Source organism: Cynocephalus volans, chromosome 2, assembly GCF_027409185.1.
Source record: "Cynocephalus volans isolate mCynVol1 chromosome 2, mCynVol1.pri, whole genome shotgun sequence".
In the NCBI taxonomy this organism is placed as follows: Eukaryota; Metazoa; Chordata; class Mammalia; order Dermoptera; family Cynocephalidae; genus Cynocephalus; species Cynocephalus volans.
The window spans coordinates 116,488,226-116,597,006 of NC_084461.1; the positions used below are offsets into that span (position 1 = coordinate 116,488,226).

Genomic DNA, 108,781 nt, shown 5'->3' on the forward strand with positions numbered 1-108,781 from the left:
GCCCACAGGACTGCCTTCATCTGGGGAGAGACACATGCAGAACCCCCCAAGAGTACAAAACCCAAGATACTCAAATAGAATAAGGAAGAAATTTCCCAGGCACCACCAACCCATCCCCTCGTCCAGGGGAAGCAAGGTCCCAGGAGGAACCTCTGCCTGTAGGAAAGAAGAAAGAGAAAATCTTCCCAGGGTCATCCATTCAAATCGAAGAGCACCAGTATATCCCACTGCATCACTGTACCCATCAGGGTCAGGAGGAGCTAGCCAGGGTGCCAACAGGCTCACCCAAGTTCACTCACCATAACCAAAGAGTGACAGGGCTCTAAGGCACTATGCCCAAGAATTCAAGAACTTGCCTACATCCTGGTGAACCAATGTAGTGTTGCCAACCTCAGCAAGGAATTAGTAAGTTCCCCAGGGACTAGGCCACAGAGGTACTCTCAAACAATTCCAACACTGAATTCAGCCAAAGCACCTACATGGAGACTACACTGCTGCGTCTACCTGCAATCAATACTAAAACACCCCACTCAATGGCCATTATAAAACACATCTACAACAGGAACTCCCTCTCCTCAAAGCCCACTCCAGAATACCATGAAAAGCAACTGCTGTACCAGATGACTAGACACCAACATAGAGATACTAGAAATATGAAAAAAAAAAACAAGGAAATATGACACCACCAAATGGAATATAATAATTCTCAAGTACCAGACCCTATAGAGCAGGAAGTCCTTGAAATGACTGAAAAGGAATTTCAAGCAACAATCTGAAGGAAACTCAGTGAAATAAAAGAAGACTTAGATGACACAAAGAAATGAAAAAAAGTATCCAAGAGCTGAAGGAGGAGATGTACAAGGAGATTAATGCCTTAAAAAAAGAATGTAGCAGAGCTTGTGCAGCTGAAAGGTTCATTCAACTTAATAAAAAGCACAACTGAAAGCTTAAGCATCAGGTTAGAACAACAAGAAGAAAGAATTTATGAACTTGAAGATAGTCTTCTTGAAATAACTCTGGTTGACAAAAAAAAGGAAAAAAGAATTTTAAGAAATGAAGAAAATCTAAGAGAGCTAGCAGACAACCTGAAGCACACAAACATCTAAATCATGGGTGTTCCAGAAGGGGAGGAAAAAGGAAAAGACATTGAAAATATAGTCAATGAAATAACAGCAGAAAACATCCCAGGTATAGGGAGAGAGATGGACCTTCAGATCCAAGAGATCCCCAAACAGATTCAATCCAAAAAGGTCCTCCCCAAGACACACTATAGTCAAACTGGCAAATTTCAAAGACAACAAGGGAATCTTAAAACCAGCAAGAGAAGAGTCAGGTCACCTATAAGGGAGCCCCCATCAGACTAACAGCATACTTCTCATCAGAAACCCTAAAGGCCAAAAGAGAATGAGATGATATATTCAAAATACCAAAAGAAAAATATTGCCAGCCAAGAATACTATATCCAGCAAGGCTATCCACTAGAAATGAGGGAGAAATAGTATATTTCCCAGACAAACAAAAATGGCGTGGTTTACTATCACATGACCAGCCCAACAAGAAATCCTCAAGGGAGTACTGCATCAGCAATCTTAAAGAAAATAATCACTACCATGAATACACAGGGAAGAACAAAACCCGCTAGAACAAAAATGCATCCAAACAAAAATCAATAAAATGCCAGGAGAAAGTCAACACCTTTCAGTAATAACCATTAATGTAAATGGATTAAATTCCCCACTCAAAAGACACAAACAGATGGATTGGATTAAAAAGGTAGGCCCATTGGGGCCCACCTGGGGACCCAAGGCATGGAGAAATGGACTGGACCCTCCCTCCCACAACCAGGCACACTGTGCCAGCACCTCAGGGCCCACCCAGTGACCTGATGCATGGAGCCAGGGAGCAGACCTGCCTCCATCAACCAGGCACACCAGGCCAGTGCCTCAGGGCGCACCCAGGGTCCCCAGGTATGGAGCTGAGGACCAGACACACCCCACAACCAGGCACACCGCCAGCACCGAGGAGCATGCCAAAAACATCACCTCCATGTGAGTGGCCCACCACAGCCACCACAATAACCATGGTTGCCGCCAAAGCAGCTAGACAGTATATGTGCTGCCGAAGCGAGCACCAAAGCAGCTAGACAGCACAACCACCACACAGCTAGTCCACTAACCACTGGAGTGCATTGACACAAGGAGAGTCACCAGCAGAGATAAAGCAAAGAAGAGGATGTCTCTCTCCACAAAGCCCATTTCAGAGTGACAGAAGAAGCATCTTCTCTATGATAATATTGGGGGACCTGATCACACCTCTCAGCATTGGACAGATCATCTAGGCAACACATCAATGGAGTAACCATTATTCTTTCAGAAGGAGAGAAGAAATCTAGGGTAATTAGAGGGGGGAAGGGGGAGTGAGAGGGGGATAGGAAGAGATTGGACAAGAGACATAAACAATAAATTACAATTTGTAACAATATATATGCTAGTAGTATTGATTTGATCAACATATCTCAATGTTGAACCCCCAAAATATGTATAATCAATTTTGGTTCAATAAATAAAATAAATTTTTTTAAAAGGTAGTCCCAACTATATGCTGTCTTCAAGAGATTCACCTCACCTGTAAAGACATAGACAGACTGAGAATGAAAGGATAGAAAAAGATAAATCATGCAAATGGAAAACAAAAAGAAGCAGGAGTAGCTATTTTTATATCAGATAAAATAGACTTTAAGCCCCAAACCATATAAAGAAACAAAGGGATCTATCCATCAAGACATAACAATCATAAATGTATGCACATCCAACATCAGAGCACCCAGATATATAAAACAAACACTATCAGACCTAAAGAAAAAGATAGACTCAAATACCATAACAGTTGGGGACATGAACACCACTCTGTCAACACTGGACAGATCACCTAGTTAGAAAATCAACAGAGAAACACAAAATTTAAACTGCATGTTAGACCAATTGGACTTACAGACATCTACAGAACATTTCATCCAACAACCACAGCATATACATTCTTCTCATCAGCAAATGGAACATCTCCAAGGTAGACTACATGTTAGGTCATAAATCAAGTCTCAACAAATATCGAAAATTTGAAATTATTTCAAGTATCTTTCCAGACCACAATGAATTAAAAGTAGAAATCAATAGCAAACAAAACTCTGGAAACCATACAAACACATGGAAATTAACAACATTCTTCTGAATGACATATGGGTCCAAGAAGAAATTAAACAGGAAAACAAAAAATTCCTTTAAACTAATGAAAATAAAGACACATCATACCAAAACCTGTGGGACAGTGCATAAGCAGTACTAAGAGGGAAGTTTATAGCAATAAATGCTTACACCAGAAAAATAGAAAGATTGCAAATAAACAACCTAATACTACATCTCAAAGAACTAGAAAAACAAGAACGATACAATCCCAAAGTTAGTAGATGGAAGGAAATAGTTAAGATCAAAGCAGAACTAAATGAAATAGAAACCAAACAAATGATACAAAAGATTAATGGGAAAAAATTTGGCTTTTGAGAAGAAAGTAAATAGACAAACCATTAGCTAGACTAACTAGAGAAAAAGAGAAGATACAAATAACAAAAATTAGAAATAAAAAAGGAGACCAATAGCACAAAAATACAAAGAAACATTAGAGACTATCATAAACACCTAACTATATGCCAAACAATTTGAAAACCTGGAGGAAATGGACAAATTTCTGTGCACATACAAGCTATCAAGATTGAAGCAAGAAAACATAAAACCTGAATGGACCAATAACAAACAATGAGATTGAAGCAGTAATCAGCATTCTCCCAACAAAGAAAAGCCCAGGACCAGATGGCTTCACTGCTGAATTCTACCAAACCTTTAAAAAGGAATTAAAACTAATTCTCTTCAAACTATTCCAAAAAAAATGAAACAGAGGCCATTCTCCCAAACTCATTCTATGAGGCAAACATACCCTGATACCGAAATCAGACAAAGATATAACAAAAAAAGAAAACTATAGGCCAATATCTTTGATGAATTTAGACACAAAAATCCTCAGTAAAATATTAGCAAATAGAATACAGCAAACCATCAAAAAAATTATACACTATGATCAGGTGAAATTCATCCCAGGAATGCAAGGATGTTTCAACATATGCAAGTCAATAAATGTGATACACCACATCAACAAAATCAAAGACAAAAACCATGTGATTATTTCAATAGACGCTGAAAAAAGCATTTGACAAAAGTCAACAGCCCTTCATGATAAAGACTAGGCAAATCAGGTATAGAAGGAAAGTACCTCAACACAATAAAAGCCATATATGACAAATCTGCTGCCGATATCATACTGAATGAGGAAAAGTTTAAAGATTTTCTCTTAAGAATGAGAAGAAGACAAGGATGCCCACTCTCACCACTCCTACTTAACATAGTATTGGAAGTACCAGCCAGAGCAATCAGGCAAGAGAAAGACATAAAGGACACCTAGATTGGAAAACAAGAAGTAAAATTGCTCCCATTTGTAGATGACATGATCCTATATAGGAAGAAGCCTAAAGATTAAACAAAAAATAAATAAATAAATAAACCTCTTAGAGTTGATAAAAAATTTCAGTAAAGTTGCAGGATACAAAATCAACATGCAAAAATCAGTAGCATTTTTATACTCCAGCAAAGAACTAGCAGAAAAAGAAATAAAGAAAGCTAGCCCATTTACAATAGTCACTAGAAAAAATAAAATACCTAGGAATGAAGTTAACTAAGGATGTGAAAGAGCTCTATGAGAACTACAAATCACTATTGAAAAGAGGACACAAAACGGTGGAAAGACATTCCATGCTCTTGAATTGGAAGAACATTGTGAAAATGTCCATACTCTCCAAAGTGATCCACAGATTCGATGCAATCTCCATCAAAATAACAATGACATTCTTCACCGAAATAGAACAAACAATCCTAATATTCATATGGAACAGCAAAACACCTCAAATAGCCAAAGTAATTCTGAGCAAAAAAATATAAATCCAGAAGCATAACACTACCTGATTTCAAGTTATACTACAAAGCTACAGTCATCAAAACAGCATGGTACTGGCATAAAAACAGATACACAGACCAATGGAACAGAATGGAGAACCCAGAAATCAACCCATATACCTACAGCCAACTGATCTTTGACAAAGGCACCAAGAACATACTTTGGGGGAAGGACTGCCTCTTTGATACATGGTGCTGGGAAAATTGGGCATCCATATGCAGAAGAATGAAACTATACCTATACCTCTCTCCATATACCAAAATCAATTCAAAATGGATTAAAGACTTAAATATATGTCCTGAAACTATAAAACTCCTAAAAGAAAACACAGAGGAAACACTTCAGGAGGTAGGACTGGGTATAAACTTTATGAATACGACCCCCAAAACACAGGCAACAAATGGGAAAATAAACAAATGGGATTATATCAAACTAAAAAGCTTCTGCACAGGAAAAGAAACAATTAACAGAGTAAAAAGACAACTTACAGAGTGGAAGAAAATATTTACAAACTATGCATCTGGCAAAGGATTAATATCCAGAATATACAAAGAACTCAAAAAACTTAATACTAAAAAAAAAATTACCCTATTAAAAAATGTGCAAAGGAGCTGAATGGGCATTTCTCAAAGGAAGATATACAAATGGCTAACAGACACATGAAAAAAAAATGCTTAATATCACTCAGCATCCAGGAAATGCAAATCAAAACCACACTGAAATATCATCTCACTCCAGTTAGACTGGCTATTATCAAAAAGACTGAGAATAACAAAGCTGGTGAGGATGCAAGAAAGGGGCACCTTCCTACATTGTTGGTGGGACTGTAAATTTGTGCAGCCATTATGGAAAATAGTATGCAGGTTTCTCAAACAACTACAGGTAGAACTGCTACATGACCCAGCAATCTCACTATTGTGTGTATACCCAAAGGAATGGAAATTCTCATTTTGAATGTACATCTGTACTCCCATGTTTATTGCAGCTCTATTTACAGTAGCCAAGATTTGGAACAAACCTAAATGTCCATCATTGGATGACTGGATAAGGAAAACGTGGTATATTCATAGAATGGAATACTACTCTGCCACAAAAAAGAATGAAATACTGCCATTCATAGCAACATGGATGAACTTAGAGAAAATTATGTTAAGTGAAATAAGCCAGACAGAGAGAAATACAGCATGTCCTTACTTATCAGCAGGAGCTAAAAAAATAAATACACAAATAAATAAAAAAAGAAAGATACAGCAATCACAATAATATGTTGAAATTTCAAGAGAAAAGAACAGAACTGAGGTCACCAGAGACGGGAAAGGGGGAGGGGAAGGGGGAAAGGGAGGAATTGGTAAAGGGCTATGAAAATCAGTTACACTGTATAAATGAAGAATATACTAACGATCCTGATTTGAACAGCACATATTGCACACAGGTACTGATACTCAATGTCATACCTCACAGATATGTACAATCAACTATGTTCCAATAAAAATAAATTATTTAAAAAAAAAACACAAGTGAATAGAAAAAGAAATCGTGATTTATACATACAATGAACTACTACTCAGCTATAAAAGGAAATAAAATTTTGATATAACTAAAACATGGATGAATCACAAAATAACATTGTTGAGTGAAAGAATCAACAACTAGTTATAGACAACAAATAGTTACATATTGTATGATTTCAATTAGTGAAGTTTCTTGAAAATGTAAACTAATTGGTGGTAACAGAAAACAGACCAGTGGTTTTCTAGGAGTGGTTGGTGGGTGGAAGGACTGGAGAGGGAAGAGAGGGACGGACTAGAACAGACATGAGGAAACTTTTATGTTCACAAGCTTGATGTGGTGATAGTTTAACAGTATATTCATATGTCCAACTTATCAAATTTTATATTTTAAATATATACAGTTTATTACATGTTGATTACATCTCAATTGAGATGTTAAATAAATACGAAAAAGTGGGGGAAAAATTACCATTAATTTCTCAGCGGGAGTAATGCAAGACAGAAAACAATGGAAGGATACATTAAATATTAAATATGCTATGAGGGAAAAAAAAATCCACCTAGTATTCTACATCCAGAAAAATTATTTTTAAAAAGGAAACCAGAAATAAAGATATTTTTGGATTAAAAAAAAAAAACAGCTGAGAGAATTCATCATGAGTAGATCTGCACTGCTGGAAATGTTAAAGGAAATTTTTAAGGCTGAAGGGAAATGAGACTTAATGGTAATTCAGCTCTAAACAAAGGGACAAAGACTACCAGTAAATATAACAAGTAAATATAACTAAATTTTCTTGTTTCTTAAATTATTTAAAAGACAATTGACTGTTTAAAGCAAAAATGATTGCTATTTATTATGGAGTTTATAACATAAGTAGAAGTAAATGCATAACAACACTAGCACAAAGGAAGGGATGGGGTAAATGGAAGTATATTATTGTAAGGTTCTTAAATTATATAGAAGCAGTATTTATCCTTTTCTTGTCTTTATTTTCCTTTTTTATTATCTTCATTTTTCTCGCTACAAACACAATACAAGTATATTTATATGAAATGAATACACTATAGAAATATATGACCTATAAAATATAAATGTCCCCAAATAGCATCCCTAGAAATAAAAACTGTCAACAGTCTGCAACATATTTCTGTGATTTATCTATAGGTAGCAGGAAAACATATTTAAAGTATTTATCTTGATGAAAAAGATGTTTCTCACCCCATGTCTAAGAACATTTAATTCATTTTGTGTTGCTATAACATAATACCACAGACCAGGTAATTTACAAAGAAAAAAATTTATTTCTCACAGTTCCAGAGGTTGGGAAGTTCAATATCAAGGTGCCAGCATCTGGTGAGGACCTTCTTGCTTCTTCCCATGGCAGAAAACAAGTGAGTAAGAGAGGGTAAAAGTGAGGGAAGGGGGCCAAACTTATCCTTTATAAGGATGCCACTCCCGTGACAATGAACCCACTCCCACAGTAACAGCATTGATCCATTCATGAGAGTAGAGCCCTCATGACCTAATCACCTCCTTAAAGTCCCACCTCTCAACACTCTTGCATTGAGGATTAAGTTTCCAGCACACGAACACATTCAAACCATAGCATCAAGATTATAAAATATTTATCCATATTTTCTGCCAGTCCTTTTTTCTAATTAGTTATGACTTAACACTTTTAAAAGCTATTAAAATCTCTGTACATATATAAATTTATCTTATTCTGCTCCATCTAACTGGATCTCCCTACTAGTCATGACAGTTTTTCACCTGATTCTCTTGGATATTATGGAGGGATAATCATAATAACATCTGCAAATAATAATCATTTTGACTCTTTCTATTACTTATTACTTATTTACTTTACTAATCCCTTATTTCTTCTTTTCACTTTACTATCCTAGTTAGGACCTCCAGAGAAATACTGAGCAGTAGCAGTAAAAGAGACATTGTTTGGATTCTTACATCAATGAAGTTCTCTAGACTAAGTCCAAAACTGGCTTTTGGTTTCTGATATATGTTCTTTAAATTGTTAAGAACATTTCCATGATTTTCCACATTTTTTCATATGAATGACTATTGAATTTTATCAAATGCCTTTTGAGATGATCATAAGTTTCCTTTCCTCCTTTTAATCTAATACATGAGGGCACTTCAAAAAGTTCATGGAATGATTTGTATCATCTTTTAATTCTATTTTTCCACAAACTTTTTGAAGTACCCTCATATGTTAAGCTTGTAATTCTAGAAAAAAATTTCCAAGTTGGTAACAGTGTTTTAATATACTATGATCCCTGTACAGGCCAGCCACAAAAAGCAAACAACAACAACAAAAAACCCACTACGGAAGTCAATTTGCTATATTCACAAATTACATGGGTGTGCCATTTTCTTAAAGGGTCTAAACTGGTATTAGGATAATAGATCCTCACAAGGATTGTGGGAGCTCTCCATTTCTCTCTGGCTCTGGAACACCATGGTTGTCTGAGGGAAAATGCTTGTACTCCTTTTCTGGGCCAGCAATGCTTCATGCTTGAATGCCTGATGTCACAGCTCTTTGTGGTCAGCTTGTATGAATCCTAGATACAGCTACTTCTCAGGGCCTGCTGGTCCCAGAGTGCTGGGCAGGGCTTTTCCAATACTCAGTGCACCTCATGCCCAGACCCGCCATTTTCTCTTCCTCTTCCCTGAGATGAGACAGATTCTTGTTTAACGTTCAGCAGCACCAGTTCTCATTATACATTCTCTTGGAGGAATCCTGGTTTCTTATGTGAGAGAGGCATGGTGCCCACTGTTCCTTAAGCAAGTCTACCTTCCTATTAATATGGTGATCTAACAGGCAGCAAACAATCTCATCAGGCATCCTCTTGTCACATGAAAAAGGGAGGGGGGCTCAAGTCACATGAATGCCCTTGCCTTTGTGTGTGGGTATGAGAATTGCAGGGTGTGTGGATTTCAGCCCCATCCCCACTGAGGGCTCTGCCTCCTGCTCCCCACTGCTGAGGCTGGGTCTCCACAACTATGGACCTAGCCTGGGGAGGGGAAGTGGAAAAGGATTTTGAAGATTCTTGGAAGCCAAGAAAATAGCCACCCAGGACATGAAATTGACTCATGGGCCCTGCTCCAGTCCATTCTCCCAGTGAGCCTCCAGCAGGCCTGGTTCTCGATCTTCCTGCTCTAATCCCCATGGCCCCCTGCACCTGGATTCCCAGACCTCTGGGCCAGCTGGCACCTACTGGACTCTGGCTGCATGGCTCTGCCCCACTCTCCCAGCAACACAGGCGGCCAGGCTCACACCAGGTGGCCACAGCTGGGGTGTCCTTGTCCAGGCCTGGAGGTGAAGTCATCCGGAACAGTCTCCACCAGCCTGTGACTCAGTCACCACTGGGCAGTGCTGGGCCCAACTGGGCAGGGCATTTCACCAAGACCAGTCTATAACTAAAGGAGCTGGCACTGCAGGGGAGTGGACCAACCATTAGAGACAGAAATGCTGGAGACAGGCCTATGCTGGCTGGACTCCTGAGGAAGTCTTCACTGCCTCTGACACTCTGCATCACGACCCCATGACCTCTCAGGAGCAGGTGATAGAGGCCTAATCTATACTAGTGAGAAAATCACACATGACAGGGGCAATGAGGCCCATCCTGAGAAGAAGCCTGGAATTTAAATCTTTGAAGTTATTTCCAAATGAGGCTATACATTAAGGATGTGTGTTATGAACACTTAATTATGCAAAACTCAGGCCTAAAACAGTGCCTGACACCTAGGAGGCTCTAAAAAGTATCTATTGAAAGAAATTAACAGAGCATAAGCAACATATGTCATAGTTCTTGAAACACTGTTTTCACGTTTCTTCCATTTTTATTTACTGGGAGCCTAGAAATATGGAAGTGGCCTGGACCTCTCCAGCCCTCTGATTAGCCCTGCATGTCAGCTCTAGTGGTCAGGAGGAGGAGGAGGGTCCTCAGGCCCAAGACCACACTGTCCTGGCCAGGCCACCACTGAGTGTGTCTGTGGATGTGTGGGCTTCAGAGGGCTAAAGCTGCGCCAGAGTCAGGGCCTAGCTGACAGATGAGTGTGTCTGAGGGGCCCAGTAACTGGATTTCTGGGATACCTTCCACACTTGTTTCCTCTTTGTCAGCCCTGCCCTGCTGGTAGAGCCTTAGCTGCACCTCATAGCATTGTCTCTCCCGAGGGCTGAGAAGGGAAGGGTCCTGCACCCTTGCTTTTGTTTGTCGGGGCCAAGAGCATCCAGGGTGTAGAATGAACACATGGTCCAGTTGCTCCCTAATCCCTGTGCTGCTCTGCCTGGAGGAGCTCCTCTGTACAAGGAGGCACCTTCTCCTCACAGGGACCTGCATGGCTGGTTGGTGGAAGCCTCCAGTGTCAGGGGGAAGTTGGAAACCTGAGAACTCCCTGGGTCGGGCCTCTATTTGGGGGCTCCAGGTAGAGTTGAGGCATTTGTTGCTGGGGCGGCTGGTGATCTTGGGCAGGCTGCCTGCACCCTCTGGCCTGAATGAGAAGTGGGGTCTCTTTGAGGCTGGCGCGAAGCTGTGGTGACTTCATAAGCTCTTATACAACACTCCCTCCCACGGGCTTCACCGTCACCACTGACGGCTTGTTCTGTCCCTTCCCTGCCTGGGCTAGGCTGAGCCGCCTCTGGCTTTCCCACCCATCTGCTGCCTCCCCCCACCCCATGTGAGATGCCACTCCTCCCAACATCCTTCTACTCCCAAGCCCCAGGGCCAGGCCTCCCTGGGCCCAGCTGGGTAAACCTGCCCCCGCCCTGCGCCTGGCAGCCCCTTTGTTGGGTCCCAGAGCAGACTGGTTTTCTCTGTGAAAACAGAGACAGAGCAGGTCTGACAGGGGTGCTGTCAGGTACTGCTGAGACACATCTAGTCCCTGGTGCAAGAGGTGTGGCACAAAGGCACCAACACAGGGGCTAAACCCAGATCTACCGCTTGAAACCGTTGAGCTTGGAGTGGTCACTCACTCTCCCCGAGGCTCAGTTTCCTGAAGAGAATTGGTTCTGCTTTTGCGTCTGCCCTGGAATCTGGCTTAGGGCCAGTAACTAGCCCCAGTTAGCAGAATCAGCTTTGTCCCTGTTTGAGCCCTCAGAGCCTAGATCTTTCCAGAGCCTCCAGCCTCTCAGCCCCAGAGAGATGTGGCAACTGGGGGAGTCCTACCACCCCCAAGTCTAGCTGACCAGGTCTAGGCTAGACATGCAGCAGGCAATCAATAAGTGTTTGTTGAGGGATTGAATGGCAAAAACTGGAGCTGGTAAACTCACTTTGTCACAGACACGCCCTCCCCTGTGTGTTCTTCTGAACCAAAAACAGCTCATTGTTGCCTCCTTGACTGAGTCCTGTTCTCCCAGGAGCCCCCAACCCACCTCATAGGCTATATACCACCCCAGACCTTCCTTTTGGATTTTGCCTGGTGCCCATGACCTGGCTGCTTCCACCCCTTCCAGAGCCCCCAGCACCTGCCTAGGGCCTGACTTGGCTCCCTATCATAACTCCCAGTTCTAGCCCTCCAGAAGGCCCCGACAGCCCCTGTCCATCCAGCTCTGCTGGAATTCCACAGATAGCTGTCCTCTCCCCTAGAAGGATCTAGTCTCTGAGGGCTCAAACAGGGACAAAGCTGATTCTGAGGTCTGCTCTCCAAGAGGCCTGCTGGCCAAGGTCAGGAGCCTGTGAATCTGTATGGTGGAGAGGACATGGAGTTTTGGAGCTGGGCCAGACAAACCACATGGAAATGGGGGCTTCTCAATTTCTCTTCTCTGGCTGCTTTCTCAGACCCAGAGTGGTCACTACTGTGGACTGGGCATTCCCAGAAGAAGGAACTTCCCATCAAGGATCCAGATCCCCTTGGAATCCAGGCTATTGGCTGGAGGAAGGGGCTGGTCCTTGAAAGAGGGATGCATTGACCCCAAGGAGCTGTGCCTGAATGGGGCAGATTCCACCCAGAGACCTGTGGCCACTGGGCCAGGGTGGAGCAAATCAGTGTCTGAGCTCTCTGGCCAACCACCCATTGCTTCACAGGAAGGTATCCTCAAGTATGCCCCACCAGCTTCACTCCACCCCCCACACAAGGCTGTGTCCCACTCTGGGCAGTCTCCTGAGTTGTCCCCTAGGCTGACCTCACCCTCAGCCTGAGGTTGTCCCTGTCCCGCCCATTCCCTCTCCCTCCCCCTCCCCCTCCCCCTCCCCCTCCCTCTCCCCCTCCCTCTCCCCCTCCCCCTAGGCTCAGGCTCAAGGGCCTCTCCCAAGGTGTCTGCTCCTGCTGGAGCCTGCCAGCCCTGGCTGCCCATCAAGGAAAGAGCACTATGGTTTCTCCTGACCTTGGACAGACCTGGCCACACACAGAGGGCCTGGGCATTGTGCCCTGAGCCACTTGGGGCTCCCCTGAAGGACAGGGCCACTGGGTGTGGCCTCCAAGGCAAGAGGAGCAGAAGTCTTCACCCTCCTAAGCCCCCTTATGCCCTCCCTTCCTCCCTCTGGGTCATTCCCAAGGGGTGAGCCAAGATGATAATTCTCATGACAGTGATAATGTTAATAGCAAATGTTTTTGAACATCTTCTGTGTTCCAGATTCTCTGCTGGGTGCTGGGGAAACATAAATAAATATGAAAGACACAATTACGAATGGTTCGACCCCAGCCCTGGGCAGGCACAGGCCTTGGCATATGGAGAACACTCACTATATATTTGTTGAATGAATAAAGAATCCATGAAATGAGCAGTCTGGTTATATCCAGCAACACAGATACCTGGTAGAGTGTGCAGCAAACGTGAAGGCCCCCAGGACAGATGTGAGGTATGACCTAACTGCCCATCTCTAGCTTGAAGAGGGCTTCCAGACCCTGTGGCTTCCCATGGCTTGGTACCCCAACACAATAAGAGCTCACCAACACAGCAATCCTCCAGGACCAAGCCCATTAAAGGGGAAAAGGAAATCCTGGGGACTTCCTGGAGGAAGATTTGGGGAAGAGTTGGAGAAGCCATTGGACTTGCTGCTTTTCTGTCCAGAACCCAGGGAACCTCAGGAACGGGCCCACAATGTGGTCCCTAAGAAGGGCTACCCCCAGCCTCCAGGAGCACAGCCTGGCCTAGGTCTCTCTCCTGTGGAAGGGTGCTCTCACAGGTGGGTCTTGATACTCTCTCAAGTCAGGGATGTCATCAAGAGCCCATGTGCAGGGGTGACTGGCATGGACCTAGACATCCTGCATCACTCCAAGCTGCCCAGACACTGCAGAGTGAAATGGGAAAGTGTATGTACCAGGTTCTAGAAGGGCCATTCTCCTCTCCACCACCATCTCCAGCCTGGTGAGAGGAGCCTTTCAAGATGGATTACAATGCACAGAGGCTGAGGAGCTGGGAAGATTATATTCAAGAGGACCACTTCACACTCTCCCCAGACAGAAGTAAACAGGCAAAGAGGGGATCTCAGGATGGGGGGGGGGTTGGTAGTCCCTGGGGATGTGTAAATTGGGAGATGCAAGCAATGTCTGAGGAGGAGTTTCAGGAATCCACTATGGGATGCATTGAGTGGGAATTTCCACAGACTCCTGAGGACCCCTCTACCCCCAGCAGAGCTCTGCACTGTTTACATCCACTGTGGCTCTTAGAGTCCAGATGAGGGGTCTCTGGCCACAGACCATCTCTGCACAGCTGCTCCTGTGCCAGAAAGCCTGGAGAAACGAAGCTCCTTGCAGAGGAAGGGAGGGGGCTGTGCAGACAAGGAGATGGCCTGGGAGAAGCTATCAGCAAGAGAAGGCCTGAGTGTCCTGGGGAAGCAAGAACACCTGGAAAGACAAAGCATCTTGCTTCTAAACTTGAGTCAGGGATCACCTCCTTCAGGCAGCCTTCCTGGCTTCCCCAAACTAATTTGGGTACCTGCCCGTTCCACCCCCATCCTTGGCGCTGCCTGCTGTTGTCCCGGGTCTGTATCTCTGGCCCAGGCCTGCTCAGGCCCGGGGTTCTGAGATCAGTGCTCTCTGTTCAGAGGGCTCCTCACACGGAGCGTTGGAGCCGCAGGTTTGCCTGCCAGGATCTTGAGGAGGTCTCTGAGCGAAGCGCGGCCCCATCCCCCATCAGGATCGTCCGCCCCCCCCCCCCCCCCCCCCCCCGGGCTGGGGCGCCGCCCCACAGAAGCGACTTCAAAGGGCCTGTGCCTGAGCTTCTGAGGCCAGGCTCAGGTCCATGGCCCGCAGATCAGAAACCCGGACAGGATCGGGGACGTCGGGGCCGTCCCAACCCGGGGGTCTCTGAGAACTGGGTGGGGGTGCCGGGCAGCAGGCTGCCGGGGCTGCCGGGCGGGTCCTCAGAGCCCCCCGAAGTGGGAGGGCCGGGCCGGCGGCAGGGCCAATCCCGGAGCGCAGGGCGCGGGGGCGGGGGCCCGGCGGAGGGGGGTCCGGGGCGGGCAGCCGGGGGCGGGGCGCGGCGTCCAGGCGGCGGCGGCGGCGGCGGCTCCTCAGTGTCCGGTCAGGCTCCGGCCCGCGATGCCCCACTCCGTGACCCTGCGCGGGCCTTCGCCCTGGGGCTTCCGCTTGGTGGGGGGCCGAGACTTCAGCGCTCCCCTCACCATCTCACGGGTGAGTCCGGCGGCCGTGGGGCAGCGGGGCGGTCCCGGATCTCAGACCTGGTTCTTGCGGTCCGCACGGGACCCAGATCCCCGACGTGTCCGAGGCGCGAACGCAGAGGGTTGGCCTGGGTGACCCGTAGAGGTGGCTTCCGGGGGGCGCAGAGCCGTTCCCGTCTCCCCCTCCCCTTCCCGCTGGGCCTGCCTGCCTAATCCCATGGAGAATCCTCCTGAGTGTTCACACACTAGCCTCCCCGCTGGCCTCATTTAGGGGGCGTCACTGTGGGCCAGGGAATGACTGCAGACGTGGCCAGGGGTCTGGACAGTTCTACGGAGGACCAGAAACTCTCCTCAGACCCAACCCTGCCTGAAGATTTGAGGCAAAATGACCGACAGCCCCCTTCTCCTATAAAGGGTCCCTGCCGTCAGAACTGGGTGACTGACCCCAGGGAGGTCTGGATCTAAGAAGAGAAAGGTCCATCCACTTCCTGCTCTGGGCTTCGGTCAATCTCTCATCTGCCACCTCAGTCACCCTAAGGGGAAGTGACCAGGGGGAATTTTCTGGGTTCCTTGACCATAAGGTTGTGAGACTCTCCTCCGCGCAAGACAACACAAGGCCGGGGACCAGGGTAGCTTCAGCCCAGTTTCTCAAGTCCAGTTCCCAGAGCCCTGCCCTGCCCCCAGTCTCAGGACAGAGGAGGAAGAAGAGAGGGCACAACTCTGAAGGGTGGCTAGTGTGAGAACAGAGGAGCAGAGTAGGGGACTTAGGCCCTGTGGAGGAGGCCTAGTCAGAGAGACGGAATCCTAGCCAGCCTTGGGGTCCCCTTTTCTGGAAGGAAGCAGAGGGGACTCAGACTCTGCCCTTGAGGGACCCCAGCCTAGTGGACAGAAGAGGAGAGAACCCAGGCCCTGTCCTTGGCCACTCCCAGTCTGGAGGGAAGCATCTGAGAGCCATCCCTTGCCCCCACACAGGCTGCTCTGGTCTTTGGGGGTCTCTGTCAGGAGAACCAAGAACAACTTTCCCCCACCCTACTGCCACCTCTTGCCATGGGGTTTGGGCCAAGCTGGCTGGACTTTCAGAGACTTCTTTCCAGTTCTTGGGAGGGGGTGGGCACCGTATGGAGCATGGAATCATGGAATCCCATTTCTGGGAGTCAGGGTGACGGGCAGGCCCAGCTGTCCTAGGAGGCTTCCCACATCTGCCCTCACAGCCAGGTCTCTGGGGCCAAGTGAGGAGGGCCTTCAACACACCCGGAGACTTTCATCTCCTGCTTCCCTGAGGGATTCCTGCTGGCATGTGTGTGTGTGAGTGTCTGTGTCTGCCTGTGTCCTCTGAGGCTTGCTGGTGGGGGCGCTAGGCCGGCCAGCAGGCCAGGCACCCTGGGCGTGAGGCCGCTGACAGGCTCAGTGGCAGCGGCTGACGGCCGCAGGCGGCAGGGAGCTGAGACATCTGTTGCCCACGCGGCCGCCTGCCCGCAGAGGAAAGGTCTCCACACGTCACAGCGGCAGCAGCAGCGGCCTTGTTTGGAGCTGATCAGGATACAGGCCCCAGGCAGGCAGACAGTCTGGGAGATGGTTTGCCAGGAAGAGCCCCCCTTGTGCCCCAAAGTCACGCGGCAGCAGTTCAGGCCCAAGGAGCCAGGATGGCTGAGCCTGGGTTTGGGTGGGATCTGGGGAGATTTACAGAGCTGGGGAGGCACAGGTCACAGCTTGCCTAGCAGGTACCTCAGGGCAGCTCTACAGGGACTGATGATAGTGGGAGTGTCCTCACCAAGGGGGCTCAAGATCCAGCCCCTCCCATGCTTCCAAGGCCTTCCACCTGAGACGCAGTAGGGAGGGGCAGCCTCATGCAGACAGGGAGGAGGCTGGCTACCTGGCAGGGCTGGGGGCTTGCAATCTCGGCCCATGAAGCATGAAGGGATCCCCAGGAACATTGGCCAGAGCTTCTTCCCCACTGACAAACTGCTGTGATTGCTGGCCTTGGCTGAGCATTCATGACGTGCCAGGCCCTACCCTAATGGGTGTTGGTACCAGCCCCCCAAGCAACCAGTTACTGGAATGAGAACCACTGTATGCCCAGCCTCAGAAACTTTACATGCCCTGATTGTCTCAGGTAGTCTTCACAACAGCCCTTAGAAGTAAGGAGTCCCTCTGACCTCAGTTATAGAGAGGGAAACTGAGACACAGAGAGGTTAAGGTAACATACCCAAAGAAGAAGAGCAAGGACAGGAATCTAGGCCTGTCTAGAGCTTGCTGTGACTGTGCAGGACGATATGGCACTGACTGTGACTGTGGCTCCCAGCGCATCACAGCAACTGGGCTGGGTGGACAGGGGCTGGGAATGCAGCTGTTACAGGTGAGGGGCCTGATTCATGCCCCAGTCTCCCACCTAACCTCACTGCTCCTGTCTCCTTTCTTCCATCTGTTTATCTTACATTCAGCAGCGAGAGGGATCGGCCTAAATTCAACTCTGTCCTATGACCTCCCTGCTTAGAATCCTCCATGGTTCTCAACCACCCAGGAGAAATGCCAGCTTCTCACCTGGGCCTCCAAGGTCCTGCAAGATCTGGTCGCTACCTTTTCTCTGACTCCATCTCTTCCACTGTCCCCTAACTAATGAGTCTCCAGCCTCACAAACCTCCTTCCACTCTCTCTCCCAGATCAGCCATTATACATGGTGGTCTTTGTACCTGGAACACTATCTCTTCCCAGGGACACTCTCTCTCCCTTCACTCCCTTTGTGCAGAAAAGCACAGTGTTTAAGAGCATAAGTTTGGATTTGGAATCACTTGGCCTGGATTGAGATCCTGATTCAGCTATTTATCAATTAAGTGTCCTTCTGTATTCTCTGGTCCTCAGTTTCCTCCTCTAGGAAATGGGCTTGCCTTGAATATTAATGAGACAATATATGTGAAGGCAGCTGGGAGAGTCACAGTTTCCTGGCCCCATGCCCTCTCTGACCAGAACTCCCCTAGCTAAATGGAGCTGGCAGCATCCCAGCCACCCCTGTTTTCAAGAACTTCCTCCGCCCACAGGGGCCTGAATGCACCCCTTGTGCTGGCTGAGTCATCCTGCAGCTAGCCACCCCCTGAGGAAGAAGACTCCTCTCCAGTGAGGGGACTGGGGCAAGGCACCCCCTCCCCCCAAGCCTCTCTTTCTTCATCTGTAAAGTAGGGCTGAGTACAGCCTCTGCCTCACTGGGGGTTGAGAGGTTGCCATGAGCTAGTTACAGGTAAAGCGCTGAGCCCAGGCCCTGGCACAGAGCAGGTATCCATGAAGGGGAGGGGGCCAGCAGAGGAGGGTGGGATGGTGCCAAGTGGGTGTCTCTCCCAGGAGGACAGGTTCGTGCAGGTGTCCTCGCCTTACAAGTGAACATTAATGGTTTTTGGTTGGCTGAGGGTGTCATCCTTCAGAAGAGGAACATTCCTTGAGGCAGTCTATTTCAGGGCAGGTCAGCTTGGGCAGTTCCCACACCAGGCCTCCAGCCAAGGTGCTGCCAGTTCCTCAGCTTTGTCCACTCACTACCGGGGAGCCTGGCTGGGCTTCCAGGAGCTCCCACTCCCACTGATAGGAATAGGGTCACTGGCGGCTCCTGAGCCACAGCTGGGCACTGGCTGGAGAGGCTGGGTAAGAATGAGGGTTCCTCAAGTCTATTTCCAATGGCTGTGTTGGGGCTGAGACGGGGTGAAGGGTGCCCTGTTGCCTGAATTTCCTTGGGTTGCTTACTCAGGCCTCTCTGTCTTTTCCCACCCCCCTCACGTGGCCTTCATCAGATGACCAGCATTGTAAGTCTCCAGATGTGAACACTGCTTGACCCTCTGGGGGTAGCTCAGAGTTCCTGTCCTGCAGGGGAAGTGGAGGTGGAATTGTGACCCTGGAATGCAGGCTGGCAGCTGGGACTGGAGGATCCTGGACTTGCCTGGGGAGGTGATGTTCAGACCTCCCATTTTAATTGTGATGAGGCATCAGCAATGTTGGGAGGCAAAGATGGTAATGGGGGCACACAGAGTACTGAGAGCCCAAAGGAGAGTCTCCCAGAAGAAATGGCCTCTAGACTGAGACCTGAAGAATGAGGAGTAGTAAGCTAGTAAATACAGTTTGGGAGTCAAAGGAAAGAATCTTCCTCTCCAGGCAGAGGCAACAGCATGTGCAAAAGTGTGGAGGTGAAAGTTATGTGGTGCCTGTGAGTAACTGGTCGACATTTAGATGGTCAGGACAGAAGGTGGGAGGGTGGAGGTGAATGTGAGTGTGTAGACAAGAGGTGAGATCAAACAGGTAGGGTTTGAATGTTTGGTCAAGGGGCTGCTATGCAGTCTGGCTGGGTAGAGCATTGTCTATGTAGGGTATTTGTGACATGTCCATGCTCTATGGATCTGCTAGCACATATGTTCCTGTGTGTCTGTGTGTCCCTTGCATGGGCACATATGCAGGCTGCAAGAGTGATATCCCACTTGTCCCAGTCCAAAGGAAGCCCCTCTCACATACTCTTACACCCCCACCAGGCCTCCAGGTGCTGGAGTTGAGGACGCTTAGAGCAGAGGCTGAAGCAAAGCCACTCAGGGACCTCAGCCAGCCTCTTGGCTTCGCCCACCTGCACATCATGCTGGCAGCAAGGCCACACTGGCCAGGTTCTGAGGTTAGAGGAGGGCTAGAGTAGATCCTTCATCAAAGCCACATAATGACTGTACCCAGCCATCTGGCTGCCTGCCCACAGGTCCATGCTGGCAGTAAGGCTGCACTGGCCGCCCTGTGCCCAGGAGACCTGATCCAGGCCATCAATGGTGAGAGCACAGAGCTCATGACTCACCTGGAGGCACAGAACCGCATCAAGGGCTGCCACGATCACCTCACACTCTCCGTGAGCAGGTATGCACAGTGCAGGTGGGGCTGGAATGATGAGGGGAGAGTGCGGGATAGGGCGGCAGTGATGGGCAGCCAGCATCCTGGGTGAGCTGGGCTTCACACAGCCTCCCTGCTTAGCCGCTGGGCACCCCATCCAGGCACAGTCCTAAGGAGTAGTGCTTTCATGGGGGCCTGGCAGGCACTGTAAAGAGCTGGGGGTAGCTTAAGAAGGGAAGAAGCCCCCTTTTAACTCAAGGCTAGAAGTACATTGGGGCACTTATGGCAGATATTTCAGGAAGCTGAAATAAGACCTTGAATAGCCTCCTGAGTATTTCAGTCCTCTCCTCTCCTCTCCCCCAAGTGACCGGCTTGATGACCATTTCAAAGCAGTTTCTTGTCCAACAGTTCGTTTAACCCTCAAACCAACTTAAAAAGGTAAAACCTAACATAGTCTCCACTTTACAGATGAGACCACTGAGGCTCAAAAAGGTTAGAGGGTGCTTAAGGGCACATAGCAAGGGAGGAGGGCGGCAAAATTTGACCTCAGATCTCTCTCACCCCTAAAGACTCCAGTCCCTCTACTTGGCTGCCTACCTCTCTTACCAGCCCCACAGCTGCCCTGCCTCAGTTGTTCCCACCATGTCCCATGCCTCTGCCCTGGTTAAATCTGGATTTGGGGGAAGCTTCCTGCCATGAACTGTGTAATGCTGTGAAGCCCATCATGAAGCCCATAAGATGGGGCTTGGGGTCACCAAGCTCTATCTGCGCCTCATAGATGGTCCTAGGATAAAAGGTCCACCTGGCTGTTCCCCAGCCCTGCTCAGATCCTGGGTTTTTAGTCAGCTCTGACAGGCCACTGGCCTAACCTGGCTGAGTGGGTTCTCCCCGCCTCCCTGCCCTGCCTTGATCCAGAGAATTCAGACATAATTGCTCAGCTCTTCCATATTCACTGCTAACAGGGACTTTCCACAATCCCCTGTGGAAGTGTGTGGGCGAACCCTCCCCAAACCACAGCACAGCTAACCATGCCCTAGAGCTGGCAGGGCAGGAGGGGATCCACTGGCTCGGAGCCATTAAACCTAGTGGGAAGGCTTCTGAGGTAGCTCCCATTTGTGCCTGGCCCATGTCCAGGTCTGGGTTGATGTCAGGACCTCTGGCTGTGCTCTCTGCACTAAGTGGGCCCAGCTGCAAGTCCAGGGCCTTGTACACTCCACTTGGCATATGGTGAGGACACCCCGGCCTAGGAGTTAAGCAGAGCTGGTCCTCATCCAGACTGAGGTCTTAGGTACCAGATGACCTCTGTGAGCCTGGGTTTCCCTTCCCATAAAAAGGGATCACATTCATCCCTCTCTCCCAGACTGAAGAATGGACTGGAGGGGGGAAATGTCAGCACTGCTCTACCCACAAGCAGCATCTGAAGCCTTCCTGCTTGGCTGGGTTCCTGGGCCCTGACTCACCTCCAGCTTTGACTCTGTATGACTGAACAAGGTCAGCCCTGGTAGTAGTAGAGTGGGGGAGGCTCACAGGGGGCCTGAGTCAAGAGATTCCCAGACAGAATTATGTCAGCGGTGGGGGGGGGGGACGAGGTCCCCCCTCCTTCCTTCCTTCCTTCCTACCTTGGCCATTTGTTCCAGACCAGCCAGGGATGGAGCCAGGCCCATCCATGTCCACTGACTTGTTCCACTCTGGGCATTTCAGCCCCCAAATCCCACCTGACCGTGGAGCAGATGAGAGCACATTCTCTACTATCACAGAACTTGGTTCCAGTCCACTCTGCACTTGAGAACGATGCCATCCTCTAGCAAGTGATTTACTCTCTGAGCCCTTAACTTCCTCAACTCCAAAATGGGGACTTTCTTTTGATCTGGGCATTGAGTGATGATGATGTACCAGGCCTGCTCAGTCATAGTGAAAACCTGAGTCCATCTTCTGCCCTCTGGCTCCAGCTCTCACACATGCATACTCTGGGGGATCAAGACATGAGGGCCACCTTGACCTTCTGGGCCAACATTTCTTCTCCTGGACATGTTTCCACCTACAAGGCCTCTGATCCTGCTCCCTATCCTATGCCTGAACCCCAGAGAGATACCCTCTCCCCAACTTTGGGCCCTATGGAGGATCAGCTTGGTAAGCTGGCTGGGGTGAGCTACTCTGTGCTCTCATGCCCAGGGCTCTACCTAGACCAGCTTCCCTGCCTGCCATCTCATATACAGAAGGCTGTAATCACCCCAGACTTCCCCACAGAATGAAAAGTTTAGTAAAGGCCCAGCTTCCTCACTAGGCCTATTTGGTCTAGAGCCCATACTTCCTGGGCATGTTCCATAGGTCCAGGACCTTCCTGGCACCAACTCCAACCCTCAGGCCACTGATGGAGTCCCTGCTGCCCATCATGTTTGGTCCTAGGTGTCCTTATACAGCCCACCCTTTGGCTGTTATTTTATTTAAAGATAGGCATGTGGAGCCACTTGCCCAGCCTGATGTAGAGGCCTGGAATGGGGGTTGACACATGACTAAGCCCTTCAATCTGATTTGATACCTTAGACCACCCCGATGGCTCTGGGTACTTTCTGCCCTCTGGCCCTCAGACCTCAGGCTTGTACTGCTCTTTTGGGCAGAACTTCAGGGAAGTAAAAGTCGAGATAGCCATACGAGGTGTTTCAGGTTTATCCCAGCAGAGTTGTGGGTTGGTGGAGGCCATAGTTAGAGCTGTGAGTTAGGGCAATCATTGGGAGCCTGGCTGAGGGGCTAGAGACAGAGGCCATAGGATGGTGTTGCCCTGGGATAGCAGAGCTTTGATGCCAAGGGCCCCCAAAGGCTATGGAGTAGAGGGGTAGCTTTCAAGGGGCTAAGGAATGGGCAGAGGTGAGAAAGTGCAAAGTGAGTTTGGACTACAGGTATAGACACATTATTAAAACCTTTAGCTGAGAAGGGGAAAGAGGCAGGGTTGAGCTGCTAGGCCAGTGGTAAGACTTCAAGAAGGCCCAGGAGGCCTGTTGGGAAGGGTTGGGGGACATTCTTCCCTTTGGTCTAACCAGCCTCACTTCACACCCACCTGCCAGTCCAGGGCCCATGCTCCCTACTGGCCTGTCTTTTCACAGGCTACTGAGTGGTGCAGGGCTGGGCCCCTGGCCCGTAGCCTGCCTGCCCTGCTTATAGCAGGTTTATGATGTTTTTCTCCCTCCTGAGTGGTGTTTGGCTTTTGGTTTCTATGGTGAAGCAGGAATTTCCTAATGGCCTGTTTCCCATCTGGGCTGGGCAGACATCGGTGATGACTCTGCTGACAGCAGCAGCAAGAGAGGAGGCGCACCCCTCAGAGCCTCCATTCTGCCTCCCCCAAGCCAATGGACGCCTGACCCCAGGCCCCACCAGAGGCTATGGATAGCCAAGGGATGAGTGGATGGGCTCCCAGCTGTGATCAGTTGTGAGGCCTGGCTTGCCCTGCTGTGAGCTGGGCCTCTTTGAGCTGAGCTTCTGTAGGCCACAGGGAGGGTGGATGAGTGGAGAAGCTGCAGGGGTCCTGCTGCAACCTCTCCAGGAACCTGGCTGGAGAGGGATGGGGCCTGGTGAGGAAAGGAGCACACAGCCCTGCTCCAGGCTAGAGTTGTGACTCCTTTCCACACAGTCACCATTGTGGTATAGGGAAAGTGCTGGGATGGTGGCTTTCTCCCTGCAGAGCTCCAGGCCTAGTCCTAGATGGCTCTGGGCCCAGCCCCTCTTGGTGCTGGTTCATGGGCATGGTAGGCAGACATATCTGACCATCCCAATTCCTGCCACAGGCCCGAGGCCAGGAGCTGGCCCATTGCCCCTGATGACAGCAAGGCTCAGGCACACAGGATCCACATCGACCCTGAGGCCCAGGTATGTATATACATCTCCTTACCTGGCTGAATGATAGCCCAGATTCTTATCTCGCCAGGCTTGGTCCACTTGTTCACCTGCACTGGGTGTCCTCACCGTGGCTCTCAGATGCCCAGGACAGAGACTGAAACAGAAGATTTCTCTGGGCCATGCCTATACCCAATCCTGTGTTTCCTGGAATGATGAGCACCTGCTGGGGGCTCTGTCTCTACTCCAGTCAGTCCTGGATTCTGGACAAATGGGCCTATGATAGGCAGGGGCTGGGCTAGGCCTTGGTTCAGGGTTATTATCCACCCAGCTGGAGTTCACTGTGGTGCTTAGTGATGCCAGATGAGGAAGAAGTCACCAGGCTTGGTGGGGGTTTAGGGGGTGGCAACCTCAGGCTGTGGAGTGACCTCAGTCTATGGGACACTCCTCTGTCTCATCCTAACCCTATCAAAGGCTGAAGCTCTCTCCTGGCCATCCTGTGATTGCACCTAGCAGATCTCAGGCTGCAGGCCTGTCTGCTCAGTCACCTTTCTGTGTATGACAGGAGTCATGTCTATGGTCCTGCCTCAAGGACAGTGAGGGGGCCAGGCAGTTCTAAGGCCTAGTTTTGCCATGGGCATGAAGAGTAGCCAAGAGGGCAAGATATCTCTGGGCCACAGAACCAGCTCAGTGTCTCTAGGCCACAGAGTTTGGGCAAGGTGGAGACTGTGCTGGTCTGTGATGGAGCCAGAACTATGGGACCCTGAATGTGGGCCCATGGCTTCCTGAGCCTACTTTCACCCACTCTCTCTACATGGAAGGAAAGGATCAGAGCAGGGAGATGAGGCTTCACTGAATCAGAGAGAAGGATCTGCCCTGGCTCCTCCCTCACCATCTACCCAAGTTCCCATCTTGCTCTAACATTTGTTCCCTACCCTACCTTGGCCTACATCCCTGAGGCCAGATGCTTACCACATGCCAGGGAGTTCCCATTCTGGCAGGGGAGAGGCCCTTAAAAGTTCTGGGATAGGGGCAGCCAGGGGCCAAAGGAGCCCAGAGTAGGCACATGAACCAGCCAAGAGGTGAGAGAGGGCTTCCTGGAGGGGTATCCAAGCCAAGACCTGGAGGCCTAGGAAGAATAAGGCAGGCAAATAGGCGTGGGGAGAGGAAGTGTGCTCAGGAAGCACATACAAAGGCTCAGAGCTGACACTGTGCACCACAGGTTCAGAGAACAGAAGGGTCCAGGGGAAGGGAGAGCGAGGTGAGAGGAGTAGAAGGGCAGAGGCCAAGGATGGGGTGGTGGGGCAGGGCCACAGAGAGACTCTTGGTTTCCTTTGTCGAGCATCTCAGATGTTCTTGCAGGTATTAATGCCACTTCTGTGTCTCAGAAGCTTGCTCTGTTGGCCCCATTGACCTGAGGCCCTAGGGGCGTGGGCAAGAGGAGGCCAGGTTTGACCTGGGCCAGGCAGAAGGGAGCAGCATAGTGCAGGCCCCCAGCTCATGTGTATGCCCAGCTTCCCTCAGAGGTGGCAGTGCCAGGATAGACAGGACGGGGGCCCTGAGCTTTGGAATTTGAAGCTCAGCTGCGTTCAGTCCTCCAGGAGAGGCTCAGGGCCAGTGGGCCTGGGGCACTGGGGGCTGTAGAGCCACTCCCCTGCCCCTACGCTTATCCTCACTGACTCCCTCGAAGTCAGTGAGGCTGCCAGTGGCCTCGAAGACCAGGCTGGAGAGGGAGGGATTTTCCACAAGCAACAGGGTAGCCCCTCAGCTGCTGCCCCCCTTTTGTACTTAAAAGGTCATGGGCTCCATGGGTGGTGACAAAAACACCCCACCCCGCCCCTGCAGGGCCGTGTCCTGGCTAACACAGACACAGGGCCCATTGTCCCTACCTGCTCCCACCCTCTGCCTGCGGGAGGTGCGGGGGTGGGGTAGCGATCCATTGGAGGAGGAGGAAACCACAGCTGGCCATAGGACTAGCACAAGGTGCCTCTGGCATGCATCTCCAAGTGGGATGGGACAGAGCCAACTGGAGCTGCAGGGCCACCTCCCTGTGGGGTCATATGAGACCCCCCTCCTCTCCTGTCTTATGTGGGAACACAGGAGGCACATGGCCCAGCCCGGGGTAGAGGAAGAGTGGTGGTAAGGAAAGGTTTCCTGGAGGGGGTGGCATTTAAGCTGAGAACCAGGTGATGGGTAGAAGCAAGCCAGGTGGAATAGACAGTCCTTACACACTCAGCCTATCCTCCAAACAGAAGAGTGCTGGAACTTAGCCTCTGAGAGATGCCACCTGCTTATCTGGACTCAGCACCTGCCTCCATCCAAGTTGAGTGCCCCAAAATCTTACTTTAGTCATGTGGGGGCTGATGAGCAAGCAGGTAGTTACCCCCATTCTGCTGAAAAACCCACTGAGGCTACAACCATCTCAGCAGCAGAGGGGAGGAGCATATGGTACGAGGTACACAGAGAGGGGAAATCCAGGGATGGGGGCTCAGGAATTCCCATGATACCATGACAGCCGTTCATCCAGTGGGCATTTGCTGTGTGCCAGGCACTATGCTAAGCACCTGGTAAGCAATTGTCTTATTTCATCCCCACAAGGAACTTACGATATAGAGACCATCACATTCCCAGTTCACAGATGAAGAAACTGAGGTTCAGAGAGGTGAAATGACTTGCCCAGTTAGTGAATGACAGAGCTGGAACCTGAACCAAAACTGACATCACCACGTGTGTCCTAACCATGAAGTTCAGACCTAGAGAGGCTACTGAATGGGTGGCCATGGGATAGATCTGATGGCCCTACAGTAGATTCCCACATCCTGCTGGGTTAGCATGAATGAGGGTCTCCTTCCTCCCAGTCCCTGGTCCTCTGACTCTCACTCCCCCTTCCCACTGAAGCCTCCTCCTGGAGGCCCAGCCCCACCTCCACCGACCACAGCCCATCTGGTCTCCATTAGAAGCCAGCCCTGCTTGCCTGCCTGCCCGACAGACACATGTGTGAGAGTGCTCAGGTTTCTCAGGGGCTTTTGTTGGGCCGAGGGGTTCTTCCTGCTGCTGTTGCCTTCATAGGGGCCCACCTGGGCAGCAAGACCATCCCCTTTGTCTGTTGGGGTAGGGGAAATGAGGGGGCCCACTTGACTGCTGGCCTGCCCATTCTCCAAGCTTCCACCTGCAGAAAGCAGGGGCAGTCAGGGCAGGGCCCTGCAGGTATGACTGTGTCCCAGTGCTACAGACTGCCTGAGTCCAAGCCTGGCTCTTTCCCACAAGGGTAGGCATCCTTTTCTCCCCACCCAGTCTCCCTGTTCACGCCTTAGAACAGAGAGGAGATTTGCATGTTGCCTCCCAGCTTGAGGCTGAGACCCATCACATGGCCTGGACTCAGGCCTCACCCTAAAGTCAGGCTGCTCTGGCCGCCAGCCCAGTCTCAGCCTTGGAGCCACCATGGCCATCCCCAATGTGACTAGTGGTGGCTCCAAGTACAGTACAGTCATGCACCACATAACAACGTTTTGGTCAACGACAGACCACATATATGACAGTGGTCCCATAAGATTATAAAGAAGCTGAAAGATTCCTATTGCCTACTGACACTGTAGCCATCATAAGGTCTTTTTTTTTTTTTTTTCTTTTTCTTTTTTCTTTCATCATAAGGTCCTAGCAAAATGAATTACTCATGTGTTTGTGGTGATGCTGGTGTAAACAAACCTACTGCAGAGTGTGTTGAGGAGTGCCTAGCTTACCCATAGGGTGACCCTCCCAAAGGTAGCTCAGACCTTTAAGATAGAAAGCCTAGAATTTGACACATTAGGTCTGACCCCAAGTGATGGTTGTTGTCTACTTTAGAATTCTTGTATTTTTAAATGATTCCCACCCATCCCCATAGCAAATAATAGTTAATAACAGTTAGCTAACATTAACTGGGTGCTTGCTGAGTGCCAGGCACAATCCTTACCTGTAATTTAATTTTCATAACTTTGTGGGGGTGGTATTCTTTTTGGGTGATGGTGGATTATTATAATTCCCATTTAACAGATGAGGAAAGTGAGGCCTGGAGAGACTTAGTAACGTAAATAGAGGGCCCACTCTCATGCAACTTGTAGCCAGTGTAGATAATAGGAAAATTCATTGCTGGTCCCTTTCATAATACATTTTCATACAATGATGAAATCATGTAATGATGCATTTCTCAGAATGTAGCCCCATCATAAAGCTAAGTGTGACCGTGTATGTAAACATGTATATGTGATTAAGTATGTGCAGGTGGACTGGCTGGTGCTTGTGTATGCTTTCAAACTTACTTGTGAGAATGTGTACACCCCTGTTTACATTGCTGTGGGTGTGCTTGTTGTGTGCCTGCAATCTGGGGGCAGCACAGTTCTGGACTCGGCAGGGACAGAGACACCCAGTCCCCACTCAGACCCACACTCTCAGAGATACTTCCATCTCTTCATGGGCTGAGAGGACATGTTCAGGGCACTTCTCCCCAAATGTTTCAGGCATGGGCACATGGCTGGCCATGGGGAAGTGAGGCAAGGAACCTTGAGTCCTGGCCCAGCCTCTGCCCCTCATCTGGTATGCCTACAGAAGGCTACCCATTTCCTGTAGGTCTAGGACACAGGAACTGGGGGCACAGGTGCAAGCCCAGAAGGGGCTAACCTCATGTCAGCAATTGAGGACCCTTCTCTGGCTACAGGACAGGAGTTACCTTTTTGTGTTCCCATGGGCCCACAGTACCCAGCATGGACAATTCTGGCAGAGGGGAAGTCTCTGCACCGGGACCACCTCTGCCAGGAAGCCACACATTCTTCTGTAGCCATGCTGCCCTTAAAAGGCTTTTGGGGATGAGCCTGCCCCAACATGATCCCTTATGAGTGCTGGTGGTCAGAACCACCAGAGTACTCACAAGCCCAGGTTGAGTCACAGGCACTCAGGTTTTTGTGTCTGACTTTCCACAGGCATTTCTCATTTCTGCAGGGGCTGAACCAGGCCTATGGCTCATGTCTTCCCCCATAGACTTCTTTCCTGGCTGGGCACCAGAGCAGAGGTAGCCAGCCAGCATCCACCAAGGAGTGGCATAGCAGGGTGGAGGTGGGGTGGACAAGGAATGGCCAGAGGGTCTCCCAGTGCCTTAGTCCTGTCTCTCATAGGATGGCAGTCCAGTGACCAGCAGGCGATCCTCAGCCACCGGTATTGGGCCAGAAGATGGCAAATCAGGCCTGGGATCTTCGTATGGGCATCCACCTCGCCTTCCAGTCCCTTACAATGGCAGCAGCAATGAGGCCACTCTGCCAGCCCATATGAGCACCCTGCACGTGTCTCCACCCCCCAGGTAGTACAGAGACGTGGCCTTTGAAGCCACACCCAGATCCTGTCTTAATCCCTGATCCCTCAGATCTCACCAAGTCCCATCCTGACCCCCGACACTTGATCCTTGCCTCTCACCTGGTTGCATTCTGACTCATAAAGCCTTACCAATAAGTAATAAATAAATAGCCTCACCAGACCCCAGAGCTGGCAGAGTGAAGGCTGGAACTGCAACCCCGTCCCCTCTCCATCTCTCTCTCCCTCCCAGCGCTGACCCAGCCAGAGGCCTCCCGTGGAGCCGGGACTGCAGAGTTGACCTGGGCTCGGAGGTGTACAGGATGCTACGAGAGCCAGCCGAGCCAGCTGCCGCGGAGCCCAAGCAGTCAGGCTCTTTCCGCTACTTGCAGGGCATGCTAGAGGCCGGTGAGGGCGGTAAGACTCCCTCCACCTTCCTCATCTGCCTCCCTGCTCCCTGCGGTGCGGTGCCTGGAACCGCCCCCGCCCCCGCAACTTGCCACGCCTCTAGCGACCCCATGTCCAGCCTCCCAGCCATCTGCCCCTCCTCGGTCTCCACGGCCCGTTCCCACACCCTCCCTGCGCCCGCGAGTTCTGATTCCCATTCCACCGCTCTGTCGCTGCCCCTCTCCCCACGCCCGCCAAACCCCTCCCTAGTCTTGGTGCCGATGGCTCTGGAAGCGGGGCCCGACACAACACCCTGAAGAAATGGATTTCTGACCTCCGCACGGGGCTCATGCCACCTGCGCTCCGGGTTTCAGGGGAGCGGCCTGGGCCCAGCGGCCCCCGGAACCTCAAACCCACGGCCGGCAAGCTGGGCGCTCCGCTGAGTGGCCTGCAGGGGCTGCCCGAGTGCACGCGCTGTGGCCACGGGATCGTGTGAGTACCCGCCCCGCCCCGCCCACCTCCTAGGGCCCTGGATGGGCCCGCGCATCCATTCGTCACCCGACGACGCTGTCTTTTCCCGTTCCCCCATCAGGGGCACCATCGTCAAGGCCCGCGACAAGCTCTACCACCCCGAGTGCTTCATGTGCAGCGACTGCGGCCTGAACCTCAAGCAGCGCGGTTACTTCTTTCTGGATGAGCGGCTCTACTGCGAGAACCACGCCAAGGCTCGCGTCAAGCCGCCCGAGGGCTACGACGTGGTGGCAGTGTACCCCAACTCCAAGGTGGAACTCGTCTGAGCCGGAACCTCCCGTCCCTGCCCCTGCTTCTTTTAATGTCCCCGCGCGGCCCGTGTAAATATGTGTTTCTGTCTGCCTCTCTAATAAAGGCCCTCTGCTTGGCCTCCAACCTTTCAGTGCCCTGGCCTGCCACCTCTGGCACAGGCCATGGCCCCCAAGTGCTCTAACATCTGTTTAGGTGCCAGGCATGTCCTAGGCACCGGGTGCAACAATGAGCAAGACAGGCACTATGCTGCCCTCAAGGGGGCCACAGCCTAGGTGGATGGCCAACCTGAATCTCAAGGGGCAGCTGTATTAATAGGAAGGTGAGGTCTGGGGTGCTGCAATTTATCAGCAAGGAGTATGGCCTGGGTGGGGTCAGGGAAGGTATCACCTGAGAAATAAGAGATGAGGGAGGCAGGAGGTCCACAGGGTGGGAACCTGTGTGTGCAAAGCTGAGCATAGACAATAAAGGTCCCTTCTGACCATCATCAGCACGAGGGAAGGTGACCCCTAGCAGCCAGGGGAGACATCGCCCAGCAGAAAGTGACTGGGGGAGGGGATCGCAGGGACCACGTGGGCAGTATCCAGTTCCCGGAATCCTCTCATCTGGGTTTCTTTGGGCCGGCACCCTCACTTTATTCTCCTCTGACCCCTTTTCTTGTCCCTTTTTTCTCTCCCTCCACCAGGGGGCGTGCTTAATTTTCCAGCGTGAAAGAGAAGGAAGGTTTTAGAAAGAAAGAACACTTGCCCAGGGCCGCTTTCCCCTCCAAGATGCTCCTTCCTATCTCGAAAGTCAGGAGTAAATTCCACCTCTCCTCAGAGGTCCCACTGTTACTGCCTGGTGGGTCTGCCTTGGGCCTTTCCTGCTTTGGTTGCACACACTGGTACAGACTCAAACTTTTTAAAGATATAAATGGTGTCAGAGTTGGTGAATTGTGGCTGTTCACACCCAAGGATGTCTCTGGACACGTGGATCTACCCCCTAGTGTGCTTTCTCCAGACAAGAAACTCACTTGTTTTATTTAATCCCTGTTTATTTAGTGAGCCCCTAGTATTGTACATTTGTGCTGTTTTCAATTTTGTGCTATCACAAACCACAAAAGACTGTTATCAGTTCACACTGTCACCATCAACACACAACAGCACTCATTCCTTACACTCTTGCCAACACAGGATATTCGCATTATTAATTTGTTTTTAATCTTTGCCAAATTGGTAAGTAAAACATGGTATGTAGTTGTTTCAATTTGCATTTTTCTGATTACCAGTGATGCATTCAGTTATTCAACAAACGTGTATGGTTTGCTTGCCAGGTGCGTGCTGCTAAGGGAACACCAGGGAACACAGTGGTCCTCACTCTAGTTCTCGTGTCAATTACCCTAAACCCTTCACTCATTTTCCTAAGGTTTAGCTTCTTAATAATTGGGAACTTTTCATACTCTTGTAAGAATCTTCGTTACTGGATTCTATTTCTGATCTATTTTCCTCTTCCTATTGTGATATTAAAACAATATCACACTGTTTTAATTAGACTTTAATAGCCAATCTCCCCTCGTCGAGTTCGTGTACAAACATGTCAAGGCTATTGTACATTTCCAATTGTCAGAAATTTAGACTCCCTTATGTCAGGCTTTGGAAAACAAACAAACCTCTTTGAACCGTGACTGGGGTTGCCCTGAAACTCACTAGAAACTCACTTGGCACTAGTAACTCACTTGGGGAGAACTGGCATAGAGTCCTTTCCTCCAGGAGAGGACAGGGATCTGTCCTTACTCTGCATTTATTCAGGCGTTGTGTACCTTTTCTCGAAAATTTCATTTCTTTCTTCTCATAGATCTTGTGTTCCTGGTTAAATTTGTTCTGGGTTTTGCTTCCAAAGGCTCCTTCCGCCGCCCCTTCCTTGTCTGAGACCGGGGCAGTGGACAGGTGCCCCAGAGAAGTGAGGCGCGGAGAGCCGGGCTGGAGTCGCAGGCCCTCGCCAGGAGGGAGGGTACCCCGCCGCGGGCCCCCCAGCCCCTGCGCGCGCGCACACCGCATGCGCGCACTCCCTCACGCTTCCCGCGGCCACACCCGAGTAGGTGGCGCGGCGGAAAAGTCTGCCCTTCGCTCCCCACCGCGTTTCGCCCTCAGATTTGGTCCCTGCCCCACCAGGTCAAAGGCGGGAGCGGAGTGGAAGGCCGACAGCCAGGGAAGCCATTAGGCACAGGAGCGGGTGGAAAAATACCGGGAGCCACAGGCACAGGCCCCCACCCCCTGTCCACACTCATCCACAGAGACTAGGCTCCCCACCCCCAGCCGCTGCTGCAGATCCACCAGCCGCCGGTAACTCGCCTTAATCCCGGGACACGAAGTCATCCCCTACCCCGCAGGGACTGACCACCCAAATTGAGCAGCCCTGGCTCCCTCGGCTCCCGCTCCGAAGACCAACAGCTCCACCCCCGCGGGGCTGCAGCAACCAGGCCAGCCCCCGCCTGCGCATCCTGGTGGGGCGTGGGTAGGAACGCAGCTGAGGGGAGCGGTGCCCAGAGCTGCCAACCTGATTTGTCCTTTCCCGGCTTCAAGGCCCAATCTCTACCCTTCTTCCCCCATGCCCCCTTCCGGCCATCCTGCACATCACTACGTCTAGGGCTCTGCCTGCTAAGCATTTCTAGGGCCCATTTCAGGGCAGCTGAAGGAATCTCTCAGTCTCTTGCTTCAGCCTCTCCAGGGCCCTCAGGATGGAGTCCCTCACTGCTGACCTAGCATTTAATGCCTCTCTGACCTCAGGCTGCTGATTTTGTCTCACTTCCTCTGCTACAGCAGACAGTTCACTATTCTCTGAGCAATCCTGCCTTTTTACCTCATACCTTCTCTCATGCTCAAAATGCCTTCTTTCTTTATCTGGCAAACTTCTACTCATACTTCAAGGCCCAGTTCCACTGTTCCCTCCCTAGAGCAAAGTCTTGGGCCTCCCATCCCCCTTCACTCAGTAGTTCCCATCCACATGCCTTCCACCCCACCCCTTCCATCCCTACCCGGTGCCTTTAGCACAACCTGTTATCTCCTTAGTCAGAGCCTGGCCCAGACCTTCCACTGTCCTGCCCAGACTCCAGGCACTGGGAGGTACAGGGGCCCTTCTGCCAGCACCTACCCTCACAAGCATGTGCACAACAGACACACACACACACACACACACACACACACACACACACACACTCACACACACACACACACACACACACACACACACCGAACCTCCCTGCCTCCCACCGCCTTCCTCTTCACCTTCCACTTCAGGTTTCAGCAAGCATCCTGCCTAAGCCCTCAAGGGGAAGTAAGTCTTTGAGGGGGTGTCTGACTCCTTCCTGCATCTTCAACCTCAACTCATTCATTCAACTAATATTTACTTAGAACCTACTATATGCCAGTCATTGTGATACACACTGGGAAAACATCTTAAACAAACATATAAAATAAGTACAGACTATAGGTAGTGCTATCAAGAAAATAAAAAGGGAATTACAGTAGAGAACAAGGGATCCATTTATATGAGGAATCTGGAAAGATCTCACAGATAAGGCGATATCTGAGCAGAGACTTGAGATGGTGAGGGAGTGTATCAGTTAATGGATGTGTGGGTTATCGTGGATTGTGTTTATGCTCAATCGAGGGCTTTATGGAAGCAGAATTTAAGAGCTTTGAATTAGAATATTTGGCAGAAGAAATAGCTAATGGGATTAATGAGTTGACGGATGAGCAGATTATCACCAGAGTAGCACTAATGGCTTTATAAAGAGCAAGCAAGCACGTTAACACGTCTCACCATGTGATACCCTACATTGCCATGGGACTCTGCAGAGAGTTCCCACCAGGAAGAAGGCCCTCACCAGATTCTCCCCTTGGACCTTGGACTTCCCAGCTCCAAAACTGGAAGAAATAAATTTTATTTCTTTATAAATTATCCACTTTCAGATATTCTGTCATAAGTGGCAGAAAACTGACTAATACAGGGAGCATCTGTGTGGTTATCTAGGGCAATTGCATTCCAGGCAAAGGGAACAGCAAATGCAAAGGCCCTGGCCAGAGCAGAGGGAGAAGGCATGTGCTTGCTGTGTTCCAAGAACATCAGGAAGTAGCTGGAATGGTGTATGTGAGGTGGCTAGTAGCAGAAGATGAGATCAGAGAGATGTGGGGGCAGGAAGGATGACCATGTTGACTGTTGCAAAGCATGGTAAGGACTTTGGCTTCTACTCTGAGATGGAAAACCAGAGGAAGGGCATGACCTGGATTTATGTTTTAACCAGGATCCCCTTGGCTGCTGTATGGAGAATAGACCGTAAGGGGCAAAGGTGAAAGCAGGAAGACAGTTAGCAGGCATGACTGCACTCATCCCTAACTCATTCCCAACTAATCCACTTGCCTCTACCTCTGGAGCTCCAGCCTCAGCCCAGGTCCTCACCATCTCCTGCCTGGCCTCCCTGTCTCCTGTCTCCACAGTTCCCTCTCCAAAGGAAAAGGGAGGCTTTTAAAATACAATTCTATGTCACTCCTGTCTAGTAAAGCCTCCATGTCTACTCACTGCTCTTGGGACAAAGTCTAAACTCAAATTCCAGCTCACAAGGCCCCATGAGGCACAGCCTTTGCTGACCTCTGCTGACAGTCCTGCCTCGTGCTCCATAACTCCAGTTGTGCTGATCTGTAAGTTCAGCTTCATTAAGCTCTCCTCGAGACTCTTGCAGACTTCTTCGACTCTCCAAGGAGATAAAAACAAAAACTGAGTCCTTCCTTCTGGTTCTCTGAGTGACAAGCTTTGTTATTGTCTGCCTTCCTCCCGGAGAACCAAAGAAAGGAGGGCAGGAGGAGCCCAGATGTTGCTTCATGCCAGCCCTCCCTTTTCAGCCAAGGACCCAGCCCCTCCAAGGGGCACACTAGCCTAGCCCTGGGCTCACAGCTCATGAACAGCTGAGTTGGGGGGTAGGGGTGTTGTGACCTGCACCATGATGCCCAGAAGCCTGGGCTGTGGGCCCTGAGAGTGCCTTTGCCCCACCCATGGAGTGCCCTGCCTCCCTTTCTGCTCCTGGGTCCCCCTTCCCAGCTTAGGTGCACTCCAGTGCTGTCCTGGACAGCTTATTCTTACCCGGGGTGACAGCTTCTTGTCTTTGCACCCCAGGCTAACCCCTGACTTGCTTTTCACAATTCAGGGTAACTTTCTGGTTTACCATTTTTCCACACAATAATCTGTTTTTCCATCTCCGAATGGAGGTAGAACCTCTAAAAAGGTTTGAGAGCAATAAAGGGGTCTCTCAAATAAGCAAGGACTGTCCTCCTGTGCCCCCTCTATCACAAGTGGGAAACTCTATTTGGGTCCCCACAGAAACTAAACCTCATCTTTGCTACTGTCTGACATGGATCTATTTGTGGCTGCAAGGCAAAGACTAGAAATCCCAGGAGAGGCTGCCAGAAGCCTTCTGGTTCTTGCAGGGTCTGGGGTTGGCCTCAGCCATGCGGCCTCAAAAACCTCACTAACGAGCCCGTGAATGGGTTTGTCTCCCCTGTCAGACCCAGTGAACCAAGCTCAGAGACTGAAGCACTGCATCACACACCAGCTTCTTTACCAATGATGACAGCAGTGGAAGGACACTCAGCTGTTCTCTAGGCATCCTTGGCCTGTAGGCACATTTTCAAGCAAAGCTGGAGCACAGCCACAGACTCAGAGTAAGGGAAGGGAGACGGATAAGAACTATGATGGGAGCTAATATGTCCCAAGCCTTCATCTCCAAGCCCTTAGTAACTGATATTTTTATTCTTTAATTCTCATATCAATCTGAAAGGAAATATGGCTATTACACCATCTTATGGATGAACTCAGAAAGATTGAGAAACTTACCAAGGTCAGTGCTCACTAGTTAATCTCAATGGCAAGGGCAACCAAGGAAACTGCATGTACCCATCTTCCCTTAAAGCGTTGCCTGCCCTTCCAATGGTCTGGTGACTCTGACCAGGCCACTTCTGAAGGGTGCTTACCTGCCTCTGCTTGGCAAGGTCTCTAAATGGCCCAGAGTGCAGGCTCAGACTCACTGACTCCTCGCACAGGGCTTGGCTCCCAATCTTCCATGGGCCATGGAACGGTGGAAGCTGGGCTGAGTCAAGATGACCCCTGAAGCTTTGGGTCTGAGTGTGGACAATGCTGGTGCCCACAGCACCTGATCACCAACTCTAACATGCATGACCTATGCCCACACCTGCTTGACTTACTCCTGGGGTTGGGTCATGATGTCTGCTAAATTGGCTATCCCAGCTGCTCAATGACTCCTCAGTGGTTCCTGGAGCTGCTAAGAGAAAGCCTGGAATGGTTCCCTCCTAGCCTCCAGGACTCTCTTTCTGTGATTGCTGGAGCCTGCCTCATCTCCCAGGGAGAGATTTCTAGCTGGGTGCAATCTCTTACCCCTCTGGTCCTCCTACATCATGCATGCCTTCTCAGTCAGTGTTTTTGCCCACTCTCCTGCCTGCCCCTGAGGCACCAGCCTCCTTCAGGCTCTGGCCTAGCTCCTCCATTCTTCTCCAGATGCTCATTCTCTAGAGTGGTGTGGGGTTTGGGGACTGCCTAATAGTTATATCCTTTCCAAACTGTCCCTACCCTCCTTTTGTGCTCTCACCTCAGCCCCACTGGATTTGGTCTGGGAGGACAGGGATCAGGGGCCACCCTGGCCCAGCCAAGGGGCAGCTCCTCTCCTACAGAGCCACCTCCACAACAGATTTCTGATTATCCCTTCCAGATGTCCAGCTTTCCCATCAATTCTGTGAGCCTGCTTGCACCAGGAGCTTTGACTGGCTCTGCTCCCTGGTAACCTCGTCCATGCCCATGGCCTTGAGAACTCTGCAGTTACAACCACTCCCAAATGTATATCTCCAACCCAGACCTCACTTGAAACTCACACATGTGCAACCTGGAAGTATGGGAGAGTGTATTTATTAGTCCATTTTATGTCATATATAACACAATACCTGAAACTAGGTAATGTATAAAGAAATGAGAATTATATCTTACAGTTTTGGAGGCTGGGAAGTCCAAGGTCCAGGGTGAGGACCTTCTTCTTGGTAGGGACTCCTTACAGAGTCCCATAGCAATGAAGGGTATCACAAGGTGAGAATGGCAAGAGCTCTTCCATGTGCTCTTCTTATAAAGCCACCACTGTAGACCCATAACAATCCACTCAACCATCAACCCATTACTCCATGAATGGATCAGTCCATTCCTGAGGACACAGTTTTTGTGATCTAATCACCTCTTAAAGGCCCCACCTTTCACCACCATATTGGGGGTTAAGTTTCAACATGAGCTTGGAGGAACATTCAAACCACAGCAGAGAGTTAACACCTAATGGGGCACACCTCACCCAATGGGGATAGAAACCTATGGATAAATGTTCCCTACTTCTGAACCTTACACAGACATTTCTGAGATCCATTCCCCCAATTTTCCTCAGCTGTAAACAAACTGATGCTGCACCCTTATATTGGCTTCCTTTCTTCCCTGTTTTACCCTCCTCAGTCACTTACTCCTGTTCCTTTAGACCCATTCCCAAATAAACCACTCACATACAAACCCTTGACTCAGGCTCTTTTAGGAGGGAACCCAGACTAAGACAATTGATACCTACAAGGCAGGCCTGCAAGAAAGGGATTCTAGAACTGGGTCACTCACCTTTCAAACACAGATAAGGACCCCTGCAAACAGGTCCAATGAGTTTGAAGATCTACCTTGTAGAATTTCTCTGGTCCCCAAGTGAATAACTGGATAGATACACTTAGCAGCTGGCAGGACTCTAACGTTTATTCCCTGTCCTATTAATGGAGCTATTTTGGTTGGAAGGGCCAACTGGAAGCCCCTGATACTTACCCCTACCTTTTTGACCAATTTACTAAATCAGAAGTAAAACCACATCCTGTGTGGAATTGCAGAGATCAACACCAACATCAAAGACTTTCTTCTCAATATCCTTCCGTAAAGAGGATCAAAAACTGTTTTCTTTTATGTGGGAATAATAGTATATATTCACTCTCTTTCCCCTGGGCTACGTTAATTCTCTTGCTCTCTGTCACAATAAGGTACTGTAATTAGTGACTTTGTCTTGATATTCCATAGAACATCAAGGAAGTTCACTGTATTGATGACATAATGCTAATTTGACCTTGTGAGCAGGAATAAGCAAGTACTCTAGGTGTCCTAGTAAGACACATGCATGCCAGAGGATGGGAGATAAAATCTCTGAAGGTTTGGGGCCTTCCATATTGTGAAATTGTCTTCTTACCATTTTGTTCTAGGATAAGTTAAGTGTATATAAATGTAGACAAACTAGTAAAATGAACCCCTAGAACCACCGTCATGGTCAATCTTATTTTAACTACATTTCTACTCACTTCTTCCATCCCATATTATTTTTAAACAAATTGGTGAAGTTCTCAGGGATCCAGTAGTCTGGAGCATACCAGGTTATCCCCTGTAAAGGCAAGTTGTTGTGCCCTGTATCCTCCAACACTAAGACACAGTGCTTGGTGGATTACTACTCTGACCTATCTTTTGGGTGCTTCGGAAGGCTCCCAGTTTCAAGTGAATCCCAGACCAAGAGAGAGCTCTACAGTGTGCCCAATTATAGTACAAGCTTCCCTGCCATTCCAGTGGATTCAATGGTGCTAAAGGTGTTCATGCTGAATAAAGATGCTAGGTAGTATCTCTGACAAGCCCTAATAAAAGTTTCAGGGCATATCTCTAGGGTTCTGAGGCAAAGCCATGCCTCTGCAGCAGAGAGCCATCTGACTTTTGAAGAGCAGCTGTTTAGCCCCAGTAAAAACTGACAGCATGGCAAGGGGACATCAAAATCTACGCAACTAAAGATGCCCAGTATGAGCTGGGTACCGTCAGATGCTATCAGGTAATAAGATTAGGCAGACTCATCAGCAATACACCATATAATACAAACGGTAGATTCAGAAACAGGACTAAGCAGGTCATAATAGGTGGTTCAGACTCCTATGATGCCTACCTCAGCTACACCAACACTTCTGCCTCAGCTCCAACTTACAGTCTCATGGAATGGTTCTTTGTAACTAACTGATGGAGGAAAAGAATACTCAGCCATGACTCACAGGTGGGTCAGCTTGATACGTCAATACTAGTCAAAAAATGGATTGTTACTAAAACACAGCTCCATTTAGGAGGTGGCCCTAAATAATGGTGAAGGGAAATCCTCCCAAGCCAAGCTTTAAGCAGTGCACTTGTTCTTTCAATTTGTATGGAGGGCAAAACAGTTCTAGGTCTTGATTTACATATACTTGTGAGCAATGGAAATAGCTTAGTTGAGTGGTACCTGTTCACCTTTCACTTATGTGCAATCTGCAAGTGCGGGGGAATTGACCAGTGGAGATAGAACTAGGAAACAAATGTCCCCTCATTCTATATGGTTCTTTAGAAGGCCCCAGTGGGAATGAACCCCAGTCACCCATAGCAATGAGGGTGACTGGGACAGGGCTGAGACAAGCAAAAAAAAACAAGGTACTTGCCTCTGTTGCAAAATATCAGAGGGCACCAATAAGTTTAGTAATTAAACAATATTTTAATACAGTATTTTAAAAAATCAAAATTAATGCAAAAATCGATGATGAACACAATATCAAATTTTTAAATAAAGAGAGAATCAGTATTGCTAATTTTTTCTTTGGCTTCAATAGGGCTCCGCACAACACTGTTACTGATCTAGGTCATTGCCAATGACCAGCTCAATTTCACAGTTTTCTGTTGGCTTTACCTTCTTCCTTGTTCACGCCCCCTGGTCCCTCATTTGTTTTCTGGGATCACTACTCAGAATAAACTACCTTGCATAAGTTCTTGTCTCAGGCTTGGCTTTATTATTTGGGGTGAGAGTGGGGGTATGAAACCTAAGCCAAATAAGATAATGACCATAATATAACATTCAAAAGATACTTTTGAAAGTAAAGGGAAGCTCTATTAATAATTTCACGGAATTAATAGGCATAATTCAGAGCTGTCCTGGCACACATCAGGACATACGGTCTTATTACAGGTAAAGAAACAGGTTCCAGGGGTTTGGGAAGCCAGCCTAAGAGGAGGAGTCAGGCTGGAGGCTACGAAAAGAGGTAGAAATGTTCCTTGGCCTCTTAGTTCAGTGCCTGGAGAAGCAAACACAGTTGTGCAAAATCTTCCAAGAGGTGGGCTCTTTGGCCTGTTAATCTATCTGCTTCTTGAACCCCAGGACTCAGGCTCCAGTCTGAAGCCAGCTCGCACAACAGGAGAGGGGCCACAGGTCTGGGCAATGAGCAAAAAAACAAAAAAAGGGAGGCTGTAGTCCTCGTTTTGGTTACCCTGCCAGATCTGGGCGGCAAACCAGACGTTCTCCTCCTCCCTCCCTCCTTTCCCAGACCGGGGTAGGGCTCTCTGCAAACAGAAGGCCTTCCAGTCCAAGAAGACTCTGGCAACCTACTCCGATAAAGGGCCCTGGAGGCGTGCAGACTGCGAGGAATCAAAATCGGAGCCCAGGTGTCCTGACAGCAGCGCCCCTATTACCGTGCTCTTGCAACGTGCCAGGCTACGTGTCGAAGTCCTCTCTAGAAGCCCCAGGAGGATGTCGGCATGACCCTGGGACAAGCCGGTAACCCCTGGCCCCACCTCGCCTTCGGTCCGAGCCCGTTTCTGACGCAGTGTGACCTTGCTCATCCCTTCCAGGTTCTGGGCCTTTCAAGGCGGGGCTCCTGGCTGTCCCGAGGACGCTTCACGGGGCGCGACCGGCTGGTGACTGATTGGAGCCCTCCTAGGACGGGTGAGGAGGAGCCCCCTGTCGGCCGGTGCCAACCACTCGCGCGGAGTGCCAGAAGAGAGGGCTCGCTCCTGCCACCCCTGCCGCCCGCGGACGTTTCTCAGGACCACCGACTCCACTGACTCTCGCGTCCGCGTCCTGCGCGAGGCCGCCTAAGCACAGACTCCGTGTTGGAAGGGACAGTGGAGAGACCCCCCGCCCCGGGCGAGGCCTGGGGCGACGCCGACAGCGAAGGTCGAGAGCGACCTCTCAGAGACCTCGCTTTCCGGCCTCGGATCCTCCCTTTCGCCCGCCCTCCCACGTGGGCCCGCGTCTCGGAAGTCAGCGGTCTGGGGTCGCCGGAGCTCCCTGCTGCGCGCGCAAACTGTGCGGCTGAGCTCGTCCTCCGGGTCCCCGCCGCGTGTGCGGCTGGGCGGGCGGGGCGCGGAGCAGCAGGCGGAGTCAGCTCGGGAGCCCCGCCCGGCCCCCGCGCCCGCCGGGAGGGGGGCGTGGCCCGAGTCTCTGCCGAGGCGTCCCGCTTTGCGCCGAGCTACCGGGAGCGTTCCAGCGGCCGCAGCCTGTTTCCCGGGAACGCTGTCCGGGCGCGCGCCCCGATTTCCAGCAGCCTGCCTGTCCCGGGAACGTTCTGGCGCCTTCGAGGAACTGTCCTGAGAAAGCTCTTATCACCCCTCGGTGCAAGGGGCAGAACAGCGTCTGGAAGCATGCAGGACTACGACGAGGTGACTGCCTTCCTGGGCGAGTGGGGGACCTTTCAGCGTCTCATCTTCTTCCTGCTCAGCGCCAGCATCGTCCCCAACGGCTTCAATAGCATGTCAATCGTGTTTCTGGCGGGGACCCCGGAGCACCACTGCCGGGTGCCCGACACCGCGAACCTGAGCAGCGCTTGGCGCAACCACAGTGTCCCGCTGCGGCTGCAGGACGGCCGCGAGGTGCCCCACAGCTGCCGGCGCTACCGGCTCGCCACCATCGCCAACTTCTCTGCGCTCGGGCTGGAGCCGGTGCGCGACGTGGACCTGGAGCAGCTGGAGCAGGAGAGCTGCCTGGATGGCTGGGAGTTCAGCAAGGACGTCTACCTGTCCACCATCGTGACCGAGGTGGGTGCCAGCCCCCATCGGGGCCAAGGTCGGGGACATGGGAGTGAGACACCCTCCATCAGCCCAGCCCCCCTTTAGACTCCCTCGCAGTGCCTGGGTCAGCGACCCTTCTCCCCCTAAAACCTGTCTGGCACTCATGCGACTAGGTTATACTTCTAGCCACAAGTGTGCAGTCCAAGAGAGCAGGATTCACTTTAGGCTCATTCCTGGATCGTTTCTGTCCAGTATGGAGGTGATGGAAGAGTGTTGTCACCAACTGTCTCTTCCTTTCTGAGTTTCACAACAGATGAAATTGTTTCCCAAGAGCCTAGATGATGCCCTGGGGGGGGGGGCCTAGTCCCAGGCTGCCCAGATGTAGAGCCTGAGTCACCTTCCTGCCAGGGATGGGTGGAGGGGTGTGGGGAACTTTGCTGAGCTTACATGCAGACACAGAGAAGGGCCTTGTTGCTGGGTAGGGCAGGGACAGGTCTGGCCTTTCCCTGGCCACAGACTTTGGGAGGTGTCAGGAGGTCTACTGCTCTGCCGTGTACCTTGTGGTGAGACTTCAGGTCCTTTCCTGAAGCCCCAATTTCTCCGAAAGAAAGCAGAGGACCGCCTAACGCTGATTGGATGCAAGGAACCAAGGGAGGCGTAACCCTGGCCCCAAGGCACTCATGGAGAGAGGCTCACAGAGACCTTTCTGAGCATAGGGCTGGTTGGTGGGCAGGGGCTCCAACTTGTGCCACCAGTCCCTCAGTATCCTAAGTGGTTTGGTGGCAGGTTTTCTAAGTTTCAGGATGTATACATCTCCCCCTGTGTTTCCTGCTTAACCCCTGGTAAGGACCAGGAGATGCTGGGTCAGGGCACACCCTCCTTCTGGGGAGAGCATCCTCATGGACTAGTTTCTTGCTATTGATCATGCAGGTAGGATTTCCCTGCTTCTAACCCGTCCTCTGCTCTATGTTCCTCCCAAGGAAAACCTGTGAGGGGCCCCTGCTAGTCCTTTATCCCTTTCCCTAGGTGCAATACGGCTGAGGGAAATCATCAGACATTGTTTCTGTCCTTGTGCTGGACACTTAGAGTGTAGACATTTGGAGCACGGGGCCTGCCCTCAGAGCTCAGGTGCCCATGGGGCACACTGGCTGTGTTACAGAGAGGGTTAACATCAACTCTGACTAGCAATAGTGTTCTGGAGCCCAAATTCAAATCCTGACTTGCTTGTTGTGTCATCTCAGGTAAATAATTACCCTCTCTGTGGGATAACAAGGTGAAGAAATATTCTAAGAATGGGTGATAAAGAAGCTGAGTCTGGAAATATGAGTAGGACTTATCCAGGCCAAGATTCTGGGAATGGAATTCCCATGGATTAAGGTATCTGGAGCTCAGGGGATGACAGGTGAGGCTAGAAATGCCTACAGCGGCCAGTTGACGGTGGGCCTTGTAGGTATATGGAGGAGTTGACTTTATTCTGAGGACAGTGAGAAAATAGTAAGGGTTCTAAGAAGCAAGGCCAGATGTGTGTTTTTAGAAAGAGCTTACTGTAGCTGCTATGAAAAGCAAGAAGACCAGAGAGGAAGCTGTGGAAGTCACCTCTGCAAGAGAATGGTGGCCAGCCAGGAGTGGTGGCTGTGGAATCTGCAGGATCTGTGGAAAGTGGGCTCAGCCTGTGGACTACCTCTGGATCCCCACAGCATTAGCACCATATCTACCTTGGGCCCTGAGGTGGCCATGCTTCTCTGGCTTTGATCCCCTAGCAGAGGCTCCTAGTGCTTGCACACCTTCTGCCACAGCCTGGCCTTGGGGCATCTAAGTGTGGGAGCCTGTTCATCCCACCTCAATTCCTGGAAGTGTCATCAGCACCTGAGATGGCGGCTGGACCCACTGGCGGCAGCCTTCCCTGACAGCGGGGCTCACCTGTCTGCTTTCCCTGCTGGTTTTGTGCACCTCAGAGTGTGAGAGGTAGGTAACCACTGGCCTCCAATTCCATTGCTTCCCCTGTTGTGCTCTGTTCACAGGGGCCTATGGGCATCTCTAGGGATGCACATTGTCACACACTCACACGTATACACCAGGATTTCCTTTTTTCAGCAGACTTTCCCTTCTTCACTTTTTTTGGGAGGTGGAGGTGGGGGTGGGGGTAAAATAAAAGGCAAATGGGCACTGGTGGTTGGGTGGAGGAAGGAGGGAAGCAAGCACCAGGGTGAGTAGGACGGGATGGTTATCCCCAGAGGGGTGGTAGCACAGGAGTTTTGGAGTCAGACTGATTGGAGGGCCAGTTTTGACTCTACCGCCAGCCACCTGGCTGATTTAGGCAGGTTACATCGCGGTCAAAGCCTCAGTTTCCTTCTCTATAAAATAGGAATACAAGCATATGAAAAAATGCTCAACATCACTAATCATTAGAGAAAGGCAAAGCAAAACTGCAATGCGATACCACCTCGTACCCCTGAGGATGGCTACTATCAAAATAACAAAAAATAGCAAGTGTTGCTGACAATGTGGAGAAGTTGGAACCCTTGTACATTGCCAGTAGGAATGTAAAATGGAACAGCTGTGATGGAAAACAGTATGGCCGTCCCTCAAAAAATTAAAAATAGAATTACAATATGATCCAGAAATACCACTTCTAAATATAAATCCAAAAGAATTGAAAGCAGGGTCTCAGAGAGATATTTGTACACCCATGTTCATAGTAGCATTATTCATATTACCCGAAAGGCAAAAGCAACCAAAATGTCCATCAATGGATATACAGATAAACAAAATGTGCAGTATACACACACACACACACACACACACACACACACACACACACACACACACAATGGAATATTATTCAGCATTAAAAAGGAAGGAAATTCTGACACATGCTACAACGTGGATAAACCTTAGGACATTATGCTTAGCAAAATAAGCCAGTTACAAAAGGCAAATATTGTATAATTTCACTTATATGAATTATGAAGAGTAGTTACTCTCATAGAAACAGAAAGTAGATGGTGGTTACCAGGGGCCAGAAGAAGGGGGAACAGGGAGTTGTTGTTTAATGGGTATAGAGATGGAGTTTCAGTTATGCAAGATAAAAAGAGTTCTGGAGATTTATTGCACAACAACGTGAACTCTACTGAACTGTACTTTTACAAATGGTTAAGATGGTAAATTTTATATTATGTATATGTTATCGCAATTTATTAAATGGGGATAATAAAAATGCCCACCTCATCTAAGTCGTTGAGATCACAGCCCACGCTACATCACGTGGTGGCCAGCACAGAGTCTGGTACCAGCAAATTGGCATCATAGGTGGGTGGTGAGGAATGGTAAGGGCAGCACCTCATCATCCTCCTTACCTTCACCTCTGGCTGGGTGCCATGGGCATTGTGGGAGCTGTGCTAAGGTCCAGGTGGCAGCCAGTATAATAGATGATGAGACTTGCTGGAAGCTGAACCCCTCTCCCTACAGTGGCAGTTTTAGGGTTTGGAGAACAGGGTATAGATCTAAACCCATGCTGACCTGGCCAGTGCCAGTGGAAAAAATGGCTTCAGCTCTCCCACAGGGTCAAGCCCAGGGCCCAGAGCAGGTCCTCTGCATCCCCGCTAGCACGACACAGGTAGAGGGACTATCTTCAGATTGTGTCTTTGCCTTACACCCTTGTGCCAGGATCTCCCATTGGGCATACCCTCGGTGTCAGAGAAGCCTGCCTGAACTGTCCCTCTCACCCCTCCACAGGAGGACAAGTTCAGCCAGGAACTCAAGGATGACATGTTTAACTATAGAAATGCCTGAATACCAGGAGGCAGGAATCTGATGTCTGAGTTGGGACTTGTGTGAGTGCATTCTTCTGTGTGTATATACATGCATAAGGCAGTTTCCTTCCTCAGGGGCTGTTTGTGAAGTCCTATTTATTCATCCTGTGCAGTTACCAAGAATCAATTTATTTTTTACGTTTGTTTTTAAATATTTTTTGATTTAGAGAAAAGTTGTGAAAATAGTACAGAAAATTCACATATACCCTTCACCTAGCCTCCCCTGATGTTAACAATTTAAATACACATAATCCATTTATCAAAACCGGGAAATTAACATTGGTTATAATAGTATTAACGAAACTACAGACCTTGTTTGAATTTAACCAGTTTTTCCACTAATGTTCTTTTTCTGTTTTAGGATCCAATCTAGAATCCCACATTGTATTTGGTTGTCATGTCTCATTCTCCTATCTGTCACAGTTCTTCTGTCTTTCTTTATCTTTCATCACCTTGACATTTTTTACGGCTTATTTTGATATACCTCTGTTTGGGCTTATGTGATTTTTCTCATGATTAGATTGAGCTATGCACTTTTGGTAAGAATATCATAGAAGTGATGTGTCCTCAGGGTATCCTACCAGTGGGTACATGATGTTGATATGTCTTATCACTAGTGATGTTAAACTTGATCACTTAGTTACACTGGTGTCTACTAGATTTCTCCACTGTAAAGTTACTGTTTTCCCTTTGTAATTAATAAATACCTTGGGAGGGATACTTTGAGATTTTACAAAATCCTGAGTCTCCTCAAACTTTTACACACTGATTTTAGTAGCATCCATCACTAGACCTTGACTGAAATAGCTATTGTTGTGGGGTTTGCCTAGTGGTGATTTTTCATTTCCCACATTCCTTCTACATTTTTTTTTTTTAAGTTTAGTTTACTTATTTATTATTTTTTGACAGTTGGCCACTGTGGGGATCTGAACCCTTGACATTGGCATTATAACACCATGCTCTAAACAACTGAGCTAACTGACCAGCCCTCCTTCTACATTTGTTAATTGGAATTCTGGGAATAAGAGCTTCCCCTCAACACCCATTTGTTAATTTATGCAATTATTAATTTATATCAGTACAGACTCATGCATATGAGTATTTATTTTATTCCATCAGTTATAATCTAATCCTATCTTTATTTATTTTGTTGCTTTAGTTGTTCCAGCTTGAACTAAGTTATTTTTCATTTTAAGAATAAAGAACGTAAAAAATCCAGGGTGAGGTCCTTCATCTATCTCTGGAGTCAGGGCTGGAGGAGTCTTTGTTTGCCCCTGGGGCAGGAATGCCAGCCACATGTAGTAACAAAGTTATCTGTAGGATAGCAGCTGGTCAGGAACAGGAGCAGGAACTGGTGGGATCTGGATTGGGACTAAAATTTCTGTTGGGCAATGAAGCGACCCCAAACATCCCAGACAGTACGATGATGGGATTCTTGTCCCTGAGACCCACTGCAGTCGTTAGACCTCAGTCTCTATGGGCATGACCCCCACATAGCCAAATCAGTGTCACAGACCCCAGAGAGCAGAGACCCTATGTGTGAGGAAGCCCAGAGGCCTCCTGCCCTCAGGCTAAAGGAGCAGGAAAGGCAGCGAATGCCCTGCTTTCCAGAGAGCCTGGGCTCATTAGCAGGGCCGCAGAGAGAGCAGCAGAAGTGAACCTGGCTCCTGGCCAGGGTCTAAGCATAGGCTGGCCTTTGCCTCAAGCATGTCCTCTCTTCCCATGGAACACCATTAGGTAGACTTGACCCCCTTCGGTCTCTGGGCTGGGAAAACTGAGGCAGTCACCTCTAAGCTGGACACCATTTCTCCTAGGCCTCATGTCCAGAGGTCCTGAGAGAGACTTGTGTGCTAAGGCCTAGCCTTCTCGAAAGGCCACCAGTGGTCTGCGACAGGGCTGCTGCTGTACCATATGTACTTCTGTCCTCTTTTGCAGAGCTGGCTACATCTGCTAAGAACCCATGGGTAGAGCTACTGGTGGTTATGCCCTGAAACATGATAAAGCCTCCAGCAAAGGGCCTAGAGCTCTGGAGGAACTAGCTTTATGCCACCTTTCCTGGGTCCTGGGGTCAGGGCATGGACAGCAGTAGGACACACTGATTCTCCACTCATAGCCCAGAGGTAGGCCAGGTTTGTGGAGGGATATGGAGGCCTCGTGCCCTGCTAACAGAACTTCTAGGAAGCATTGGGGACAGCAAGCAAGGGGAAAATGAGGCAGACTAAGACCGGCATGTGACTGGCCACTATGTGGGACTTCAAACAGCAGCTCCCAAGGATGTGTCTCCTCTTGGATCTTGGTGGGCTCTGGCGAAGAGGAAGACCTGAAATGATAGGCAGGTTTGTGGTGTTTTCTTTCCATCAGGCCTGCAGGCTGCCCTGGGACATTGCTGGCTAGTGTGAAGACTGGCAACTTGGTTGTCAAGGTAGTCTGAATGTTAACCAAGTTGTTCAACCAAGTCCACTCTCAGACCTCTGGCAGACTCAAAGGGGACAAGATATGGAGATTTTCATCTCCAGCCAGCACCAGTGGGACTTTTATTTCCAGTCAGTGCTTCAGTAAGCAGACCTTGCCAGAAAACAGACAGAGGAGACCCAGCGGCTTCCCCTCACTCTGGCCTGAATGTGCTTCTCTGTTTGTTTATCAGCTGCCTCACCCCAAACTGTTTGCCTGTTGCCTCTTAGCTGTGTTCCTCTGACAGCGGCCACCAGGATCTCGGAATGTGTCTTTGTTCAGAAGCTGCTTTACCTGTGCCTCCTGCCAAGTTTCTGGATAAACAGACTTTGTCCATCCCTTCTGGTGTGCAGAAGAACCCTCAGACAGAGTCCAAAGTGGCATGCTGACAAAAACAAGGCTTAGGCAGGGCTGCTCAGGAGAAGCTGCAGGTGCCTCAGGTCCCTGAAAGGACTGTAATTCCTCCCTTCTGACAGGCTACATTCAATTTATGTTTAAGGCTAATTCAGGTCTGCCTTGTTATCCAAAACCTTGGTGTGGTTTTAAGCATGTCTCTGGAGCCCAAAAGAAAGGCAAGGATTCCCCATATGGCACAGAGATGGTGTGGAGAAAGTGGAGGTTCTCGGAAAGGCTGGATTGACCCACATGCTCTAGCAAGAAGCATGGATAGCCCAAGGCTGGCGGCTCCTGCTCAGTGTTTGCAAGACTGGGGAGCAGGTTTACAGTGGCACCTTCCAGAGCTTCCCCTCAGTGCTAGGTACCTGTTACAGAGTCCATCCCATTTGCTTATGTCCCAAGAGTGCAGCCTGGTAGAGGTGTGGTGGATCCAGTGCCAGGATGCAAGGGGCAGAGCCAGTTCCCTGAGTGCCCCTTCTCCTTCCCACATGTCCCCCACTCCCACATTCCCACTCACACTCCCTGGGTCTTTTGCTTTGGTTCAGCCTCAGATGACCACAGAACTCTTCACTGAGGCCTCTCCACTATGGTGGCTTTTTCTTTACTGCTAATGTAAAAAAAAAGTAAGATGCCGAGAACACTTTAAGGTTTAGCAGCCTCCTGGCTCAGTTATTTATAAATGGAAATATGAGTAGAAGAATTAAATAGCCAAAAAGACGACCCACAAAGTGGGAGAAAATATTCACAAATCATATATCTGATAGAGGACTTGTATTCAGAATAAAAAAGAACTCTTAAACTCAACAGTAGAAAGACAACTATATTAGTCCATTTTTGTTGCCTATAACAAAATACCTGGAACTGGGTAATTTGTAAGAAAATGAAATTTATTGCTTACAGTTTCTGAGGCTGGGAAGTCCAAAGTCCAGGGAACACATCTGGTGAGGTGATCCTACAGCAATGCAGGGTGTCACATGGCAGAATGTTGGAGCAGAGAGAGAGAGAGAGAGAGAGTGCCTCATGCACTCCCCTTTTAAAGCCCTCAGAACCACCATTTTTAATCCATTCACTATGCATGGTCCTCAGAATCCAATCGCCTTTTTAAGGCCCCACCTACAATTACCATAATAGGATTTCCCACCCTCTTAACAGTCACAGTGGGGATCGAGCTAATACATAAAACTTGGGAGACAGTCCATATCAACAACTCAATTTAAAAATGGGTAAAATCATTTGCCCATTTGGGAGAATAGGCATTTCTCCAAAGAAGATACACAAATCACTAAGAACACAAAAAGATTCTCAGACTTCCAAAACTGCAGCATGAAGAGCTCCACAGACCTATTCCCTGGTAAAACAACCATAACTGGTGAAAATGATACACACACACTTAGAGTCTCTGGAAATTGTCCTCAGGGCATACAGCATTTATTTATTTGAGAAACATTTATTCAAGAAAGTCTATTATATCTTGGTAAGAACAGTAGGTGTCAATGGCACTTGAGTCCCAACCCCTTCATCATTCCTTTCCCCTTCCCCCCAGCACAGAAAAATGGAAGCTCCACTCTAGGTGGGTGTGACCAAGAAAATGGAGTTCTCTCTTCCCTTAACTCCCAGTCAAGGGATACAGTGTCTCACCAAGAGGTGAACCAATGCCCACCTCCCACGCCACCCCTGCATTCCCTGACCTCCAAGTTGCAAAGGCTAAAATTCTAGTGTGTGCAACCAGAAGGTCAGGGGATCCCTCCTCCACCCAGCCCCTACTCACATAGTGGAGGTTTGGCCACAGGTGCCACAGGTCAAGAATACTGGGGACTTGATTGTCCTCATCCCAGCTCACCCATGGGACAGAGGTTCCACACCAGGAGAGGCAAGCCAAAAAGACCAGAGACTACCATCCCCATCCAATTTCCTACTCATAAAGTAGGGTGTCACTCTGAGAGAAATGGGCCACTTTCCCCACCCACTGCTCTGCAGGTGGGGCTTGGAGATTTTGCCCAGGGAGAGAGGTAGTCCAACAGAGCTCTGAAGCTGTCTCCACAGGGACTAACTTTACTTGAAACAGTCTGTGGAAGCCTAAGGTTGCTCATGAAAACAATGGAGATTTTTGTAATAAGCAACTAAGAGGAGACTGGTAGCTCCATTAGAGCAAAAAACTAACCCATAGGATAGCTGGTTTACAAGAAAGAACTAGAGAAAGAGACAGCTGATAGAAGCCCTTCTGAAGTCAGAACAAGCCTCAAAGACTTTCCTCAAAAACTATTCCTGCAAAGGGGCTTGAATTCAATTGGATTAGACTGTGGGACAATTTGTGCACCAGGGCATTGTCAAAAGCAATAAAGCAATCATACTCAGCAATTAGTAGAGCCTAACAGCTGGGTGTGATAACAGCAGAGGCAGAAAGCTAAATAGATAAGGGAAATGGGGATGAGGGGGTATCAGTACCCAGAGTTTTTACAATATATTATCTATGTTAAAAACACCCAGTTTTTAACAACAACAACAAAAATTACAAGATGTGCAGGAAAATATGACCCAAACACAGGAGAAAAAAAGCATGCAACAGAAACTGCCTCAGAGATCCCACATGTCAGATTTAACAAAGACTTAAAAGCAGCCATTATAAATATGTTCAAACAACTAAAGGAAGACATGCTTTCAAAAGTAAAAAAGGGGGACTGGTGTGTTGGCTCAATTGGTTAGAGCATGGTGTTATAAAAGTAAAAAAAGGAAAAAATTAACCAAATAGAAATTCTGGAATAAAAATGTACAATAACTAAAATTTAAGATATACTGAAGGATCTGAAGAGAAGATTTGAGCAGTCAGAAAAATAAACAAACTTGAAGACAGAGGGTTGGAAATTATGCAATCCAAAGAACAGAGTGAAAAAAAGGAATGAAGAAAAGTGAACAAAGCCTCAGAGAACACCATTGAGCACAGTAACGTATGCATAATGGAAATACTAGAAGGAGAAAGGTGCAGAAAAAAATACTCAAAGAAATAATGGCTGAAAACTTTCCAAATTTGATGAAAAAAATTAACCAACACATCTCAGAAGCTCTACATACTCCAAGTAGAATAACCACAAAGAGATCTACACCCTGATACATCATGGTAAAACTGATGAAAGCCAAAGACAAGGGAAAAGTTTTTTTAATTTTTATTTTTTGTCTTTGTTTTTTTGGGGGGAGATGTTTTAAAAGCAGCAAAAATATGACTTGTCACATACAAGAGAACTCCAATAAGATTAACATTTGACTTCTCAACAGAAACAATGGAGGACAGAAGGCAATGAGATTACATAGTCCAAGTTCTGAAAGAAAAAAAACTGTCGACCAAGAATCATATATCCAGCAAAAGTATCTTTCAAAAACAAGATAAAGACATTCCCAGATACACAGAAACTGAGAAAATTTGTTTCTAGCAGTGCTGCCTGGCAAGAAATACCAGGCCTGGCTGGTTAGCTCAGTTGATTAGAGTATAGCCTTATAACACCAAGGTCAAGAATTCAGATCCCCACACTGGCCACCAAAAAAACCCAAAAACACAAAAAAATGAAATACCAAAGGAAGTTCTTCAGGAATAAGTTTAACAAAAAATAATTGCAAAATTTATACTCTGAAAACTACAAAATGTCATTGAAAGAATTTAAAGAAGACCTAAATATATGGCAAGACACCCATATTCAGTTCATGGAGCAGAAAACTTATCATTATTATTTTTTTTTAATTTTATTTTCTCGATATACATTGTGGCTGATTATTGCTCCCCATCACCAAAACCTCCCTCCCTTCTCCCTCCCCCTCTCCCCCCCAACAATGTCCTTTCTGTTTGCTTGTCATATCAACTTCAAGTAATTGTGGTTGTTATATCTTCTTCCCCCCCCCCCCGGTTTTGTGTGTGTGTGTGTGTGTGTGTGTGTGTGCGTGTGTGTGCGAGTGTGTGTGAATTTATATATTAATTTTTAGCTCCCACCAATAAGTGAGAACATGTGGTATTTCTCTTTCTGTGCCTGACTTGTTTCACTTAATATAATTCTCTCAAGGTCCATCCATGTTGTTGCGAATGGCAGTATTTCATTCGTTTTTATAGCTGAGTAGTATTCCATTGTGTAGATGTACCACATTTTCCGTATCCACTCATCTGATGATGGGCATTTGGGCTGGTTCCAACTCTTGGCTATTGTAAAGAGTGCTGCGATAAACATTGGGGAACAGGTATACCTTCGACTTGATGATTTCCATTCCTCTGGGTATATTCCCAACAGTGGGATAGCTGGGTCGTATGGTAGATCTATCTGCAATTGTTTGAGGAACCTCCATACCATTTTCCATAGAGGCTGCACCATTTTGCAGTCCCACCAACAATGTATGAGAGTTCCTTTTTCTCCGCAGCCTCGCCAGCATTTATCGTTCATAGTCTTTTGGATTTTAGCCATCCTAACTGGGGTTAGATGGTATCTCAATGTGGTTTTGATTTGCATTTCCCAGATGCTGAGTGATGTTGAGCATTTTTTCATATGTCTGTTGGCCATTTGGATATCTTCCTTAGAGAAATGCCTACTTAGCTCTTTTGCCCATTTTTTAATTGGGTTGCTTGTTTTTTTCTTGTAAAGTTGTTTGAGTTCCTTATATATTCTGGATGTTAATCCTTTGTCAGATGTATATTTTGCAAATATTTTCTCCCATTCTGTTCGTTGTCTTTGAACTCTGTTAATTGTTTCTTTTGCTGTGCAGAAGCTTTTTAGTTTGATATAATCCCATTTGTTTATTTTTCCTTTGGTTGCCCATGCTTTTGGGGTCGTATTCATGAAGTCTGTGTCCAGTCCTATTTCCTGAAGTGTTTCTCCTATGTTTTCTTTAAGAAGTTTTATTGTTTCAGGGTGTATATTTAAATCCTTAATCCATTTTGAGTTGATTTTAGTATACAGTGAGAGGTATGGCTCTAGTTTCATTCTCCTGCATATGGATATCCAGTTATCCCAGCACCATTTGCTGAAGAGGCAGTCCCTTCCCCAGTGAATAGGCTTGGTGCTTTTGTCAAAGATCAGATGGAAGTAAGTGTGTGGGTTGATTTCTGGATTCTCTATTCTATTCCATTGATCAGTGTGTCTGTTTTTATGCCAGTACCATACTGTTTTGGTTATTATAGCTTTGTAGTATAGCTTAAAGTCAGGTAGTGTTATGCCTCCAGCTTTATTTTTTTTGCTCAGCATTGCTTTGGCTACGTGTGGTCTTTTATTATTCCATATAAATGTCTGGATAGTTCTTTCCATTTCTGAGAAAAATGTCTTTGGAATTTTGATGGGGATTGCATTGAATTTGTATATCACTTTAGGTAGTATGGACATTTTCACTATGTTGATTCTTCCAATCCAAGAGCATGGGATATCTTTCCATCTTCTTGTATCCTCTCTAATTTCTCTCAGCAGTGGTTTGTAGTTCTCATTATAGAGATTTTTCACCTCCTTGGTTAACTCAATTCCTAAGTATTTTATTTTTTTGGTGGCTATTGTAAATGGGCAGGCTTTCTTGATTTCTCGTTCTGCATGTTCACTATTGGAGAAAAGAAATGCTACTGATTTTTGTGTGTTGATTTTGTATCCTGCTACTCTGCTGAGATCATTTATCAATTCCAAGAGTTTTTTTGTATAGGTTTTAGGCTCTTCGATATATAGGATCATGTCATCTGCAAACAGGGACAGTTTGACTTCATCTTTTCCAATCTGGATGCCGTTTATTTCCTTCTTTTCTCTGATTGCTCTGGCTAGTACTTCCAACACTATGTTGAATAGGAGTGGTGAGAGTGGGCATCCTTGTCTAGTTTCTGTTCTTAAAGGAAAAGCTTTCAGCTTTTGCCCATTCAGGATGATATTGGCAGTGGGTTTGGCATATATGGCTTTAATTATGTTGAGATACTTTCCCTCTATACCTAACTTATAGAGGGTCTTTGTCATGAATGAGTGCTGAACTTTATCAACGCTTTTTCAGCATCTATAAAGATGATCATATGGTCCTTGTGTTTGACTTTATTAATATGGTGTATCACATTTATTGATTTGCGTATGTTGAACCAACCTTGCATCCCTGGGATGAATCCCACTTGATCGTGGTGAATAATTTTACATATGTGTTGCTGTTTAATTTCCATATGTTTCTATAGTTTCCAGAGTTTCGTTTGTTATTAACTTCTAGTTTTAATCCATTGTGGTCTGAGAAGATACATGGGATAATTCCAATTTTTTTGAATTTATTGAGACCTGATTTGTGACCTAATATGTGATCTATCCTGGAGAATGATCCATGTGCTGATGAGAAGAATGAATATTCTGAGGTTGTTGGGTGGAATGTTCTGTAGATATCTGCCAATTCCAGTTGGTCTAGAGTCTTGTTTAGATCTTGTGTTTCTCTACTGATTCTTTGCCTAGATGATCTGTCTAGTATTGACAGTGGGGTGTTCAGGTCCCCTGCTATTATGGTATTAGTGTCTATTTCCTTCTTTAGGTCTAATAGAGTTTGTTTTATAAATCTGGCTGCTCCAACGTTGGGTGCGTACATATTTATGATTGTTATGTCTTCTTGATGGATCAGTCCTTTTATCATTAAGTAGTGTCCCTCATTGTCTCTTTTTATGGTTTTTAGTTTAAAGTCTGTTTTGTCAGATATAAGAATAGCTACTCCAGCTCATTTTTCTTTTCTGTTTGCATGGTAAATCTTTTTCCATCCTTTCACTCTTAGTCTGTGTGAATCTTTATGGGTGAGGTGGGTCTCTTGTAGGTAGCATATAGTTGGGTCCTACTTTTTGATCCAGTCAGCCAGTCTGTGTCTTTTAATTGGGGAATTTAAGCCTTTTACATCAAGAGTTGTTATTGAAAGGTGTTTATTTATTCCTAGCATTTTATTGGTTGTTTGGTTGTCTTAGGGGTCTTTTGTTCCTTGCTTTCTGATTTACTGTTTGGTTTCTGTGTTTGTTGGTTCCTTAGGTTGTAGATAGCATTTTTGTTTGCTTGTTTTCTCTTCATGAATGCCATTTTTATTATACTAGTGGGTTTTGATTTTTCTTGGGTTTTTATGGCAGTGGTAGTTATTTTTCAGGAACCAAACCCAGTACTCCCTTGAGGATTTCTTGTAAGGGTGGTCGTGTGGTAGTGAACTCCCGCAGTTTTTGTTTGTCTGAGAAATATACTATTTGCCCTTTATTTCGGAAGGATAGCCTTGCAGGGTAGTGTATTCTTGGCTGGCAATCTTTGTCTTTTAGTATTTTGAAAATATCATCCCATTCCTTTCTAGCTTTTAGGGTTTGTGATGAAAAGTCTGATGTTAACCTGATTGGGGCTCCCTTATAGGTGATTTGATGCTTCTCTCTTGCAGCTTTTAAGATTCTCTCTTTGTCTCTGAGTTTTGCCAATTTGACTATGACATGTCTTGGAGAAGGTCTTTTTGGGTTGAATACATTTGGAGATCGTTGAGCTTCCTGGATCTGAAGATCTGTGATTTTTCCTATACCTGGGAAGTTTTCTGCCACTATTTTGTTGAATATGTTTTCTATGGAATCTCCATTTTCCTCCCCTTCTGGAATACCCATGACTCGGATATTTGAGCGCTTAAGGTTGTCTGATATCTCTCTCAGATTTTCTTCAATGTCCTTGATTCTTTTTTCTTTCTTTTTGTCTGCTTGTGTTATTTCAAACAGCCCATCTTCAAGTTCAGAGGTTCTCTCTTCAACTTCGACAAGCCTGCTGGTTAAACTCTCCGTTGTGTTTTTTATTTCGCTGAATAACTTCTTCAGTTCAGCAAGTTCTGCTACATTTTTTTTTCAGGACATTGATTTCCTTGTACATTTCCTCTTTCAGATCCTGTATACTTTTCCTCATTTCATCATGATGTCTAGCTGAGTTTTCTTGTATCTCATTCAGTTTCCTTAGAATTATCACTCGAAATTCCTTGTCAGTCATTTCAAGGGCTTCTTGTTCTATAGGATCTAGAGTTTGAGATTTATTAACTTTTGGTGGTGTACTTTCTTGATTTTTTGTATTTCTGGTATCTGTTTTTTGGTGTTTATTCATTGTGGCAGGGGGTTTCACAGTCCACTGGTTTGAGACTAATGACTAACTAGGATGTTGCTGTGGTTGCCAATTTCATATGGCTACCTCCGTGACTGCTCAGTTGGCCTCTAGTGCCTTGTGTGTGTGGTTGCCTCGGGTCTTGGGCTTCTCCGGGGAGCCACCTTTCTGGTCAGCTTGGACTCTGCTGGGCTGGTGGATCACGTACCACAGGGTGTGTGATCTCTGTTGAGCTTTCACTTCCTGTGCAGGACTTCTCCCTCTTCCGTGTGCTCTGGCCCAGGCTGTTGAATCGTGCAGTGGCGACCCCACCGGGTGTGTGGTTTCTGTTGAGTCTCTGCCTCCCTGGCCACACGTCTCCCCACTCTGTGCACCCCTCGTCTATCAGCTGGACCTTCAAGACCCTGCTCGGCACCGCCTCGCCCAGGAAGTCTACCAGGTTTCTGCTAGGCACAGGCGACCGGCCACTCTGGGTGCCTTTGTAGCACTGTGTAGATCTTTCTCGGGTCTTGTTCACCTTTGTATCCACCCGGCATAGACCGAATCTAGCGCCCGCCTGCCGCCTGCTCTCTGGCAGGTTCAAGTGGACCTGGGAACTCTCCTACCACACTATTCCCAACCAGAAATTGGTTAGGCTTTTTTCCGAACTGGTGGCCGCAGAGATGGTATCTGCCTCCCAGTAACAGGAAGTTTACCGGGGGCCCGGAGTCCAGGGTGTGGTGGAGTGACAGTCGGCCCCACCCGTACTTCCTTGCCCTCCCGACACTGGCCGGGGATGCCCCCCGCCAGCAGCCCCGCCAGAGAACCGCTGAGGGAGTGGGAGGGGAGGCCGGCCCGCAGGCTCCGGAAAGCCCCGCGCCGGGCCAAGCAAGTGGGAAGGCTCAGTGACGGCCGAGCCGGGCGGAGCTGCCAGCACCTGGGAAAATGGAGGCAGCCCCGGGGTGGTGAGTGGCCTGGTGGTGCAGGCGGGAGCTGGGTGGGCGTCAGCCCCCGCACAGAGCTGGGCCAGGGGTCACTCACAGGGCTGTGCCAGGTCGGGTGGTCACTCTCTGCCTCTGGTTTGCCACCTTCCCCGTTCTCGGCCGCTGCCGCCTCGGGCTGTTCAGTTGCGGCGCAGCTCGGGCACTCCCAGGAATCTTCTTTAATGCCGGCCTGAAACCTCGAATCCTGAATAGGGCAGCTGGCCGCCTTCAGCGCGGCCCTGGCCTCCGGGATCCTGTCTGCATCCACAGCAGCCCTGGCGCCGTGTTCCCTGTTTAGAGACTCGCTTTTGCAGCTAAGAAACAGTTCTTTTCCTGCTCCACACTTCAAAGCTGTTGCCTGTAAGTGAGGCAGCCTCTCCTGCCGGGGGCGAAGTGGCGGTCAGCCCCCACGACCGGCCACCAGCAGCGGTCCTCCCTTAAGAGATGGCGAGAGGAAGGTCCACAAGTTTCCCAGCTGCCTGAGGCCCAGTGGCCGCCTTTTCCACCTCAGCTACTCCGCACCAGCCGCCGCAGCCACCGCCATCTTGAAAAAGCCAGAAAACTTATTCTTAAGATGGTAATACTCCCCCCCAAATTGATCTACAAATTCAATGCAAAAGATGTTTAACATCATCAGTCTTTAGGGAAATGCAAATCAAAGCCACAATGAGATACCTCTTCAAACCCCCTGGGATGGCTACAATTGAAAAGACACATGATAACAAGTGCTAATAGGGATGTGGAGAAATTGAAACCCTCATTCATTACTGTTGGGATTGTAAACTGGCATAGCCACTATGGAAACAGATTGGAGTTCCTCAAAAGGGTAAAAATAGATTTACCATATGACCCAACAATTTCTCTACTGTATATATACCCAAGAAAAATGAAAACATATGTACACACAAAATCTTGTACATGAACATTCATAGCAGCATTATTCATAGTAGCCAAAAAATAGAAACAATCCAAATATCTGTCAATCAATGAATAGATAAATAAAATATGGTATACCCATGCTATGGAATGTTATTCATCCATAAAAATGAATGAAGTACTGATACATATTGTAATAAAGTGGATGAATCTTGAAAACATTATGCTAGGTAAAAGAAGCCAGCTGCAAAAGACTACATATTGTATAATTCCATTTACAGGAAATGTACAGATTAGGCAAATCCATAGAGACAGAAAGTAGATTAGTGGTTGCCAGGGGCTGGGGAAAGAAGAGAATTGGGAGTGACTGCTAATAGGTATGGGGTTTCTTGCAGAGGTGATGAAAATGTTCTAAAATTAAATAGTGGTTATGGTTGCACAATTCTGTGAATATACTAAAAACTACTGAATTGTACACTTTAAAAGAGTGAACTTTATGGCGTAGTAGCTCATTTCTGTTGCTTATGACAGAAATACCTGGAACTGGTGATTAATAAGAAAACAAGATGTATTGCTTATAGTTTCAGAAGCCAGGAAGTCCAAAGTCCAGGGAACTCGTCTGGAGAGTCTTCTTTGGTGGTTGCTTTACAGCAATGCAGGGATCTCACATGGCAGAGCAGAGAGACTCTCATGCTTTCCATTTAGTTATACATTTTGACTTTATATCATGCCTTTTCTGCCATAACTCAACATAGGCTGCTGCAAGTAGCCATGCAGCTTTCTAAATGTTTTGCTGCTTAGAAATTTCTTCTACCAAATACCTTGGGTCAGCATGTTTAAGTTCCACATTCCATAAAACTTTTGGGAATGAACAGAATGCAGCCAAATTCCTTGCCAGTTCATAGCAAGAGTGATCTTTGCCCAAGTTTCCAATAAATCTCTTCTCATTTTCATCTGAGATCTCCTTAATATGGCCTTTATTGTCCATATTTCTATCAGCATTCTGCTCACCACCATTTAACCAGTCTTTAAGAAGTTCCAAACTTTCCCTGGTTTCCTTGTCTTCTAAACTCCCACAACAGCTAGGCTTTTTCTAGCCTGCTCCTTCAAGTTCTTCCAGCCTCTCTTCAACACCCAGTTCCAAAGCTGCTTCTACATTTTCAAGTATTTGTTGTAAGCAACACCCCACTTCACTGGTACCATCCATTTCCATATTCATCCATTTCTGTTGCTTATAACTTGGAACTGGGTGATTTGTAAGAAAACGAAATTTATTGCTTACAGTTTCAGAGACTGGGAAGTCCAAAGTCCAGGGAACACATCTAGTGAGGGTGGCTTTACAGCAATGCAGAGGTCTCACATGGCCAAAAATGGTGGAGCAGAGAGAGAGAGAGACCCTCACGTGCTCTCCTTTTAAAGCTCTCAGAACCAAACCTTGACCACCATTATCAATCCATTCACTATGGCATGGTCCTACAATCTGATCACCTCTTCAAGGCCCTACCTTTCAATTACCATTATAGGATTTCCCACCCTCAACAGTTACAGTGGGGATTTAAGCTTCAGTGAGGTTGGGGGGGGGCGCGTATCCAATCTATAGCATATGGTATGTAAATTATATCTCAATAAAGCCTTTATAAACAAAAAGAATTAAATAGCCCGTTTTTTTGTTTGTTTGGTTGGTTGGTTGATTTTGTTTTTGCAGCTGGCCAAGAAATTTCCTGGCTTAAGTTACAATCAAATTATAAAGAAGGAACTGGGGTGGATGTATATTCTGTTATTAACTATTACTTCTTACTTTTCCCCTGGAATGAAGGGTAACTATGAGGAAACTATAGAAATACATTTTTCATTCTTAAATGGACCATTGCTAATTTTTCTTTCACAGTCATTTCTGGAATTCAAATTCATTTATGTAGGGATTTTATATCTATGGTAAGAGCTTTTCTAGTTTGTAGTAATTGGAAGAATTTTTATTTCTAGGAATCTCACTTAGTCGGGTTTAAGTGCAACCTGCTTTGCTTATTCAACTATGCTGGTTGAACTCATGGTTTTGCTTAGGACAAAAGCATGAGGTTAGTAGAAAGGGAACTACCATTTAATGAGAACTTTAATGTGTCAGACACTCTACTTACATTTCCTGTCCAATGTGTACAACAAACCCAGGAGGGGGTAATATCATTACGTCTTTGAAGGTGAAGAAGCAGGCTGATAGAGATGACTGAGTAGCCCAAAGTCACATGGCCAGAAGTGGCAGAACCGAAGAAAGCATGTGCTCTTTATAGCTCAACACCAGGCTGCCTTCCAGAGTTCTTAGTTCTATGAAGGTCAGAGGGGTACACTTATCTTTATGGTTCTTTATGGCTTTGGTAAAAGCTAAAACTGTCAGACTTTGGCTACTTGGAGAGTTCAAGGTTGAGGGTGGTTTTCAAAGTACAATGTGTGATACTCTTCAGCCCCAGAAACATACATTTTCCAAATTCATTTTGTCACTCCTAATTGTTCAACACTCGTTCATCAACAATTTGTTAAGCATATACTATGTGCCTAGCCCTGTGCAGGTATTAGTCATCTAAAATATGATTATACAAGTTATTCAAGTGTTAGAACTCTGTTCTTCTGGTGGAGGACAATCAGGAGGGGATACCTCCCACTCCTCCCATCCCTCTTTCCTCTCTAGCCAGAGAGCAAGTTGCCCAAACAGAGCCCACCCCACCCAAGACTGCTAGGCTCAGGCATGCACATGTGCACACATGGTCTGTCCCATGAAGTACACTTGAGCTTTGTGAGGGTGGGGACCATGTCTTTTTTGTGTCCCACACAGAGCCTGGCCTGGAGCAGGTGCTCAGTGTCAGCTGAATAAATGATTAAGCAATTCCTTTGACCAATCCACTAGGAGAACTTTGGCTGGTCACTTCCTTACTCTGCACCTTCATTTTCCACATTTGTAAAATGAGGATGAAAAGAGTACCTATATCACATGGCAACCTTGAGATCTCCTGAGGTACTCAGTGAGCACTCAATACACCATAGTTGTCATTCCTATTATTGTTACAGTTGGGAGGCATGCGAGGCACATCCTTCCATGCCATGAGTGGCCTCCCATCCCCTATGACCTTGTGTTTTAGTCTGTTTTCTGTTGCTTATAACAATGCCTGATACTGGGTAATTTATAAAGAAGCAAAATTTATTTATTATAGTTCTGGAGGCTGGGAAGTCCAAGATCAAGGGGCACATCTGGTGAGGACCTTCTTGCTGGTGGGGACTCTCTGCAGGGTCCTGCAGAGGTGCAGGGCATTGCATGGTGAAGGAGGCTGAGCATGCTAGCCTGGATCTCTCTTCCTCTTATAAAGTCACCAGTCGACTCCCATGATACCCATTAATCCACTAACCCATTAATCTATTAACCCACGAATGGATTAATCCATTCATGAGGGCAGAGCCCTGATCACCTCTTAAAGGCCCCGCCTCTCAATAATGACACACTGAGGCTTAAGATTCAACATGAGTTTTGGAGGGACAGATATTCAAACCATAGCACCTTGTGACCTGGATTTTTGTTTCTTAAAGCAGGCTGAAGTCTGCATGGCCCAGCTACACGGAGCTCACTCTGCTCTATTGTGCGAACCTTTGTCTGAGACCCTGAGCATTGGGCAGACATAGGAATCCAGTGCTCCTTCCTCTGCACAGCTTGGACCAGCTGGTGGATACATTCCACTCTCTCTCTCTCTCTCTCTCTCTCTCTCTCTGGGAGTGGGGGTAGGCTATGCTTTGGAAATGTTAGTGTTTGACTTGAAAGAACAGCAGCAGAGCAATGCCAGCCAGCTCCTTACCAGGACATCCACCATTAGCCTCTGAGCTGGCCATGTGTATGTTTGTGTGTGCGTGTGTGTACACACATGTGCAGGGACCCACAGAGACAGTTCTGTCACATCAAGAAAAAGACTGTCTCCTACTGGGCATACGATGTCACTGTTAACCACTGGGAGTTCTCTGGACCCTGGCTATTGGGGCCCCAAGACACACTCCTCAACCCTCAAGGGGCTGGGGAGGCAGAGCCTGGCCTCCCCAAAAACAGCCCTTTGCAGGAAAGGGCTTCTCTTTATGCCGGCAGCTGATTTCCTGTACTCGAGCCGCATGAGCCCCAGCTGTAACTTTGTCTGCCAGTCCCGTGTCCTATCACCAGGCCCCTTGCAGCTTTACAAAAAGACTCCTTGGGCACAGGGAGAGCCCAGCCCTAGAGCTAACCATGGGCAGCCATGGGATCTAGCTACCTTCCCCTGCTGGTTGTGAGCATCTCCAAAGGCAGATAGTACCACACATGGACCTGCGGCAAGTGGCTGCTGGGTGGGAATGGCCTCCTCCTGTGCTGCATAATGCTGACAGGGAAAGGGGACCTAGAGCCAAGGCTACACAGCCGCCAGAAAGGAGAGCAATGGGGAACTGTCCCTTGCCTCACACTTCCCAGCACCCCAATTCAGAACTCCTGCTTCTGTTGCATTCCCCAGAGACCAGGCAGGGCAAACTACCAGGGTAAGCTTCCTAGGCAGGCAACCTGTGCAGCCACACAGAGCCCCACACTTGGTTGCAACGCTCTGCTATTGATGTCTTGAAATTCTTAATAATTTTTGAACAAGGGTCCTGCATTTTCAATTTGTACTGGGCCTGCAAATTATGAAGTCAGTCCTGCCCACTGCCTTTGCTCATGTAATGCCTGGCTCCACATATGACAGCCTTCCTCTTTCCTTTCTGTTTCTAAATCCTATGTATCCTCCCTAAGGCAAAGTCCTGACAGGAAAGTGTTTGAAAAATTACAAGGAGAGCACATTATATTTGGAGGAGTTTTTCTGCTCAACTGCAGATTAATGGTCATGACTGATAATAGACACATCAATACCTCTACTAAGCTTGAGATTTTCTTTTCTCTGTCCATGGGTAAAGGCTGTGATGGAGGCCTTCTACCCCCAGTCCTGAGGTAATTGTCTCCTGGTGTCACATTCCTTGAAGTGTAGAGGATCATATTTAATAAGCTCATTTTGTCCTGCCTTTGGAGTTCAAGGTTGGGTTCTGAGGCCCAAGTTGGCCCAAGGTGTTCTGAGGACCATCTAACGTGCCCATTTATTTGCGATGACTTCAGACAAATCTTAGGCTCAGAGCCTCAGTTTAATCTTCTGCAAAATGTGTCACACTCCACATCATGAGGCTTTGGGACCTCAATTGTTCATCCCTCTGAGTGTCAGGGGCAGATTTCAAGCTCTTTTCTGAAGCTTTGGCCAGTTATTTTCATAGGTAGGCAGACATTAATTCAGGCACATGTCTTGTTTACCACTTCTGATCTGTGAGCTGGCAGAGCACATGAATCTGGCCATACCATTTTAGAGGCTTTGTTCTCCTTTCCCCTGAAGCCCATTCAGGGCCCCTGGATGAGGCAGCCCTACTCTGGTTATGATCTCAGATTTAGCCCTAGATCGTGCCTGAGGAGTAGAGAGCTGAGTTCCCGGCTGTGTTTTTCTTCTGCGGAGCTGTGCTTGGGTGTTCCACCTGTAGCCAGCATTGTGAGCCCTCATGAGTCTTGCTATTACGTCTAGGACAGGGGTGTTCTCAAGGACATTATCCTCGACACCACGGTGACCCCCTTGTAAGGAAGTATATAATAGGAGAGACTTCTCTCAGGTCTCAGGACTCAGAGAAACAGTGCTGCTGTGGGAGAGTTTGTCACTGTGCATACTGTGATCCTTCAGAGAGCTGAGCTGCTGGGGTACTCAGAGCCAGATTTGGAGCCCTGTGTGGCAGCAGGTAGGCCCTTGGGCAGGATAGTCTGGGGCAGTCTACCCCTGGCTTGCTTTTTTGCAGACGCCGTCCCCTTTACTTTCTGTTTGCCTCATTCTTTTAGATTTTTGTTTTACACTTTTCTGTGTCTTCATAAACACCACTGTCTGCAGCAAAATGAGCAATGATACGAATGTGAATTTATGTTTAAATCTACCACACTTTTAGAGGAGTTGTGACGATGAAGAACTGAGTTGCTTTGCAAATACCGTGGAAGCAGAAGCAGCAGCACCACCAAGTGGAGGTGGGGTTGGGTGGGAAGCAAAAGGTCTTTCCTGTAGGCAGCATCATCTTGCCACAGACAGCAACCCCCAGCCCCTAAGCCTAAGCTACTCACTGGCACCTGCTTATTTTTTAAAATAAATGAAGGTCATGAAACACACTGAAATCTTTGCAACCTCCCCTGAGGTTTTGCTGAATTAAGTCAAAGGTTGGGAGCTGAAACTCTCATGTATCCACTGGTAGGGACTTGTTAGGACAACAGCATCCCACAGGCCCTGGGGAGTGGGAGGGACCACACTTCTGGGAAGGCTGGGTGGGAAGGAGGGGGTAGGAGTATAGGAAGGGGAGCTGAGGAGCCTTGGAGAGGAGTGGGTAGGCCCCAGCACAGTGGGGCCCTGGATCAGGCCCAAACTTGGCCTAGGTGTAAATGGACCAGAGAGCACAAGGTTTTTCAGAGGAGTCTGCTCAGAAAATAAAATCACAGAGCTCCTGGGACCACTTGCACTTTTCAACAAGGGAGAGGACATTTTCATCCCTGGACCAAGTAACCATACCCTCTGCCCTGCCCCTTTGGGTTTTTTTGTTGTCATCGTCGTTGTTTGTTTTTTTGTGGCTAGCCAGTACAGGGATGGAACCCTGGACCTTGGTGTTAGCACCACACTCTAACCAACTGAGCTAACCAGCCAGCCCCCCTCCCCCTCAGGCTTTTCATACACGTTCCCTCTATGCTGGACTGTTTCTGAAGGCACAGTGCCACCTTTGCTTCATACTGCCTCGCAGCTGAGGGATCACCAGTCACAGCGTGGCCTCAGCTCGCTTTTCGCTCTGTAATGGAAGTGGAGTAGGAGCCATCACCCTTCCTTCCATTTCAAGAGAGGAAGCTGAGTCTCAAGGAGGGCAGTGGCATGCCCTAGGTCACTTGCCCCAGAAAGTGGTAGAATCCGGAGTCAAACCTAGCACTGCAAGGCCTATGCCCTATGCACAAAGGTGACAGCGTGGCCTAGGGCGGGAGAGCCTGTGGCAGCTGTGCTGACGTACCTGGTGCAGGGCTGGAGTGCTGGGCTCACGCTTCATGCTGTCTTCCTTGGCAGTGGGATCTGGTGTGTCAGGATGACTGGAGGACGCCCCTCACCACCTCTCTGTTCTTCGTGGGCGTGCTCCTTGGTTCTTTCGTATCCGGACAGCTGTCAGACAGGTAAGGATACCGGGAGGGAGGAAAGGTGGGATAGGGCCCCTTGTCACCTCACTGTCTGTCTTGAAGTTGGACTGGATTCAGGGCATTTCTACCCAGAGGAAGGGAGGACCCTCAGGCCACTGAGTCAGTGATAGGAGGATCCGTGATGTCTCCTGTTCATCCTACCCTCAGCCCGCTTTGCCTGGTTCTACTTTGTTCTATTCTCCCAGCCTGGTACTCCCAGGGCGCTGGCCAGGGGTGGAGGAGCCACTGACCCCACTGGAAAGTGGAGTCTTCATACCACAAACCCCTTGATAAAACATGATGCTGTCATCACACTGCCCTTCCCGCACCACCCCCAACTCTTGAGAGTTGTGTCAGGGCAGGGGGTGGATGACATATGATCTGTCTACAAACAGCTGTTGGCCAGTCAGGCCAGACAGTGAGCACTAACTGCACTCGCTGCTTCTGGGGCTGGGCCCCTGGCTGGGCACGGGGGCCACAGAGCTGCCCTAGGCAGGCTGGCTCTGGGCCTCCTGGAACTCACAGGCTGGAGGAGGCAGCATCACAGCAGCAGGAGACATGCTCCACTAGCCCCTGAATGTTCTGTGGGGACCAGAGCAGGAAGGTGGGAGTGCTAAAGGGCAGTGTTGGGGAAGGCTTCCCAGAGGAGTGCTTGTCCCTCCCTCAGCTGCAGAGCTAAGTGGGACCCTAAGCCAACAGCCTCAGACCTGAGTTTGGAAAATGGAGCAGGAGGCTGTTCTGCTCACACCTGTGCTCTGTTCTGTGCATTGGTCACTACCAGAATGTGAAATGAACACTTAAACTGACTACAGTGTCACCAATGGACATTGTTGAAAGCTACCTCTTCCCATAGAGCAGTGGTTTGCAATTTTGGTTGCACATTAGATTCATCTGAGAAACTTTAAAAAAATCCCAATACCCAAACTGCATTCCAGACAAATAAGAATCTTGGGAGGCAGGGTGCTGGCATCAGTATTTTTTTAAGCTGTCCGGGTGATTCCAAGTGCAGTGAAGGTTAAAAATCATTGCTGTAGAGGAACTCTTGCTTCTGGATTTACGGAATTCCCATGTTGCTGATATAAGAAGTATTTGCAATCTGTGCTACACCAACTCTCTATAAATGTGGTGGCAGCTTCTCTCTGTGGCTCCTTCTAAAGGAAAAATTTCCACATGCTCCTTGCATATGCTGCGCTGTGCTTTCATACAGTGCCTCCACAGAAGGCTTAGAATCTCAAAAGGCACCTCCTGGGCAGATGGATGCCTGAGGCCTCACCAAGGAGGAAGCTGGGAGGATGGGACAAGAGAAACGTCTGTCGGAGACCTGGAATAAACAAAGTCTGCAGTGATGCAACTCAGGGCACGCAACACGCCTTGAGTTACAGACTTGCTGCAACCTGCACATCTTATGTTCTCTGTTATGCTGTATTCTGTAGGTTTGGGAGAAAGAGCATTCTCTTCACTACCATGGCTGTGCAGACTGGCTTCAGCTTCCTGCAGATTTTCTCCATCAACTGGGAGATGTTCACTGCATTATTTGTCATCGTGGGCATGGGCCAGATCTCCAACTATGTGGTAGCCTTCATACTAGGTAGGAATGCCTTCTGAGACTCAGGGTTCCTCCCTCCATCCTTCTGAAAGGCCAGGAAAAAGGGGGCCCCTGGGCTGTGCTTCCCAAGCTTGATCAGCCTCAGATATCTGTGTGTTGGAGAGAGAGCTTTAGCCATGGGCTCTTTGAGCCAGTCATGGGCAGGGCAGGCACTCACCGGAATCCAGCTATTCTGAGCCCTGGAAGGTGGTGGAGCATAAGAGCTGGAGCTGGTAAGAACCAGCCACACAATAACTGAGACACATTCTCAGGAGCACAGGGCTTGGGAGAGGCACAGAGGGGATCTTCAGGGAGGGACAGCCTGGGGATGTCTTTGATCTGATCTGTGAAGGCTCAAGCCTTCTGCTTGGTGGCCTGTGAAGGGACTTAGGGTAGTTGGTGTGGCTGACACACAGGGGGAGAGGCAAGTGTCAGACAGGGGGGATTCAGTCCCACTGTCACTGGGCGGATCTGGTGTTACCCTGAGTCAGAGCCCACCCGCCAAGCACATCAGCTGTGTGTAAGATGAGCCTCACTGCACTGATGGTAGCCCTGTTTCCTAGCAGCAGCCTTGCTCACCAGCAACAAGGCCATGACGAGGCCCCAGGGCCCTCACCAGCCTTTCCTGGGAGGAAGTGAGGTGAGCTCTAGGCAAGCTGACCAGGGTCATTTTCAGATGTAAGAGTGTGGGCAGGTGAGAGAAGGGGAGATGAGGGCACCTCTGGGACAATAGACACCAATTCCTATAACGTCCAGTGTGATAATATTCTAGTTGGCTCAGCACTATCGCAGTTTATCCCTACTGTCACAATGTAATTATTAATGTGCCCCTTTAATGTATGTCTAACCTTTTTGTCTCAAAAGTCTGAATCTGGTCAGGTGACTCTGATTGCTTTTAAGAGTCTTGATGACTCATTGGCTCTGGAGATGCTATGTTCTCTTAGCTGAAGATGTGTACACCCTGTCAGGTTGCCAAGATGGAATTGTTCAAATTCCACTCCTTCGATTATCTGTGAAGAGCCCCTTGCCATGGGCCCAGCCCCAGTGTCTGCAGAGAAGAGGAGGGAGAGGAGGATGTGGGGAGAGCATGCCGAAGCCACATGGTCCCAGCAGATAGCACACTGTTCAGCAGGTCCCCGCAGGAGGCGGGCCACTCTCCTCCCTGCAGGGGGAAAAAGGGGAGCAAGATTTTCTTGAAGATCATTTGTGTACGGGGCATAGGAACCTTCAGGTCAGTGGTGCTGGAAACTGGAGACTGGAGGAACTTAGGACAGAAATTGCAACCTCCTAATGTCCAATGGCCCCAAGGACACAGGACTCTTGGGCATAGCAAAGTCTATTGTTCTCATATTCTAAATCCACAGAATCCATCTTCCTTATGGTAACCTTATAGCTGAAAAGTCCAATATGTGGCTCTGCTTGGGCCAGACCCATACTAGAAACTAAAGAGACCTTCCCAAAACAGAGGACTCTGCCCAAGGCCAGCAGACCCATATCACAGGAGGAGCTGAAGGGCCATCTGGAATGGAAGGGCAGGGAGTCATGGTGTAGTGAGAGAAGTCCTATCACTGGGATTGGGAGCAAGGTAGAATTTGTGCCCAGCAGAGGTATCCCCACGTTCTGTGGAACGGCTGGCATTGAGACCTGCCTTTCCAGTGGCACAGGGCACTTCTGAGGGTCTTGTGAGTGGATGAGGCAGGGGAAGCTTATCCCAAGGCCTGTCCTGCTGGCCCCGACAGTACCATCCACTCCTCTCCCTGCTCCCCATGCAGCCTCTGGTCCCACATGCAGGGCGAGAAGGATAAAGGAGGCTGAGGGGAAAGCAAGGCCATGGAAGATCAGTCAGAGCCCAGGTATGTCGAGCCAGCATCAGCGCGTGGGATGCTGGGTGCAGCAGGCTTGCTATCAGCCTGGGTCCAGGCCGGGTTCTCTAAAAGTTCCCCTGGCTCTGTAGGAAATTGCTGACTTTTGTGTCCTGGTATGAGATTTGTTATGTTGGGTTCTCAGGTCTGAAGGTTTAAGAGTGTCACTGAAAACCCACCGGCCTGGAGCAACTGGACTCCCCAGTCAGCATGCTGGGAGGGGGACACTGTGTAAGGACAGTGCTGCCGCAGTTTTCCTGGCAGTGCAGCAGCGCTCTCTGGTGGTTCAGGGCTAAAACAGCCAAACTCCAGGTCTCACTTAACTAAAATAAACCGAAGGGTGGTGTCTGGGCTGAGAAGTTCTGCCAGTCTTTACTTTTGTCCCCTGGCACCAGGGAAGGGTCAGCAAGGAGGTATCTCATTGATAATCTGTCTTAGAAGTCTTCACATTAATTCGGAAACCCAAATTACTCCCACTCTCAAAGTGCAGAAATGGGTTCTCTCCTTGCACTACTTTTTAAAAAATACCAAGCCTGCCAGAGTCAGAGGAGACTAGAAAAGAAAAGGGAAGAACAGGACTAACCAAAGCAAAATAAAGTGGATACACTGGAAGTGATGGCCCTGTCAGAATGGTGCTGGTACCAGAGGAAATGACTGCTGAGGATCAAGGACACTGACCTTACCCACACTCCAGCTCCCCTCACAATCTCCTGCTGTTTCCTAAAAATAATGCCTTCAACCTGTCCACAGCCTTCTGGATAAAATGCCAATATCCTCTTTTATCCTCCATACCTAGCTGCTTAAATGTATTCTGCACAAAAAGTTAACTGCCTCCTGTCTTGACTGATTCATTAATTCAATATTTTCTAGTACTCCTAACATCAACTCCCCATGCCATAACATTTCTTCGGGCATACTGAATCATTTAAAGTCTCGCTTCCTCTGATGTCTACATGTTCCTCCTTTTGATGAGTATGTAACTGATTGTATCTTCCTTTATAACTTTGGCTACCAGGAAGCTCAGGTAAATTTAAAATTTAGCTACATCAATTATGTAGGTTTTATCAGCCGCATATCTTTTTTTAAGTGTTTTTAAATTGAAATGTAATTTTGTCTTAGTCTGCTTGTGATGCCATAATAAAATACCGCAGCTATGTAAATTCTTAGGCTTGAACCTGACTCAAAGTACCCGCAGCAAAATATCACAAAGATGATGATAATGACCATATTAAAGGACAGTTAACTGCCCAAAAGCCAGAGAACAGAGTAATGCTAACAAGGAATTATTTAGGTTCACACCATCCATGTTCTTCCACAGGAAGGAGCTTCTGTCCCCCATGGGTACTCTGCAAAGTCATAACATCTGTTCTGGTCTGAGACCCACGCTTAAAGAGAGAGATTATCCAGGAACCCAGTGGTGTAACTTCTCTCTCTTCTCTTATCAAGGTCATTGAAGGTATGAGAGAGCTCCCCTGGCCTCACAATTTTGCAAGATTCTCACTTTGTCCTGTGCACTTTCTTTTTTTTCACAATCAAATCCTCTGCTGCTTCACATCTAAATCTCTACTTATAAAGAAAGCCCGCACCCCCATTCATTTCCATATCATAATCACAGCCAAAGTGTTTAGAAACCAGGGCATGGTAGGAAGGTCATTAATGAGGTAAGAAAAGATCTGGAAATCACACTCACGATCCTCAAAGAAGTCAGGCCCTAACCTTGGAAATGAGTTTATAGGCTGAGAAATGCCTTGGGTGGTTAGGGCAATTATCTGCTACATGGGATGCAGGACGCACACAGTACTGGCCGTCTGTCATTCTGGCTTTTTTAAATGGCCACTCAAGGGGAACCACTGAGACAGTTCTCTCAGTTCTGATACATGAAGGAGGATGAGTGGGGTGGAATCATAACAGGCAGGCTGTGGGAATGAGAGACCAGCTGAAGTAGTAATTTTGCTGCCTCTCTGGAATTAGCCCTTAATCCCTTAGCTGTTCTTAGGGCATATAAACATGATTGAGAAAATCTTTCTTGAAAGCCATGCTTGAATGACCTTTGAATTAATCTGTTTTGTATTTTCTGGGCTACTTCTCTTTAGTGTGGGCAGATCCCAAACAAAAAGCAGAGCCTTTGCCATTGGCCAGATCTCTGCCCCTGAGGCAGAGGACCAAGAGTGGACTCTCTGGAAAGGGCCTGGAGCTTTGACAAGAGAAGGAGCTTGTTCTTGGACTCCCCTGTCTCAAGCCAAGAGCTCCGAGGGGCAGGCAACATCTCTGGAAGAACTGGCACCGAGTGATCCTCTGTGGCGCCGAGCAGAGCAGGAGCCGACAGCTGCCTGCATGTCCTTTCCCAAAACAGTGCCCGCTCAAGCAGTCTTGAACCTTTGTGGTGTGTGAGAGAGCTCTGTGGAGCTTACTGGGTGTGCGGCCAGCTCCGGGGCTGCTGCCTTACAGGGGCATCAGAACAGCCTGCTTTTCTTTCCTGGGTCTGAATGGACCGTGTCTGCCTGGGGCTGGTCTCTGGGCACAGCTGGCTGCAGGGTTCAACCCTGGGTGCAGGGGCCTGCTCTGTGTACCTCCAGAGCTAGCTGGCTCTTGTGTATCATTTCCCCAGGCTCAAGGGTGGGTAAGAGTGTTCTGACATCACAGAAACCGTGACCTCTCCACTGTTTCCCAATGGGCTGAGGTCTGTTGAGAATTGTGAGAAAGGCTTAACACACTATGACCCCACACAGCCCCTCAGAAGAGCCACCACTTGTACCCTGGAATGCTCTTTCTGCTTCTCTTATTGGGGCTCTTGTTTTGGAAGTGTGGCTTTCTCAAAAGAGATTACCTCTTGGGGCTGGGCATGATATTTCTATGACATGGGATGGCCTTTAAGAAAATATACCTATGGCTCCTTTAAAATCTCATGAAAAGGGCCGGCCGGTGGCTCACTTGGGAGAGTGTGGTGCTTATAACACCAAGGCCACGGGCTCGGATCCCTATATGGGGATGGCCAGTTAGCTCACTTGGGAGAGCATGGTGCTGATAACACCAAGTCAAGGGTTAAGATCCCCTTACCAGTCATCTTTTATTAAATAAATAAATAAAATCTCATGAAAACCCATCCTTCTGCAAGCTGATAAGTCTTGGATCACTTCCTACCTTCCTCCACCCTGACCACTCCTGCTCTGGGACGTGAGGCAAACGCCTTTTCCCTTTTCTAAGTGGTTATAGTTCGAATTCTAACTGCCAGGTAATGATATAGGAAGCAAATATTAAAGTGAGTTAAAATCTAACACCCCTCCCTTGTTTTGAACAGGAACAGAAATTCTTGGCAAGTCAGTTCGTATTCTATTCTCTACGTTAGGAGTGTGCACATTTTTTGCAGTTGGCTACATGCTACTGCCGCTGTTGGCTTACTTCATCAGAGACTGGAGGATGCTGCTGCTGGCGCTGACAGTGCCGGGGGTGCTGTGTGTTCCACTGTGGTGGTGAGTGTGACTCGTTCCCAGACAGGCCCTCTGCTGTGGGGCCAGCACACCTGGAGCTGACCTAGCCTGGGCTTTGCATGACCTCCACTGGAAGTTGCTGAGGCCGGCTTCAAAGCCGGGAGAGTTTTTGCCTCATTGTGGGTAGGCCTGTGTGCAGGTGTTTGATTCTCTGTTGTCCTACAGAAAACACTATTCCCAGGAATTCCAATCCTAGGCTCTCCCCCCTTGTGTCTATTGCCGGTTGTTGTTTGTGGAGATAGTATTGTTGGGTTTTGTAGTTTCTAACTCTGCCCCTCTTCTTTTGTCACTTTTCTCTCTCCATAAAATGTCAATAAATTCAACTACAATAGTGCCCGCTTATCCACAGGGGATATGTTCCAAGACTTCCAGTGCTCTCAGTGGATGCCTGAAACCGTGGATAGTACCGAATCCTGTATAAACTATGCAAAACTATAAACTTTTTCCTACACATACATACCTATGATAAAGTTTAATTTATAAATTAGGCATAGTAAGAGATTAATGACAGTAACTAGTAATAAAATAGAACAATTATAGAAATATACTGTAATAACAGTTATGTGAATGTGGGCCCCCCCACAATATCTTTCAGACCATGAGTAACTAAAACCGTGGAAGGTAAGGGGGGACTACTGCAAAGTAATTCCTCAAGCTAACCTTTCGTGATGATTTGCATCTAAGGTGTGTCTGCTCTGTCTTGAAGAGTGAGAGAATTACTTTTGTTTGATGAATTGTTGGAAAAGTGTTCTTTTCTCTATTCCCACAACCCCCCAACTCAAGTTTGATGCAACATTTATGGGAATAACAAAGTTTGGAGATTCTGGTCTCAGTCTTACCCAATATGATTATCTGAGAGATTTCAGGTGAAAGAAAAGATTAAGAATAATGGAATAAGGTCTCAGCCATACCCCCCTTTTTTGGGATTTTCCGTTCTTTGCTTTTTCGTGTTTAAACAAGAGAAAAGAGGATTTCTTCCATTGGTGGGTCTGGTTCTCTCTCTCTCTCTCATTAATTCTTCTTGGTTTGGTTTCATTATATCAAAATCAAATCTTCCAGCAATGACTGGTTTTACTGAACAGCTTGATTTCTACCTGTTTACACATAATAAAAATTTCTTTTATCATATTTGGAGCTTATAGTTTAGACTAGACCTCATGGTTGCCCTGTCTTTTGAATACATCCTGCCTGGCAAGTTGTCTAGAAGATTCTTTACCTTGCTGCAGCTGTTGGGCAGCTATAGAAGTTTACAAATAGCCCATCTTGGCCTTGTCTGACCAGATGGCTCAGACTGGACCACTCCAAGCTACTGTCCTCACATGACCTCTGAGACTGCTATGATTTACCTGTGTATATTCTTTGCATGGAGGGAGCACTTTTTGTTTTACTTTCCTGGAATTTGAAAGATAGTTTATTAAAGGTTAGATATTATTCTGATTTGGAAGTTTCCTCTGGAACCCAGTCTGAGCATCAGGAAAGCCAGTACAAGGGTCAGTAAATAAGGGTAGGCCATTATCTACACAGCTCTGCCTCTAAGAAAAGCACCCCGAGGGGCTGGCTCATGGCTCACTTGGGAGAGTGTGGTGCCGATAACACCAAGGCCATGGGTGCGGATCCCTATGTAGGGATGGCCGGTTAGCTCACTTGGGGGAGCGTGGTGTTAACAACACCAAGTTAAGGGTTAAGATCCCCTTACCAGTCATCTTTTAAAAAAAAAAAAAAAAAAAAAGGAAAGCACTCCTGGTTTACAAGAGCAGAGCAATTTTCTGAATGAGAGTAGTAATCATCATCATATTCATCATTGCCATCATCACACCCTCTGTCCCTCTCTCCACAGCCACTTTGCTAACTGAATTTATTGGAAAAGATGTTGGTGACCAGAGGTTCTCTCAAGACACAAGACAAGATTATTTGAACGATGTTTTCTGTCTCTTCAGATGAATGATCTTAATAATCTGTCTTCCTTGGCTGTAATTGTCATTTTGGTCTAAAAGACCAGTACTTTAAAACTATGTTATAATCAAACAAAAAGAAAAAAATGAAGAAAAAAGACAAAAAAGAAAAGAAAATATGTTATAATCAACCTTATTACCATATGATTCTATCAGAGAAAGAGAGAGAGAAATAGCAACAGAAGGGCTCTTAGGGATTGGATCTTTGCCTCAGGACCCCATATCCCAGCAAGGAACAACTCCAGTTCGTCAGCCCCACAGAGTTTCCTGCAGAGAAAGTACATCCCACAGGAGCTGCCTCACTCTGCCCTAAGGAAAGTTCTTTTTTCTGTTGCCCATGGGCTGGTCCGTGAGTGCTCCTGGCTGTGGGCACACTGTACCAGGGGCAGGACTGCCCCAGACAGAGGGCAGTCCGGGGCCAACACTAATAAGCTGAGTGCTCGCACTGAAAGTTTAACAGTCTGATCATTTTCTTAGAAAAACAAAATAGCTCTCTTCTGAACATCTCATCCTTGAGGGTGAAGCTTCCTGAAGCAATGCTCCTCAGTCCAGTGGGCTGGGATGATGGGGGAATGCTTAGAGCTGCCACTTGCCCTGCCACCAGCTCAGTATGTGACAATACCCCACCCCTGTCTCATCTGAATTAGACAATTCTCCAGCAATACCCTGCCCTGTTTAATCTGAATTAAATCCACACAGAGACTACAGTGTACAATCGCATTTGGCACTCCACTAACTTTTGAAATGACCGGCTAGACTTGAGAGTCTGTGCACACAAAAAATCAAGGCAATTCAAAAATAGAGATCCTAGTGGCCCTGGGTACATTAGTTTGGAAATGGGAAGGGAACCTATACAGAGTCATTGAGGGTGGTTTGGGGATTTTTTTATGTCCTAAGTTCTCTTTAAAATGCTTGGAAGTAAGTGGCCCCAGGTGTGAAGGGAGTATGTGTATAGTGGGTGGGGAAGGAGACCAGAGATACAAGATGAGGAAAGCTTCACAATTTCTAGCTGACTAAACATTAGGAATCCGAGGCCAGTGATGGCCCTCAGAGGCTATATAAAGAAAGGAAGGATATTTCTAAGCATAACCGGGTGGGGAAAGATACTGCTAAGAAGTAGAGGCATCCATGAAGTGTACAGTGGCTGGGTAGTAACACCTCTAGTTCTGCACTAATAACAGTAGCCACCAGCCACATGTGGCTATTTAAACTTAAGTTAATTAAAAGTAAATAGAATTAAATTTTCATTTCTTCAGGTATACTAGTCACAGTAGATCAATAACCACATGTGGTTAGTGGCTACTATACTGGACAGCAGAAATTAAGAACATTTTGGAAGTTCCTATTGGACAGCACAGCTCTAATTACTGAAGATCAGTGACAGTTCATCATTACAGTTCCTATAAGGACCAACTAACGGCATATTCCAAAATGCAAACTGGGCTCATTTTTCAACCCATGTGCTAGTTACTGGGGAAGGGAGCTGGTGGTTGGTTATTTGTTTTGCTCTAAGCTAATTCCTAGTGTGGCTTTCAGGCCTATTAATTGTAGAAGGGCTCTGTATCTACTATTTGTAATTTATTTTCTAGGATAACTAAGTACTGACAAATAGCTAAGGAAAACAACAGCTGGCAGGAGAATGGCTAAGAGATTCTGAGAAATAAAAATTAGGAAAGAAGAGAAGTCCTATATTTGCAACTGTATTTGAGCATCAGTTGTAAATGTGTATACACTATGTAATTGTTAAAAATTAAGTCTTTAGACATTAAAAAAGAAAAAAGACAACATCGGGGCTCATCTCCCCAAAACTGGTTTGGGGATCTCACCTGGGAATCTGTTGAAAGCCACAGGGACAACCCACAGGAAAGTGTCAGTGCCCTCACCTTCTCCTCTGACTATGAGAAAGTCTCGAGGAGCACAGGTTCCCTGGCCATCCTTTATCCAAAAAACTTGTGAACATCACCAGCTGGGGACGGACATGCCGAAAGACAGTCTCTTCTCTTGGGAGACTTACAGCCAAGTGACTGTATTTCTTTTATGAGCCATATTGGCTGTTAAGTTTTGGATGATCTTCTCCAGCTGCCCTGGCTTAAACACCCCTACAGTTAATGTCACTCCTTATGGTCTGGTCCTGGTCTCAAGCACAACTGATGATCAGTCTTGCAATTTGATCAGAAGTTTGAAACTTGAGGATGTCTTTATTTATTCCTATAATTCAATGAGAATCTTTTGAGGACTCCCTCCCAATTGTCTTTAAAAAAGAAAAACTAGATTTTTAGAAAATTAAAATTCTGTTGGGGCAGCTGATAGTTAATAGTATCAAACCCTGCTGTTGTAAAAAATTATAAACAATTAAAAATGAATTCTAGGTTTATTCCTGAATCTCCCCGGTGGCTGATATCCCAGAGAAGATTCAGAGAGGCTGAAGATATCATCCAAAAAGCTGCAAAAATGAACAACATAGCTGTACCAGCAGTGATATTTGATCCTGTAGAAGTAAGCATTTTCAGATATTTCCTCTTGAGATCAGCTATACATTTCTTGATTTTATGGAATTTAATTTAATTCAATATTTGTTAAGTGCCCTCTATGTACCAGGCACTGTACTAGGCCTTAGATTAAGTTCTGAGATAAAATCCACCTTGAAGGGCTAAGAATTAAGAATTAATTAATATATGTATGTAAACTGCTTAATGAATACTGTTAATTAAACATTAGTTCCTCCATTTTGCAAGTTTATTTCCAACTTTTTATTGGTATTGCTCCAAACCATTGATGCAGCTGTTTACCAGTAATTTTCAAATGTCCAGATTAAGTGGAAAAAATGTGTTTGAGAGCTAGTCCACCCTGGGTTCCCCACTATACCGTGAATCTTAACCAAAGCCTGCTGTGGAAGCTGCACATGTCTTTAGTCTTGTAATATGCCGTGTCTGGAACCTTCAAGCCTAAGAGCACAGGCTCAAGGATTCACCTCCAAGCAGGTGGCCACGAGGAAAAGCTGACATTCTATGGAAGCAGCCACACATCCTGACAGTTAGTGAGGACGTGCAGTGTTCCATGCCCTGTGCCGGCTCCTGGAGGAAACAAGAAAAATAACACACAGCCCCTATGCTAAAGGAGCATAGAAATAACTAAAGAGGGCAAGAGAATTAGGTGAAAAGGTAAATGATGGCATAAGGGAGGAAATGCTAAGTACCCAAGGAGTGGACACACTGTGTGGCATCAGTATAGAGAAAGAGAGCAGGGTGGCCCAGGGGCGGAAGAGGCAGGTTCCAGCCAGGGAGGACAGTAGGATTCACATAGATGAATGGAGAGGATACAGCAGGGCTAGAAGGGTAGGGGACTGCTCAGGACACCTGAAGAAGGCTATGGTGGCTGCAGCAGCAGAATGCATGCCCTGTGCTAAAGTCTGGCCTACTGGCTACCCCAGAGAGCAGAACCCTGTGGAGAACAGTGGGCATGCTGTTGCTCCACCTGAGGGCTTCCTGCATCCCAGGCCTTCACGAAGGACCTTTTCCAGAAGAAGATACCCTGGCAATGGCTGGAGGCTTAGTTAAAGTGGTCATGAACCCAAGCTCTCAGAGGGCTACCAGGACAAAGCATCCTTAATCCTTTGCCCTTTGAATCGAGAAATCCATTCCCAGTCTTAGTCAATTTAACTGGATGCAAAAATAACATTGGGAATGTCTAACATTTCTGCCTTTCAGGGTCGTGCTGGGTGCTCATTGGTATTTTTCAGATATGTGGCTTGATTCCTACCTTTGAGAAATTTACAGTCTAGCTGCAGAGATCAGACCTACACAGATGAAAGCAATCATAAAATAGATAAGAGATATATATTGATGGACAATAAATTCCAGTGTCAAAACACATGCATTTGATAACACCTTGTTTCTTCCTGCCATGGTGCCCATCTAGCCTGAACTGGATAAGCCCGTTGAGGGAAAGGGAGCATATGCTTTCCTGAGGTCAGGTCATCTCCCCTGCTCACCTCCCAGGTAGGTTCCTCTTTAGGAGGATCTGCAGAGTCCTGTGCCAGCAGATGCAGCCTGTTCAGAATGATAATGAAGAGCCTACCAGATGCCAGGCACTGTGTTCAGCTCATTTAATGCTCATGCTAGCCATAGCTAGTAGATACTACTATTAGCCCCATTTTTCAGGAGAAGAAACTGAGGTACAGAGAAGTTAGGTAACTTGACCAGGATCACACAGCTATTAAGCTGGGATTTGCAACCTAGATCTCTCTGGTGCCAAAGTGCATGCTCTTAACAATGATGCTTTTTTACCTCATGTTAGAGGCAGTGGCATGAACTTGGACAGGAAAAAATATAGAATAGTATCATCTTGGAAAGCAGTCTTGAGCTTCCCCGGCTTCAGAAGAAGCACCCTCAACCTGCTTGTGGTACCTGATCCAAAGACATTTTGGTGGCTCCACCCAGGCCAGGGACAACCACTGGATACAAGAATATTCTTGTCCTGAGGTTTCTAAACCTAGCTGCTCATCACAATTACCCAATGAGCTTTAAAAAGACAGATTCCCAGGCCTCTGGGTCCTGTGAATGAGTCAGAGTAAGCAGGTCCAGGGTGGAACCAAGCAATCTGTATTTTAACAACAGCCCTGTGGCAGTGTAAGCCAGTGTTAGCACAGTGCTGGTCCACAGGTCCTGTCTGTATATAGCACCCCCCGACACCCGGAACCCTCCAAGAAGTCTTCTAGTTCTCACTAGTGTACACAATGGCTTTGCTTTGTTGTAATAACAGTGTTATACTGCTAGGGGCATGTTCTGGAACTGTATACTCCAAATAGTGCAAGAGAGAAAAGGCAATATGGCTGTGAGCTGTGAGTAGTGTTTATTCCTGGAAAGAAGGATGCTTACATTTGGGAGCACCTGCTACAAAAGCAAGCCTGGCACTCATGTCTTCAAAATAGAAACTCCTTCCTCAGTCTGTTACTGCCAATATACCATAGGTCATAAGTCCTCAGACTTTATTCCTAAGATATTCCCCACCTCAGAGCCTTATAACTTTATTTTAGCTTCAAATCTAACAGCTTGTTTATCTAGATTCATAACTCGTAGCAAAATAACATCAACAAATTGAAAGTAAAGGAGTGAAGCCCATTGATAGCACTAAGAAATTACCATTAACCACCGATGGCTAGCATCTTTTCCTCAACAGTGCAGTAATAATAATATTAATACTTAAAATTTATTGGGCATTTACCATGGTTCCTGTGCTAAGCTTAATGTATATGATCTCATCTAATTGTCTCACTGTGCAATTAATATACCCATTTTACAGAGAGGTAAACTGAGGCTCGGAGAAGATAAATAGTAACTTGCCCAAGGTTCCCCTGTTAACCAGTCTGTTCTGATGCTAAGACAACAAGAAAAGTATAAAAAGTAGGCATGAGCTCAAGGCAGTTTGGGGCTACGTGGCCCTACCCACTCAGTAGGCCCTACGGATCACAGATCAGTGTGATAAAAGTCCATCCACAGTGATGACCATGAGTTAAGGAAAGGCTATGTTTGTAGTCAGTCTTTGTATAAAGAGAAAATGGAGCTGGTATTATATATTTGAAAGTCTTCTAAAATGGGCTACAAACATTTTATTTTATTTATTTAGTTTTTGGCAGCTGGCCGGTATAGGGTTCCAAACCCTTGACCTTGGTGTTATAACACCGTCCTCTAACCAGCTGAGCTAACCGGCCAGCCCACAAACATTTTAAGGTGTTAGAATAAGCATCATATAAGACGGGTCTTCAAAAAGTTCATGGAAAGATTCATATTATCTTTTAATTCTATTTCCACATAGTTTTCGAAGTTCCCTCATATGTGGATGTCCTTATTCTCCCCCAGTTTCCAGACATCTAAGCATATTCAAGGTGAAGTGAGAGTTGCATGCATAAGTTTTTCTCACACATCATGGCCAAAGATACTTCTTCACTACCTCTTAAGCTCATGGTTATTTGCATTATTTTAGCTACAGGAGCTAAACAGCCTGAAGCAGCAGAAAGTTTTCATTCTGGACCTGTTCAGGACTCGGAATATTGCCACAATAACCATTATGTCTTTGCTCCTATGGTAAGTAATAGGTGATCTGGAAATGCAGACATATAGCACATAAGTATGTAACTTATTTTCTTTAATTCAGGGAACATCATGGCAAGGACTTGGTTTTCCTGAGGCAACATAAAAATTATAGATTTCTAAGTTATTTGGAAATGCCTTGATTCAGTCCATGAGACTGGGGGCTGGCTGGTTAGCTCATTTGGTTAGAGCAGGGTGCTGATAACAGCAAGGTCCAGGGTTTGATCCCTGTACCAGCCAGCCACCAAAAAATAATAATTTTAAAAAATAAAAATGGTACTGGATACAGAAAACAGTCACAGGAAACAATATTTCAGTCTTCAATACTAAGGCAATAATCAGCTACAATGTATATCGACAAAATAAATTTAAAAAAAATAAAGAAAGAAAATTGGGAGACAAAAAAAAATAAAAATAAAAATAAATAAATAAATAAATAAATAAATAAATAAAATTTTTTTTCTTAAAAAAAAAAAAAAAAATACTAAGGCCCAAAGGGAAAAGGTTCCCACCTCTGCTAAGGTTATGGGATTAAGTCTAATGACGTCCCGTACCTGAGGCAGAAATGCTAATTAAGTTCCTGGTTTTTGAAGCTGAACTGGCAATTGACAGTGAACTTAGAAAACCTGGATCCCCACTGCCTGGACTGGAGTCTTCACAAGCTTTTCACACTTGCCAACAGCAAACTAACAAATGGTTTTAAGGCACAGAAATAATAAACTGGCTTTGTAGACTAGATTTAATAATGTATCTGCCAGGAAATGAGAAATAAAAAAGGAATCCATCTTCCCCACGATGGCAGCACAAATAAAAGCTGATCATCAGAACTGGTAGATTCAGACTGCAGCTAGTGTATTTTTAGGTCCATCCCGTTTTGCAATTAGAAAAAAATCAATGACAGAGCTTATGCCTCTGAATTAAGCAAATGTGTTTTAGGCACATTACCTTCCTCACTGTGAACAGCCTTAGTTCCTAGGTGTCAGGATATATTGCTGATGCAAATGTATCTCAAGCAGTGGCACTATTGAGCCTATAACAAACTAGTCACTAGCTCTGTTTAAGGTCTTCTTATTGGTAAATGTGAAAATCACTAAGATCCCTAGAGCAAGGAAGTTTAATTTTTTGTTTTGTTTTGGATTAGTCCTTGTGCTACCCAACTTGGTCTAATGTTGCACTCTCTTTGTCACCTGTATTCCCCTGGGTGATGGAGATGCAAAGGATTACTCAAAGCCCATTTCTTTTGAGAAGTGAGAAACCCAGAAGGTGTTAATTTCCAGGAACCCTCAAGAGAGAGGCATTCCTCCTCAGGAAATTAACAGGAGACTGGGGTTCTTTCTCAGTATTTATTTTCCAGGCCAGAAAGTTACAGAAAAGGAAGATAGGTGGAGTTATGGCTAAGTATAGTTTAACAACAGAGGTTGGTAACATCAGTGAAATAACAAAGTGACATTCCATAATGCAATTTGCAAAAGGTTAAGTTGATCCACCAACAAAAGCTTGTTCTTAGCAAATACTGTCTTTTCCTACAGCAGTTTCCTCAGTATGTTTACATAACAATAAAGTAACTTTGGTTAACCTGCTCCAAGGGCATCTGTCCTTGAGCCAGCAATTTTGCTGTGTTACAATTCTTTATCTACAACAGAGACTTTAGCCTGAGGAAAGTTTCCTGTCTTTTGCAAGCTTAACGTTTCTATATGTAATTTTTAAAAGTTAGGTTATACCTGAAAGTACAGGGCTTTGGAAACTAGGCCCTGTGAAATACATTTGCTTTATAAATGTTAATATACTCCACAGTCTAATATGTATAAAAAGATCCAACAGTGTTCCTGAAAACATTTTTCAGATATCCTCTGCTTTTCAGTAATGTTAATATTAAGCAAATTTTAGGCTGGCTCATTAGCTCAGTTGGTTAGAGTGCAGAGTTAGTAACACCAAGGTCAAGGGTTTGGATCCCCATACTGCCCAGCTGCCAAAAAATATAAAGAAGCAAATTTCTATAGAGGGGAGTCTGTCTGCACAGAGGTTTTTTCCTACAGAAAAGCTTCTATGTGGAAGTTAACTGTAATGACTGGATATGCAGCCTGTACTCTGTGATACTTTGAAGCATTATGGGACTTTCACTCTTTTCCCTAAAGTGAATACAAAATCAAAATTTACTGTGAGTGGATCCCACAGTATTACCTAAGCATCTTTTTTTTTTTTTAAGAATGAAATCTGAACTTTATGTTCACTGATGTGACTGACATTTTTTCTTCAAATAATAGTTCTAAGGGAATAAGGATGTACAAACTATTCAGGAAATATTGAAATTTGAAATCATCTAGCTGAGAATAGGTATTGTTGAATACTGGCATATCAAGACTGTCTAACAGAACTTACTGCAAGGAAATGTTTTATAGCCGTGTTGTCTAATATAGTAGCCACTAACCACAAGTGGTTCCTGAGCACTTGAAGTGTGGCTAGTGTGACTGAGGAACTGAATTTGTGATTTTATTTACTTTCGATTTATTTAAATTTAAATAGCTACATTTGGTTAGTGGCTACTTACAGACAGCAAGATCTAGACAATTTCTTGACCATCATGAAATTTTAGAGTGATTCAGGCCATCTGTTTGTCTTCTTTTATCTTTCAGGATGCTAACTTCAGTGGGTTACTTTGCTCTGTCTCTTGACACTCCTAATTTACATGGAGATGCCTACCTGAACTGTTTCCTCTCTGCCTTGATTGAAGTTCCAGCTTACATTGCAGCCTGGCTGCTACTTCGAACCCTGCCCAGGCGTTACATCATAGCTGGGGTACTGTGTCTGGGAGGAGGTGTGCTTCTCTTAATTCAATTGGTACCTACAGGTAAGAAGCTAAACTTACCACAAAAGATTCACACATTGATTAGGCCACGTATGAGTAACAGATCTACGTTTATTCAGCCTTTACATCATAAACCATTCATAAGTTAATTGTAAGTTTCCTGGGTTCAAAACAGTTCATCTCAAACAGAAGAGTCAGCCTTGGAGAATCAGAAATCACCAACTAAAGAAGAGTAGCTCTCCCAATTATCCCCTTGATAGAAAGATTCACCTAAACTCTCAAACCTCTTTCTTTGAATTGCAATCATGATTCCTGATTTCTTGGCATTTTCAAACCTTTTCTCTGATGTGTATATTCAACCGTTAGTGTTGGTAGGACCTGCCAGTTTCAATATAAATTCAGTGATTTTATGACCTGAATCTTTAACTAATTAAATAGCACACAAAGGAACATATGCTTCCCTTTTCCCCTTGTGTCTTTTTCATATTATTAAAATGTTAAGTCAACAAATTATTGATACATAGAAATATACATAGACATATATATTTCTTAGTAATGAGAAACAGGATAGAAAAGACTGGCTCTTCTCTTTGAAGATTAAACTTAACTATATTAACATACTAATAACTTACCAGGAAGCTGCTGTAAATAAAAGACAAGTGGACAAAGGTCACTGAATGCATTAATGATCTAAAACAACGGTAGAGCAAAGTAGAAAGCCACCCTCACTCTCCATTTCTGTGCATGTCCAATTATTAGGACATTTGAAGAGAGGTTTATTTGGACAATATCATTGTTAATAAAAACATTCTCATTGAAGCAAAAAGGACTATAAAAGCAACTGAGCTAGGAAAGTATCACTTCTAAAAGCACCTCTAAAGAATAAATAAATAAATAAATAAATAAATAAATAAATAAATAAATAAATAAATAAATAAAATAAAGCACCTCTGTTTACACTCGGTCTCTTTTCCAGATTATTACTTCTTGTCCATTGGTCTGGTGATGTTGGGAAAATTTGGGATCACCTCTGCTTTCTCCATGCTGTATGTCTTCACTGCAGAGCTCTACCCGACCCCAGTCAGGAACATGGCAGTGGGGGTCACATCCATGGCTTCCAGGGTGGGCAGCATCATTGCTCCCTACTTCGTTTACCTTGGTGAGCTACATCGTGTCAGTTTGTTCTTTCTTTAAATTAGTCTTAAATACAAAAGTAATAGATTTTCATTACGAAAAATTCAAAGAGCATAGAAAATGCTAGAAAAAGTACAAATTCACATCTTCTCTCCTAAGCTCCCCGAAATAGCCAATATTAACAGTTTGGTGAACCGCCCTTCAGATATTTTGTTTTGCACAGTATATATACAAGGGTACTTCAAAAAGTGCATGGAAAATTAGAAATAAAAGACAGTATGATTCTTGCCATTACATTTTTGTTTGTTTTTTAGTGGCTGGCTGGTATGGGGATCCAAACCCTTCACTTTAGTGCTATAACACCATGCTCTAACCAACCAAGCTAACCGGCCAGCCCCCCATTAACTTTTAAGTACCCTTGTGTGTGTATATATATATATATACACACATATATATAATACATATGTATACATATATATATTTATATATAGTAGAATATCCTTCCACATGGGTATTATATTGTTCGTCTACGTTCTTTTTTTTTTTTTTAACTTTTATTTTGTTGATATACATTGTGGTTGATTATTGTTGCCCCTTACCAAAACCTCCCTCCCTCCTCCTTCTCCTCCCTCCCTCCCAACAATGTCCTTTCTGTTTGCTTGTCGTATCAACTTCAAGTAATTGTGGTTGTTATATCTTCTCCCCCCCCCGGTTTTTTTTTTTTTTTTTTGTGTGTGTGTGTGTGTGTGTGAATTTATATATTAATTTTTAGCTCCCACCAATAAGTGAGAACATGTGGTATTTCTCTTTCTGTGCCTGACTCGTTTCACTTAATATAATTCTGTCAAGGTCCATCCATGTTGTTGCAAATGGCAGTATTTCATTCGTTTTTATAGCTGAGTAGTATTCCATTGTGTAGATGTACCACATTTTCCGTATCCACTCATCCGATGATGGACATTTGGGCTGGTTCCAACTCTTGGATATTGTAAAGAGTGCTGTGATGAATATTGGAGAACAGGTATAACTTCGATTTGATGATTTCCATTCCTCTGGGTATATTCCCAGCAGTGGGATAGCTGGGTCGTATGGTAGATCTATCAGCAATTGTTTGAGGAACCTCCATACCATTTTCTATAGAGGCTGCACCATTTTGCAGTCCCACCAACAATGTATGAGAGTTCCTTTTTCTCCCCAACCTCGCCAGCATTTATCGTTCAGAGTCTTTTGGATTTCAGCCATCCTAACTGGGGTGAGATGGTATCTCAGTGTGGTTTTGATTTGCATTTCCCTGATGCTGAGTGATGTTGAGCATTTTTTCATGTGTCTGTTGGCCATTTGTATATCTTCCTTAGAGAAATGCCTACTTAGCTCTTTTGCCCATTTTTTAATTGGGTTGCTTGTTTTTTTCTTGTAAAGTTGTTTGAGTTCCTTATATATTCTGGATATTAATCCTTTGTCAGATGTATATTTTGCAAATATTTTCTCCCACTCTGTTGGTTGTCTTTTAACTCTGTTAATTGTTTCTTTTGCTGTGCAGAAGCTTTTTAGTTTGATATAATCCCATTTGTTTATTTTTCCTTTGGTTGCCCGTGCTTTTGGGGTCGTATTCATGAAGTCTGTGCCCAGTCCTATTTCCTGAAGTGTTTCTCCTATGTTTTCTTTAAGAAGTTTTATTGTTTCAGGGTGTATATTTAAATCCTTAGTCCATTTTGAGTTGATTTTAGTATATGATGAGAGGTATGGGTCTAGTTTCATTCTCCTGCATATGGATATCCAGTTATCCCAGCACCATTTGCTGAAGAGGCAGTCCCTTCCCCAGTGAATAGGCTTGGTGCCTTTGTCAAAGATCAGATGGCAGTAAGTGTGTGGGTTGATTTCTGGATTCTCTATTCTATTCCATTGGTCAGTGTGTCTGTTTTTATGCCAGTACCATACTGTTTTGGTTATTATAGCTTTGTAGTATAGCTTAAAGTCGGGTAGTGTTATGCCTCCAGCTTTATTTTTTTTGCTCAGCATTGCTTTGGCTACACGTGGTCTTTTATTATTCCATATAAATGTCTGGATAGTTCTTTCCATTTCTGAGAAAAATGTCTTTGGAATTTTGATGGGGATTGCATTGAATTTGTATATCACTTTGGGTAGTATGGACATTTTCACTATGTTGATTCTTCCAATCCAAGAGCATGGGATATCTTTCCATCTTCTTGTATCCTCTCTAATTTCTCTCAGCAGTGGTTTGTAGTTCTCATTATAGAGATTTTTCACCTCCTTGGTTAACTCAATTCCTAAGTATTTTATTTTTTTGGTGGCTATTGTAAATGGGCAGGCTTTCTTGATTTCTCGTTCTGCATGTTCACTATTGGAGAAAAGAAATGCTACTGATTTTTGTGTGTTGATTTTGTATCCTGCTACTGTGCTGAAATCATTTATCACCTCCAAGAGTTTTTTTGTAGAGGCTTTAGGCTGTTCGATATATAGGATCATGTCATCTGCAAACAGGGACAGTTTGACTTCATCTTTTCCAATATGGATGCCCTTTATTTCCTTCTCTTCTCTGATTGCTCTGGCTAGTACTTCCAACACTGTGTTGATTAGGAGTGGTGAGAGCAGGCATCCTTGTCTAGTTCCTCTTCTTAAAGAAAAAGCTTTCAGCTTTTCCCCATTCAGGATGATATTGGCAGTGGGTTTGTCATATATGTCTTTAATTATGTTGAGATACTTTCCCTCTATACCTAACTTATAGAGGGTCTTTGTCATGAATGAGTGCTGAATTTTATCAAATGCTTTTTCAGCATCTGTAAAGATGATCATATGGTCCTTGTCTTTGACTTTATTAATATGGTGTATCACATTTATTGATTTGCGTATGTTGAACCAACCTTGCATCCCTGGGATGAATCCCACTTGATCGTGGTGAATAATTTTACGTATGTGTTGCTGTATTCTGTTTGCTAGTATTTTAGTGAGGATTTTTGCATCTATATTCATCAAGGATATCGGCCTGTAGTTTTCTTTTTTGGTTATATCTTTACCTGGTTTTGGTATCAGGATGATGTTTGCTTCATAGAATGAGTTTGGGAGATTTGTGTCCGTTTCAATCTTTTGGAATAGTTTGTAAAGAATCGGTGTCAATTCCTCTTTGAATGTTTGGTAAAATTCTGCTGTGAATCCATCTGGTCCTGGGCTTTTCTTTGTTGGGAGCCTTCTGATAACAGCTTCAATCTCCTTTATTGTTATTGGTCTGTTCAAGTTTTCTACGTCTTCATGGTTCAGTTTTGGGAGCTTGTGTGTGTCCAGAAATTTATCCATTTCCTCCAGATTTTCAAATTTGTTGGCGTATAGTTGTTTATAGTAGTCTCGAATGATTCCTTGTATTTCAGATGAATCAGTTGTAATATCGCCTTTTTCATTTCTAATCTTTGTTATTTGAGTCTTCTCTCTTCTTTTTTTTTGTTAGCCATGCTAATTGTTTGTCAATTTTATTTATCTTTTCAAAAAACCAACTTTTTGATTCATTGATCTTTTGTATTGTTTTTTGGGTTTCAATTTCATTCAGTTCTGCTCTGATCTTAATGATTTCTTTCCGTCTGCTAACTTTAGGTTTGGATTGTTCTTGTTTTTCTAGTTCTTTAAGGTGAAGTGTTAGGTTGTTCACTTGCCATCTTTCCATTCTTCTGAGGTGAGCATTTAATGCAATAAATTTCCCCCTTAATACTGCTTTTGCAGTACCCCACAGGTTTTGGTATGATGCATCATTATTTTCATTAGTTTCAATAAATTTTTTGATTTCCTGCTGGATTTTTTCTTGGACCCATATGTCATTAAGTAGAATGCTGTTTAATTTCCATATGTTTCTATAGTTTCCAGAGTTTTGTTTGTTATTAACTTCTAGTTTTAATCCATTGTGGTCTGAGAAAATACATGGGATAATTCCAATTTTTTTTAATTTATTGAGACTTGATTTGTGACCTAATATGTGATCTATCCTGGAGAATGATCCATGTGCTGATGAGAAGAATGAATATTCTGAGGTTGTTGGATGGAATGTTCTGTAGATATCTGCCAATTCCAATTGGTCTAGAGTATTGTTTAGATCTACTGATTCTTTGCCTAGATGATCTGTCTAGTATTGACAGTGGGGTGTTCAGGTCCCCTGCTATTATGGTATTAGTGTCTATTTCCTTCTTTAGGTCTAATAGAGTTTGTTTTTATAAATCTGGCTGCTCCAACATTGGGTGAGTACATATTTATGATTGTTATGTCTTCTTGATGGATCAGTCCTTTTATCATTAAGTAGTGTCCCTCATTGTCTCTTTTTATGGTTTTTAGTTTAAAGTCTATTTTGTCAGATATAAGAATAGCTACTCCAGCTCGTTTTTATTTTCTGTTTGCACGGTAAATCTTTTTCCATCTTTTCACTCTTAGTCTATGTGAATCTTTATGGGCGAGGTGGGTCTCTTGTAGACAGCATATAGTTGGGTCCTCCTTTTTGATCCAGTCAGCCAGTCTGTGTCTTTTGATTGGGGAATTTAAGCCTTTTACATTAAGGGTTGTTATTGAAAGGTGTTGATTTATTCCTAGCATTTTATTGGTTGTTTGGTTGTCTTAGCTGTCATTTGTTCCTTGCTTTCTGATTTACTGTTTGGTTTCTGTGTTTGTTGGTTCTTTAGGTTCTAGATAGCATTTTTGTTTGTTTGTTTTCTCTTCACGAATGTCATTTTTAATATACTAGTGGGTTTTGATTTTTCTTGGGTTTTTATGGCAGTGGTAGTTATTTTTCAGGAACCAAACCCAGTACTCCCTTGAGGATTTCTTGTAAGGGTGGTCGTGTGGTAGTGAACTCCTGCAGTTTTTGTTTGTCTGAGAAATAAACTATTTGCCCTTCGTTTTGGAAGGATAATCTTGCAGGGTAGAGTATTCTTGGCTGGCAATCTTTGTCTTTTAGTATTTTGAAAATATCATCCCATTCCTTTCTAGCTTTTAGGGTTTGTGATGAAAAGTCTGATGTTAACCTGATTGGGGCTCTCTTATAGGTGATTTGACGTTTCTCTCGTGCAGCTTTTAAGATTCTCTCTTTGTCTCTGAGTTTTGCCAGTTTGACTATACCATGTCTTGGAGAGGGCCTTTTTGGGTTGAATACGTTTGGAGATCGTTGAGCTTCCTGGATCTGAAGATCTGTGATTTTTCCTATACCTGGGAAGTTTTCTGCCGCTATTTTGTTGAATATGTTTTCAATGCAGTCTCCGTTTTCCTCCCCTTCTGGGATACCCATGACTCGGATATTTGAGCGCTTAAGGTTGTCTGATATCTCTCTCAGATTTTCTTCAATGTCTTTGATTCTTTTTTCTTTTTTTGTGTGTGTGCTTGTGTTATTTCAAACAGCCCATCTTCAAGTTCAGAGGTTCTCTCTTCAACTTCGACAAGCCTGCTGGTTAAACTCTCCGTTGTGTTTTTTATTTCACTGAATAACTTCTTCAGTTCAGCAAGTTCTGCTACATTTTTTTTCAGGGCATTGATTTCCTTGTACCTTTCCTCTTTCAGGTCCTGTATACTTTTCCTCATTTCATCATGATGTCTAGCTGAGTTTTCTTGTATCTCATTCAGTTTCCTTAGAATTATCACTCAAAATTCCTTGTCAGTCATTTCAAGGGCTTCTTGTTCTATAGGATCTAGAGTTTGAGACTTATTAACTTTTGGTGGTGTACTTTCTTGATTTTTTGTATTTCTGTTATCTTTTTTTTGATGTTTATTCATTGAGGCAGGGGGTTTCACAGTCCACCGGTTTGAGACTATTGACTAAGATGTTGCTGTGGTTGCCAATTTGGTATGGCTACCTCCGTGACTGCTCTGTTGGCCTCTAGTGCCTTGTGTGTGTGGTTGCCTCTGGTCTTGGGCCTCTCCGGGGAGCCACCTCTCTGGTCAGCTTGGACTCTGCTGGGCTGCTGGATCACGGGGCGGTACCGCAGGGTGTGTGGTCTCTGCTGAGCTTCCACTTCCTGTGCAGGACTTCTCCCTGTTCCATGCGCTCTGGCCCGGGCTGTTGGATCATGCAGTGGCGACCCCACAGGGTGTGTGGTTTCTGTCGAGTCTCCGCCTCCCTAGCCAGACGTCTCCCCACTCTGTGCACACTGGGCTGGGCTGGGACGTGTCTTCTGCAGCCCTCATCTATCAGCTGGGCCTTCAAGACCCTGCTCAGCACCACCTTGCCCAGGAAGTCTACCAGGTTTCTGCTAGGCGCAGATGACTGGTCTCTCTGGGTGCCTTTGTAGCACTGTGTAGATCTTTCTCGGGACTTATCACCTTCCTCCTGGTATCGCGGTTATTTGTGTACTTGTCTTATCTCCCACACCAGAGCGTGAGCTCCTCGGGGGAGGAGCCCGCAGCACACGGTTAACCTTTGAATCCCCCCAGCGCGGACCGAGTCCGGTGCCCGCCCGCAGTCAGCTCTCTGGCAGGTTCAAGTGATCTCGGGAACTCTCCAACCACACTATTCCTAACCAGAAATCGGTTAGGCGTTTTTCCGAACTGGTGGCCACAGAGATGGTATCTGCCTCCCAGTAACAGGAAGTTTACCAGGGGCGGAGCCCAGGGTGCGGTGGAGTGACAGTCGGCCCAGCTCGTACTTCCTTGCCCTCCCGACGCTGGCTGGGGACGCCCCACGCCACCAGCCCCACCAGAGAACTACGGAGGGAGTGGGAGGGGAGGCCGGCCTGCAGGCCCGGGGAAGCCCATCACCGGGGCAAGCAAGTGGGAAGGCTCAGTGAGGAGCCTAGCCAGGCAAGGAGGACAGGCTTGGTCGAGCCGGGCAGGAGCCGCCACCACCTGAGAAAATGGAGGCAGCCCCGGGGCCAGTGGGTGGCCCGGTGGGGCAGGCATAAGCCAGGCGGGCGTCTGCCCCCCGAGCAGGGCCGGGCCGGGGGTCACTCACAGGGCTGTGCCGGGTCAGGCGGCTCCCTCTCTGCCTCTGCGTTGTCACCGTCCCCGTTCTCAGCCGCCACCGCCTCGGGCTGCTCACTCGGTCCCACGGCGCGGCTCGGGTGCTCTCAGGAATCTTCTTTTATGCCGGCCTGAAACCTTGAATCATGAATAGGGCAGCTGGCTGCCTTCAGCGTGGCCCCGGCCTCCGGGATCCTGGCAGCGTCAGCAGCCGACCCAGCGCCGTGTTCCCTGTCTAGAGACTCGCTTTTGCAGCTAAGAAACAGTTCTTTTCCTGCTCCATACTTCAAAGCTGTTGCCTGTAAATGAGGCAGCCTCTCCTGCCAAGGGCAAAGTGGCATCAGCCCCCACGACCAGCCACCAGCGGCGGTACTCCCTTAAGAGACGGCAAGAGGAAGGTCCACGAGTTTCCTGGCTGCTTAAGGCCCAGTGGCCGCCTTTTCCACCTCAGCTACTCCGCGCCAACCACCACAGTCACCGCCATCTTAGGATCCTTAAGGACATTTCTCTACGTTCTTTTTAATAAGTACATAGTCTTCTGATATATGTATATACATAATGTATTTAACCAGGCTCCAATGGATGAACATTTAGGCCATTTCCGGGTTTTTGTTATTACAAATAACATTACAACAAACATTCTCCTATACCCCTGCACCCTTCCTGCATTTATTTGCATATATTTGGATTCATAGATTCACAGAAGTAAAATTGCTGGAACAAAGAATGCGTTTTAAAAATTTCATGGATATTGCCAGAACAAACCAATTGGTATCATTTACAATCCAACTATCAATAGATGAAAGTTGTTATTTCCCCATATCCTCACCAACAATTGGGATTATCCAATTTTTAAATCATTGGTAATCTGTTATGTGAAAAATGTATACCATTGTTGCTTTCATTTCTATTTCTTTAATTATGAATTAGATTGAGCATCTTTTTCATGCATTTATTAGCCATTCTATTTATTTTTCAGTGAGTTGACTGCTCATGTCTTTTGCCCGTTCTTCTAATGGTTTATTCATCTTTTTCTGTTTTATTTGTATGAACTTTTTACAACAGAAGGAAATTAGCCCTGTGTATGTGTATTGTAAATATTTTTCCTAGTTTATCACTTGAATTTTGACTTTATGATAATTTTTACAATGCAGAAAATTCTAGTTTTTATATAATCAAATGTATCAATCTGGAATACAACCACAGAGTGGCTTCAGTCGGATGTTCAGTGAGATGTAGGATCTGGCACTCCAAGCTTAGTCCTCATTAAGGACTGTACTGGTGAGAGTTGTAGACACACCTTGTTATTCTTTCTACTGGTTCAAACATACACACCCTGGGCTTGCCAGTTAGCTCAGCTGGTTAGGGTGTGGTGCTCATAACACCAAGGTCCAGGGTGCCATCCCTACACCAGCCAGCTGCCAAAACACACACATACATCCCTAGAGACGTGTGTATTCTCAGAAAAGGTATGCTCTAAATCCTTACAGAGAAAGAAAACATTTTCCTAACTTAAATATACTCTGCACAACTGCCCTAAAGCACACCTGAGATAGCATATCATACATAGTGAAGTCATTTCCCCTCCGTTCTTCCCTATACTTTCAAATCATACTCGGATGGCACAGTGGTGGGCCACTGTTACATAAGAAAGGAGTCCAAGACAGAGCTTTCTACTCCAAAGTAGCTACACCTATTAGCCTCAGAGAAGCTTCAAGATCAATGCTTTTCTTATGTTTTGAGTCAAATAAAATACATGGGTATGTTGTTTCTCTATAATCTCTGTATGCAGAATGGAAGCAAGATGAGGATCTGTTATTCTCCTGTCTAAATAATGCCACATAAAGAGATGGAGTGGTTCTTCCACTTATGCATGAAACCAAGACATGTAAATGCTGGAAAAAGAAACCAAATCCAGATACAGTGCTTTCACAGAATGTGTCTAATCAGATTGAACATATTGCTTAGATTTTATTTCTTTTAAGAGTCTCATGGCTCTGTGGACCTCAGTTTCGACTGCAGCCTACTGGTTTGGACAAAAGCAGAGGTTATACCAGACTTGTAATAGCCAGAACCTATCCCTGAAACATCCTGATCAAGCTCTTTCTCCTGATGTCCTCCCATCCCCCGTCTCTAATTACCTCCACTTTAACGGGAACTTTGGTAGGCAAAGACTATTATCAAAGAACATCTGTCACACATGATTAAGTAGCAGCTTAAAGGATACCAGTCGACAAGAAAGAATGAAAAACCTTATGATAATGCAAAATCAAGTAGGTAAATGATTATTGAAATGCAGAGCCAAGCTTCCAGTCAAGATGGAGGAATAGAAGGCCCCCCGTGTCACTTTCTCCCACAAATCAACCAATTTACAACTAATAAAAAGGAACTACAGCCAAGCTGGGGCCGCCAGAGCTCAGAGGAAGAGGAAGAAGTGACCTAAAGAGTTCATGAAAGCAGGAGAAGCCATGATGAGAGAAAGAAAGGATCACTCAGATCATTTTGAGCCCTGGCCACATCCAGGCTGGAGCTGGTGAGTGCATGGAGCAGGAGCTGGCAAAAGCCATTGCTGTGCCCTTCCTGTGAAGTTGCGTGCAGGTGGCAGGGGAGAAGAGGGCCAGCAAGACCACTAACAGGGTTCCCATGGACCCACATAGAAGCAAGGAGCCACAACAACTGAAAAAGGGAGCCACTCAGAGGTCGGTGAGTCATTGCAAGAGACCGCCACAAAGCCTGTCCCATGGGAAGTGTTTGAAGTGCAGATGGTGGGGGAAAAACTGTGGCACAGCATGGACCTGGACCGCTGATCTGCCCTCCAATCAGCACAGAACCACTCAGTGGAGACTGGTCAGGAATACAGAACTGCAGGGGTGCAGTTTGCTGAAAAGGCTCAGGCCCAGACCAGAGTTTCCACACAATCCAGGTGTACCAGACCTCACAAGACTTGTAAGTACATACAAGGTCAATCATTAAAACCTGAGCTGCACAAAAAGCATTCCCTAGGGAATCAGTAGCAAAGCAACAATTTAGCTCAACTACAGGGCTCAAGTGCTGGTCCCCCCAGGAAGTTCCTCCATTTTAGAAGTAAGCAAAGGACAATACATTAGTTCCAGTGCAGCATTTAAGTGGTAGGAACAGCAAATGATACAACACAGAACTGAAAGAAAAAACAAAATACCCACAGATCAGAGACAAAGTTTGATATTAACTAGTAAAGGTCTAACAGCACCAAAGAACACATATAAAACCTAGAAGAACTGGAAGCCCCCTGGGCTCCCAAGCCAGGGAGAGGGGAGGGCCGAAGGCTTTAGCCATGCTCCCCCAACATCTGCAACCAGCCCAGCACTGACCACTAAGCCACGGCAGGAAGCGCCCCAATCTCCCAAGCCAGGGTGATGGGGGGCCGACATCCTCAGTCACATCCCATCTCACTCCCTGATATCAGCATCCAGCCCAGCAACAACTGAGCCACCACTGGAAGGACCCCTGGCTCCCCCTGCAGAATGATTGGGGTGCCACGGGTCTCGATCACGCTGCCCCTCTTCCTCCTCTTCCCACCCTATTTCCTTCCCCCTTCCCCTATCCCCCTCCCCCCCAACTGCTCTGCAACAACATCTTAGAATGAGGCATGGAGAAGGGAGAAACCAAACCCAGCTGCAACTATGTGAGCTGCCACCACCACCCCGGGGCCCAGCCAGGCGCCTGATGCATAGAGCTGGGAGAAACTGAACCCAGCCACAACCAGGTAAAGAACACACCAAAAACACGATTTCCACGTGGGTAGCCCACCATAGCCACCACAATTGCCGTGGCTGCTACAAAAGCATCTAATCTCTATAGCAACAGTCACAGCCACTGTGCAGATGGCACACCAGACTCTCAACTGCATTGACACAAGGAGAGACACCAGTGGAGACCAAAAAAACAAAACAAAAAAGAGAAGTGGTCCTCTCTCTCCATAAAGCACAGTCCAGAGTAATAGAAGAAGCATCTGATTTATGATACTAGGGGAGGACTCGATCACACCTGTCTCAGTACTGGACAGATCATCCACGCAACAAACCAACAGAGGAATGGTTAATCTATCAGATGGAGAGAACCAACCTATAGTTATTAGAGCGGGGAGGGGAGGGAAGGGGAAAGGTTGGATAAGGGACTTAAAGAATAAATATGATTTGTAACAATTAATATGCTAATAAAACATAAATTTTTTAAAAAAGAAAAAAAAAAAAAGAAATGCAGAGCCAATGGCATCTGCCAAAAAGTAACAGTAATGTTTTGCCTACTTTTTTTCTTCTGAAAATGTTCAGATTTAAAACTCCTCTGGGGCTGGCTGGGTAGCTCAGTTAGTTAGAGCACCGCATTATAACACCAAGGTCAAGGGTTCAGATCCCCTAGCCAGCCCAGCCAGCCACCAAAAAACAAACAACAACAACAAAAACTACTCTCATACTGTTTACCACCTTCACAAAATGATTCTCAAGTGTATCCAGAGAATCCCTGTAACTAATTGATGTTGTTATGTTTGGTACTTTACAGGTGCTTACAACAGACTTCTGCCCTATATAGTCATGGGCAGTCTGACTATCCTGATTGGAATCATCACCCTTTTTTTCCCTGAAAGTTTTGGAATGACTCTACCAGAGACCTTAGAGCAGATGCAGAAAGTGAAATGGTAAGTGGAACTTAACAAAATGATACCAAAATTTCTCAGGAAAAATAAACATACAAGAATAGCTAGGAAGGTTCTGAAAAAAGAAGAGTAAAAAGTGGAGACTAGTTCTATCAGATAATAAAGCACACTGTTAAGGAAATTAAAACAGGGTGGTGATGGTATAGGAATAAAAATCAGTGGAATAGGATAGAGTTCAGGATAAAACAAAAAAATATAAGAATTCAGTGTGATTAAAAATCAATGGGGAAAAGTTAGATTATTCAGTAAAAGATGTTAGAACATTCAGCTGGATATTTTGAATAAATAAAAAAGTTGAATTCTACAAAATATATCAAGATAAATTCCAGAAAGATAAAAGATTTAGGCCTATGCCTGATGCTTTATCTGTTTCAGGACAGGGTTGGGCACAGTGTGGGCTGCAGGAGGTGGGGGCTGGAAGTCTCCACTGACAGTGGCCTTATCATTCCTGCAGGGTATTTTCATTAATGACTGGCTTTACCTGCTCTTCTTCCAATATGTTGCACACCAGTTTAATTTCTGTCAGTTACCAGGCCTTGATGTCATCTAGGCCCTGAAATTGTGTTATCGAACTAACATTCATTGTCAAATCTTTACAAAATAAACATATTTTATTTCTCCTCGTCCTAAAAAAAAAAAAAAAGAAAGAAAAAAGAAAAAGAAAATGGAGCCTAAAAAATTGTAAAATCATAAACATACCAGAAGAAAACATAAATATTTTTACAATCTTAGAGAAGTTCTTTCTGAGCATAATATGAAAATCAAAGAGCCATAAAGGAAAAAATTGATATATCTGATTTTATAATGTTTTAAATTATTGGCAAGACAAAAAGAAACCATAAAGACAAAAGTCAACAAGTGAGGAGAAAATATTTGCAACACGAAATAGAGAAATAACATTAGAGAAATAACAATAGAGAAATAAGTAATATACAAAAAGTTCTGAGTAATCAGTGGGAGAAAAACAACTCAGTAGCAAAACTGGCAAATGACAAGAACAGGCAATTTATAGAAGAGGAAAGATAAGTGTCCAATACACACACACACAAAAAAAACTACTTGTCCACATTAATAAAAAAATGCAAAATACAACAATTTAATATATATTTTTTTGGCCTATGAGATTGTATAAGTGTTTTTCTTCCTGACACCAACCTAACACCTATTGGGTGTCCTAGAATTCAATTCAATTCTGACCCTAACTACCTGGAGTTAGCATCAGACTCCACAAGTTCAAGGGCTCAGTCTCACAATACTGCCCTCACTTCAGGTGCCAGTCCCAAGTATTAGGTCCTCAGGTTACCCACACTTCTGTCTAACTGGACTACAGTGTCTGAGGTTCCCACAATTCCCCTTGTCATGTTTGATAATTTGCTAAAATGAATCACAGAACTCAGGAAAACACTTTACTATTAGTGATTTATTATAAAGGATGGAGATAAACAGCCAGGTGAAGAGGTACATAGGGTAAGGTCTGAAAGCATCCTGAGTGCAGGAGCATCAGTCACCGTGGAGTGGGGATGCACTACCCTCCTGAAATACAAATGTGTTCGTCGATTCAGGAGCTCTCCAAATGCCATCATTCAGGGGTTTTTACCGAGGTGTCAGCACATTGGCACAATCAATTATTAACTCTATCTCCAGTCCCTCTCTTCTCCCCAGAGGTTGGGAGAGCGGGGCTGAAAGTTCCAGGCTTCTAATTAAGGCTTGGTCTGTCTGGTGACCAGCCCCCATTCTGAAGCTGTCTAAGTAGGGCCCTGGCAAGAGTTGCCTCATTAGAACAAAAGATGTTCTTATTGCCCCTATCACTCAGTAAATTACAAGAGTTTAGGAACTCTCTGTCAATACCCAGAGACAAAGACCAAAGATCTGTCTACGATAACACAGATTATCAAACATTTAAAAGATAGTGCTATGGTAGGAGAAGTTTAGATTCTACAGTGAAACTGCCTGGATTCAAATCCCAAATCTACTACATAAATTTGGGCAAATCATGTAATTTTCACTAAACTTTAGTATTCCCATCTGTTATATGGGAATATTTCATATGGCTATTTTGCGGAAATATAAGATCAAACATTTTCACTGCCTGGCCATGATAAAGGTTAGTCTACATGTGAATGGATTCTGATCCCTGACAGAGCACTTACAGCAAAAGTTGGGGATTTTTGATAAGTTGTTTTCTTCTAGTGACATGACTACTTCAATACAACCTTAATTGCCAAGAATTTCATTCTTACCCCTCTATCCTTTCTTCAGAGAAACTGAAAGAGTTTAAGTTCTAGCTCTACTCTCATGAGGTTCTTTTTTTTTTTCATGGCTGGCTGGTAGGGGGATCTGAACCCGTGACCTTCATCCCGTCAGCACCATGCTCTCACCAAATGAGCTAACTGGACGGCCCTATGAGGTTCTTGTTAGAGTTCACAAATAATTACTTGTTCATTGATTGGAGAAATGTTTTTCAGTGTCAGTTTGGCATTTTGAAGAGGAGAGTCTTGAATGTTATTATTTATCTTGAATATTTGATTTTCTTTAGCAGCTATTTTATTTTCAGGTTCAGATCTTGGAAAAAAACAAGAGATTCAACGGACAGAGAAGAAAATCCCAAGGTTTTAGTAACTGCATTCTGATCAAATTTCTACCCCATTTGGTGAGCTGAAAAACAGATAAGACTGAAGAAACCAAAGCCTTTACTGCTGAAATGGACCAACTATAACAATTAACCCTAAAATGTGTCTTGCTGTAGAGAAATGCTTGTCATATACTAAATTCTGGACCAGTCTTCCAGATAATCTCCTTGTTTAAAAAAAAATTTTTTTTTCTAGACAGTCCTCCTTACTAATTAATTTGATGAAATGGATTTATAAGATTTTTTAAAAATGTGTTAGCCAAGGAGTGGCAAAATCCATATAAGGATTAACACTCACTTTTAAACATACAAATACTATCCAAATAAAAAGAATGCCATTGTATTAACATAACAATTAGATGACAACAGTCTGTGTGAGTATATATGTGTATGTGTGTACATGTGAAAGTATACAGGTAAACAGCACATTTGAGATTATAGTAGTTTTTGAAATGAACTCATATACTGCTATACCCAAATGATTATATGCAGTATTCCTATCCAGAAAATGTTCTATACTCCTTTGAGAGAAATTGATGGCTGTTAGTGGAAGAAAACAAACTGTTTTTCCTCTCAACTCTTACATTCAACACAGAACACTTCTGTAACCAGATGTGGGGGGGATCCCCACACACCAAACAATTCTCCAGCCAACACCAACTGTGTGTCATATAATTCAATTCAATTCTGGGCTGGCCAGTTAGCCCATTCGATTAGAGTGTGGTGTTACGACACCAAGGTCAAGGGTTTTGTTCCCCGTGCCAGCCAGCTGCCAAAAAACAAATTCATTCATTCAATTCTAACACTGTCTTAGGTGCACAACCCCCTCCTTGGGTTCGATTAATTTGCTGGGACTGCTCGTGGAATTCAGGGAAACACTTACGTTTGCCGGTTTATTATAAAGGATACAGATAAACAGCCAGATTAAGGGGTATATAGGGCGAGGTCTAGAAGGGTCCCAACCGCAGGAGTAACTGTCCCTGTGAAGTTTGGTACACCACCCTCTCAGCACATGGATTCACCAACCTGGCGGTTCATCAAATCTTGTTGTCCAGGAGTTATAGAGCTTGATCTCCAGCCCCACCCCCTCCCGCAGGTCAGTGGGTGGGGCTGGAAATTCCAACCCTCTGATCCTACAAAAGTGATCTTTCTCTGGTGACTGGCCCCATGCTGAAGCAATCTAAGGGCCCCTCGTAAGGAACCTGATTAGCATTGACTCAGAAATTATCAAAGAAGCTCGTTATGAATAGGAAAAGATACTCCTATCACTCAGGAAATTCCAGGGGTGTTAAGAATTTTATGACAGGGAACCAAGGACAGAGACCAAATACATTTCATGTTATACCACAATGGCAGATATTAATAGTAATTTACAAGTGAAATGTAACAAGAAATCAAGTATCCTGGTTCATATGGTATATCCACCTTCAAGAAGGCAGCCAACAGCTGTTCCTAGCTACAAGTTTCAGTGGTTATGCCTCACTACCTATTTGTTGTGCTTTTTTTGAGCATGTGACTAAGCTTTCCATTTTCTAAAACTAGCTTAAGATATATTTTGCTGGTAAACAGTGTTAAATAAAAGCTATAGGAGGCCATTATTTGGGAGTTCCTGCACTAGGCCTCAACAGACCAGACTAAAAATCCACCCCTGCTAAATTCCACCTCACCAAATCTGAACCAAGTTGTGGTCTGACCTTCAGGAAATGAGGAAAGAGAGATAACAACCAATTTCCCAAACAGGCCAGTTTAAATCTTCAATAGGCATGATAATAAAGTACCCTCTGCTTTAATCCTTACACAAAGAGGATATAGTCTGAAGTAACCTGATGTTAAATAATCAGTGATTTTTCTGTTGTTCTGTCTCTCTGTCCCCACCTTACAAGGAAAGTAACTTTGAAATGACCAATCTGCTCTTTGTTCATTTCTGCTTTTGTAACCAAGCCACAAAGATCTAATTGAGTTCAGTTGCTCAGCGAGCCAAGAAACAATCTAAGAGACAAAAATTAGTGCCAGGAAGAAGGATCTATTACAGCCGACAGAACATGTGAGCAGAGTAGCAATGTTAGCCCGCCTCCCTGACTGGCTAAATTTTAGGGTTTTTAAAGAGAAAAAAAGAATGTGGGTATGCACAGGAAGGGACCAAGGACGGAGGTGGAATCATAGCGTTTGCAGGTGGCTTGAGTCAGAGGTCAAGATTCCATGATGAACAGGGTTCTTGGCATCATGGGTTCTGTGCCTGGTAGTGGTCTGGTGAGCCTCTAGTCCCTGATGTTATTTCAAGGCTGGAGTCATTATTTCCTGGAGAGAAAACTCAAAGGTGATAACCCTAGCCAAGCATCATTGGACTGTTAAAGTACCCAACTCAGACCTTTGACTAATGTGCATGCCTAACACAATTTTGTCTAAGCAAGAGTATAGGTTAATAATCATCTTGTCTTTTCTTTCTTTGGGAAAACTTTGTTCAAGAAGGTAGATTAGGCGGCCCAGCTGCCAAAAAAAAAAAAGATTGATTAGGAAAACGGGAAAACAGGAGAGCTACTCAGCTCTGATTCATAACCCTTAAGCATATAGAAGCTATATAAATGGGCACAGAGATGTTGCTACTGACTCTGGCCCCCATCATCAGTCTTTTCCCTCTCTACTGGATCTTTCCCATTCAGCATGTGAACAGCTGTGACTCTGCGATGCCTGAAAATCTCTCTTGACCCCACTTCTGCCTTCAGCTAGTGCCCCATTTCTCCCTGTCCTGTTACAACAAAACTCCTCAAAAGATTGCTGTATACTTGCTATTTCCAATTTCTTCCTTCCAATTTTCCTTTGAACCCTCTACAATTAAGTTTTTGCCCCCATCTTTCACAAGAACAGCTTTATCAAGGTCCCCAAAGTATGTTTCTGAATTCAATGGTTGATTCATAGTTCTCATCTTACTTGACCTCTCAAGGCATCTGACAAACTCATTTCTCTTTCTTCTTTGAAATGCTTTCCAGGACACCACACTTGCTTGGTTTTCCTCTTGCCTTTTTGGCTGCTCCTTCAATGTCTCCTTTGCTGGTTCTTCCTTATCTACCCTACTGCTTACTATTGAAGTGGCCAGAACTTAGTCTTTGGTTCTTTTCCTTTTTAAAAAATCCAGTCTCATGGTTTTAGATATCATCTTTATATTGACATTCACCAAATATGTAAAGAAAGCTGAACTCTAGACTCACATACTAACTGCCCACTCAATATGCTCACTTGAATATATAATAGGATATCAAACTTAACATTTGCACCTAATTTCTCCCCAAATTTGCTCTTCCTAAAGTCTTCCCCATATGAATAAATAGCAACTCCATTTTTCTGGTTGCTTTTTCTCTCTCACCCCACATCTAATATGTCAATAAAGTCTTTGGCCATAATTTCAACATATTTACAATCTAGTTTCTTGCCTGGATGCTGTTACCTTCCTAACAGGTCCCTCTTCCTTAATTCTGCTCACGTTCTTCTTTAATCTACTCTCAGCATAGCAGTTAGAGTGATCTCAAGTATATCATGTTACTTTTCTGCTCAAAACCTTCCAATGGCCTCCCATCTCAGTTAAATTTTTAAAAAGATCAAGACCTTACAATGGTTAGGTTCCATGTCACAGGTTGTCCAGGACAGTCTGTTTCTTTGCCTAGTGTAATTATTAATAGTTCCCATCCCCACCTTTCACTCTAAAGGTCTCCCAATTCGAACACTAAATTATAAATGGTATCTTAATTTATTTTCTGATGCTATAACAGAGTACCACAGACTGGGTAGTTCATAAAGAAAAGAAATTTATTTCTCAGAGTTCTGGAGGCTGGGGAGTCCAAGAGCATGGCGCTGGCATCTGGAGAGCGTCATCCTATGGTGGAAGGCAGAAGTGAGCACACAAGAGACAGAAGAAATCAGGAGATCTCATTTTTATAACAAACCCACCCACTCCTGCAATAAAGCATTAATCCATTCATGAGGGCAGATCCCTCCTGACATAATCACCTCTTAAAGGCCCCACATCCATTAAACCTCAACATGAGTTTTAGAGAGAACAAACATTCAAATGAGAGCATATGGTCACCCAGCTCATAGGGCCCTAATCAATCTGTACCACACCTCTCCCCCCCGTCTTTTAGCTCTCTGACTTCATCTCCTATTACACTCTCCATTGCTTTCTTCATTCAGGCTATCCGGCCTTGCTATTTGAACATGCAACACATGCTTCCACATGTTCCCTCTACCTAGGAGTACTCTTCCCAGGTACCTTTACAGCTTGCTCCCTTACTTCCTTCATGTCTTTGCTCAAACATCACCTTCTTAAAAGTCCTTAACTGACCACCTTATTTAAAATTGTATTCTGTTCTCTCTCTGTGAAAGGACGAGTCGACACCAGTTGACGATCCACCGGAGAGAGCTCGTTTATTAGGTGGCACACACACATATATATAGGGCTTTTAGGGAAGGCTGATTGGCTTAAAATACAATCCCTACTTAGCATACCACATGGGGCTTGGGGTGAGCTGATTGGTGTGCGATTCGCGCCGGTGGGAAGGAGAGTACGGAAGAGAAGGGCAACCAGTGCCATGATGGGGTGTGGCCAAGAAGGACTTATGTGATCAGGGTGTGATCTCTTGGGGCATTTGGGTTCTTACATTCCTCGGTGTGATCCCTTGGGGCATTTGGGTTCTTACACTCTGTCCTAACCTTACCCATCCCCGCTTCTTTTATCTCCCTAATATTGAATATGGTTTGAATTGTTTGTCCTTCCAAAGCTCATGTAGAAGCTTAATCCTCAATATGATATTTGAAAGGTGGGACCTTTAAGAGGTGATTGGACCATGAGGGCTATACCCTCATGAATGGATTAATCTATTCATGGATTAGTGGGTTAATGAATTAATGGGTCATCATAGGAGCAGACTGGCTACATTATAAGAAGATAGTATAGAGCATGCTCTTGCCCCCACCACATGATGCCCTACACTGCCTTGGGACTCTGCAGAGAGTGCCCACCAGGAAGAAGGCTTTCACCAGATGGCCTCTAAAACTATAATAAATAAATATATTTTCTTTATAAATTACCCAGTTTCAGGCATTCTGTTATAACTGACAGAAAACTGACTAATATAATACTTATCTCCCTCTGACATCCTAATTTACTTCTTCATTTTGTTTATTGTCCTTCTCCCTCCACTAGCCTGTGAGCTCCATGAGGAGCACTCCTGTATCCTTAGCAGTTAGAACAGTGCTTAGCACACAGTAGGTGTTCAGTAAATATTTGTTGAGCAAACAATTGAATTTATTATTAGTATCATTATCATAGTTGAATGGGCAAAGGTAATTACTTTTCAAATGAGAAAATATTGTCTAATAAACACAAAAAATGTGCTGTGCTTCACAAGTAGTCAAACAGATACTAATTGAAGCAACAATGTGATGCCATGTCCCAACTAACAAATTAGAAAGATTACAAAAGGACAGTATTTGATACTGATGAAAATATAATGAGATGCACTCTCATACTCTTATGGTGGGAATGCAAACTGGTTCATTTTTTCTGGAAAGCAAATTGGCAAAGTGTTTCCAGAGGCTTAAAACACTTGGATTGTGGGTTTGTTTGTTTTTGTGGTTTTTTGATGTATTGATTTCATAATTAGAAAATAATCAGAAGTATATTAAGTATATATGCATATAGACGTTTATTACAGCATTATTTGCAATCTTAAAAAACTAAGTATGAAAATAGTTAAATAACATTATGTCCTTATGAAAGAATATTATGCAGTCTTTAAAAACAGTGTTTAAGGGCTGGCTGGTTAGCTCAATTGGTTAGAGCACAGTGTTGTAACACCAAGGTCAAAGGTTTGGATCTCCGTATTGGCCAGCTGCCAAAGTAAATAAGTAAAAATAAAAAAAGTGTTTAAGAATTACTTTAAAGTGCTGGCGGGGAGTCAGCCTGTGGCTCACTTGGGAGAGTGTGGTGCTGATAACACCAAGGCCATGGGATCCCATATAGGGATGGCCGGTTGACTCACTGGGTGAGCATGGTGCTGACAATACCAAGTCAAGGGTTAAGATCCCCTTACCGGTCATAAAATAAAATAAAATAAAATATAAAATAAAAAAATAAAATAAAATAAAACAAAACAAAACAAAATAAAATAAAATAAAATAAAATAAAAAATAAAGTGCTGGCCAGTTAGCTCAATTAGTTAGAGCATTGCCTTGTAACACCAAGGTCAAGGTTTAAAATCCCCATACAGGCCAGCTACACACACACACACACACAAAAGAATTATTTTTAATAATATGATAAAATGCTTATGAAATAATGCAAGTATTAAAAACAATATATGAGCATTAACCAAATAATGAATGAATGAATAAACTGTGTTTAAAAGGCATGAAAAAAAGACTGGAAGAAAGTATGTCAAGGTATTAACAGTAGGTATGGTTAGATGGTGGGATTATAGATGACTTCTGTTTTAGTTTTTTCTGTAGTTTGCTATGCTTCACAAATGCTTCACACATGCTTCACAAGTAACATAAATTACTTTTCTAATCATAATAAAAATTAAAAAATAAAAACTTTTATTGAGTGTCAGCTAAGTGCCAGGTCTTGGGTAGCAAAGATAATGAATATGAAGAATGCAAAATTCTTGCCCTCAGTGAGCTCAGTCTAGTCAGATTACAAACTCTAGCCTGATGTCCTCAGCAACTAGCCCAGTTCCCCAACCTGGGGCTCAGCTTTGTGGAAGCTGAGACCCAGGTCAAAGTCATTTTCTCCTATCCAGTGTAAGAGCTGGGCAGACTTACACCTTTCCTCTCATTCTGCTTGAGCAGCAGTCACCTCTACCCTGATTTAGACCAAGCCAAGGTTACTTTGCTAAGGCAAATTACTTTATCACCAAGGTTACATTTAACAGACTGCTGCATGGGTCATAAAAAATTATGAGGATTTGAACTATGACCTAAGTGCCTCTGTCTGAGTTGGCACAGAAAAGTCTAAAACCCGATTTTTTTTTTTTTTTTTTTTTTTTAAAAGATGACCGGTAAGGGGATCTTAACCCTTGACTTGGTGTTGTCAGCACCACGCTCACCCAGTGAGCAAACCGGCCATCCCTATATGGGATCCGAACCCGTGGCCTTGGTGTTATCAGCACCGCACTCTCCCGAGTGAGCCACAGGCCGGCCCCCCTAAAACCCGATTTTGAGAACCTTGAGATGATCTTTCTCCAGCACTGCAAATTTAATCCTTCTTGTCAAATACTCCCATTCTGACTCCCCACTGTGCTCCCCACCCCTGGGCAGCCCACCAGCTCACCCTCCCACGGTTGCCTTCCCCATTACTGTGTTCTCTGAAACTCCCATTCCACTGTGGACAAACAACTCTCCTCTTTCAAGTATATTCCTGGTTGCTCTCTCCATCTTGGCAGAGACCTGGCTTCCCCTGATCACTCCACTTTCCTCGTGGCCCTATCTCTCAAGTGGAGGCTGCTCATTTTCCACTTCCCATGAACTTGAGAGCCAGGCAAGGTCTCAGCATTTTCCTCAATCCCCACTGCCACAAATCCTTTACTTTCACATATGTGAAATGCCTCCTTCAGTTTGTGCTGTGCCCTTCTAGTTGTTACCAACAATCTGCCTGGATGCTTATCAACATCCTGTGAGCTCTCTGGAACCCAGCACAAGGTGTTGGTAACTTCTGTGCTCAGGAGGATTAGTAATTCTACACCTCAGCCTCACAGTACTTGACTGTTACCTTCACTCATCAGTCACAACAGCTCCACCTAACTCTAGCACCTGTTGTTTTCCTCCCAACCTTTCAGCTCTGACATGACATCCATTTCTTTCCCTTCTAGTTTTTTTGTTTGGTTGGTTGATTAGTTGGTTTTTTGCAGCTAGCTGATAAGGGGATCTGAACCCCTGACCTTTGTGTTATCAGCACCACACTCTAACCAAGTGAGCTAACTGGCCAGCTCCCTTCCAGTTTACACCTCATGATCCCATCAATTCACTCACACTCTTGCCACTACCCTGGTCCTTATGTTTACTCATCTTGCAAAATCTAAGCCCAAGATATGTCAAACAATTTTACTCTTTACTGTCAATCCAACCTGCTGAATTAAGATACAGGAGAGAAGGGGGATTGTTTATGGGTTGAAGGAAATCATGGGTTGGAAGAGGGACAAGTGGGTTGAGGGTCCAGAAACGTAAATTTATAGAAACACCAATTCACGTGGTTGTTTGTCCCAGGGTAGGAGTGAAGCGCACAGATAGTTGGATTTGGGGCTTTGTAGTGTTGGTGAACAGAATGACAAGACAATGAAGGAACTGAGATTGACTGAAGCAAAGGACCATAGTATCTAGATTGAAGAGGAAAGGGAGTAAAAGCATGACAACTTCTGTTGGGCCTAGTATGCTGTGTCCATCTCCCTTCTTTTTCTTTATTTGGGGTACGTGAGAACCCGATACAGTGTTAAGATCTGGAGTGTTCAGAAGAAGAGACTTCAGGTCAGCCTAACTAAGGTGGCAGGAATAGCACCATCTCTTTTGGACCATTAACCACTGCAGAGATGTGACTATGGTGACATGAAAACTAAGGAGGCTGAATGCAGCCAGTTGGTAAGGGCCCAGGGCTAAATTTCATTTTTTAGAGTAGTGACATGTAGCATTAATAATTAAGAGTACAGGCTTGGAGGCAGATTGTACTAGTCAGCGTTTTCCAGAGAAACAGCACCAATAAGATATACAGATGCTCCTCAACTCACAATGTGGTTACATCCCAATCAACCCTTGTAAAGTGGAAAAATTGTAAGTCGAACCATCATAAGTTGGGGACCATCTGTATAGATATAGACATAGACATTGATATGGATATAGATAAATAAAAGGATATTTTTTATGGGAACTGGCTCATGTGATTACAGAGGCTAAGAAGTTCCATGATATGCATCTGTATGCTGGACAACCAGGAAAGCCAGTGGTGTAATTTAGTTTAGTCCAAAGTCCTGAGAGTGGTGGTGGTGCTGGTGTAAGGCCCAGAGTCAGAAGGCCCAAGAACCATGAGCTCCAATTTCCCAAGGACAGTAGAAGATAGATGTCCCAGCTCAAGAAGAGAGAGAGAGAATTAGAAAATTTGCCCTTCCTCTGCCTTTTTGTTCTATGCAGGCCCTCAGTGGATTGGATGATGCCTTCCCACATTTTTGAGGGCCGATCTTACTCAGTCTATGGATTCAAATGCTTGCTAATCTCTTCCAGAAACACCCTCACAGACACACCCAAAAATAATGTTTTACTAGCTACTTAGACATCCCTTAGCCCAATCAGGTTGACATATAAAATTAACTATCACACAGACAGACCAGAGTTCTAATTTGGACCTGCCACACAGTAACAATAGCAACTGGGCAGATTACTTCTCTTCTGTTTTTTTTGTCTGTAAAGTAAGGGCAAAAAGAATATAAATTTCATAGAGCCGTTGTGAGGATTAAATGAGGTCATGGGGGGCTGGCCCCATGGCTCACTCGGGAGAGTGTGGCACTGGTAGTGCCGAGGCCACGGGTTCGAATCCTCTATAGGGGTGGCCGGTGTGCTCGCTGGCTGAGCGTGG

At 45.8% G+C, this 108,781-nt stretch overlaps 2 protein-coding genes across 4 annotated transcripts; both read left to right on the forward strand.

The window, feature by feature from the left end:
• Positions 1 to 15,063: 15,063 nt before the first annotated feature.
• PDLIM4 (PDZ and LIM domain 4) lies at positions 15,064 to 30,393 on the forward strand. 2 transcript variants are annotated; one of them, XM_063086962.1, is made up of 7 exons: positions 15,064 to 15,165; positions 19,867 to 20,018; positions 23,771 to 23,852; positions 28,967 to 29,148; positions 29,392 to 29,555; positions 29,900 to 30,017; positions 30,118 to 30,393. In XM_063086962.1, exons 1-7 carry the CDS (start codon positions 15,073 to 15,075, stop codon positions 30,320 to 30,322), a joined length of 996 nt encoding a protein of 331 aa, XP_062943032.1. In that variant the 5' UTR covers positions 15,064 to 15,072; the 3' UTR covers positions 30,323 to 30,393. The 2 variants fall into 2 exon arrangements, with proteins under 2 accessions (XP_062943032.1, XP_062943033.1); XM_063086963.1 differs by lacking the exon at positions 29,900 to 30,017 and having other exon boundaries at positions 30,118 to 30,279.
• An 11,423-nt stretch (positions 30,394 to 41,816) lies between these two features.
• LOC134369968 (solute carrier family 22 member 4) lies at positions 41,817 to 99,169 on the forward strand. 2 transcript variants are annotated; one of them, XM_063086840.1, is made up of 10 exons: positions 41,817 to 42,209; positions 65,885 to 65,988; positions 67,425 to 67,579; positions 72,737 to 72,908; positions 77,248 to 77,374; positions 80,861 to 80,961; positions 83,601 to 83,815; positions 84,750 to 84,932; positions 96,386 to 96,521; positions 99,094 to 99,169. In XM_063086840.1, the coding sequence occupies exons 1-10, from the start codon at positions 41,817 to 41,819 to the stop codon at positions 99,167 to 99,169; spliced, it is 1,662 nt and encodes a 553-aa protein (XP_062942910.1). The 2 variants fall into 2 exon arrangements, with proteins under 2 accessions (XP_062942910.1, XP_062942911.1); XM_063086841.1 differs by having other exon boundaries at positions 80,867 to 80,961.
• The last annotated feature ends 9,612 nt before the right edge of the window (positions 99,170 to 108,781 follow it).

Bases quoted from the DNA above. Each gene is read 5' to 3' on its own strand.
- PDLIM4 (XM_063086962.1), top strand. From the start codon at position 15,073: ATGCCCCACTCCGTGACCCTGCGCGGGCCTTCGCCCTGGGGCTTCCGC. The intron at 20,019-23,770 runs GTATGCACAGTG...TTCCTGCCACAG, and splicing joins CTCACACTCTCCGTGAGCAG to GCCCGAGGCCAGGAGCTGGC. The intron at 23,853-28,966 runs GTATGTATATAC...TGTCTCTCATAG, and splicing joins ACATCGACCCTGAGGCCCAG to GATGGCAGTCCAGTGACCAG.
- LOC134369968 (XM_063086840.1), top strand. From the start codon at position 41,817: ATGCAGGACTACGACGAGGTGACTGCCTTCCTGGGCGAGTGGGGGACC. The intron at 77,375-80,860 runs GTAAGCATTTTC...GCATTATTTTAG, and splicing joins TGATATTTGATCCTGTAGAA to CTACAGGAGCTAAACAGCCT. The intron at 83,816-84,749 runs GTAAGAAGCTAA...TCTCTTTTCCAG, and splicing joins AATTCAATTGGTACCTACAG to ATTATTACTTCTTGTCCATT.